This window comes from Paramormyrops kingsleyae, chromosome 2 (genome assembly GCF_048594095.1).
Source record: "Paramormyrops kingsleyae isolate MSU_618 chromosome 2, PKINGS_0.4, whole genome shotgun sequence".
Taxonomy (NCBI): Eukaryota; Metazoa; Chordata; class Actinopteri; order Osteoglossiformes; family Mormyridae; genus Paramormyrops; species Paramormyrops kingsleyae.
In genome coordinates this window covers 19279531-19417175 of record NC_132798.1, presented here as the reverse complement: position 1 = coordinate 19417175, position 137645 = coordinate 19279531, and the positions used below count along the sequence as shown (strand labels likewise).

Genomic DNA, 137645 nt, shown 5'->3' with positions numbered 1-137645 from the left:
ATTTCTTGAAAAACTGAGAACCAGGTCTCTGGTGCATACATATTAAAATTTTCTTTAAGCGCATATAAAATTGCCTGATTAACTTTCTTGTCACTTTTCAAATGACTGTCTAAAATGAATTTATACAGCTTTGTGGTTTTTTTCACCCTAGTTTACATATAAAATTGAGCTGTCAAACTGGTGCATGCAAATCTTTTTGCCTCTGTTGTAAGTAAATACTGCAATAAGCCCCCATTAATTATCGAATATAACAGTATTTAAATATCACATCTAGAATCAGCCAGGACACATGTAGCAGCATGAAGTACCAATGCCAGCCTTGTATTCATGTTTTTATTTGGTAGTTCATGGCTGTTTTTAGCCGTTTGGCCCCTTTGCAAAAAAATGTTTCTCCCATGAGTGCATAATTAGCAAGCGGCAGAGTGGTGAAGAAACAGTCCTTGTATCAAGAAGATTTAATGTGTTCATGTCCCGGTCTGGCCTTTGGTGCTCTGTTCTTCAGCAAGGTGTGGAATATGTACTGCTCCAGTGAAATACCCACCCCCCTCCAAAAATCAAAGCTTTCAGGTGCTTGAAAAGCTGCTTCTGTCTTATTAAACCTTAAAGATTGTACAAGCACTAATTCGTTTTCATGGCAACAAAAATCTTGGTATTTGAGAGCACCGGTACTACAGAACTACTGCTGTGCTCTGCTAGATTTCACATTTCAGGATATTTTGTATGGTAAGGCTGTTATGTGGTAGGAGTGAAATGGCACATCAGCCAGTACTGTGTGAATTTGGTATAGCATGATCTCCACCAGGCTCTCTAAGTGTGATGGTGATGTTCTGCCGTAGAGCTCCTCTTTTGCAGCCATTTGGTGCCACTCCAAACAGGCCCATATAGGCTTAATGTTGTAGACTGCTGGTCTTCAGGGTAACTTTAAAACAGCAGCAGTTTTCTTTCCCTTTTGATTCTCAAGTGAATGTCTACCATGTACTGCAATGACTTATGCTGCCTGGTTCTCATACCATCTCACAGTATTTCTTAAAGCGAAAGTAGCAACCAGTGTTATTGTGCGAGCGGTTTGAACAATGCCATTTTATACAATGTTCTGGCTAAATCTGGCAATGATGCTGAGGTGTAGATCTGTGGAGTTTGACCAGATGTGAAGACTGGTGCTACTTGAACAGTGTAATGTTGCATTTGTGTAAAGGAAGGTTTGTTCTTAACTGGCTGGGGTAAAGTCTTTGCATATGAAGATGTTCCCAATCGTCATCATGACTGTGCTACATCTTGGTAATTATGACTCATTATGTAACTAAAGGATGCCCTCATTACAGAAAGTCCTTTACTCTGTACCCGCAGAATTGCAAGATAGCATTGTATGGAATATGTTTGCTAGATGAATAATTAATTAATAATATGCTGCCTAGAAAGTCTTTCTTTTGTCGTTGGTCAGCTTTATCATCAGACACCATCTTACCTGCAATAGGTCTTGGTTAACCAAACCCTTTGGTTAACTTTGTTAGGTAGTGCTATTAATTGCTTTGATTTTTATTCCTGCATTATGTTCTGAGGTACAGCAAGAACAGTTTTGCAAGGACAGATTTTTGAATTAAGTGAACATTTTTTCCTGCTATGCTCAAAAGTAACCAGGAGAAGCACACATCATAGTAGGTACATGAAACTTTCTGACTTCTGATCCACTCCTTCACGGCACCCAGACAAACAGCAGGCTGCAGAACAAAGCTGCCATGTCAGTTTTTAAGAAGCAATTCTCTTCAAATGTGGCTTCAGATTTGGCATTTACAGCATTTAAGTCTTTGTGCTTCTCTGAGATTTCTGTGGTGACTTGTGCCTAGGTTTGGGCCAATGGACGATTGCATGATAGACGTCTCAATGTTGCACTAGTATCGTGATGGTTTAATAAAGAAGAATCACTAGGAAGAATCTGAAGTGATGGCACTAGTATGGTTTAACTCAGTAGCTGTACTTCAGCGATTGCAAATAATAATAACTTCTTTCTAATTAGTTAATAATAGTCATAAAAGACACACAAAATGTTGTTATAAATCAAAATAAAAGATTAGGTTGTTTCCCGATCACCTTTTTTTTTATTAAAAAAAAAAGAGCTGCATACTGTGTAGGCTACAACTCTGGATTTCCAATTGCATACTTCAGTACTAACTCAGGATTTCCAATCGCATACTTCAGTACTTAAACTTGCTATTTGTTTTATTTAACAAGTTTAAATAATGAAGTATGCGACTTGCAATTTACAGCATGCTGTATGGAGGAAAGGAAATGAAAGACTGGAGTATGGGAGTACTTCCGATACACAACTGCCGATACCGATACAGAATCCGATGCAAGAGCTCTTTTTCCTTTGTTATACTTTATATATTATTTTTTTAAGCTAGTAAATACAGATGGAAAAAATGTATGACAAAAAATATTTAATTAGGCTACTACAAACATACATAACGTATTGTTCTACCTCATTTGTATGTCTTGTTTTAAGCGTTTTTGAGGCATTTGCAGTTAAAATTTGAATACAATTTTTCTACCATTGGCGTCAGCACAGTTACACATGTTGCGAAGGCAGCCCCTCTTGTACACAAGCTGCAGCGAGTTCGCAAGACAGTCCAAGTTAGCGACTCCCAAATCATCCATTGCTTTTTTTATCTCGCACAGTTGCGTGCGCTTTAAGTGGGATTGTCTATTAAACGCTATTCCCACCTCTCAAAACTTTATTTTACAAAGATTGCAAATCGCTGTGCTGCTGGTTTGTGTTAAAAGCGTAAAATACTCCCAGATCGTCATGTCTATAATATCTTACGCTCCTCGTACTGCGAAGGGTATGCGCATGACGTCACAGCATGCGGAAGTCACTGTACTCACACCCACTGAGTAGCAAAAAAGACTGAGGGACGACGTTAGCGTTCGATTTGAATGCCGCAAAAAACACATGCAAAATGGGAAAGAGCTGTCGTGCGATTGATTGTACAAATAGATTTAACACGAATTGGAGCTATCTTTTTAGAGATTGCCAAAAACTAAATAAGTACTTATAGGACGTGGATCGGCCACCCATGGCCGATACCCGATCCATCAAATAGGTCTGGATCGGTGCATCTCTAGCTGTGAATGGGCTCAAACATGCAAAAAATAGAAATGGTAATAAATTAATAATAATAATAATGAAGTACTCAATAAATTTATCAATAGTCATTAAACATGTAAAAGTAACTATAAAAATTTATAGTGCCTTTACAAGACAACCCAACACCCCAGATGTCATAAGCTAGTTAGGTAGACATTGCCCAAGAATTCTGGTTTCACTTATGTAGACAGTGGGCCATTTTCTTGGTTGTCCACTCTATTTATGGATTTTTCTGATCTTGTTTGAATTATGTGCTGTGTGAGAAGGTGCTGCTTACTTATGAAGTCACTAAAGTGCATCAAAATTGCCCAAGGGGCTCACCTTTGAAGTTATATGCACAAATAGGTGTTTTTGGTGCACCCTTTCTCTTAATCAGTGAACCAACTGCAAAAACAATAGTTGCCTTCTGGAGTAGCAGTCTCCAACCAGTGTTTGCTACCTATGGCATATGCAGACTGCAAGGGCTTCTGGGAAGGCAGTTGTGCATATCACATGTTCACCATGTATGATTGCTGCATGTTTTGACCCGACACCGCACAATTCTACCACGCCCTGGGCTCAGATCCGCAGTACACTGATATCAACCTATACATACATTTTATTTTCTGGTATATCCTCCGCATGATGAGAACCAGGTTGATGTGTTTTCATCGTTGGCAATATTAAACAGACTTGGCAGTACAAAGTGCACAGGAATGGCTCTGGGCCAGTCATTGGGTACATGCTGGCCCTGTTGATTACAAATGGGCTCAAAGCCAGGCCCCTAAAGGACACTTTCATATCGAAGTCTGGTGATGAAATTTTAGTCACACTCTATGCACCATGTTCTGTATAACATGGGAAAAATTGGAGACACCTTTATTCACTTGACCATTTTTTAAAATCCCTATTGGTATTGTTTATGTACACTATGTGTAATGCCTTTGCAGTTTTTCTTGAGCTTTGCAGGATATGGATGTTCCTCTGCTGATGAATGCAGCTGAATTTCCCTTTGGGATCAATGAAGTATCTAGCAGTATTGCAGGGAATTGACTGAAGAAAAAATTGCAGATAAGGCTTCACCTGAACAGGGTGTCTTTCTTAGCTGTGGTGCTGCTGTCATTGACAGTTTGGTTTGACGATAATGTTTTTTTTTTTTTTTTTAATCTCTGTCGGAGGCTGCCACCCCCAGGGTAACAGATGCGGCGTGTTTAAATGGAAGCCCCCTGCCTGATCAGGCACTGTAGCGCCGCAAACATTAAACCGGAGTCTGTATAGGTGCATTCCTGAGCCGCTCCTGTGAGACCTGCCCTCTGCTGTGTGACGTTCCGAGCTGACTTCTCACGTGAGAACAAAGGCAGGCTGGCGGAAGAAACCTGAGCAAACTCCTTGGTGCCCTCAGCCCTCAGCCCAGAGACCCCAGTCTTCTCTCTCTGCTTTGTGTGCCACTCCGAGTTTCGCCCTTTCTGTGCCATCAGTGATGCATGTCAAACGGTGGCTGTCAAGTCAGTTAGTTGCTTCGCAGGTCCCAGCCTTGAGACATTTGGGTTATACTTAGATTTTTATCTAAACTGAGCATTTTTGTCGGTATACCGGCCGAACATACTAATGTTTATCTTTGCTGCTTTTTAAAAGACGTTTCCAATCCTCTTTAGAAAATGTGATGTTTTGAGAAGAATGCAGAACTACTAAGGGGTTCCTCAGGCTTCTGAGGGCTCTTCTGACAGGAAATGCTCAGTTATATATTATTTAGTGTGTGCTGATAATACTGTTTTGTGATTCAAATTTTTATTCTGGGTAGGCTTACTGGTCAGCAATGAAGCTTGAGTCTAGGAGGCGATAGAAGTGTTTTCTGTGCCGCTGATGGTACAGCGTTCCTCCTTTGGCACCGAACCATGACTTTTTTGCCAAAACAGTTTGAGTGCGGCCAAAGAAATGAGCGAAGGGACAGCTTTGTCCACCAGGACAGAGGCAGAACAGTTAACAAAGTGCTATTTTTATCTGTACTGATTGCACCTTCCAAACGTGGGAGGTCTCGTTTTCCCTGACCAATTTGAATTGCTTTTTTTTTTTTTTAAATATAAATTGTGCAGCGATTCAGGCACAGTGTAATTATCACCGTGCACTGAAAGTTCCTCTTTGTGAGATTTCTCCTCTTGGTCTCCATGCCTCCCACCGACAGTGTGGCCCAGGTGATGCTAGGAAGCACAGGCAGATCACAGGGTTGCTTCAGTGCAATCTTCAGCTTCAGTGCAGCTGTCCTAAGTGGAAGATGTTTTGCCAGAGCCAGCTGGCCTTGAAGCATTCTGCTTATCTCTGTCTCTGGAGTGAATTGTGTGCGTCTCTTACAGACTGAGGAGTGATCTGGGGCTGTGATGGAGTTCTCCTTGGTTAGCCTCCTTTCACATCTGGTGGGCGTCTCCTGCTGCGCCATTACACATTCCCGCATTCGGCACCGTGGCAGAGACACTTCAGATTCTTCCTCTTAGGTCCTTTCCCCTATGAGCTTGTGGACTGCCATGTGGTGGAAGTTGTTTGTCAGGATTGCAGTTTCATTTCTGTACTATCTTTTGGGGGGTGGTTGTATGAGACTATCCTGCATTTCAGTTGAATATATCAAAACAAGGAATCTTTAACCAAACCACGACCACGGGTAGCAGGCTGGGGACCTTGCTCTGTTGCATGTCAAGTTCTTCCCACTATGATTTGCTTGTCAAGCAAATTTGGCAGAACCAGGTCTGCAGTTTTTGCAAAATGCGCAAAACCCTGCTTATCTTTTTACCCTGCTTATTTGGCAGTATTTTGAATTTGCTTTTTATTACTTTATTAACATGTGAGAAGCAGGCACTGAACCCTCTCTTGTAAGGGCATTTTAAGGGTGGAAATGTGTGGACATAAATTTGCTGCAGACCCAAGTGAATTAAGAGCAGGTGATGGCAGTTACGGTCCACTGAACACTGAGCCTCCAGTCCACAGGAAATCTAGCCTGTAGTTGAGCTATTTTTCTTTTTTTTTGGAATGCAGCTTTTATGTAATGAGAATAAAGTTAATTGCTTTTTTGTTCAGTATTTTCAGGTTTTATTAACAATGCTGTTTCTTTTGTCTGTTTATTTAGCAGTGTATTTTTGAATGTACGTCTTCTGAAAAGCATTGAGCATAAATGAATTTTGGAGCCCATGGCTTGACCCACATGGACCGGGTAACTGTTTCACTAGATCAGCAGAAAGCGCCCATCCCAGCACAGCCCCCCCACCTCCACCCCCCAAACCCCGACCTTTCTGGGAAGAGGGTCATCCTCGCGGAGTGAAATGCTGAAATAGTCAAGGCGCTTATGTAACACTGGCAGGGTGATCGGGGGCCACTGGTTTGCCATGTGGGCGGAAAGCTTTAACAGGACCGCAGGGTGCCTGGGTGCCCGAGTTTGCTGTCCAGCAGAGGTGGTGGGGGGGGGGGCATTCCTAAACCTAAGATCCCATACTGGCAAATATCTAAGAAACAACTTACTGTTCCATATTTATAAACTCGACTGCTGTTTTTTATCAAAGCATTTTTTTTCCATGGAACAGAGCTTTGTGTTAGGGAGCCTGGTGAGAACGATATCGGAATGCTGGATCCCAGATGCCAGCCCTTTCCTGCTGGACAGGTTTAGCGGGTTGGTAAGACTCTCTGTCTGTACGTGGCTATCTTGGCAAGGCAGGCTGGCGTGCTGCTGGAGGCTGTATAGGTGTGTGTTGATATGGGGGCGGGCGGGTGTTGAAGAGCCGGTGTTATCACTGCTCTGGTTCGTCGGGCTTGTGGCTTATCTCGAAGCCGCCGCCGCCTCGTGTGGCCCCCTCTCCTTCACCCCCCCCCCCCTTACTCTCCTCCTCCCCCTCACCCCTCTGCCCTGCCTGGATGGAGGAGTGCGGCTTGGGTGACAGGTGCTCGGCAAGCCCTGGCAACCGGAGAAAGTGTTTACGTTCCCAGACTGCTGACGTGGAGACCCGGGCACGCTGGAGATGTCTCTGGCGATTCCATGCATTGGGGGGTGTATTGGGGGGAGGGGGGTGTTGGGGGGAGGGGGGTGAGGCCAAAATGGGCTACCTGTATGAACCCTGAGATTTTGTTTTGCTGGGAATGCTGGCATTTCTCCATTCTTCAGGCGCTCAGGTCGCCTGCAGCAAATCTACCCCTGCTGCCTCTCTTGATGATGAAAGCCTGTCTGAGCTGGCTTGGTACTAACCTGGTTGAGTAACTTTACCCCAAGGGAGAGGGAATCAAATGTCTGCAAGTTCTTTGTGTGTTATTGAGGCCCTCTCCTGTTTAAGGGGATGACAGGCCTGTGTGGAGGGTGAGATCAGAGGCAAGCTGGTCAGTGGAGCTGCGCTGTTCAGGACATGCATACTCTTCTCACACACATGTTTTGCGGAACTGGCAGAAATGTTTCAACCGCACAGGCCAGCGAGTGTGAATGGGCAGCCTAATGTAGGACCTTCACCCTCCGCTGCCTCATGAATTGGATCATTGAGCTTGGTGTGGACTCTTGGTTTCTGACTGCACTGTGCAGGCCTGTCTGACGGCGTGTGTCTAAATTTTCCCCTTGGAAATGGCCGCAGAAATACTCTAGCTTCTATTCTGCCACCTAAAGATATGGCTTTGAATTAGGGTTAGCATAGGGATTGTGGACTTGAGGTCGTACCAGAAGTAGTCGTGCTGAAGATTACAGTGTGCTTGTGGATGCGTTTATGAGCTGCCTGGAGCGTGGAGCATGTCTGAAACATGTTCATACATGGAAGGCCCCAGCTATGCAGGCTAATTATGGCAGTGTACCGGTGGGGTGGGGGGGGATATTAGTGCAGTGATCTGAATTGGTGGTGGATTGAACATGGATTGTCATTAGGTTCAGTGCTTAGGGTTAAGTCTCTGCAATATTGGGGTCTCCTCACTTTGACTAAAGTTCATTTCCCTGTGCTCTCCCCTCCCCAGACCATCTACGGGAAAACGTGAGACGTGGCCCAGACATGGAAGACGGCAGCGGCCTGATCGAGTTCGACGTGCCAGAATTCAGCAGCACAGTGCTCAGCCAGCTGAACGAACTGCGGCTCCAGGGGAAGCTCTGTGACATCGTGGTGCACATCCAGGGCCGGCCCTTCCGCGCCCACAAGGCCGTGCTGGCGGCCAGCTCGCCCTACTTCCGTGACCACTCCGCCCTCGGCACCATGAGCGGCCTCTCGCTCTCTGTCATCAAGAGTCCGGAGGTGTTCGAGCGCCTGCTCGCCTTCTGCTACACTGGCCGCATGGCGCTGCCGCTCAAGGATGTGGTCAGCTTCCTTACCGCCGCCAGCTTCCTCCAGATGCAGGCCATCATCGACAAGTGCACGCAGATCCTGGAAGGTATCCACTCCAAGATCAGCCTGCCCCCTGGTGGTAGTCCTGGGGGAGACAGCCCCCAGGGCAACCGAGATGGCTTCAAAGACGGGGCTGCCTTCCTGAACCCCGTGCAGGTCTCCCCCCCCTATTTCCCACGGCAGGCGGCAGCTCTCCCCGGCGCTGCCGAGGCCCGGCCTGATCCAGGAGGTAAGGGCCCGGCCCGGCCACGCGCACCAGAGGAGGGCCAGTCAGACCGTGGCAGCAGCAGCGACGGGGCCCCGGAGCAGGAGGCAGAGCTGGAGCAGGTGGAGCTGATCGGCCGGGACGGGCAGGTGACAGACGTGCGCGTCAAGATGGAGAAGGCGGAGCGGCCTAGCTGCTCGGACAGCTCGTCGGCCGGCGACGACGGGTACCACACGGAGCTAGTGGATGGCGAGCAGGTGCTGGCAGTCAGCGTGGGCTCCTACGGCCCCATGTTACAGCCAGCTGGCTACACCTACCCGCCGCTGTCTGCCTCCGCCTTTGTCAGCCTCAGCAGCGCCAGCCCCTCGCGTTCCATACTCAGCGGCTTTCGTGGTGGCCGTGCCCGCCCCAAGCGGCCTGCCGGCACCTCCCCCGAGGCTCCAGGCCGCCCCAAGCCTTTCAGGGAAGACGGGGAAGCTGTCAGTGCAGCAGCGGTGGTAGCGGCGGCCGCCAGCCCTGCGGCAAGTTTCGAGGGTGACGTACGGGAGCGCAGCCTGCGCGGCCAGTGGTACCCATACAGCGAGCGGCTGGTCTGCATCTACTGCGGCAAGTCCTTCAACCAGAAGGGTAGCCTGGACCGGCACATGCGGCTGCACATGGGCATCACGCCGTTCGTCTGCAAGTTCTGCGGCAAGAAATACACGCGCAAGGACCAGCTGGAGTACCACATTCGCGGGCACACTGACAACAAGCCCTTCCACTGTCAGATCTGCGGCAAGTGCTTCCCCTTCCAGGGCACCCTCAACCAGCACCTGCGCAAGAAGCACATGGGCGCCGTGGATGGCGGCAACCACACCGACTCCCCCGAGAGGACGGAGGCCGCCGCCGCCGGTGACGCCGCCCCGCCAGGCGAAGAGCCAGCTGGGAACGGCGAGGAGAGCGCCAGGGGCAGCCCGGAGGAGTCTCCGCATGGCTCCCGCTGTGATTTTTAGGTCTTGTTTGCGTTTCCTTCGTCGTTTCTCGTCGGAGCGTCATGGGGGGTGGGAGGTGGAAAAGAAAATGAATAATTTTAACTGTCAGCGGTTTTAGCTCGGAATCCACCCTCCTGCCCCGTTATCTGATGCGTGGCTCGCATCCTCCGTCAGGGTTTTCTATGTCTCGTCAGTCGTTAAAGGGAGTCGATGGACAAAAAGTGGAAATAAAAGGTGCTTTTAAAGGATTCTCTCAAAGGGAAGGTGGAAGTTAAGTATTAATAATTAACGTGGGGGTGGGCTGAATAATCAAGGTCCCCCCCTTTCAGTTTGGTGTTTTTTCCTGTTTTAATCTTTGTGTGTTAAACATATTTACAAAGTAATATAGGCATGATGCAATAAGACAAGTAATAATGTGAAAGCTCAGATAAGTGATTCTCGTCATATCACGTCTTTACCTGACCTCTTTTTGCACACCAGGTTGTTGATGAAGCAGTAGCTTTCTCACGAGGAATGTCGTGGTTTTTGTTTTATTTTTTTGTGTTTTTTTTTTTTTTTTTTTGGTCACACATCCATCTCTTACCTCATGATACATAAACATGCTCATAACAGACAGTGTTGTAACATTTTCCGTGGGTTCTACCTCATAGCCAAGGACCCGGAAGGATGACGTTTACTTTAACAAAAAAATTATATATATATACATGGGGTTCCAGGTTACACTAGGGGAAGCCTGAGTGAGCCGCGCGTGTCTCACACCGGCGTGGTGCGGCGTGGGGGTGTAGGGAGCCATCAGACCGAGTCACTCGGGCCGGCCACTGTGGTCCGGGGTCTTGTAGTTTACCTGTGAACGTCCACAGGAGTCATGCGTGGTGTAGCCTTGGTGTGTGGATGGTGGCACCACACGCATGGTCTGCTGACTGTCTACCAGGCAACTAACCTCACTTTCCTCCATATACATATATATATGTGTGTGTGTGTGTGTGTGTGTGTATGTGTGTGTGTGTGTATGTGTGTGTGTATATGTTTATGTATATGTATGTATGTATATGTATGTATATATATATGTATATATATATATGTGTGTGTGTGTATGTATGTATGTGTGTATGTGTATGTATATGTATGTATATATATGTGTAAATATATATATATGTGTAAATATATATATATGTGTAAATATATATATATATATATATATGTGTAAATATATATATATATATGTGTAAATATATATATATATATATGTAAATATATATATATATATATATGTAAATATATATATATATATGTGTAAATATATATATATATGTGTAAATATATATATATATATGTGTAAATATATATATATATATATGTGTGTGTGTGTGTGTGTGTGTATGTATATATATATGAAATACAGAGGAAAGTAGCCAAGAAGCCCCCACACAGGGCAGACACTTGTGCAGTTATGTAACTTCTTTCACCTTTCAGCATCCAACTCCCATGAACATGAAGCTTCTACAAAGGGGCTTTTCCCGTTCGATGGTGGCAGATGTGGCCCAGGCCGGTCAGGGGGTGTACACTACACTACACACAGGCTCACATGTACAAATGGCATCGAGCAAACGAACGAGTGGCGCAGGACCCAGCGTGCGTGGTGCGTGCAAGGCGTCTTATTAAAGGGATGGGAACGCTTGGACACGAGCGACACGCGGCGTCAGGCTTCCCAGCCACGCTTAAACCCCCCCCTCCCCTTTTTCAGGTAATCGTATTCAGGACTTATTTCTCTCTCTCTTCCCGACTGAATTGCGGCGTGACGCCCTGTGGGGAGGTCTCCCATGTGGCTTTGTGTGTTTCCGCCCGTTAGCCGAAGCGGAGGAGTTAGAGGTATGGAATTGAGAAGAACTTGAGTGAAATGATCCAAAGTCAAACCGTCGGTGCAGTTTGTATGTGGAAATCGCCTGTGGAGTGTAAGTTGAGCGGCGGAGGTGAAGCCGCGTTGGTGGTTCTGCCCGTCTGAGGAGGCGAGGTGGTAGAAGATAATTATTTCTATTATAAATTTGTTGGTTGAAAGTAGCTTTGGTTTTTGTTGTAGTGTTGACTTTGGACAAGCTTAGCCTGTTAAGTAACCCCTGTGAAACAGCACTTAGTCTGCCGGGTTTAAAACTCACAAACTGCTGGTTATGAAATAATTCAGCCATTTGCGGGATTCCCAATGTGTTCGCTTCTTGGCACTTCACTTGGACCTTGACACTCTGTCACTTATATGTGTGTAATATCTTCACTCATTCACAGTACTGTAAAAGGACGACGTCTTACTCTGCTCAAAGAGTCCAGCTATGTGTTTGAAATATATATCCTCTGAACTGTGTCACCATCTTGTGTTCAAACATGAATATGGGCCAGGCTATTAAAAGTTTGAAATATAATACATAAAATTATGAGAAAAATATCATGGAGAGATGCAATTAAAATTGCACTTGGGTCTGTGATATCTCTTGTGGTTGTCTAACTATATCCAGCTATCTAGCATAACTACGTGGTTAGTTTTTAACTTAATCCACACGTCTTGCTGCTTCCGTTGTGCGTGCTCCGCATGCGTATCCCGCAACTGCTCCGTCAGTCCCGGCAGTGTTACTGTGAAGTTGTGACGTTCCCAGGCATGCCACTGTCTTAATCACGGTCATCGCCCTTTTCCATTCTACATTAAATGCCATAACAGTGTTTTGGTTTACAGCATAAAGCGTGCTTCAGAGAACATGTGAAATTTACCTTTGTTGTCTTATCCTTCTGGTCTTTGTGGTTGAATGTGCCACCACACAAGCTGCCATGTCAGTCTGAGCTCTGTGGAACATCCCCCCCCCCCCCCATCTCTCAGAACATACAGATTTGGTTGTAATGCAGGCAGATGTTGCTCTAACAGGCAGAACTGTCCTGCAGAACATAGAACTTTACTACTCCCCTCAGTCAAGGGTATAACTTCTTGCTTTATGTGAAAAGCTTTGGTTCCTCTGTACTTGGGCAGGTATTTAGCCAGGGTACACTTAACACCCGCCTTCCTCTCGCTGCCTTCAGGGGGAGTGGGGGGGGGGGGTCTTCTGTTTGGTTTAAGGGATTTTTTGTGAATAACACCCCCCTTTTTTGGTGTGCAAAATTCAGCATGTAGTTTTCAACCAAAGACCCCAACCAAAAAAAAAAAACAATCCAGGTGTCACATTTCATTTTGTTTCTTGGTTTCATCCTTTGCTCTTTCTGGATAGTCATGGACACGTGAGTGTACAGTTGCTTTTAGGGGAAATAGAGGAGATAAGGTCTGCAAAGCAGTAACCTGTGTGCTGCGTGAACACTTTACCTCATTGCATTTGAAGGTAGACTAAGCCATACCCATAATCCTCTCCAACAAGAGGCTTTTTAATGGAGGGATGCTTGAAGTACAAGGCGTTGCCTCCCCAACCCATCAGAGTACATCAGATCCTCATCTTAGCAGAGACGACTTGTCACCTCACTCCCGTGCCGTAGCCTGCCTCAGAGCCGGCCTCTGCTCTTAATCGTGAGCCACACTAGTGCTGCGATCCGCTCCTCGTGCAGAAAAGGGAAGGAATCGTTGCACAGAGACATTGTTGGCAAAGAGGAGAGTGACCTTTAGGCCATCTGGGCTGGTGTGGCACCGTTTTATTAGAACATCTGACACATACTGTGATACCAGACGAACACTGATTTAAGGTGGTCATCACACAGTTGTCATTTGTGTACAGTCTGGTAATCATATTGTCTCCTCAAGGAACTTAGCATGCATACATACATGTCTGTATGTATGTAAACGATCTACACATGTACATATATAATGTAAATAATTAAACTTTTTATATTGCTACTGAGTTTTTTTTTTTTTTAATTCCACCTGCCTGTAAGGGTACAGAATCCTCAGACTTTCTTCTGTGACAGTACTAATGGAGTCTCGCGTATACGCCGTGACGCCACCACCATCGGAACCGGGCGTTGCGTGAGGCCCTCCCGCTATGTAATTCTGACGGGTGAGATCAGCTTTGGACTTACTCTTGGATTTATATCTTATCGTTAAAATGTTCCTGTTCTGCCAGAGCGCTACTTTTTGAGCGAGTATGGAGCGTAGCAGTTTGGTTTCTCGCCGGTTTGGAGGTGGGTGGGGCGCTGAAGACCAAGGCGGTCGCTCCTGCTTCTCAAGGTCCTCCGATGCCGACGGCCCTTTGGGATGTCCGGGCATGCTTCCGAAATTCCCGCTGTGTGCGCTGCTTCAGGTCGCCAACAAATCCACTTCTGTGACCCTCTTTCATTTTGAAATGTGTATTCCAAAGGGTGTTTATGGAACGTACTCAGATTCCCACTTTGAGGGACTCAACTATAAAAGGCCTCAAAAGGTTTATTTTTAGGGATGTTTTATTTTTACCCTTGAATGGTGCTTTTAGACTGGTCAGGTTTATTTATTAATTTTCTATATAAATGAGTATATGAACATATATACATGCATAAATACACTCACTATTGGGGGCGGGATACATGCAATACTTATTAAAAAGTATACATACTAATACAGCCATATTCTCAAATCAGCTGACACTGACACTCAGTTGAATTCACTCTTTTTGTTCAAAACTTCACAGAAAAGGCTAGACGATTGGAGGCCTGAAACAATGTAGGAATATAAGTATGAATTAAAAATGAGTTTACAGGGAAGGCTGTTGTACTAATTACAAATAAAATTACAGCTTGCCCTACTTCTTTCTTGTTTTAAACTGAATAACTTCAGGTAGTTTATGAACACTGATCTGGTCAAAAAAAAGTGAAGTCTTCCATTGCTTTGAAAAAAAAAAAACATTTTCCACTGTGTATGATATAAGAGCAATAAGTTGTTTTGTAGGGCAGTGCACACGGTGCGCGGTGAGCCGCGGAGCCGCCTGCTCTCTACGCGCATGGAAGCTAACTGAGGGAGCCGAGCGGCAGATTTAATACGCTGATTTATTTTTCTACGTTTTTGTGAATGTTTGGACAGGTCGAGTGAACCATGCTTATAGGGTGCAGGCCTTTTTTTTTTTTGTTTACCCCCAAGCCCTCCGTCCCTCATCGTCAGTGCTCTCTTCGTCCGGATTGGCCGGCGTGCTCCACGGTAATGTGGTCACGGGACACCAGACCCTGGGCGAGTGTAGCGCTGCACGGTGTTTTTATTAATTTAAAAAAAAAAAACAACTGCACCTCCGTCTGTGTCAAATACTAAAAGGAAGGTGAGCAGAACACCTGGACTACCCCTCCCCCCTAATTAAAAGGTCACCTTGTACTGATACTAATCATTTGAGCTGGCCTGAGTGAGAGCCTTAGCAATTAGTCTTTTAATCCTGCCTGTTATTGTCGTTGTTATTTTATCAAGCTCATTTTTCTCAAAACTCACAGGTCAGTTTCTGCATGTCATGTTTCCTAACGGGACAAACAAAGTAGAACTCAGGGTTTCTCAGTACTGCGATGTGCCCGACGGGCACGCACTCCGGGAAAATGCACTTATCTCTCGTGGGGCTGTGCTGCCTCACGCTAGCGTTGCTCCTCTGTTTTCTGCCTCAAGGCTCTCTGCCCACCCTTTCTATCCCACGTTCCATTTCTAGGGAAAGGGGGGCGGCTTTAATTCCGTCTCTAACAGGTGTTCGGCCACCTCCTTATAGTCCACTGTAACTACAACCTCACAACCCAACTGTGAACCTCAGAACTCTACTGTTTTTATATGACTGAAGTAAATGAAGCTAGTTAGAGCTGATGCTGAAACTATTAACTTGCCATTTACGAATTTATTTTATAGCATGAAATATATATTTATTCAAATGATATATATATTTTACCCATAATCATTCTGTGCTGCTTTATATTTTGTTCTTAAGCTTGTAAATTGCTTTTTTATGATACAAAGAAATGTCAATGGAAACAGTTGCGTTTGTTTGTAAAATAAAGATGCTGATTTGGCAATACCGGTGTCCAGACTTTTGATTGACTGGGGTTTTCTGAGACATGGGGTGGATTTGTCTACCAGCTATTACCAGCAGATGGAGCTGTTGTATAGAATGAGAAGGCGATATCCCTTATAAATACTATCGTGGTTAAAGACAAAAGTTCAGATAGAATACATGTAGTTGTGTTATTGATGATAATATTGGTCTAAATTAATTTATTCCAATTATATTCCTAATATATATTCCTATTCATAATTATATTCCAAAGTGATGTAGCTAATCAATCTTGTAATTTAATTTGAAAAGGTTATAGAAAAATTCATATGAAAAATCGTGGACCCCTACATGGTCACGTTTTAATTATATTTTTCCACTCTAGCAAACAACAAATGCAACACACGATAAAAATAGCCGTATCGCCAGCGGCAGGCAATATGATTTCCAGGAAATGGAAATGGGCTTGACACAAACAGCAACGGCGTGAACATTGTCTAAAACAACACAGAAATGTGTGTGTATGTGTGCACGCTGTGTATTTCGTAGAAAAAATATAACTGGTCAGGATTGGCTGCGTGACCTCTAAAAGTGAACAGAACTTGATTGAAAAATCCATCTCAAAATGCATTTCGCAGGATGTGAGTTGTTTTGCGTGAAATATAATATTATTAGAGATATGTACTCAGTAAAATAAATTCCATATTCCTTATGGCATCCCATTTTGTATGCAATCTATATAGCGTCCTAATTATACAGCTCATGTATAAGCTCCAGGTCGAAGACAGTGCAAAAAAGCACCTGCGCACTCAAGGAAAACTGACGTAGACGATTGGCTGTGCCATTGGTGGGCGTGGTAGATCCGCAAAAGAAGATGCGTGATTCGCTGCTACATATATCCGTCAACGCGGCCGCACCTACCTGACGGATCCTTCTGTCAGGTCCGCGTTCGCACCGTGTTGGTCCTGCGCTCTGCTCGTTATTATATGCTGCCATGTTGCTGGCCGTGCATGGATGATACGGCATACATTCCCTCCATGAAGAAGTGATATAAATGCGTGCAAGAGGCAAATGCTTTTCTGGGTTCGTCATACGCTGTCCGCGTGTTTCCGTCTAGCTGACCTTGCGTTTTAGGGCTTGATCGTAGCGCTCCCATTCACTGTGGACGGGATCCATTGGAGCGGTCAGACGCAACAGCCAAGGGACACAATCCGAAAAAGGTAAACGAGCAATTATTAGAAAAAAAGCAGTTTCGGCCTCATTGGATTGGCGTTTTGAAAGTGGATTACTCACGAAGGCTGAGAATGACATTTAACGGGGGACGGGCGGCTGTTTGACTTGCGTCATTGCATGGGATCTCGGACGTGGTGCGTGGATGTGCGTGAACTACTGCCATACACGCATTTATCCGAGATGCCAGTTGTTGTTTATGCATGTCTTTAAATTTTATTGCTTGCATGTGGTCTACTGCATGGCTCATTGAGCTTATGCGTTTATTGCCATTAAAATGTATGTATAAAATATATTGAAGAGGGGTAGCCTTGGCTGTTGGCTTTTGCTAGGGTCATATGGTGTTTTCACATGTGAGGAAATACGGGGTGCTGAAACGGCCGCTTGGGCCGCCTGTTTGGGGCTGCGGCCGAGCAGGACGTGGGTATCGAAGCAGCCTTTCCACCACCCGGGTTTGAGCGATGACCCCGGCGGTTAGGCGTAACGCAACCGCCGGAGACTGATAGTCCCGTCATTTTGATGGGTTGAGCTTGAAGCGCGTTTTCAGCCCGGAAAACTTGAAAGTACACCTTGTGTACGTTTCAATGAAACCGTTTTGCTTGTGTATCTGTGCCTGTGTTTCGGTTTACGGTGATTCTCTGGCGCTAACGACAACACAAATACACCATCAGTAGTCAAACACCATTTTATAAATTTTGTTTATTTATACTTCGGAGTGCAGTGATTGTGAAAAATCTGTCTGTTTGCTGTGACTTTACCTGTTGAGGTGTAAAAAATAAAAGGTGTTAAGGTTTCAAAGAGCCCTGTCCTTAGTATGTTATTTTGACTCTGTCTTGGTTAAGAATCTTTCTTTGATGAGCTTGGTAAGCAGAAGCAAGATGTTATGTGTTTATCGACGGTTATCTGTGGTGTGTTAATCAACTTTCGTTTTTACTTGGTTGCACAAATGGGAAACGGCGAGGCGCCTCGCAGCGTAAACAGAGCGGCCGTGCAGCGCGGTTCGCGGAAAAGCCCTGCGCGCCGGGACCGGAGGAGCCGGACATTCTGCCTTTGAGTCCGCCCGTCCGTCTGCGGGACAGCCTTGCGAAAGCTAGATGGCGGTGGGGGTGTAGGAAAGAAGAAGAACCAGAAAGGGCACCTCGGCTCTGCCTATGGGCGCCTGGGCGCTGCCTACAGGCACGCTCCCACGGAGGGCGCTCATTCACTGCAGAGGCATTGCAATGTTCCAAATTCTGAATGGTTCAATCACCTCCCAGCAGCCTGAATGAAGCCAGGTGGTTTTCTTTTAAAAAAAAAAAAAAAAAAAAAAAAAACCATCAATTTCAATAATAAATCTGGCTTTTGTAATATATATTATAGTTCAACAATATTGAGGACAGAATGAACAGTAGTTAACTCTGTTTACTGATTATATACATTTTTACAGTTGCTATGTACACTTGACAGTGATCTCTCACTTTCTGTTCCTTTGTCAAGCAAAGTGCCTGGTCAGCTAATGATTATGATGACCTGCTGCTTGAGAGTTAATATCTCTTTCCTGCTGTTTTTGCCGTTTTTGTTCCCCTAAAGTCCGTCAGCTGTGCTCCCTCCTTAACCTTTAGTATGACGTATCGGCAGACGCTATTCGCAAACTTTCTGCATGATCCAGCTGCTGTCTATTATCAAGCCGCCAGCTAACGTTAATCGCCGTCTTTGAACCTGCGTGTTTAATGTTCCCTCTGGGCAGGAAAATGACGTTGAGCTGTGGAGCCACGCCTTTCTAGCAGGCGAGTGCCCAGCGTTTTGTGGCGTCCTCGGGTGTGTGACAAGCGAGGCCAAGAATGATAATCCATTGATGTGATTGCTGCTCCTTGCTGGTGACGCTTTGGTGTGACGTGTGTTGCATGGTACGCCGTTTCCCTGCCAGAAGCTGCTGGTCATATGATTACCCCCAAGGCGAGGTTTGTTATTGGCTCTAATGATATTAATATATAATAAATAGGTCAGCAGCAGGGAATCCCATCCTTGTGACCTGTGCTGGGGTCTGTATGTGGCTAAGCAGGTAAGGGTTCTGTGTCTGATCAGAAGGCCACTGGTTATAATCCCAGGATCAGCAAAGTTATTTCACCTTTGGGCACTTGAGTAATGTCTCCGATTTGCTCTAGGGACTGTCTGATCATATTTTTTATTTTTTTTTTGAAAAGCATGTTGCTTATGTGGCGACCTCAAGTGGGATGGTAAGGAAGAAAAAATACTGTCCAGGTTAACCCCCGGTAATAATAGTAGTAGGGAATTTACAGACTGATCCATTTTTGTTGATTAATAAATGAAGAGGTTTTCAGAAATGGCTGTTGCCCACTCATCCCAGAATGCCCTGCATGTCTTCCTGTGGTGTACACACCCAGAGCCTGCATGGATGATGGAGTAACAAAGGCCTGCAGCCAAAACGGCAAATTAATAATGTCCTGGTTATCTAGTTATTTTGGCTGTTGTGTAACGCTGCCTTGCCCCTCATGGTTGCGAGCAAATAAAATGCCATCGTTCTGTCATGTCGTCTTTTGCTGACGTGTAAATTGGCTGCAAGGCACTCGGTGGAATCGATTTAATCTTAAAGGTGCCCCTTCTCCTTCCCCGGTTTCCAGAAATGTGAATGAGTAGAACAGGAAGCTGTTTGAAAGCGTGTGAACCTTCCAGTGGATGGCTGTGTGCTCGCTCATGCTGATGATGACGACGACGATGATGTACAGGTGGAGCACAGGCTTATTTTCAGGCCTTTTTGCGAGCTGCCAAACTTCTCGTGAACTCTTGACTACAGTAAAATGTATAATGTACACATGCATTGATCTGGAACTGAATGTGTCCTGAATACGGGGGTGAAAAAGCATTGTAGCCCCTGGAATGTGAATCAGCTGGGTACTTTCAGTTATTTTCTTCTTTCACTTTGCCGATTTAATAACGAGAATGCATTGTTGGTCTGCCAGCTGTGAAATTGAAAGACTCTTGGATTCCACCCACTGGTGCCGCTTTGTGTAGTACTGGGTTGTGGTGACTTCTGGACACCAAATTGATTTACGTAAGCAGTGGCAGCAGTCAGCAAGGCCTGCGTGACTTTAGGCTAAACGGCAGCCAGAAACATGTGTGGAATTGAGCTCGGTTTAATTTTTAAGTGCGTGTGCACTGGTGGCAGCCGCGTAAGAAATGTAAAGTATGTCGCCATAATTACACTGAAACCTTGAGTAATGTGATAGGAAGTCCCAGCATGTTTTCTCACTTCTTACTCTGCGGAGTTCACTTGAATCCTGACTCTGGTCCAAAATGCAGGTTTACTTCAGCAGTTCTCCTGCTTCTTGCTGGGTTTGTCTGATTCATGTGGCCAGGTTGTCACTTCTCTATTAAGAAGCTTGTGAGACACTTGTGGTCAGTGTGGTTTTCTGGCACATTCCAGTTCATGAGTGTGAAGGTGTCAGTGGGAGGGGTCGTTACCCTTGCATATATTTTTATTATCTTTTTATAATGGAAACCCTGCAGCTGGGTTTAACCGGATTAAAATCTGCTGTACGGTTGTCGGGATGTCGCTAAATCGACAGAGAATTTGGGCCTGGCGTAAACTTGTGGCCGGGGGGGGTGGGGGTCTTCAGTCATTTGAGGACTTGGCCACACCGTGCTCTGATGTGGGTGTGGGGGGGGATTGTTCCTGAATTCATGTTCTCAAGGGACACCTCTAAAATCCTGGGGTCTGTAGCGTTTTTAAAGAGCCTTTAAGATGAGCCCACTCATCCGAGGAGGCTGCGGTACCTTTGGGCATATTATTCTGCATTTTTTTTCTTTGTTTTTTTCAAAAACAGCAGTTAAAATTTTACGTCTCAGAAAGACAGAAAACGGATATTTTTTTTAATATTTCGATGTTTAGTGGCCTTAAATGCTTGCATGGGTGGATCTTCAATGGAGGTGAAGTGTTTTTTTTTTTTTTTTTTAATGCCATAAGAACAGATGCGTGAACGCTGAGGTGGCGGCTTGTAATTCACTGTCTGCTAATCTTCTGGTTTATAACGGCTGCTGTCTGGTTCCCTGGGTCCAGCTCCTCCTGCTGTGGTGGTTCTGCTCGCCTGTTGAGCCGTACGCTTCGGCTTCTCTGTCCCTCCCATCTGTGGAGAGAATCTGTCCCCCAAATGGGATTTTCCTTCTGTCCCGCAATCAATCACCCGCAGTGGTGTGACGTTCCTTATTGTGCTGTGTGAAGGCATCATGCATGCTTTGACTTCTGTGGACCTGCAGCTTGCTGAATATATTTGTTGCATTTTATTTATTTAACTGATTTCTTTTATTGAAAGTGACATAGATTTTCAAGAGAAAGCAGTGTCAGCCAGTCCCTGGAGTAATTGGGGGGGGGGGGCATTTAAGCTCAGGGGTCCGACAATGAAATCATTCTGCTGACTCTGGGATTTGAACCGATGACCTGCTGATCAGACGCAGTATCCTAACCCTCTGAGCCGTACGCCTTCCCTCCAATAAATCAGTGCAGTTTCCATACGTAGTCCTTTTCATTACATTAATTTAACAGACCCTTGTTAGCCAGTTTTATTTGGGGATGCAGGGCGGCTGCCCCCATGCACCTCTGTCTGAGCCCCAGACTGTCTGAGCAGGACGTTCACCCGGCTCTCGCTCCGTTCTCTGCTTGCTTGGGGGGGGGGGGTTTGGCGCCATGGCTACCCAAATGTCACTTCCCGCCTCGGGCGTGGAACAAAAGAGGAGCATGCGGCCTGGCGCATGCCAACTGTCACACGTTTGATGGAACGGCTCTGCTGCCCCTGTGGGCCAGAGACATCTGTCAGGACACTGTTTGGGGGAGTGTGTGTGAGAGAGATGTGTCCTTGCTTAGCGTGGGGCCCATGCCTGTTTACCTGATGCTTTGTGGCTTTGTGATGCTATGTAGTGGAAAAGTATTACTGCCTTTTAGCATCAGTTGCCGAACACATATTTTTGTTTTCAGAGGCTTTCATCCAAAATAACATACGTTTGACGCTAAACAATGTTTTTGAGAAAGCAATCTGTGGCGCAGTTGGGGATTAAGGGTCTTGTTCAAGAGCCCAGTAGTGAAATCACTCGGCCGACTCTAGGATTTGAACCAGTGACCTTGCAGTTTCAGGCTCTCCCTGAGCTGCATGGTGCCCTCCAATTGCAAACTTGGGTCTAGACCAGTGGTCTCCAACCTTCTTTTTTTTTTTTTTTTTTTTTTTTACAGTGAGAGCTACTTCTGCAAAACAAATAATCTGGCGAGTTACCGATTCTACTGACCAGCGGACATCAGGCTTGGCCTATTCGGCCAATGGGGGGGGGGGGGTGGAAGGTGTCGTGTCTGACTAGAGATGTCTTGGCGATCGACCAGCTGATTCTGGTGTAGATGGACGGCGATGCGCAGTGGAACTCGCAGTGGGGTTTGTGGAGCGGCCAGGGAAGACATCCCATAGACCTGTGTGGGAATATCGGGGATCAACAAGGAAGCGAAGTGTGAGGGTCCGAGCAGCGCATCCACAGGAGGTTTGAGTCTTTCAGCGCACCTCAGTGCTCAACCACAAATATCGTATGCTGAGTAAACGGTACAAGTATTTCAGGAGCTGCACATTGTGATTAAAATATTCCGGTAACACAGAGTTGGATGGTCTGGGGGTCTGTCTCCATTAGTATGGAAAGGAAGGGCGTTGCCTCGGTGGACAGTGGCCCCCCGTTGAAGATGGGGATAAGTCCCTTTTTGTTCCTGTTCCCCTTTGGCTGGAAATTAGGAATGAAATGAGCTGCCTATGTGGGAATATGGATGACCAGGAATTGTTTAAGTTCTTTGCCACTGCACCAGATATTGTAATTTTTGGTACCAAAAGTACATTAATTCCTGTGCTGGTTTTCCAATATAGAAAAGACTGGTACTGCTGCTAAATGACATGGCATTGTACTGAGTTTGGAAAATGGCTATTGTGTACTATAGGGCTGGATGATGTGCGACCTTAATACCAACATCACATGTTATGCACGTGCAGTTCTCATATTGCAAAGACCGTGATGGTCAGCTGGGTTTAGATCAAGCTTTTTCATACCTTCATACTGTCCGGACATTATAGTGCAGGGGGTTTAAGTTTCACTAAAACGTTTTTACTTTGTCACAATTTTAATAATTATTCATTTTCAAGATTATCTGGTATTTCTTTAAAAAGACAGTTTAAAGTTTATTACCACTGCTTTTGCGTGAATGCTGCACTCTCCAAGCCATTCGTAATGATTGTCATCCTCACTGTTTAAATCAGTCCTAGGTGGAACTATGAGGAATGGTTTATTTTAATCTTTTTTTTGCTTTATAGATATCCCAATATTTATTACAACAAAAATTACGATATTTGATTATTTTTCCATTATCCTGCAGCCCCAATATATTCTACCAAATTCTTGTCATGCCATCCAGATCTTCTACTCGTTCTTCTGACCAGACTGCAGTTAAAACTTGGGTCTCTTCATTTGTCCATGGATTTATTATTATTATTATTATTATTATTATTATTACTTTTTATTTTGTCTATCATTGTTTTCTGAGTTTGTACATCATTTTAGAAGCAGGCTATTTGCAAGTTCCACACCAAAGTTCCCCAGCTGGTACTGGACCTGAAGTCAAAGGTAATGGGGAAAGAACTGATTTTTTTTTTTTATTACGGTGCCTGGTGCAGTGGGAAAAACGCCGTTGGCGTCAAAGGTCACGTGCAGTGATGCATGCAGTCACTTTACCTGTGACATCATTGTATGACCCTCACCCCTACAACCCTGACCAATGGACATCAAAAACACGGTGGCCAACGTTTTGCCTAACATTGCTGAAGATTTGGGGAGCTCTGACGGAACTTGCCAGAAGTCCTTATCCCTTACCGCTTGGCTGTTGAATGTTACCGGAGGGGAAAATGATTCTTTTAAACACCACCTACTACAGATTTATTCAATTTGAACTTTGATTTTGACTAATGGGGAAGCTTTTAATCCCTCTTTTGTAAGCAGTCTTTAAAAGATCCTTAGGCATTTGGCTGATGAGCAGAATAATGAAGTGCAAATGGATTCTGGGGCATCCCGCTCACTGAAACATTTAACTCATTGGGCGTTAAGTTAATGCCAGGCCGCATGTTAACCCAACCTAATACTGTAAACGCCGTCACCCGTGGGTGGGGGTTTTACTGTGTTAGATTAGCTGGTCAGGGTAAGATCTGAGTATCTGTGTAACATGTTCCCTGCAGTGTCGAGCATCTCTGGGTTAAACTGCAGCATTTATTACCGTTATTCTCTTGGCTTTAGTCATTATTTATGACTGTAAACTGAACTGTTAGCTTTGGGGCATTGTGTGGCTTAGTGGTTAGACCTCTGTGTTTGTGACAAGAAGTAGTGCTGGGTATTGATTCAAATTTTAAGAATCAATTCGATTCTGATTCTCAACATTTAGAATTGATTATCACATTTCGATCCAATCTGTTCCGATCTGATATCGATTTGGGTCAGTGTTTTAATTTTTTTTTAATTATTATTTATTTATTTATTTAGCTGTTGCACAACTACAGTCATGTAATTAAGGTAACATATTAATACTAGTATTATATTGACATTCAACGACAAATTAATGAAGTATTGATAGTTAAAGATGGCTGTAAGGACCAATCCCCCTCCCAGAATGTTGATACAATTGCTTTCACAAACATGCTGTTGGGCAGAATTACCGAACAGATCCAGGACAACCAACAAAGGACACCAAAAGTGTCTATACCTTCATCAATGGTTGGTCGTATTTCCGAAATACTTCACCTCCATTTGGCATGCCTTGCAAATCGCTTTGCTTTTGTCAAGCTCATCTGTCTGTTTGTCCGTTCTGAACCCGAAATGCTGCCAGACCGCAGCTTTTAAAGTTAGGTGCGTTTTCAAAGCATCGCTACTGTCCGACATCATGTTGTTAAGGGCAGAAAGGGTAAAATCGATCTTTGGACGTACTAATCGATCTTTTGGAATTATTACGAGAATCGAGTAAGAATCAGAGAATCAATTTTATCGACACAGCACTAACCAGAAGGTTGCCAGTTAAAATCCCCTCCGTGGTAGAACAGTCACATGTCCTTCTGGCCCTTGAGAATGGCCCTGAATAGCCTAAATGTTTCAGGGGCGCGGGATACATGCCTTATCCTATGCTCGAACCCCTAGCTTTTGTTTGTGTGTGCGTGCGTGCGTGCGTGCGTGCGTGCGTGTGCGTGCGTGCGGTTTAAGAAAGAAGCATTCCAATGTACCTGTACTCATTTGTGCAAATTCATCACTTTTTTTTTTTTTTTTCTCACCATATCAGTTTGTGAAACAATAAATTTCATTACAATACTGGAATCTGATCCGGCATCCTTACACATTCTAGAGTGACATCAGTGTCCTGGGAAACTTAATGTTAAATAGGCCTTAGCAAGGTGCAGAATTGGATTGTGGTTAAGGACAATATGAATATTTTTTTCTATTCATTAGAAAAGATGATTTGGTGGCTTTTGGGACAGGGGATGTTAATGTGCAGATATTGGAACTAAATCTGGTAACGTAAAACAGCCAGTGCAAAATGATTAATCAAGCCTGAGGAATGATGAAAGCAGGCACAGGGTGCCGTGTGCCCTCCACCACATTGGATTTTGTGAAATATGAACACTGTGTGTGTGTGTGTGTGTGTGTGTGTGTGTGTGTGTGTGTGTGTGTGTGTGTGTGTGTGTGTGTGGGGGGGTTTGGATTATGTTTGTTACTTTGTGGGGACCAAAAATAATAATAAAAAAACAGGGTTACCCTACCATTCTATTAGGGGGAGCCCCAAGTTAATTTTATTTAATTTTACTTAATTTTATTTTCTATATAGCGCCAGATCACAACAGAAGTCATTTAAAGCTACCTTTCCTATAGAACAGGTCTGTACCTTGTCCATTTATTAAACAAACTAAATAGCCTTATGTTATTTGTTATTTACAGTTCATCACTGTAATATGTGCACATAACCAGACACGTTTTATATCGAAATTTGCCGCCTGCCGTTAGCAGGTATTTCCCTCATCAATCGTCTTATTTGCGGCGTTCAGTAACTAACGTACATGGCGTTTCACGAGAGCACAAGCCGGCGCATTTTTAGTGTTTATCCGTAATAAATGCAGATACACTCGCTCGCGTGCTCTCTCCCCTCGTCACGTATGTGTATCAACATTAAATAACATTAGAGAATTATTTAATAATAATCTCGGTAGCAGCAGAGGTAGTCTGTGCTTTTACATAAAAAAACTGGAGTACTGAATACATTATCTAAAGCACCATGATTTGGACTAAATTAGAAATGTTTAGAAAGTTTCCAAAAACCTTGCTGAGCTGCACGTTTAGGTTCACGTGCTGCATTTATTTTTATTTTCCTTGGGGGGAAAAAAATCAATGATTGATGTTCATCTCATTTTAAAATATTTCAATTATTATATTATGTACATTTACTTATCTTCAGTCCCTGCCCTGGTTTTGGTCTCGGCCCTTCAGAGTCTTGGTCTTGTCTCGGTCTCGACACACTCTGGTCTCAGTCAGGACTCGGTCTCGGTTTAGGTTTAGGTGATCTTGACTACAACTCTAGTAATATCTGGACAAATAGTTTAACTGTACTTCCCTTTCATTCTCAGCACTTAGCAGCTTCACACAATGTCCATTTATTTAATTTCATTGTGCTTTGTTAGATCAGCAGTCATTAACTTAAAGATTATGTATGTTTTATTTACTGTGCTTCTGTGCATACTCATACTATGCTGTCTCATCTTAGAAAATAAAAATAATCGATTTAATCGAAAGTGATCGGCAGATTAATTGATAATCAAAATAATCGTTAGTTGCAGCCCTACTTTACATTGCTATTAATTAATACTATTTTTGTTTTTCATTTAATTTTCAAGTCAGTCCATTTTCAGCCCATTCACAGTGCATCCTTCTCTACTCAGCCGGTCATTCCTTGCTTTTCCTCTGTATAGCCTGCTGAGAGTCTCACATAACTTATTTTGAGTGCTTAAGTATGCTAAGTACTTAAGTGAATGCACTTATGCACTCAAATTTATTTAATCTAATTTAACCAGGCCAATTTCAATTATTTTGAATTTTTTGTTTTTGTATAACTTGTTTCATTTGTAGGGATGTGCAAAAATATTATTTTCGGTTTTTTTTTTTTTTTTTTTTTTTTTTTAAATGTGTCCAATTCGGTAACGATTTGTAAAATTTATAGATCAATCTTTTAGGCTAATTAAATTTTCCGTTTTTTCCGATTAATTTCCACAATTGTTAACCATATGGTTGTTGATTTAAATATTTGCCCTCTCAGGCAACAGGAGCATCACTGCACCTCACGTGCCATCACTACACTCTAAGAAAAAAGGGTTCTTGGGGTGCTATATAGAACTATATGGGTTCTAACCCTAGGAAATAGAACCATTGCCTTCAAAAAGGTGCTATTTCTTTTAATTGAACCCTCTATAATGGTTCTATATAGAACCTTTTGAGGGTGCCATTTATGTACCAAGCTATATAACCCATAAAGGTTCAATATGGAACCTTCTGTTTTAAGAGTGTAGTTAATGTTACATTTGCTCTGATGTTACCAGATGGCTAATGTTAGCTAGCAGCTACCTTAAACACAGTTAAAATGTCTGAAGTGTGGCTATATTTCATTCAAAAGGATGCGGACTCTAGGATGTTGTTTTTTTTTTTTTTTATTGTTTTGTAATTATTTATATTGATATATTTTTCCCTTGAGTGCATACCTCACGTAATATTTACAGGTGGACTGTGCTTCTATGATTCAGTGTGGCTGCTGTTCCCAGTGCATGCCATGTACTGTTCATCTGCAACAAAATAGCTTAAAATTAATGTTTTATGGCCATTTATTTTCCAATTGCCAGGTCGCTATGGTAACAGTAAAATGTCTTGCATACTTTTTTTAAAAATCCATGTTTGTAAACGGTGCTCTAAGAAAAACATGTGTTTTCCTGTTATTTCAGAATTACTTAGGATATCACTGAAATAAATTGAAAACATTAGGCGTATTACTGAGTGCTAGTTTATGCTGTGTTTATTAGGGATGACCGATCCACATTTTTTCAGTTCCAGTGCAATTCTGATACACAACTGCTTAGTCCGATTTAAAAGAGCTCTTTTAACTTTAATATTTTTATATGAATACATATAATATATACATATTATACTGCTTTATATTATAAAAATATAATTTAAAAAGTATGCAAAAATAACGTTAATTAGGCTACTAGAAACATGTAGCTATGAAAAAATTGAGACCACTCCATATTTTTAAACAAATCTGCATTTGTTAATCCTGGTTCTGCTGACAGAAGAGGCTACGCTGAGCAGCAGGCTGCTTCCGGGCTCAAAGTTTCTAAGACGGCAGTACTCAAGAATAAGTTGAAGCTGGAGACACTGGGAACAACTGGAAATCAGTCAGGTCAAGGGATTTTCTAATGCCAGAGATGACAGTTAACTTGTTCAACAGGACCTCATGAATCCTGAGGATGATATCAAGTGACCTACAAACGGAATGGGAAACATTAAGTGCAGGTGTGAAGTGTACTGTTCATATCAGACTCCTAGAAGCAGGACTGAAGTTCCATAAAGCAAGGAAGACGCCCTTCATTAATGAGAAGAACCAGGCTGCAGTTTGCAAAAGGAAAATGGATTATTCAGACACACACCCGTAAATTGAGAAATGAGTGCAACAAAAAATTGTGCTGTGGTCTTCTAATTTTTTTTCACGGCTGTACAAAAAATACTGTTCTACCTTGTTTGTACATCGTTTTAAGCGTTTTTGAGGCACTTGCACTTGAATATCTTCCAAGCGAGGATATGCAAGTGGCGAATGCTTAAAATGTCCCACGATTTTTCTCAAACTGGCGACAGTGTCACTTACACTTCGCAGCCCCTTGTGTATCACAGGCTGTAGTGAGGCGCAAACAGCCTAAACTATCGACTCGCAAATCATCCATTGCTTTTTCCATATTACTCGCATCATCTCACACAATAGCGTGCGCTTTGTTTAGACTGAGGGATTTTACACTAAATGCTGCTCCCAGCTCTCAAAGCTTTGTTTTTACAAAGACTGCAAATCACCGTGCTGCTAGTTGTTTGAAATGTAAAGGATGGATGAAGCCCAACCCAACTCTGTTTAATTTTGACCCCTATGAAATCGGTCCTTAGCAATCATGGGAACTTATAGCTACTGAGAATCTGTATTGCATTCAGAGGGAGCTTTTCGATTTCAGCCGGGCCCTAGTGCCAGCAGAGTGAACATCAAAGAATGGCATTAATCCCAGTGGCCTGGGGCGCCATGCCTAGGATCACAGGTGATGCCCCTGGGATTGGGGGTGCATGAAGCTGGTGGCCATGGGATGGGGGGTGCGCAGAGCCAACGACCCTGGTATTTATTGGTACAGGGAACCAGTGGCACTGGGTTTGGGAGGGGGGGGTATGTGGGGATAACAGCATAGGATTTGGGGGGGAGTGGGGGAGCCGACGGCACTGGGATTGGGGCGTGCGGAGTGGGCCCAGTCGACGGCTGCTCTCTTCTCTTGGTCAGTGAATCTCCCTGAACTTGAAGCCTCTTATTTATTTATTTTTCCTCCTTCCATCTGAAACAGGAGTTTCTTTCTTCCTGCTCGGTACTGAACAGTCAGAAGCTGTGATGAATGATGCTTTGTTCTCCTCCTGGGCTGCCCCACCCATCTGCACTCCCCTCTGGAGCCTCCCTGATTTCTGCCCCCCTCAGTCTCTCTCTCTCTCTCTCACACACACACACACACACACACACACACACACACACACACACACACACACACACACACACACACACACACACACACACTTTAGGACCAGGAGCCTGGACTTCGTTATTTGAATTAAATTCACATATCCAACAGGCGAAATCCCTGTTTGAATTTTTGAAGATTTTATGTAGGTAACCATTAAGTCATCGAACATGCATTTCCTCGTTTATGGCCCCTGTATGGTACAGAATCTGCCACTATCCAAAATGGCTGAAAGTAGCCTGCAGGGAAACTAGAGAAACACTTTCACCTTTTCAGGTGGTTTTGGATGCAGTGCTATGATGAGCTGGCTCTGTAGTATTACTGTAATTAATAGTCATTTCTTCAAATGAAATGATAAATCTGTTATAATATGCCTTTTAAAAAGTTTCCCAGCCCAACCACACACACACACACACACACACACAGTACCAGCTGCTCGAAGGACATGGTAACAGTTTCTGGCTAACGGTGAACAGTGTCAGTTAGGATGAGGCTTGGGGGCAAGAGGCTTTGCGTGTTTAACCAGAGTTCATGCCTCTTGCACTTCCTAACATCCTGCCCTCCTCCCCTTAATAGCAACAGTCAGTGTTTTGCTAGATAGACACACTGCAGGAAGGAGGAGTAATAACAGCTGTAGCTGCTGGGGGTGCTGGTGAGATTGTAGAGAATGCAGTGTTAGGTGGAGTTGAAGGTGTAAGTGATGTAGATGAGGTTGTTGCAAGGTCTAGCTGAGGTTATTGCTGTGTTAGCTGGAATTGTGGATTGTAGATGAGGTTAATGCAGTGCTGGGTGGAGTTTGGGGGATGTTGGGGATGTAGATGAGGTTAATGCAGTGCTGGGTGGAGTTTGGGGGATGTTGGGGATGTAGATGAGGTTAATGCAGTGCTGGGTGGAGTTTGGGGGATGTTGGGGGGTGTAGGTGAGGTTAATGTAGTGCTGGGTGGAGTTTGGGGGATGTTGGGGATGTAGGTGAGGTTAATGCAGTGCTTGGTGGAGTTGTGGAGATGTTGGGGATGTAGATGAGGTTAATGCAGTGCTGAGTGGAGTTTGGGGGATGTTGGGGGTATAGGTGAGGTTAATGCAGTGCTTGGTGGAGTTTGGGGGATGTTGGGGATGTAGATGAGGTTAATGCAGTGCTGGGTGGAGTTTGGGGGATGTTGGGGATGTAGATGAGGTTAATGCAGTGCTTGGTGAAGTTTGGGGGATGTTGGGGATGTAGATGAGGTTAATGCAGTGCTGGGTGGAGTTTGGGGGATGTTGGGGGGTGTAGGTGAGGTTAATGCAGTGCTGGGTGGAGTTTGGAGGATGTTGGGGATGTAGATGAGGTTAATGCAGTGCTGGGTGGAGTTGTGGGGTGTAGCGAGCACTGCTGCTTGTTACCGAGGACTTCATGTTTTAATCCGGTCTGTCCCAGTGAGACCTGTGTGTGGCTCATGGCCCGGCTGACTGGTGTGAGTTTCTCTCCACTGTCCATCTTCCTACGGTAGCGGTCGAAAGCAGAGTTGAGCTCCGCCGTTCATGTGCTGGATTAATCCAGTTAGTGCCGTTGTGCTTAATCTGGGAGCCGAATCTGACAGTGGCCCACGGGAGGGCTTCCCCCCCCCCCCCCCCCCACGTATTCACTGGAGGGCTCCCCCTGTATTCATACTGCAGTGAACAGAACGCACCACTGGATAATCCTGGTGAAAATCCGAGTACTTAACATCCATGCAGACTCTCCATATTGTTATTTCACCAAAATCTACCCTTCCTCACCTAGCAAATTTCTTTTGACTGGTGCCTGAATGTGGTAGAATTCCCTTCAGCTATCTGAAGCATTAAAAAGTTTGATTCCGACCTGAAGGAAGTTGAATTCTAAACAAGTATCTTTGCATGTCTGCACCATCTGCTCTCAAACTAACGCGTCGTTTTGGTATTTGTGGCATACCCCGGGGGTTTGTCTCGAGGCCAGTGCTCGTTTTAATCTTCTTGAAAAGGCATTGTTCCTGGTTAAACCAACTGGACAAATTTGCAATAGAAGCAAAATTGTGTAGTTCAGCAGATGCCAAAATATAGCTTAGCAGCTACAAGAAGGACTCTGATGCAGCCATGGAGTAGGCAGATTCTTGGAAGATGAAGTGGTTAAATTTGGCATCATTCGTTTGGAGGCTGAAACTGTTCACTGCAGGTGCTGTGTGAGGGGCATAGACGGGACACAAGCTGCCACAGTGCAGAAAGGAGGGTCGAGGCCCAGGTTTGCAAACCATACTGCCGTTTTCATTTTCTGTCCACATTATTTTCTGAGGAAACCAAACATCAGCATCTAGAAAATACTGCTTTAGTGCACGTTTGTTCCACTAAGCTGACTCAGCACTGGGTTTCTTAAGCTTGTCTGCTTTATCTATGCATTCATTTGTACTTTTGTACACTTTTTGCTGCCCTTTTGCTTTTGACTAACTTGTTTGGGGAAGAGCTGTTTTTTTTTTTTTGCAGATTTTCTGCAGATTTCCCATCAGTCATTGCAAAGCACTGTGTGTGACAAGCGCGTCAGTAGTGTTAAACTGTGGCCTGATTGTTCCCTTTGTGTGCCAGATGCCTTTAGATATGGTGGTTAGCAGGTGTGTCCCCTTGCGCTTTGGTAAGGTGGGAAATTGTGGCTGTGTGAGGCTCAGCAGGTTAGGATGCTGTGACTGTGAATGGGATGTCACCAGTTAGAAGCCCAGGGTTGGCAGAGTGATGTCACCGTTGGGTCCCTGAACAATGCCCTTAACCCCCAGTTTGCCCTTAACCCCCAGTTTCTCCAGGGACTGTTTCACCCTGCTTTCTCAAAATTGTAGTGAGGCTAACTGCTTTAGCCTATAGCATACAGGGCTGGGAAGGTGGTGGGGCTAACTGCTTTAGCCTATAGCATACAGGGCTGGGAAGGTGGAGAGGCTAACCGCTTTAGCCTATAGCATACAGGGCTGGGAAGGTGGTGAGGCTAACTGCTTTAGCCTATAGCATACAGGGCTGGGAAGGTGGTGGGGCTAACTGCTTTAGCCTATAGCATACAGGGCTGGGAAGGTGGAGAGGCTAACCGCTTTAGCCTATAGCATACAGGGCTGGGAAGGTGGTGAGGCTAACCGCTTTAGCCTATAGCATACAGGGCTGGGAAGGTGGAGAGGCTAACTGCTTTAGCCTATAGCATACAGGGCTGGGAAGGTGGAGAGGCTAACCGCTTTAGCCTATAGCATACAGGGCTGGGAAGGTGGAGAGGCTAACTGCTTTAGCCTATAGCATACAGGGCTGGGAAGGTGGTGAGGCTATCCGCTTTTGCCTTTAGCATACAGGGCTGGGAAGGTGGTGAGGCTAACTGCTTTAGCCTATAGCATACAGGGCTGGGAAGGTGGTGAGGCTAACTGCTTTAGCCTATAGCATACAGGGCTGGGAAGGTGGAGAGGCTAACTGCTTTAGCCTTTAGCATACAGGGCTGGGAAGGTGGTGAGGCTAACTGCTTTAGCCTATAGCATACAGGGCTGGGAAGGTGGAGAGGCTAACTGCTTTAGCCTATAGCATACAGGGCTGGGAAGGTGGTGAGGCTAACTGCTTTAGCCTATAGCATACAGGGCTGGGAAGGTGGTGAGGCTAACTGCTTTTGCCTTTAGCATACAGAGCTGAGGCGCCCCATAAGTACAGAGTGTGGGTGTCTGTTTGCTCCTCTTGGAGCTTCCTGCTCCACTGCCTGCCACATGACCCTCTGTACTGGCAGAGCGTCACATGTACTAAACCCTGTGGGTTCGGGGGCCGCCCTCTTCTCAGGAAGGGAAAGCATTTGTGTGTTTTTTTTTTTTTTATGTAAATGATGGTGCACAGATAGTGTTTCTCTGCCTGCCAGTGGATGTTCACTATTTACTGTCTGCCCCCCCATAACTGTTGGTCTGTCTGGCTTCCAAAGGTCTGCTTGTGACCCGCTCAATGGCGACAGTGCGTCTCATCTTATTGATCTTTTTCCTGCTGAAATCATGACATTTAGCTGGTCTTTTTCTGTGGGGGGGGGGGTGTTTGGTTATGGATGGTGCGGTAGGTCAGACCATTTCCAGGCTACATCCTCTCCGCATCATCACTTGGGGGAGTAGGGGCCGAATGGCAAATCGGCAGGACCAGGAGAACATTTTAGTTTTGCGTTTTTGTTTTTTTTCTAGTATCCTGATTCGATACAAAGCTGGATCCAGGAGCCTTGGTGGCAGGAATCGCGGTGCTGGACTCTGGCAGCGGCTGGCTGGGCTTTCCGTTTGCGATCTCAGCAGCGTGCATGCTGCCTTATCAGGCATCATCATGCTTCCCCCCCCCCCATTTATGTCAGCTCTGGAAGCTGTTAAGGCCTCAATTAAATCCTTCTGTCATCTCCCCCTCCCCCCACCCCCAGCTTCTAGGTGTGCCCTATGATCACCCCCTCATTGTCACCCTCCCCTGGTAAATATAGACCCAGTGGCTGGTTGATTAGGTACACCTGCTCATTCATCATGCGGCTGCAGCCGAATGTGTGACAGCGGGAAGGGATTCTCTTCCTTTGCCTCTTAATTTTGCACTATCACAGGTGGGGGTTCCCTCATCTCAAACAGCCGGGTTGGCGGCAGACGTAACACAATAAAGGGATTCCACGCTGCAGCGTCCAGTGCTTACAGAGGCCGGTGCAGTGAACCTGCAATTGAGGTTTCTGTTTCCAAAAACACCTGGTTAGTTTAGTTTAGGTTAGATTGCTGTCGATTTACATTCAGCTTTGTCATTGCACAAAGTACTCGGACAATGAAATGCAGTTTGGGGTTTAATGAGGAAGTGCAAAGTAGCGCATTATAGCTGTACAACATATACATGTATGACAAATAAATGTCAATGTACATCTATGCAGTGATGTGGTATATGTGGTGTGCATCACTGTTTCCCAGCCAGTGGGACCCATTTTCATTTGGTCGTGGACTTTGTGGTTAAAAAAAACAAAACAATTAATTTACACTGGGAGCATTCAGAGGAGAATGGCCATTGTTAAAACCAACAAGAAGACAGGCCACGTGCAGAAAGAGCGGCTCAGTATGACAGTGGTTTGCAGTGAGCCTCCTCTGAAAGCACCTGCTGAGTGCCCTCTCCCTGCAGTGACACTGTATCCAGCTGCAGATACAGGCTGCTGCCCGGTGCAGTACCTAATGAAGTGCTCGCTGAGTTTACCTCTTATTTTATAGCTCCGATAATCTAACGAGAGGATTCATTTCGAACCGTCAGCCCCCTTCAGCGTGAATTAGGCCGTGTCCACATGGCGCTCAGCAGGCAGGTGTGTTGAGCAGCTTGTGTCCGGCCCAGTGCCTGGCACACTTCATTACCCCCTGACCCGGGCATCTGCCATCAGCTGCTCCTGTCTGACGTGGAGGTGCATGCGGCCGCCTTTCTCGCGGCTGTCACGGCTCCCGGGCGACCCCATATCCATCAGTGTGACCATGTGTGGAAAACGTTATTCGCTTGTTCGACTCGTGAAAGGACTCCAAACGAACGTTTAAAATGTGTGCGGTAGTGAAGTGGATGGACGGGATTAAATCAGGTGCTGGTAAACGTGTGTAGGTGTGTGAAAGCGTCGTGCCTGAATTTTCTGTAATGGGGAAGGGGGTTTCCCAGTAACTCCGCTGCTGAACAGGCCTGGAGGACTGCCGCATGGCTTTCAAGATCTGATTTCGCTCTTTGACCATTTCCTTTTTATATTTATTTATTTATCGTGGTTGTTTGTTTCAGATGTTTGCTGTGACTCATTGGTCAGAGCGCTGTGTGATTGGCCTGTCAGCAGCCCCATGCGGCCCCCACTGCTGGCTGCGCCGCGTCCTTCCCGCGCGCCGTCTGCGGGCCGCGCCCTGGGCCGGACAGCGTGGCAGATGGTAGCATTCGTGCCAGAAATCACTCCTTTTGGTGAAGGCCAGTTCCCATGGTGACCGACATCCCCCATCCCCGTCCCCATCTGATGGTGCATATAAGGAGGCCCTTTTGCTTGAGCCATGGTGATGTTCTGCTTGAGACACGGAGAGAGAGCACCTCACCCTTCATCCCTCGGTCGCCACTGTCCTTCTCACAAGCTTCCACTTTCGATCTGACATCCCGCTGCGTCTCTTGCCCCCAAATGGGGACGTCCTGCAGGCTTGTGCATGTAATGTATGTGTGTTTGTCTGTCCATGTACACCGACGCGCAATGTGCTCAAAAATAGCCAGCCCTGGATTCTCCTCTCCTGCAGCCTGTAAGCAGACTCCACCCTCATTCCTGTGTGGTTTCACGCTCAGAGAGGATCTCTACTATAGAGGCGAACACCCGCCCCCCCCATCATCAGCTCCCTCTCATAACCTCCCCCTGAGGTCAATTACATGGAAGAGAAAATGAGAGAGTCATCAGTCACTGCTGTTTCTGTGCGGAGACGGTGCCGGGGGCAGGTCTGCCTCTGGTGTGGCCAGCTGGCCCGTTATCACTGTCACAGACACCGTAGGGCAGTTTTTTTTGGGCGTTTCTGTAGCTCATTCGCGTTTCCCTTGTAGTCCCGCTGTGTGCGAGGTTCAGGCCTGCTCTTAGCGAGGTTCAGGCCTGCTCTTAGTGTGAACCGTCACGTCTGGCAGCCTCGCCCAGAGACACTCCATAAAGAGGCTTGTGTAGAGTATACCAAGAAATGCAGTCCTATTGGCATTTTAGCATGCGAGGTCTGGCTGGACCTGACACTTCTCTGAGATGGCCGGGTCTGACTGGATGCTCGTGTCGGTGACTAGCCAGAGGTGGCACCGGCGTGCTCTGACAGCTCCCCCTGGCTTTGATTGGCTGCCGTCCACTTCATCGATACAGCTTTTGGTTGGGCTGGGAGACTGGGATTGGACAAGCACACTGCTCCCCTGTGCTAAGTTGGGTTTGCTGCAGGGTCCGGTTCTGGTTCTGAGAGCAGATGGGTTTGGGCGTTCTTTGTTCCTGTTGTCCCCATTGTGGTGTAGGTGCAGCTTGGGAGAGGTGTGGGGGGGGGGGGGGGGTTGTGATATCTCTGCATGGTGGCTGGTCACATGTTCCTGCAAAATTGTACTCCACAGGTATAATTTCACTGGGGTTTCCCTGCACGGGCTTTGTTTGGGCTGTGCCTTGTTGCCATTAGCAACAGCTGACGACGTGCTTCCCTGGGCTCGCATGACGACGTGTGCTACGGTGGCATGCTGTCACTGTCCCGCTGTCCCACTGGCTGATGGCGGATTTCTGAGACATAGACTGTCATCCTGGGCAGTGGGGGGGGGCTTTTCCGGTATTGGCTCCTTGGGGCACTTACGCCGTGCCGTCTGCTGATTGGGGGGCGCTAGCGCCGTGCCGTCTGCTGATTGGGGGGCGCTTGCGCCGTGCCGTCTGCTGATTGGGGGGCGCTTGCGCTGTGCCATCTGCTGATTGGGGGGCGCTTGCGCCGTGCCGTCTGCTGATTGGGGGGCGCTTGCGCCGTGCCGTCTGCTGATTGGGGGGCGCTTTCACTGTTGCCAGCAGTGTAGTTGGGTGGTGGTTGCCACAGCAACTGCAGGTTTTTTTTTTTTTGGTGTAAATTTGTGTCGTGTATCTTCCACTTCCATGGGGTGGAATTTCTAGTTATCACGTAGATCTGTGCTGGATCAGTTGTGGGCTGTGACTAACTTTACTGTGTTTATGATCTGGGTGCTCAGAGCTCTGGGAGTAGCAGTAAGGTTGCATAGGATTACACCGGCTTGTGCTTTGCATCATAATTTCACTGCTTTATCTCTGAACCTTATATGCGCTGTTAGGTGAGTTAAGCCTTTAGTGATATTTCCTGCTATCAGAAAAATGTGTACTGTCCCTTTAACCCTGGGGGACATATATGACCCTTCCTTTTATTTCTGCCTTACATTCAACCCACTCATCAAAGTTAAGAATTTGTTTTTGCTTTACAGCCCATTGTACCATATACGACCTAGTAACTGTGCCATTTAGTGATTACTGACTGAATTAAACAGATTATTTTCCATATTAAATATGGCCCCCACCTCGTTTTGAGGTTCTTGCTGTACATGCTGCAGATTCACCTGTCAAGCTGTGAATAGGTTAGTGGTAGAAATTCTGCATCACCAGTTATAATGTTTAGATGTTATATAACATGTACAGCTGGGTTTTGGATGTTTTGAAACTTTTCTGGCAACTGTGATGATCATGTTCCATGTGCTCAACATCAGCCTCAGACAAAAACAGAGGGAATACAGGTTGTGCACCAGACCTTACAACCCACCACAAGTAAACTCTCTGTGTGTAGTGCACCTTTTTGCAGGTCTGTTCACATGACCTGTTTCTTGATGGGTTGGCATGTTTGAAGCCTGTGTTTTATTGCCAGCACATGGTGAATGATGAAAAGAAAAACTCAATAAATGCATTTTGAAAATGAGAATGTTTCAAAGATCTGGTGTTTCCTTCTTTTCTGTCCTTATTTGATAGGTGAAATTAACAAGTTGGAACAGCATGAACAGTCCAGCGGGCCGTATATGGCACATTCATAACATGGACTGGGAGAGGGTTATTTTTACAAAACATCTGTTTTTGAGTTCACTGGGTCTGTATGACCATTTTAGCCAATGGACATATTTTTCCTATAATGATAAGGTGGTCTGGGTTCCCCAGGGTTAGTCCTGTGGGTGATGGTGCCTCACTGAGGCTCGCAGTGCCGCTGTCAGCCATTGCTGTCAGTGGGAATCCCCTGGGCTTTCTGAGTGTCTCGAGGATCCTTTCAAATTTACCCACGTCAGGTGGTTTCCTGTCAAACTTAGCGATTCATCAAACCGAAAGGGAGAAAGTGAAAGTTGCAGCAGTCACCCCCCCCCCCCCCCCCCCCCCCCCCCCCGAATTGCGGCTTCAGTGGAAAGTTTGGTAGTGTCTGGAGCGGAGGCTACGGCACACTATGGGGGCCGCAATTTGCCCAGCTGGGGCCCGGGCCTGAGCCAGGAACCGCGCAGTAAAGAGGCCGCTGCAGGCTCCGTTGCCCTGGTAACCAGGCTAGCCTGAGAAATGGGCCAATGCGTCACACCAAGCAGGGAGCGTATGTGAAACGCAGGGGGCGCTGTCTGGGCACCTCGACTTGCTGATGAGGGGCAGGGGCGCTGTCTGGGCACCTCGACTTGCTGGTGAGGGGCAGGGGGCGCTGTCTGGGCACCTCGACTTGCTGGTGAGGGGCAGGGGGCGCTGTCTGGGCACCTCGACTTGCTGGTGAGGGGCAGGGGGTGCTGTCTGGGCACCTCGACTTGCTGATGAGGGGCAGGGGGCGCTGTCTGGGCACCTTGACTTGCTGATGAGGGGTGTTCAGTCCTTGGTTCCCATCACTATTCATCTATAATGTCTCTCTTGCCTCCAGAAGTCGCGAATGCCCTTAACCCCCCCCCCCCACCCCCGTGTGCTGTGGCTTTGGAAGGCAGACGCTGATGTTCTGCCTCTAAAGTCGCTCTCCAGTCACTTGTCGGTGAGCCTCCATTTATAAGCAGAGTAAGATGCTGGAACAGAAGTGCCATTGCCCTCTGATTTTTCTCACCCCCTCTGCCTATCATGCGGCGCATGCTGCTTCCTTAATGCCACTTGCTGTGAGGCCGCAGAGACAGCCGACGGCCATGCCCCTCTTGTGGCAGTGCCCGCCTCTGCTGGCTGTCATTTTCAGTGTTTAATAACCTTCTCATGTGTGCTGACACAACTAGGGTAGCTAATGGACCTTTGTTTTGCATACTAAAGTCCACAAAGTTAACATTGCAGTAATGTATCAGGAACATTAATCTATGAGATATTGGTTCTAATTGTACTGGGAGAAGTGATTTCCTCTGTCAGGGATGCGATCTGAGACTGACTTTGGCAGTAACAGCCTCTGCTTGCATGGCAGCCTCCTCCACCAGTGTGTGGATGTGTGTGTGGATGTGTGTGTGGATGTGTGTGTGGATGTGTGTGTGGATGTGTGTGTGGATGTGTGTGTGGATGTGTGTGTGGATGGGTGAATGTGAGGCATGTATTGTAAAGTGCTCGTAGGAGTAGAAAAGCGCTATTTAATATGCAGTCCAAACACATGATCTTTGCAGGTTGTGGCTGCGGTCTACTTTTGTCAGTTTCTTCTTAAGACAACTAATGGGAAGTGAAATGACTGAACCAAGAATATCCCCATCATGCGAATTTATCCTTATAAAGAGAGCAGATGGAGGGAGAAGGATCAGATACAGTACATCAGAGCCGGGGCTGGAGTAAACAGGAATGACCCCGGAGCACAGACACACCCCCTGGCAGGTGTGCACCGTGGTGTCTGCTTTCGGCTAACCTGCGTGCCAGCAATCACTCGAGTGCTGATGTCATGATTTGCAATTTGAAAGAGAAAAGCCTCCTGTTAACAAAGGAATCACCGTCATTCGGCCCTCGTTCCGGTGCAGCCACTGCGGTGTTGTGTGTCCTTTGTGTTTTCCTGTCAGTAAATTAGTAAATCGGTTTTGATGCATGTCAGATATCTTGATGGGTTCCGAGTTGGTCTGGACTGATGCATTGTGGGATTGTTTGCCTGGAGCTTTCACCCGCGCATGGCGGGGACATCGAGGTCTCTGGGAGAGCATGTGCCACTTCCTGGTGCCCTGGAGCTCACGTGGAGCTGCGCTGCTGGCTGCCTGCGTATTTGTGAGATTGCAATCTGCACACGCCAGCCGTATCTCCAACATCGACAGCTCTGCTTCCTCTTCAGTTCTGAAGAATTAGGCCCTTGTTTGTAGGCCTCCGCCTAGTGCTGCAGGTGCCTGGAACCTTCCACCGATCTGCCCCCCCCCCCCACCACTGCCACTCAGTTTTTGTGCTACTCAGTGGGTGTGCGCGCAGTGACTTCCGCGTACTGTGACATCATGCGCATACCCATTGCAGTACCAGGAGTGTAAGAACATCAGATAAGAGGGTGACGACCTAAGAGTATTTTATACTTCTAAGTAGGGCTGCTGCGATTATTTGAAATTGTCGACATCAATATTTTAAATCGACATGTTTTTTAATTTTATTTTAATGAAATTACTGTTGATTTTGAAAACGTTTCATTAGTATAGTAAATGTTTTCCTTTTAATATCACTGTGTAATTATGAGGGTAGTTCAGTTGTACACTGTGAAAAGTTTCGATGGCATACCGTGGTGGCATTAGCGCTAAGCATGAGGACCTGAACCGAAAGCACACTGGCAGTATTCTGGATGATGGGCCGCCAGAGTAGGCAAAACCGCCTTAAGTGTTGTCTATTCATGTTTATTAAATTAGTATGTGGAGAACTTTTAAATACCTTTTGTCTTGTAGCTGCCAGATACAAATAATAAAAGCCATAAAGTTGTCTGGCTGCCATCTTAGAATCCCCATTGAGTAAGTGTTTGTGAAAATGCTTAGGCTAAAATTTGAGCTTATTCTATGTTGATTGACGGTGCTGATGTGTATGTTTATGCAGGTTGGGCTTGTTGGAACCAATGTGATCTTAAACTAAAACTGAAAGGAAAACGGACATAAAAAAAATATGAACTGAAATAAAATAAAAACGATTTACCAAACAGAAACGTGTTGGACTTTATTCTGCGAGAAGTATCTCCACACCACCGACGTCTTGTAACCACGGTATCTCCTCCTGGCTACTGAGCTGTCTGTTTCTTCATCGGCACTTCAGTGCTTATCACTTCCATGATTTACTAAAACATCTGGCGTGAAATTATGCTGATTACTAAGTTTTCGGTATCAAAATACGCATCTCATTCATATTTTTGGAATACTACTAATTTGATTATCAAAGTGTGTGAAAATAATGTCCATATAGTTCTGAAAAGCCAGTGTCCATTATCTAAAGTCCTGCAATGACATTCAGTTTGTTGTCAAAATAAAATGAACTCAAATTAAATGGTTGTCGATTCTCTGGAGGAAAAATAATCATTTAGATTAATCGACCAGTCTGCAAAATAGTCGATTAGATTTATCAGTAGAAAAAGTCGTTAGTGGCAGCCCTACTTACAGCAACTAGTAGCACAGCGATTTGCAATCTGTGTAAAAACAAAGTTTCGAGATGTGAAAGTAGCGTTTAGTGGAAAAGCCCACTAAACAAAGCACACACGATTGTGCCAGACAACGAGAGTAATATGGAAAAGCAATGGATGGTTTGTGAGTGGCTAACTTTGGCTGTTTGCGCCTCGCTACAGCCTGTGATACACGAGGGGCTGCTGTCGCAGTGAAGTGTAAATGACGCTGATGCCAGTGGGAGAAACTGTGCGGCCTTTTAAGCATTTATACCTCAAACACTTTAAACGACGTACAAATGAGTTGGAACAGTCCAGTATATATTTGTAGTAGCCAAATGAAAGATTTTGGCATACGTTTTCTCATCTTTATTTACTAGTTTAAAAATATTAATAATATTTAAAGTAAGTCCATGTGGCAGAGTAATGCCTTTCGCTATTATTATTATTATTATTATTATTATTATTATTATTATTATTATCGCTGTAATGTTTTCGATGTTAAAGACAATTCTTTCTTCGAAACGTTGGACCAGTGTCCTTCCAGGTTCATCCCCCCCCCCCTTTATATATAAGTATTAAGTGTCACATTGTCTCTCCTGATCACCCCCGTGTTTTCAGTCCTGTGCTTGGGGTCAGAAAGTGTCCATTCTGTTAGTCTCTCCTGATGCAGAGGGCAATGTTGAGAATCACTTTGCATCGTTTTGACCCCTGGCGAGTCGTCAGAAGTGAAAGCCCCCCCCCGTGTTTCTGTGGGGAACTGAGACCTGAAACGCGTGACCTTTGCTTCGCCGCGAGGAGAATGCAGGAGGCAGAAATGGCGAGAGCTGAAAGCCGTCATCGGTGGAAAGTAGGCCTTTCCCTAGCAACCGGCCATGCATAAAGGGTGCTGTTTATGCTTTACTGGTCGCCATGGAAACTGGCAACGGCGGACCTTTTTTTTTTTCATATCGCATCTTCATCTGTTGGTTAATAAGATGCCTGAAACGTTCCGCAGAGATCTTCAGCCTTTGTGTGTTCCTCAGGGCCACAGACGGGCACTTTGGAGGGGTGACTTCCCCATTTTGGTGGGAGCGCCGGCCTGGCCCTACAGGAAGGTCAGACGAATGGACGTAACAATGACAAGTCTGGCTCCTGGCTGTCCATTCACTAGTTCGCTGGTGTCCTCTCTTTCCGATTCCCTCCACCTGAATCATCTCAGGAGATGTAGTCATATTTCCTGCATCTTTGGGGGATTGATAATCACAAGGCTGATTCCAATGATGGACCTCAAGAATGATGCCCTTGTGTTCTGCTTGAACTACTGGTTCTGGATTTGCTGGTGCTAGTGCTGGACAAACAAGTCTTTATAGCCCAGTGTGTATGGCAGATGCTAATTGGTCCAGCCTGTGCAGTGCTGGTTCATTTATGGTTCCTTAATGGGTTAAAATGGTGATTGACAGAGACTAGTAAATCCTGCCCACCTCCTTTCTGTCCAGTCGTCTCCTGTGATTTGAAACTCCACAACCCCCCAGGCATCCGTGAAACTTCCTTGCTTTGGTTTCTGCTGGGATGCTGGCTGTTGCTTCTCTTCAGTGTCCCCTGCCCCTGTAACCCAATCCCTCTCTGTTCGCAGCCCCGCAGCCCCGCCACCCCAGCCCTCGCCGGCGTATCGCTTGTGGTTGAGGATGATGGCAGCATTTCTACTGTGACTGGCTCGGCTATGTAACACTGGAGAGAAGGCCGAAATGGGTATGTACTGATGATGGTGAAGCATGGTTTGCACTAATCCATCCACCTTCCAGAAGCACAGATCCGATACTGGGTCCGGCAGAGACTGCAGCCTATCCCAGGATGCACTGGGCGTGAGGCAGGGGACACTCTGGATGGGATGTCAGTGCGTTAGAGTCCAGGTTGCCAGCCTTCGTCTGCGGCCTAGAGTGGGATTTTCAGTTCGAGACAAGTCTGCACAAACAGGGACAAGTTTTTACAAATATGTAACTGTAGTCTGTAGGTAAAGTCTGTAGGGTTTCCAAACTGCCCCAACGCTTGTAATTTTAGGATTATAATGGAATAATATAGATTTTTTTCGCGTGAGTGAAAGCACCTGAAAGCATGAGTGTCACGCCAGATGCATACAAGTTGAGAGCCTTGCACAGGGCATGCGTGCACTCACACGTTTTTCTAGAACATGTGAAATCAACACTGAGCTGGGTCCAGGAATCGAACCAGGCCCAGGTTCTCCCCTGAGGTCAGTCCCTGCATGTGGTGGAGCCGATATTCCTATATCTGAACAGTGAGGAGCTATACGATGAGGTTAAAGGTCGTTCTGAAGCGGGGGTGCTCTGTCCAGGCTCTCTTAGTGTAGTATTTGCTAGTGAATGGCCTGCCTGGCACTGGGGCTCTTCCCTGTCCTGCGGGGCTCTTCCCTGTCCTGCGGGGCTCTTCCCTGTCCTGCGGGGCTATTCCCTGTCCTGCGGGGCTCTTCCCTGTCAGGACACATGCTCCCTTCTTGCAGGGCCCTTCCTTATCGGGTTCTTTTCTTGTGGGGGTCCTTTTTTCCCGTCGGGGCCCTTCGTCATTCGGGCCCTTCCCCATGTTGCGGAGCCCGTCCTAAAGCACTCTTATCTCGCCAGCTTTTCTCTGCTGCCGTTTCTCCGTATCTCAGCAGCTTGCACGTCTTCGCCCTTGATCTTATCTCTTATCTCGGGTCCATGGTCCTGCTGCGCTTGGCTTCCTTGTCCTTTCCCCAGTTTTCTGACGTGTCTTATTCGGCTGCTGTCGACTTGTCCAAGGTGGGATGCTGGGTTTCGATGGCGCTCGAGGGTCGCTGGAGTAGCATCCACAGTGTCTAGTCCTTACTACCCTCCTTTTGTCTTTAATTTTTTTAACCACCCCACAGGTTTGCCCCCATCTTTAAGGGATACTGAAGCCAACTGAGCTGAAAAAAAATCAAATAGTTTGTTAAATGAACGAGCCCCCCCCCCCATTTCCTCATGCTGAAATCCTTGGCTTTAGAAGTAGAAGCCTGCTCTTCCAGAGGCCTTTGCGGGTCTTTGATGTCTGTCTTTAATGTGCCCCTCCCAACCCCTTCCCAGCTGTGTGTTTAACCCACCCCCCCGCCTTTCATCTCGCTCGGTGCTGAAGCCAGATCAGAAGCGTGAGTCATGGCATGTGATTCACCACCTTGGACAAGCCTTGTGTAGATCACTTGTGCCCCCCCCCCCCTCCCTTCACACACAGCCTGAGGGAAAACCGGTGTGCCATTATGGCCCCTCCCAGCATGGTGCGGTGGTAGGCAAGACTCGGCAGTTCTTTCCGGTTCCTTGCTGGTGCTTCACTTATCAAGATCATCCCTCAACCTGTTTAGTTATGAGAGGGGTTACCTGAAACCAACGCTGCTCAGTTTCAAAAACCGTCACAGTCAGCGGTCATTTAGCTGGGTACGTTCTGCGTCCTGAATGACAACTAACCACTGTTCTGAAGTTGGGGGATATGGCAAGAGAAAGTAAAGAGTTTAACGTGGGAAGTTTAGGCGGATGCTTTTTTTTTCTTGTTTGCTGAAAAACGATAAGGTGCTGACACTCCACCGATCACTTGGCCTCTTGTCGCCTTGCTGACAGGGTCAGAGGTCATCCTTTTATGGATTGTGGTGTGGTCTTCTGGCTGGTACCAGGTTGTACCAGAGATAGAGCCCAAGGTCTGATGTAACTGAGGGGGTGGGAGAGTCGGGGCTGGTCGTTTGTGGAGTGACGGGACACCCCTGGAAAAGCCTGAAGGTCCAGTCAGTCGTCAGTTTGCAGAGTGATGTTGGGGCTGTCGGTTACTAGACTGGAGCGTGTCGCATTTGACCGTGTGAATGTGGGTTTAATGTGGATCCACTAGGCAGGAGACCCTCTGGCTTGTGGTGAGAATTGTGTAGACCGCTGTGATACAATCCATTAATTGATTACCTTGTGGGAACCTCAATTTCATAAAAATCTCAGAATACAATCAAAAACGAAAAGTCTTTTATTGGTGGTTAAGGTTAATGCTGGGTAGGGTTAGCATTGTCAAAGTTTACATTAGGATTATGCCCATAGCAATGAATGGAGAGTCCACACAATGATAGGAATGTTTAATATATGTATTTGTGAGACTCACATAGGAAATTCTGAGAATAAAGTTGGTTTCCTGACTGTCATGAATGTCAAAAAAATATCAGGATACGTCAAAATTAAAAATAGGATCCCTTCCATTTCATTTCTATGTTGAGATGACATTTCTCTAATTGGGGTGTTGGTACCAACTGGCCAGTCCATTTGTATCTTTTTCTGTTGCGTGTGTGTGTGTTTGAGGCATGCGGGTGTGTGAGGCATGCGGGGATGTGTGTGTGTGTGTGTGTGTGTGTGTGTGTGTGTGTGTGAGACATGCCCGCGTCTCTCCATCAGGCCGCCGCACCCCATCCCTCCAGTACAGCCTGATCACCTCGGTAACATTCTGTGCTGCTTCACAGTTCGTTTCTCACCCCCCCCCCCCCCACCCCGTCCCCGTTCTCTCTGTGAGTGAGAAAATGCTAAATTAAACGCATCCTTGACCACAAGACTATCTGTTTTAAAATTTCCTTAAAAAGAGGTTTTAACTTTTTTTTTTTTTTTAAAGAGAAAATTCAGAATTCTTTTTGTGTCCTGGCAGAGGGAAATTGTGACCCACCATCCAAGCCATGATTTTAATTTACACTCACAAACCGATCACACACACGCAGCCTCTTAAAGCATCGACTGGTGTCTGGCTGTCATTCATCTCTCCTGGTGTTTTTCCAAGTGCATTTCCACGGCTTCGGTTCCTGGTCCACGGGCTTCCCCTGCCTCTGTGTGTGTGTGTGTGTGTGTGTGTGTGTGTGTGTGTGTGTGTGTGTGTGTGTGTGTGTGTGTGTGTGTGTGTGTGTGTGTGTGTGTGTGTGTGTGTGTGCATGTAAACATTTGTTGGAAACCTGGGGAACTTCAGCGCAGTTGGAGGCAGACCAGCTTCCTGCACTCATGAGGTTAAAGCTAATAGTCCTCCTCACCTGAAGCAGAAACACTGAAACTTCCTTACCCTCCTCTGTCCCCCTCCCCCCCATGTCCCACTGCTGCTCTTAATTCCTTTGGGGGGGTGAGTTCTTTTTTTCTGTCACTTCTATAATGAAACTGTCTCACTGATTTAGCTGTCAGCTGCGAGCTGAATGAATTTTTTGGCCACCCAGTGTGCAGTCCTCCACAACAGCAGGTGGCGTACTGTTGAAGGACATGGTCCTATGAGAGCCTCTGCTGTTCTACCCTTGGGAAAGGGTGCTTGGATGTGAATGTATTAGGGACCTTAGTGTGGTTGGATTAAATTTGGGAAGTGTTGCTCAGCCTGTCGGCCTGTAGAGGGCGTGCTGCTCTTCTGTGATGACACCCCCCCCCCCCACAGGAGAGAGGCAGTTTTGCCTCCCCGCCATGCTCTTTTTAAACAGCATGTGGCCAGACATGAATGCTGGAACCCCTGTCACTGTACCAAGTGCCACGATGTTTCCAGAGATAATTACTGAATTTAATTACTTACTTCAGCCCTTTTTTTGACTGGTTCCTCATCCTGGATGACATAAGCAAACGATGGGGACGATCTCACAGTCATCAGCACTGTCACCACAGACCACCATAACTGGCTGTTATGTTTTACCTGCATTCTTGAGGGGAGTCTTCACCGCCACCGCAGAAAGTGTGCAGACGGGTGTACCCTGGTGGTCCTGTCACCTTTGGGTCCATCCTCTCCATGCAGGGCCAAAGCTACTTTATCTTCAGGAAGAGGGTCATAAACGGAGTTTGTTGTAGCTTTGAAATGGATGGTCTTGACAAAGAAAAAGGTCTCGTTTGTCATATCAAGGGGAGATGATTAGCATGTTCAGTGTTATGTTGCTAGCCTGTGTCTCCCTCTTCTGGTTATGCTAAGTATTGCAGGGTCCTTCCATGGTTGGCTGGAATGTTTGTGTGATGGTTTGCAAATAGCAGAAGAAAATAGCGGATAACTTGTATGTTAAAGATTTTAAACCCTAAGCTTAAACACGTCTGTCTGAGGTGTCCTATGACAAAAATAGCAGTCAGTACTCATAATTGGGCCAGGTATTGTGACAGTGTTTCTCCAAGATGGGCAGTGTTGACCTGTGTGCAGAATGTGGTTGTGTGTGTGCTGCAGTGACCTTTTAAACATTAACGCTTCAGTACCCCATTTCTGTTTTGCAGTTACCACATGGACAACCCAGATGAAATTGCTTGTGAAAATATTTTCGTAGAACTAATATAGATTTAACTAATACCTCATATTAGCGTGTTAGTTTTAATCAATGTCGCTATACTAAACTCACTAGCATCTTAATGTTAACACTTTCTTTTAATGTCACTGAAAAAAATCACAAATATCACCATGGGAACTGACATGGATCAGCCATAACATTGAAACCACTGACAAGTGAAGTGAATAACATTGATTATCTTGTTACAGTGTCACCTGTCAAGGGTGCTGATATATGTTAGGCAAGTGAACAGTCAGTTCTTGAAGTTGATGTGTTGGAAGCAGGAGAAACGGGCAAGAGGAAGGATCTGAGCGACTTTGACAAGGGCCAGCCCGTCTGGTCCGATCCCACAGGAGAGCTACTGTAGCACAAATCGCTGAAAACGTTAATGCCGGCCATGATAGGAAGGTGTCAGAGCACAGAGCGCATCGCTGCTTGCTGTGTTTGGGGCTGCGAGGCCGCAGATCGGTCAGAGGGCCCATGCTGACCCCAGTCTAACGCTGCCCCTACAATGGGCATGTGAGAGTCAGAACTGGACCAGGGAGCGATGGAAGAAGATGGCCTGGTATTGTGTCGTCTCTTATTTAAATTATTATAATATTATAATATTAAAAGAGGAGAACAAGCCAGTGTAAATTAGAAAAAGACCAAATACTGAACTATATAGGGAAAAACGCAAAAAGGAAGGACAGCCTAGGGGAGTGGATGCCGGCGGTGAAAGTCGCCGATCTTGGGGGCGCAGATTAGCAGAATGACGTTAAATTGTGTGTTTTATTAATTCTGTGGAAAACTTTTACTTGGCTAACTAGCTAAACCACTTCATTGCCTTGACCATGGCTACTGTAGCTAGCAAAAAGAACAACTTTTTTTGCACTACAAAAGAGTGGAGTTTACCAAAAGCATTGTAGCGCAATAACCATCACCATACCCACAAAGATCAAGCAGCACTTCGTACATGAATATTAATGAACCTTCCGCTGTCACCCTGCATTCTGAAAATTTGCATGTGCGTCTACTCGCAACACGTGAATGTGAAGTGTGCAACCTGAAATTAGGGGTAGGCCTATCTGTCATGCCTCCAAAAATAGATTCTAATGTTACGGATTGATTGCAGTTGAATCGCCACCTTTGATTAGTCATGATGCATAAATTCAGCACTTAAACAGTGCCTGCACTAAATATATGGCTAACAGGGGGCGCCCAAACCTCCGGGACCCCCATGTTAATGTGCGTTTTTAGTGGTTGCAAACACTGCTACTGGATGCCCATCTTGACTTGCAGCACCAGTTCTGTTAACAAACTGTGGTAAAATAAACAATCCTACTGGGGTTGTGTTTTAAATGTTAACTGTAGTACGTGTGATTAAGTCCTTTCGCCTTGTGTCTTTGTTGCTGTGATTTTGTGTTTTTTAGCATGTAGTTCCTCATTTGACCTGTAGGTGGTGGTCTTGCACTGCAGTACACTGAGGCTCGGAAATGATTCACTGAGTCACCGTTCCCTATATAGGAAAATCTAAAGATTCAGCTATTTAGGGGAATTAGTCGGTGAAACCAGACCGTGCTTTCAGGCATTCCAAGACCTTCAAGACTGATATGCAGATAGCAAAATACAGCCACCAAATAAACAGAATGAAGGTGATAAAGTGATTGTGGATGTTGGTTGAGCTTCAGTCCCTGCAGAGATCTGAATTATCATATGTATTTTTGAAATGACCTAAATTGTGCTTACATTTATATACAAATTTTCCCTCTTGCTCCTTCTTGGGGTGGTGTGGTGGCGCAGAGGTTAGTGCCGCTGTCTCACAGCAAGAAGGTCCTGGGTTTGGTCCTTGGGTCGGGTGTAGGTCCTTTCTGTGTGGAGTTTGCACATATACATACACGGACACACACAAAGATTTTTTCTTTGTTGACATTTGTGATGCTGTGACAATTTTATGTTCCATGGTAAAAAGTGGTGATACTGTATGGTGACCTGCTGGTCGGTGGCTCCTTTCGACCGTGAGTGTGGCTTTTGTTCGCTGCCAGTCACGTTCAGTCGGAGTCGAGACGTTTTTTTGGATGACGTCACCCCACTCTGTCTGAATGGATTTTCCATAAAACAAATCTGTTTTTTATATGTGATAGTTTTTTAAATAAGTCATCGTTCTCTGGCCCAAAAGGATTATTTTTTTATCATTTAAACATTCCTAATAAGGCCCTGTGCTGAGGGGTTGCCCCCCCACCCCCATACAGGAAAAGTGATGGATGGATGGATGATTCTAACAATAACTTATCTCTCTCTGGCTGTCTGCCTGTCTGTCTCTCTGTCTGTCTGTGTCTCCGTATGTCTATGTCTGTCTGGGTCTCTGTATGTCTGTCTCTGTCTCCGTGTCTCTGTCTGTGTGCATGCGTCCCTCCCGCAGGCATGGATGAGAGGTCATGCATGTGCTGCAGCTGAGGCCACTGGCCAGCCTGCCCCCCCCTGCCTGGCCGGGAGCATGTACAAGAGAAATGGGCTCACGGCTGGTGTCACCGTCACTTCCCCCACTCCGGAGGTGAGTCTCGCTGCTGACACCCTGCCATGTCACTTCGTCAGCTGGGCGGTTTGTTATAGCTGTAGCAGTACATGTGTTGGTCATGTACCATTTGGTACACGCAATGAAACAAATTAATCATTTACTGACACGGGCAGAACCTAAATTCTCAAGTGTGCTCGACACGGAAAATATTACGCTAATTGAGGCTGCGAGTTGGTTATGAATAATGCTGGTAACAGTCAGTCATAGTTGGGGGTTTGGCGACATTTTGGTTTCCCCATAAAATACCCCAGCGCCAGAGAGAGAGTAGCTGATAAGCACAAGGCTGTCTGCCGGCTCTGCTGTACCGAAGCCAGATATGTCACTGGAAACGCATGCAACATGCTCGCTGATTAGAGAAGACATCATCCGAAAGTGTGTATGACCAGAGCAAAGCAGAAACAGCCTCAGCAAGATGGTCTCCCCATGGTATTTAAGGTGCTTTTCTCAGGAAATTCAGACTGGGTTAAAAAATAACTATGGCTATTGGGGTGTTTATCGCTACAGATGTGCGAACGTACTTTGTAGTACATGGGATTTAGTTCATTATGTCTCTTGTTTTGTCACTCAGACATGTCGACTGACATCGCTTTTGGTTTACAGCTGTCCTTAATTGTCTGAGTTTGTAGTTTATTGATAAATAATTTCAAAACATTCCGCTTTCCCCGATGCTCTGAAATTTCACTGAACCTCGAATAAAAAAAAAAAAAAAAAAACTAGGTTTGTACCGAACCATGAGTTACACCCCTACTGTTTGTGTGTATAACAGAACAAGGTATGTAAATTCCTAAGGAAGTGAGGAAATGGATTCTTAAAGGATCACATTTGATTTGGGTTACTTCATGGTCGTCGGTTATTGATTTAGTTCAGTATGATGTTAGTCATGAGGGTGGGAGTTCTGGTCTATTCCAGCACTGTTTGGGCACGATGGTCTCTGTGGTGTGTGTCTTGAGCAGGCAAAGTGAAAAAATTTGTCAAATAAAAAGGATTTAAATCAAGGCAGACCCACACACACACATTTTTGCTGGGAAAATTGGGTCATGTGTCCACTAAACATTTAGAAACACACACACACACACACACAAATATGCATGCACCCACTTGCGCACACACATGCATGCACGCACACTTGCACACACGTATGCACGCATATGCACACACATACACTTGCACACACGTATGCATGCATACACACAAAAGAGCATGTGACGGAGGACAATGATGGACTCACCAAGTCTGGAGCGGTACAGCGATGGTGGGGTGACGATTATAGCGCCTTTCATATGTGAAATGCACCTCAAAGTGCTTTACATATACTGTAGGATAATAATCAAGAGAGAAGTAAAAAGTAGCAACTATGCAGAATAAACCATTAGAGAGATGGTTCACAGATACTGCTAAAAGGTCACGTCAAATGTCATATAAAGGACAAAGCAATAAAGTACTATAAAAGAGATAAGCACTATATGTAAATTTATATTTAAATGAAATAACAACATTAAAGAACATTAAAATTTAAAAATGTGGCACAGCTAAAAGAAATGAAAAAGAATAAAGTACATTTAACAATCTTGGGTAAAAAATTGTCTTTGATAGCTTTTTAAAACAAGGAAGTGATTCAGCGGCTCTAATTGCTACCGGAAGTGTATCCCAGAGTCTGGGGGCATGAGGACTAAATGCTGCCTCCCCACTTTACTTCTCTCTCACTCTGGCCATGTGGAGAATCTGCGAACTGGAACATCTTAGAGTCCTAAGGGGAGCGAAATTGGTTAAAAGCTCAGTAATTTAAGACGGTGCCTTGGAAGTGAGTAAAAGAATTTAAAGTCTGTTCTGACAGATACAGGCAGCCGGTGAAGCTGACACACAAGTGGTGTAACAGGATCCCATTTCTTTGCTTTCATAAGTCTTCAGGCTGCTACGATCTGAATAACCAGTAATTAGTTAATAGTGTTACTGAGCAGGCCGGCAGAAATGGAGGTGCAGTAGTCAAGGGGACTGGTAATAAAAACCTGCATGAACTTTCAGCATCTCAGTGATAGAAAAGGTCTGGCAGAAGGCTGTCTTAGTAGCATGTTGGAAATGGCTCTTAAAATTCAAGTCACAGTCAATGGGGGGGGAGAGGCAGGCAGCCCCCCAGGGTCGGGCGAGCCCCCTAGGGTCGGGCTTCTCTTCAAACCTCCATCCACCGGAGCAGCAGCTAAATGCTTTTACAGCTGGTGGCAGAGAAATAACAGTTTTTATTTAATACACCATCGTAATTTTGATGACATGATCAAATTTCTTCTAGGAAACTGACTAAATAAATTGGACTTTGATGTCATCAGGGGATTCTGAACTCTTATCTAGATTGAGACAAAAAAATGTCTGCTTATGACCTGGTAGGTAGTTGCTATTAGGAAATATTCTCACTGGTTTTATATGGGATATTTTTGTGTTATTTCGTTTTCAAAGCCCTCCTTTAAGCCAGGGGTGCCCAACTCCAGTCCTGGGGGGCCGGAGCCCTGCACATTTTTGGGTTTCCCCTCATTTAACACACCTGGTTCAACTCCTTGTGCTAATTACCACACAGCTCTTGAGCTGAATCATTTATGGTAGAACAGGGAAAGAACTAAGCTACACAGGGCTCCGGCCGTCCAGGACTGGAGTTGGGCACCCCTGCTTTAAGCAGTGGATCAAGCAATCATTTTTCATTAAAACAATATGAAATGTATGTCCGCTATCAGACCCCGCAGCACTGTCTCTGTTGGTGGTAGCTATGTATTTTAGCTATGTGTCAGGTGACATCTGCCTGCAATTCTGATTGCTCCATTTGCCTGCCTGTGCCCACCTCCTTCCAGGGCAGCAGCAGCTCGGAGTCCCTGGACGGGCGGGGCGTGGACTCTGCCAAGAGTTATGATGCTGTCGTGTTTGACGTGCTGAAGGTGACACCTGAGGAGTTTGCCGTGAGTAGGGACCCGCCCACAGTGCCATCCTACATCCCATAGTCTGGAATTCCGCCAGGTGCTGCTCAGTGCGTGATTAATTGTTCAAATTCAGTGTGACTGACTTATTTATACTTTTAATCGTTACAGGGAACCCATGGATCCTTAAAAAGTATTTTAAAATGATCTAATTGATTTTGAAATGTCTTGCATCTATCTTTTAAGGGTCGTATAATTTGCATAAACATGGAAAATAACGTGGATTTATGCGTTTATGAATGGTTAGCTAACACTAAGCTAACCTGTAACTAAAGGCACCAGCATCGGAAATCACTTTACTGGCCAGTTAGATCTGCATTTACTGGGAATTGTTTCTGGCGTTACTGGTGCTTACAGGCACAGATAACATAGAAGAACAAAAGAAAAATAGATAAGTAGAAATAAAATAATAGAATAAAGGAATAAAAATGTTGTGCAATATAATTATAAGGACATTAAGGGGAACTGAAGTATTTGAATGCTGTAACATAAAGGTAAGAGAATATGGTGCTCAGTAGATGGAAAAGATGTACAATGATGGGTGGAGAGTGAGTGGGGGGGTGGCAGAGGCTGAGACTGTGTCTCTGCAGGGGTCAGGGGGCTTGCTGATGAGTTCAGCTGCTGAAAGGAAGAAGCTGTTTTTGTGGCGTGTGATTCTGGTTCTTGATCTGTCACTTTTCAGAAGAGGAAAGTGCAAACTCACCGAAAACTGGTTGGATGACCCTAGTTTTGCAGCATGGTTGAAAGCTGTTAATGATGATGAATTTGAGTTTTATTGTGTAAGAAGTTCTTCAAATTGAGCACACTGGTGTAGGAAAGCTGTACAATCTCTCCCTGCAAATGGGAAAAGCATAGCGGCCAACAACCACAAGGGCACCGGCCCCGAGCTGAAAGCCGATTGGCCCCCGCGTGCCCCCACCTTCATCACTCACTGATTCAATGCACGTCATTGGCTAATGATAAGGTTGCCCCTGAATTATGGTGCCTATTATGCCCCCTCCCTCCCACTGTAAAACAAATCCTAGAATCCCCCCTGCTAACAATCTAACTGCTGTCGTAGCATGCTTTTTGCTAATTTTGTTATTGTGAAACTGGCTTTAAATGTAATTTTAAATGGCATTAAGAAATCTTAGTCTTGCATCTGACTGACCTAAGTCTGCAGATGCCCTGCAGATGCCCTGGTGTGTGTCCCTACTTGCTCTCTGCCTTTTTAGGAGATTATAAGACGGTCCAGAGGAATAAAACTTTAATGTCAGTGGATTTTTTCAGACTCCCGGCACGCTAGAGTCGTAGTGGGTCACCTATCGTGTGTCAAACGTGGGTCTCACTGGGTTCTGGGCCATCACGAGAGGGACGTCCCTCCGATTTGTTCCAGCGCTCAGGAAATTGGCTTGGCCTGGGTCCTTACCGTGAGGGGAGGGCGGAGGAATAGCTTTTGGCCCTGGCGGAATGTGGCTTTCTGGGGGGGGCGGCGGAGTGAGACTTATTGGGATAGCCCTCTGTGTCTGTGACTGGTAGGTTGTTGGTTCAAATCCCTTACTTGGCTCAGTACTTACATCTTCATTGGGCCCTCGAGTAAGTTCTTGTATCTCTGTGAAAGGAAGATGAGATATGAGGGAAAATAACATTTCATTATAATTAAGTCTGCCTCTCTCTCTTGCTTTGTCAGAGTCAGATTACGCTGATGGATGCCCCCGTGTTCAAAGCCATCCAGCCAGAGGTAAGAACATCTAACTCTGCCGTTTAGCCATGCTTAGCTTGATGCTAATATAACATGAGAACTCTGGCTCCCCCTGGTGGCTCAGTGTTTAGTATAGGCCCCCGGGGGCTGCGATGCAGGGGGGGCTGCATTGAACGTCATTGCCGTAGCGAGAGTGACCCCCGTCTGGGGACAGTCACTCCCTCCTCTGCACCTCTGCCCCCCTCCCTAGGCAGTCACTATTTCCTGGATGAAAAGAGCGCTCTTTATTCTTCCAAAAAAGTTTAAATCGTTGAAATTCTCAACGGAACCTGAGTGGGAGAACTTGCCCTGGCGATGGTCAGTGTAGAGACAGGAAGGGGGCCGGTGTGTTTACGCGACGGGAGGGCAGCCAGCCCTCAGAATCAGTGTCAGACCATCATGGAAGCCATTTCTGATGTGTGCATCGTCTTATTGAACCTGGTCACCTTAACATGTCTGGTAGCCGTCATTAAATGGTGCCTGAATTGTTTAGGGTGTTTTAAATGCTAACAGGGCCTGATTGCAAAGCAGAATTATTCCGGCATCACAGAGAAATATGTTTAGAGCTAAAAGCTAAACTGTTGCGGGGGGGGGCTCGGGGGGATGGTTCAGGCTTATTTCATTCCTCTGCTCTCCGCATACAGGACCGGAGAACCATTTCGGCCCAGAATGTTGTACGTTTGCTATAATTAGTCGCATTTTCATTTGATAGTGATGTAAGGGGTGACCTTTAAATAACGCAGGTCTTTCCCTTCAGTAACATCCTGCCGGAAAGCCACAGGACACGGCCCAGGCTGCCTCGCTTTGGGGGTGTAGGCGGCAAACGGGCTCATTTCACAATCTGTTTGCCCCCCCCCCTGAGTGCTTGTGCTCACTTTGTGTTCCTGTAGGCTGGAGCGCTTCTCCTGTAAAGTTCTCCGCAGCTCCCTGCCTGTGCTTTAGAAAGCGGCAGTATGTCCACTGAGCCCCTTGAGCGCAGTGTCACCTACGCCACCCGAGCCAGGATGCTACCCTCACGGGCCTGCAGTGGGGAGCCGGGCGGGTTCTAAAGCGGGCGCCCGGCGTATGGGTTTGTTGTCAGGGTTTCAGAGGGGGGGTAATGGTGGATGTGGGGGGTATGGGTGGTGGTGCACGAGCCCGTTCCAAATCAAACATCTCAGTTTCTGTTTTCCTTCCTTCTCCATATGTGGCCACGCAGATGTTGCGGCCGGTGCCATGAATAAGATCGGGACCTGGTCCGCCTCCACGGGCCAGGAGACCTCGCTAAATTCCTCCAGGGTCTTGGCCTGGGTCTCACATGCGTAGGGATGGGAGTTCCTGCAGCTGAGGTCGGATCCCCTTGTGACTGGTGGTCTCCCTGCATCGTGGCGTCTTAATATCCGATTGTTCTTCTGTTGCTGTGGCAGACGTGCTTACAAACAATGCAGCCGCGGTGGAAAATACTCCACATGAAGGGCGAATAGCATGAAAGCCATCAGCTGAATTAGTCTGGTTTGAGTCTCATCATCTGAGCTCAGTTAATTCCTTCACCTCAGGGATTACAAACATCAGCTTCACCCAACCTTACAGCCGTCTTGTATTTTTACCTCCCAGCAGAACTCTGTAAACGGGTCTCATTCGCTCTGGGAACAGCCTGGCTGACCCACGTGGCTGAGTAACAGGGCGTAATGTCTCAGTTGGCCGGTCACGAAGGGCGCCCTCTAGAGGTTGGTGTAATAAATGAGGCTGTGTGCTGCCTGCCTTGTTATGCTGATGTTTGACCTGTGAATGTCAGTCTGGCTCCGCTAACCACAGCTGAGGGAGTAGCCATCTGCCTCTGGCATCACGGCCTGGCGTGTAAAAGGCTCAGGCATGGCCCCCTCAAAACATACATATATTTTGTTTTTTTTGCAGAATGTTCCCCCATTGCGATCAGGCCTGTTGCCCACTCCTTACGAAAGGCCCATTAAATTCCCTTGCCTCTTCCCTACCTCACTTGACGCACCAAAGCTGGTCTGTTACCGGCTCTGCTGGGTGAAGCTTACCCCCCACCCCCCCCCAGGGGGTCTCCACATTGTTGCCCAAACTCTTAATGTTGGCAGTGTTTGTGGTCACGGCCGTTACTAAAGCAACGACGTAAATAATCTGCAGTGGTGAAACTCGACCTGAAAGTGCGAGAGAGCCTTTTTCCTCTAAGTCTGACTTGAAAGGAAAGATCTGGCAGCTTGAAAGTCGCAGAAAATGAGCTTATAGCTTTTAGCTATAGCTGCAGGTGTATTGCGAGCGCCGCAGAGGAGCGCATTTTAGGCTCACGATGCACAGAACGGCTGTAGGCCTGCTGTATTCAAAGCTTAAAGTGCGCTGCATTCTGCCTGAGCGGAAAGACTGGTGCATGAACTCCAGTTACAACAAGCACTGTAAGAAGCTGGGCTGCCCAATCGGCTGGATTTCGTCCGCACACTCAGGCTTTCCTGCACCGGGGGTCCTCCTTCTGTCCCCCATGCTCCCCCCACGCCCTGTTAACAACTAACACCACTGTCCTCGTCCCCTGGTTGGCCTGCATACACGTACTGTGGATGCCGTCCCGGGTACGTCTGTGCCTTTTTTTTTTTTTGTGCCTTCACCTAGAGAACTTTTAGGAACGTGAAACAAGATGTTTTTGCAGTGACAGCCATCATTACAGCAGCATTACATTCACCTGGAGCTGACTGCCCCCCTGGCTCTTTGGGTGCCGCTCCCCTCCCCATCACATTGTGTGTTTTGCTGGCTGTCTCATTTGGTGTTGGAGTTACATAATAGGTGAAAACGTTCAGTTTTAAAACGGTCTCAGGCCTCCAAGCGAACATGGTCTGTGAACGGCACTGTTCACAGGGCCCCCATGGAGCCAGGAACGCACCAGACACGGGCCCTGTCCTACGTGTAGTTAATGTGTGTTTGAGGTGTGGAAGTTGCCATGGTGACACTGGCAGTTAGCATGTTATTAAGCTGCCCCCAAACTTGTCATGAGTTTGGAGATTGCCAGGCTCAGCCGACACAGAGGACTCTGATTGGCTGTATCGCTGGCCCTGTGCACAGAGGTCTCTGATTGGCCGCTCGGGAGCACCTCTGCACTAGCCAAGACCTTAGCTGTAATTGACCAAAGATGTTTCGGCATCTCACGACCTCACTGGATGTTTCTGGAACCTGTACCCTTGTGGCGCCGTTATCCCGGTCCAGCCCTGATATGCCACTTAAATCGCTGTCCTTTCTGGCCTGTCGAAATGCTTTCTGCACGAGTAAAATGGCTCCCTTTGCCATTAAATCCTTTCAGCTAGCCTTCAGTAAAACAAATTTAGACCTATAAATAATAGGGGTAAAATACAGTAGATATTGAGGCAAATTCTGAAATTTATTTCTAAACTCGGGGGCTGGCTGGCTTAATAATATTAATGACAGGCCATTTTTACAAGAATCGTCTGTGTGCCTGTGTACACATTCACTGGCTGCTTTAATAGACCCGTTCAACTGCTCTTTGAAGCAAATATGTAATCAGCCAATCACATGTCAGCAGCACAGTGTATAAAATCAGGCAGATTCAGGTCAGGAGCTTCAGTTAATGTTCACATCAAACACCAGAATGGGGAAGGAAGGTGATTTAAGTGACTTTAAATGTGGCATGGTTATTAGTGCCAGATGGGCTAATAGTAGTAATAATAATAATAATAATAATAGTAGCTGCGTGGGCCTTATTGTCATACCTTCCACATACTGGTATACAGTAGCATGAAATAAGGTTCCCCCAGGACCGCGGTGTGACATAGACAGCGAGTGACGGGGGGAGGGTTTGCACGGGACTTGCAGTCCAGAACACAGGACAGTGTGAATCGGGGGGGTTTATATACACAGTGCAGTGTGTATGTTTGTAACTGATAAGTTATACAGCAGCAGCGTAATTGGTAGGATAAATAAGTACAGTAATACATTTTGGGGGTAAAAACAGACCCCAGCAGAGGAGTTTGCCCATCTGCTGCCCGGGGTGTGACGCCTGTCCCTCTGCTCCCTCTCTCCCAGGAGCTGGCCAGCTGCGGCTGGAACAAGAAGGAGAAGCACAGCCTGGCGCCCAACGTGGTGGCGTTCACGCGCCGCTTCAACCAGGTGAGTGCGGTCACTGTCCAGTCCACACCTCCCCCGGCGTATGGCCAGTCAGCTTTTCCCGGTGTCACACACACACACACACACACACACACACACACACACACATGTAGGGTAAACATATCCTTATGGGGACCGCTCATTCATTTCATTGGGAAAAATGCTAATGCTAACTATGACAACCTTAACCCCTACCCTGCCCTAACCATAACCATAAGTAACCTAACAAAATACAAGAGTTTTTGCATTTTTAGTTTTTTCGTAGCAGTCACCGATTTTTATAAAATAGAGTTTTCCCTTATGGGGACCAGGAAACCGGCCCCCATAAGGGATAAAAAACAGATATTTATCACATTATGGGGACATTATGTCCCCATAAGGATAGGTAAACTCGCTCACACACACATACACACACACACACACGCACGCGGCTGGCTTAAACCTGCGATGTTCCCTCAGAGCTCCAGCCGGGTGTCGAGCCCCTAGCCACCTGTCCTCTGCGACATGTCTTCCATTTTCCTGTGGTGTGACTGGTTCCAGCTTTGGCTTCGTACGTGATGTGGCCCTGAAGGCGATCACATCTGCAAGGTCCAGCCCTGTTCCGCAAGTCCTATAAACGCCCGCAGCTGGGCTCTGTTATCGATCGATGGGGGGGCTCATTATCAGCAGGATCCCTGATGCCTCCTGACCACCAAAGAGAATTCCTTTAGCACATTTATTCGTTCCCCATCTTCCTATAGTCCTCTCAAGGCATATCATGTAATGCATGGCCCCAGAGGCAGGGGGAGCTGTGGCAGACCAGGGTTGATAGAACATGCTGCATGGCTTGTACTTTTTAAATTAAAGGTTATCAGTTCAAATCCCAAGATAAGCACTGATGTCTTACATAAATTTTCCCAATACAATAAAAACTGGCTTAGCGTATAAAATGTAGGAAAGTACCGTAGTACAAGTGAGGACTAATGGCGTAAAGCCCATATCTCCAAAGAACATTTAGCCACAGAGAAATGTTGTCTCATAAGAGTATCCCACTTTCCCAGTGTGGTGCAGAGACAAGCGTAAAAGCCATTTCTTCTTGTTTTGTTCAGTAACTCTGTCATTTTGCTGTAGGCTCTATATTGCAGACTCTCTCACTGTTGTCCATCGCCAGTTCTCCATGGCCAGTTTCACTGCATTCTTCTGCTCGCCCCCAAAACCTGGCTCATGTTAATCCTAAGAAACCATAACTGTGAATTTATTTACGTTGCATGCACATTTTCCTGGATTTCGTTTGGAGACATGCTATATTAAGCCAAAGTAAGAAAATTATCTTTGAGATGCCATATAGAGCAATTAGGTTTTATTGATAATGAAATCCTTTATTTAGCTTTCCAGCTGAGCAGTGAATGGTGTGTTCTGCTTGATGTTCAGGCTCTGTTTGCGTAATTCTCTGTAGTTAAACGCCAGCCTCTGCTGTGGTTATGTTCCTGGTTACAGTGGTTGGCTTGTAGCATGTCCATGTCCTTTTGATGGTCTTCTGATGTTGATTTGGGGCAATATTAGGATGAAGAGTAATTTTACGGTCATACCACCCTGAGTACGCCCAATCTCAGAAGCTAAGTTGGGCTTGGTGTGTACTTGCCTGGGAATATGAGGCGCTGTGGGGTTTTGTGGATGGGGTGAGGCTCAGCAGGTTAGGGGGCTGTGCCTGTGATCAGAAGAGTGGGGGTTCAGATCCCAGGCTTAGCAGAGTGATTGAGCCATTGGGACCCTGAACAAGACCCTTAACCCTCGTTTGCAAAACAAAAAACAAATTCAGTATTTTAAAACAAATGTAGGGTAACTGATTTATTATTTTTTTATATTGAAGCATGTTATTTCAATTATTATGTTTGGTGCTGTGTTATGAGTAACTATGGTTATGTTGGGATTTGTATTTCACAATGCAAATAATTTCTGACAAATTTCAGGACTTGCACAACCTGGGTCATGATGACATGGCAGAGTGTGATTGCGGGGCCTTTACGGTCCCTTGTAGCGTTTCAGATGGGGTTCAGTGTTGAAGGATGACACCAGAATCCCGTTTGCTGGGGGTGGAGGCAGAGCTGGGATTTCCGCTGAATTGTGTGTCTGTCCAGCTCCTTAAGCCCTTCAGCCTCTTTGTACTGTTTGGATTTACTTACTTATTTACATCATTCCCAGGGTTTGGTACATGATTATAGGGAAACAGTCTCACTCTCTGATACTATATATATCGGTTTTAAAGTTTGAATTATTTTATTGAAGATTAGTCTTTATTTGAGCAAGTTAAGTAAGTGTTATTTGAGGCTTGGTTTTGAGCTTTAACCCTAAAGGGGAAGGTTTGGGTATGAATGGAAAGACTTTCAGTCAGTGAGCTTAATACTCCTATGTAAGGTTTGCCTATCTGACGTTTGCAGTGCTGCTCTCTGTAGTGACCAGAGCTGTTCTGTGTTCTACAGGCTGGGCTGTGTGGCTGATGTTGATGTTTTTGCGTGTCTCACTCAGACAGATCATGGGGTATTTGGGAACTGCACAGCATAACAGAATAAACTCCCATTCATATTTATGAAGATGCCGCAAAAGGCGGCAAATCGGTGAGCTGTCTGGCTGGTTTCTCTCCTCTGCCTGGGGTCCAGGACCAGCCTGCTGAGTGAGGAAGACCAGTGGAACCATGAATGCGCAAATCGCCAGATAGGACTCCTCTGGCGTCCAAAGCAGTGTGCTCACACGTTGTTTGCATTTTAATTTTTTTTATAGCAGATATCTTTATCCGAAATGACATGGAGATAGCGGGTCAGACCGTATCCCAGGAGCGGCTGAATTGGCCATTAAGGGCCTTGCTCAGGCGCCCACCAGTGACATCACTCTGCTGAACACCGGATTTGAAGCGGCGGCCGTAACACCGCACACCCCTTAGTTCCGTGGCGTAGCTGGACATAGGGGTCTGAGACCCATGACACATCCTCTGCCTGCACACCCTCCACATGTGCGATTACGTTTTCTGATAAACCAGCATGTGTATGTACACGCACTGCTGCTGAGGATTTCGTCACTTCTGATATTAACATGAGGGGCCCCCGCACGTTTTAGCCACCCCGGCTCCCCCCGTCCCTGTCAGATGTCTTTGTATTGCATATACGACTCATTTTGCTGTGTGACCGTGTGACCATGTGACCGTGTGACCATTTGACTCGGCTCAGTCACCCTTTCCTTCCCCGCTGCCGTCAGTTTGGCTCGGTGACGGGGTTTTCAGCTCTCTCCGCAGCGTCCTTGGCAGGAATAGTCACATGTCAATTGGGCCCTTCAGCCAAGGCCATTAAGCCCCCCCCTACTGCCGGTCAAATGGAAGACCCTGTGCTCAGACCCTAAGCTTTACGCTCACCGGTGTGTGTGCGTTTCTAAATACCAAGAGCGCAAAGATCGTATTTGTGGTCTTGGTAAGACCAGTCTTCGTAACATGCCTCCCAAGAAGAAACTTGGGGAGCAATGAATCATGGGATTGGTCTCGTTTGGTGAAGATGCAAATGATATATTCTTGATATTTGGGGCGACGCATGAACGACATCCGGGGATTTTTATTGTACCTGTGCTGCTATTCTTAGTCTTGGAACTGGTCATTGTCAATGGAAAATTATGTAAAACTGGTACTCGAGATCACAAGTACGGTCAAGTATGCATTTTGAGAAACGCCCTGTGTATGTCTGAGGAGAGCATGATGTGATTATGTGAAAAGAAGCGTTCCATCCAAATGTCAAGTCGGGCATCCTCTAATTTTTTTTTCCCATTCCATCCATGTGTTTCATGCAGGTCAGCTTCTGGGTGGTGAGGGAGATCCTGACTGCTCAGACCCTGAGGATACGAGCCGAGATCCTGAGTCACTTCGTTAAAATAGCCAAGGTGAGTGGGATGCAGGGTTCGGATCCCTCCTTCACCGTGTCTGCTGTAGTCACGGCAGTGTTACGTTTCCACAGGGATGTCAGAGGAGTGAGGACCAAGCCTTACAACTTCACCAGAAAGCCACCGGCCAACATAGATTTTATACATTTTGAAGATTTTAACTGAAAAATTGTTAATGGACTGAAAAAAAACTTCAAATAATGTAAAAAGGTTTTTAAATTTGCTTGAGGTGGTTTTGTGGCAAACCAAAAAACTAGGTGCAAACATAATTCACTGAACTGTAATGGAATTGAATAGCTATGGAGGACAGGTTAATTAGTACTTCTGGGGCTACTAATGTGTGGAAAACTCACCCGACATTGAAGCATGATGATCTGATTAAATGGCAGCGATTATTCATGATATAGTTAATGGTAACACACCCTATTCACATTTTCACTTTGTCAATCCAGTTATAATTGCACAAACCTTTAATGTGAGCATAGGTATGGTATGCTTGACTTTGCTCTCAGGACAAATGCAGATTGGAAGTGACATCAGCATCTGCTGCAGTTTTGGAATCAGTGTTAATGTAACAGTTTGAGTCCAAGAAGTGATAAAATTTGAATGACGATTTCCCCCCCCACCCGACCACGGCCAACAGTGAGCTGCTGGCTCTCGTTGCAAGTATGGGGGGAGGTTCTTTCAGTGTGTCTCAGCTGTTGGCCTTTGGCACCATGAATTGGGCCCGCATCGGTCCCGCGCTTGGACTTGGGAATACTGGATCTGTCGGAAGTGTTCGCTTGTCGCCTGATTTTCGGCTGATCAGAGCAGGAGGGTTAGAGCTTGGGTGAAGCATAGAGGGTCGGTGACGGGGAGGGGGCACATATCCTGTCAGGAAGGACCTTGTAAATCGACCAAACAGCACATTCCCATCTGTCCACTGGGGGTATGACTGCGGAGTACGGGTGATTACAGAGCAGAGCAGTATCTCAGATAATAGGAGATCCCCGTCAGCGTGGTCCTTTTGGATGCCTTACGCCTCTCTGTCTTTTGACAAAACCACGTGGACCAAAAGGGGTCAGTGCACGGTTAATATCGCGATCTCCCTCCCCCCTGAAAAAGATTCCTCTCTCTTTCCGATCCTGCGGCCAAGTGCACAAGAACCACATTTGCGATTAATTGCTATTGAAGCGTTTAACTGGACTCGACATCTGCCCTAAGAAATTCCCATTTGTTTTTTTTCCGGTTTGTGCTGGAACGTTCTGGCAGCGAACTAATCAATGGTGTGGAGCTTTTGGCCGACGGACCAGCACCAATAAATAGATGGACGACCTCTTAATTCTTTCAGATTTTTATTTTGGAAAGTTCCAGATCTTTTCTCATATGCCCAGATGTCTCTGTAGTGCTGACACGTGGAATTAGGAGATTTAGCTGGAGGTGAAGATGATCCCAAATGTCATTTAGGTGTACAGAGGGATCAGTGAGTGCGCTTGGTATCTGGCAGATGGATCAGTCCTTCAGGAGGAATATTATAGAACAGGATGCGTCTGTCTGTCGCCGTCCGTACCGGAGTACCTCAGGGGACTCTCAGAGGATGCACCTCGTTCACAGGTGTACCAGTGTCCCCTTGCAACCATTTAAATTCTCCTTTTATTCTCCTGGTCCTTACTGGCCTGTCTGCATATACAGTACTGTGCTATTTGTCTGGACAATGAGTCTATATTTGCTCAGACAAAAACATAATTTAACAATGAAACCCATACAAATTAAGAGCAATACAACAAAAACTAACAAGAATGCCTTCTGTTCTCCAAAAAGTTACTGATAACTAGTAGGATGACTAGAAGAACTCCTCTCCTCAGGGGCACCAAGCCATTCTAATGTATTTGTTAAATTTCATGGCTGGTTCAATTAATTATTTAGTTAGAGGTATTGATCAGCCAAACAAGGTGGGCTAGTGGTTGAGTCAAAAAATACATGAGTATGCTGGGTTGGTGCCGCCAAATACTGGGGAGACTTTAAGAATTAAGACTTTAATTTGTAGAAATTGACACTTTGACAGACATCATTGTTTTACACAAACATAAAGATAATTTAAATATTTTTTTTGACTGCCTAAGATGTTTTGTGGAATATCGTAGGTCACACACTAATCGACTAATTAAAAACACATGAGTTAGCCTCTTTATTAGATGGAATTATCTACATGTACATTCTTCTCACTGGCACTTTCCTGATTACCTCAAATTGCCAGGCAAAATACATTTTTCCCCACCAGTGACTGGCCCGTGACCTTGCACCTCTAGTAGATGGAAATATCTACATGTGCATTCTTCTGTGGCACTTTTCTGACAACCGGCAAAGTCTCCCTGCAGTGTCTAGGCCCTGAACCTGCTGTTAATTCTTTGAAATGTAGAAGTTGTCGTGGTCGGATTCCTGCTGCGTCGAGAACTTCGGAGAGACTACCTGGCCTAAACATTTAGGGAGCGTCTCTAAATGTTTGTGTGTGACAAAAAAATGTGTAGTTTGCAGCTGTAATGATCATTGCTCTGCTCCGTATCGAAGCTTCGTGCTTGGCAGCGTGGCCACCTTCGCCTCCACGCTTCTCCAGACGGCAGAAACAAAATGTTCCTCTGGACCTGCGACCGCCGGGCCCTGCCGATCCAGAGTGCAGGCCATGAAGTTTGGGCTGTGGTGGAGCCTTGACGTCATGGGCTAGGACGGGGTGGGGTGGAGGGGAAGGCTAGACCGGGGGAACGGAAATGGGCTGGCAGGTCAAGCGGCCCTTTCTGTCTCTGAACGAGACCACCGTGTTCCCCAGGTGGAGGTGGAGGAGGTTCTCCAAAGAATGAGAACCAAAGGAGTCTCCAGATCAGCAGGATGTCACTGGTCACGACCAGCCTGACACTTACTACTATTTTTAGCCATTTGAGGCCATCTCTCTTTGGGGGAGAAGTTGTTTTAGGGGGATGAGGTGGGTAGGTCATGTAACTGACAATGAGGAACATCAAAGGGGAGGGGTGGTTAGGGTGGGTGTTGGGGGGGGTTTGGGAGTGTCACAGTGAAGGGGTGGTTAGAGTGGGGGGTTTTTGGGAGTGTCACGCCGCCTCTCTGGTGACCCATCTTCTCCTCCTCGCAGAAACTCCTGGAGCTGAACAACCTGCACTCGCTGGTGTCCGTGGTGTCGGCCCTGCAGAGCGCTCCCATCTTCAGGCTCAGCAAGACCTGGGCGGTAAGGGCGGCTCGCCGGATGCGGGTTCGAGTGGCGGCGGACCGGGTTGGGGAGGAGGCCGTGGCCGTGCACGGCGTACTCACTGTTCCTGCCCCTCCATTTGTGCTCAGTGCTGCCTTCACTGCGACTGTTAACGTCTGAATACAGCACTGCCGGTATAAAGTGTCTCTTCAGTATCCGCCTGACAGGTCTCTCTCCATGAGCCTGACAGGTCTCTCTCCATGAGCCTGACAGGTCTCTCTCCATGAGCCTGACAGGTCTCTCTCCATGAGCCTGACAGGTCTCTCTCCATGAGCCTGACAGGTCTCTCTCCATGAGCCTGACAGGTCTCTCACCATGAGCCTGCCTTTGTATAAAAAAAAAAAAAAAAAAGCCTTTTGGCAGGAGCGAGCCCAGAGAACTGCGTTTTCCTTTGAGATTCACGTGAATCCAAGGGTCAGTATAGGGTCAGTGCTGTCTGTTATGTTAAACTTGTTGTTTCTGGGAAAAGGCTACAGCAGAAACAGCGCTGAGTCTCCACCTCACACACACTATTATACTTAATTATAAAATGGATTATAAACACCGATGCTGGGAATTCTTTGTCGTTCATCTGCTTATGTTTTTCCCATAAGTCTGTGGGTCGCCATGGGTCTTGCCCCTTAATGCTGGCTCGGTTCCTAGCCAGTATCTGTGTCCGATTCCTCGGCCGTTCTCGACACGGACCCAGGACGGGGCTCAGCTGCTAATCGGTATCTCAGGAAGGGCGATTGTGGGCCAGCACCGACTCAGAGCCACGCTGTTTCCGGAAGCCTGGCCTTTGTCACGCACATCGTGCAGAGAGAAGCCACTTTCTCTCGTCCACTGTGAATTTTCCAGATAGCCGACATTTATCCGAGGTTTATCTTGGTGTTTGGCCGTCCCAGATGGGCGGGTCCTGCATTCTAAATAACATCGCTTAGAAAAAGTGCAGCTCCAGATGGGAAAGTGAACACGTGGACACCTTCAGTGTTTCCGAGGACGGGGGAGACTGTCTGTGTCCCCTCTGCTGGCTCCCAAGGCTCGTTCCTGCTGCAGAGGAATGCAAGTCCCCCTTGCTGCCGTTTCCATTAGGAAGTCTGACCAACCCTCCAAGGCTGAGAACAATTAGGGACTGCCTGTGAAGCTGTAGCGCCGTGACGGTCTGTCTGCTTTTATGGCATAAACGCCACATCAACACACATGTTTTGGGCAGTTTTGCTTATTCCCTTTAATTAAGCGAAAGAGCCCTTTTTACTGCGTGCATGTTGATTACTTTTCTAGGGTGTAATTTGTTCTCTTTTTGCTGCATGGGGGTCCTTTGGGGTGGGCGGGGGCGGGTCCTCGATGTCCTCTTGTCAGTTTTTGCTTTGGTCTGGCCTGCATGTAATTTGTAATTTAAACATTTTTGGACATGACTACTCAGTGTGAGGGCTCCTTACCGCCCCCTGCAGTTTGAAAGCAGCAGTGCGCAGGTGATTAGTCACACGGTCTCTGACCCTTCCATGTCCTGATGGTGGAAGGACCACCATAAGGTGGTCTGCCGCCTCTGCTCTGTGAAGGCCTCCCCGATGAGTCGCTGCATTAGCTGCTGCGTGTCTGCTTAGCTGCTGCACAGTGCAGCCCTTGTTTATACATTGGTAAGCAGCAGACCCATAGCAGAAAGCTGTCCTTTCAGGAGGGCCTTCTTGCCACAGTGCACTTTTCCTTGGATGGTGCATGTGCAGCCCCCGCTCCTGCTGGGAGCTGGTAGTCAGCATGAAACCCCTTGCTGCACGTCTGTGGGGGTGGACTGCGGCTTCCTGCACAGGCGCAGGCTGTGTGATGTCGGCTTCTCAGCCATTATTCTGCAATGCATTGCTTTTGATCCATTTCAGCATGATCCAGTTGATCAGGGAAAAGATTTATTACCTGATGTTCAAACCACATCCACATCCTTTTTCCCAGAAGGCCTTTCTGTCGTTACTGACAGTAGTTGTTGGGCTGTCATACATGACATTCTGTAGCTTTGTTCTACCCAGTATTAATACTGCCCTGTTCTTCCTGAGCTACAGGCTAACCCCAGCCCTCTCCTGGATAAGGTGGGATGGATGGATGGATGATATTAGTGACAGTCACATGTCACAGACCTTCAGACAGTATCTTACCGGCCAGAATGAAGTCGTGTTAGGAATTTGAGGCGCTGACCATCACTGAGCATTTATTAACACTGAGTGCTGCTGATGACTGGACTTCATGACCCGTCCTGGAGTGACTGTGTGTATCACTGGCATAATTCCTGTGGGATGAACGGACGGCGGTGTTGTCGTACCATCCCAACCAGCCCCCCCCCCCCCCCCACACAGCATTTCCATTGATACAAGGAGGTCTGTCATGTCCGGGGCTCTGGTGGTGATCAGAACATGGGGTGTTTGGCCAGAACTCTCTGGTTCTGTCTGCTCGTGTTGGCCCCTGTTAGTACGCGTAAGATGCTGTCCGTTGGATGCTGCTGCGCGGGATGCTGCTGCGCGGGATGCTCCTCCTTCCTCCAAGCCCCAGTATCTGTAAAATCATAACCATGCCCATTCTTCACCAACCTTTCATACTCTGCCCTGACACCTATATATCCCCATTAACTTTTGGTTACAAGGCAGAAATTCATATTTTGCATGCATTCCCCATTGCAATCCCTTTCATGTGGGTGGGGTTTTGGGGTCCTGGACCCTAAGTGGTTACACACCTCCCACCCCCATGGCTCATTATACATTTTTTGCATGATGATTGATGACACGCACAATGGCAGCAGCCTTTCCTGAGGATCGCTTTCTGTTCACTTTCTGTTCCACTGGGGTTCTCGTGCGACCGAGGCAGAGTTCTTCCTGAATTAGAGGCTTGTCTCCTTATTGCACACACACGTCGGTCTCAGGGCTACCGCCCGCTGGGCCCCTTTGTCCTGGCTGTGCACCGCACACAGGGTGCCAGTCTTTGTCTGTAAAATGGCCACCCATCCCTGCCGATAAGACCATTCCGGGTTCCCTTCCATGAAGGCCGTCAAAGTCTCTAAAGTGAGCTTCTGCAAACAGAAATCGGCAGGACACGCTGACGGACGGGGCGTCCCCTTCACTGCAGTCATCGCTCCAGATGTGGGGAGACCAGCTCCCATGATTCAGTATCCAGAACAACCCCCCCAATCTCCCTCTGGCCCAGCAGCTATTACTGTATGAATGAGACCAATAAAACACTTCAGGAGTTAGGAACCCCTTTTCTTAAGTCCCGGCCTCCTCCACTGGGGCCGTTTTCGATCCTGCTTCTCAGAAAACGGCCCACGGGTTGTTAAGTTTAAATCTCTCAAAAATGACCACAGTAGCGTGTTTGTGTTCTGCAGAAGGCATGCAGGGTGCCTCTGGGATTTTCACACACCCTTCATGTTGGAACCGCAGGTCGATTCTGTGGGCGATGACCGTGGGTGATTTTCCTGGCCCTCTCGCTTTCACACACCTGTTGGATTAATTTTCCATAGGCTCTACTGGTACTAGGGACATTTCATGCAGGCTGTACTGGTACTAGGGACATTTCATGCAGGCTGTACTGGTACTAGGGACATTTCATGCAGGCTGTACTGGTACTAGGGACGTTTCATGCAGGCTGTACTGGTACTAGGGACATTTCATGCAGGCTGTACTGGTACTAGGGACATTTCATGCAGGCTGTACTGGTACTAGGGACATTTCAAATATCCTTCTTTCTGTGAGCCAGCACAGAATTGACTTAGCTGTACAGTGAGCTACCCGTATCTGCTGAGGCAGTGGGTGCATTTCAGGAAAGGTTGGAGCCTCTAGGATGAGAACCATCCATCCATCCATCCATCATGTGTGGCATAGTCCCAGCTGTGTTTCGAGCCACCCTCCCCAAAGAAAGCCCCCCCCCCCCCCGACTGAAATGGCTGTTCTGCGGGGGATTCCCTGGCTGACCTGCTTAAGTGGATCGTTCACCCACAGATAACCAGCCTCTCAGTCAGTCAGTCTTTCATCCACTCCTTCTCTCCTTCACTGTATCACACACGCGGACGCGGCCTGAGTGATTTTTATGGATTTACAAACAGCCCTTGGCTGCTTATGATGTTTCTGGCACTATTCTGCCCTAGACATAGAAGAAATGTGCTATCAATAAATAAACATATAAACATGTTGACAAATAAAGGTACGGCTGTACAGTCAGTCTTGGAGTTGGTATTGCTGCAATTCAGTGCCCGTCCAGCAGTTTCCATATAAGGCTGTTTAGAGTATGAAATATGTACAGCTTCAACGTATAACATACATCTTCATCTCTTCAACAAATTAGACGGGGTGTTCCCCCTAATTTCTTGGGTAGAGCCCTGGCTGCGGTGTTCCCCCTGGTTCCTCGGGTAGAGTCCTGGCTGCGGTGTTCCTCCTGGTTCCTTGGGTACAGTCCTGGCTGCGGTGTTCCCCCTGGTTCCTCGGGTAGAGCCCTGGCTGCGGTGTTCCTCCTGGTTCCTCAGGTACAGTCCTGGCTGCGGTGTTCCCCCTGGTTCCTCCGGTAGAGCCCTGGCTGCGGTGTTCCCCCTGGTTCCTTGGGTACAGCCCTGGCTGCGGTGTTCCCCCTGGTTTCTAGGGTAGCGCCCTGGCTGCGGTGTTCCCCCTGGTTCCTTGGGTAGAGCCCTGGCTGCGGTGTTCCCCCTGGTTCCTCGGGTACAGCTCTGGCTGCGGTGTTCCCCCTGGTTCCTCGGGTACAGCTCTGGCTGCGGTGTTCCCCCTGGTCCCTCGGGTACAGCTCTGGCTGCGGTGTTCCCCCTGGTCCCTCGGGTACAGCCCTGGCTGCGGTGTTCTCCCTGGTTCCTTGGGTAGAGCCCTGGCTGTGGTGTTCCCCCTGGTTCCTTGGGTACAGCCCTGGCTGCGGTGTTTCCTCTGGTTCTTTGGGTAGAGGCCCAGCTGTGGTGTTGTCTCTGGTTCCTGACACCTGGGGCTGGATTTCCACTCGCCCAGACGCTCTGCGAAACTGTCTGCTTAAACTCAACTGGCTGTCACTTCGGGTTTCCACCAGGCCTCAGACGCTTTGCAGAGCAGAATATAATTGTGGAGAAAGAGCTGGAGTCATGGTTTCTGGGCCAACGGCACAGAATGTAACGAGGAGATGGCGGTGCCAGAGGACTGCGGCTGGACCGTTTCTGCATGTGAGCAATTCGAGTTTAGACCGGGGTGGCCTGGGGGCGATTAGGCTCCCCACCCACCTCTCCTTCCCCAGAAAGAGGCAGCTGTAATGATCCATGACTAAAACCTCCCTGCTGAGCAGTCAACGATTCTGAGCGACTGCTTTCTCCTTTAGAGAAGTATTAAGTTGTTAAATGCTAAGCAAATGACGAGCCCTCATAGTGTGTTTGGCACAATCGCGATTAGCGGCTCTCTGTTTAATTAGCACTGTCGCTGACGCCTGTTCGTTAGTCTGTCCTAGGGGGTGTTTCATAAAGTAGGATTTCTTGCTTAGCCGGATAATTTGTCAGATATAAGGTAGTCTGGATTAAATGTAAGTGAAAGAAGATGAACTCCATTTAGCCTAGACTACCTTAAATCCAACAAGTTATCCGGCTAAGCAAGAAATCCTGCTTCACAGAACACACGCTGAAATCCTGCATCTTTAACAATCTCGTATATCAACACTGGAGTCAGTGTTAGGAATGTGACTTGGTGGGATAGGACTCAATGCTTGTGATCGGAAGGTCTCTGGTTTGAATCCTGGGGTCAGCAGACTGATGCCGCTGATGGGCCCCTGTTTAAGACCCTTAGCCCCCAGCTCCAGGGGTGCTGCACGCTGGCTGACCCTGTGCTGTGACCCCCGAACTTGCTTTCACCTGTATATGTATCTCATGGAGAACAACATATGGGGTTTGAGAAGAGAGAATTTCCCCATGGAGATGAATAAAGTAACACTATAATTCTATTCTTGATTGCTTCTTGAGACCAATGATGATGGCGTAGTCACATATCCAATGATTCTCTCAATGCTGTTCTAAGACTTTATCATGGACAAAGAGATGGGAGGGGCCACGCAGCCTTGTGGTGATCTAGTGCTTGTCAACACAATATCCAGTCTGGACTCATTCACCAGACCTGATTTACTGCCTGTGTGGATGATGTGTGAAAAGCACACAATTTCCTTACAAGGATGAATAATGTACTTCTGTTCTGTAACAAGATATTGAAATGGCTTCATCAGCACAGAGGTTTGGGTGGCTGTTCTGTAACCATGAAGGTCACCGTTAAGCCTCAGGACTTTGGGAATAGGGATCAAGTGGGTTTCGAAGCGCAGTAGCTGAGAGAAGCTGTTAGAGCAAGCAGAAGAGAGGGTAAGTGATTCAGGGAGGTCCGGCTCATCGTCAGAGCAAACTGCAGCCGGACAGTCATTGATTTAAGTTTTATTGAGGGCTCTGATTTGATTTGCTGTTCCACTCTGAGGCAGAGTTGAATTTTGAAGTCTCTTTGCAGTGTGCAGTTCTTAACTGAGGAGTGTGTAATGCTGGCTGCTGCTATTTGCCTAGCAAGAATACTGTGTCAGTGTATTCATAGGGGGTGCCACGTGTCGCTTTCACAATGTGCCAGTCACATACTCCCGGAGACCAGGACTTCACAGCTGTTGTTTTTGGCTTGTGGGATTTTCACTTTTTTCTTTTGGGATGGAATTAGAGAAGGCTTGTGTAGTCATGTTTATCCAGCGGCACACATGGGGGAAATGCGATATGCATCAGGATCTGCAGTGAATCCAAGCAGGGTGTTTCCTTAGAGCAGGGATCACCAAATCCTGTCCTGGAGGGTTCAGTCTGCACCACAGTTTGCAGATTACCCTACTAAACCTGGCAATGAGCTGGTGAGCTAAATGAGGTGTGTTTGAGCCGGGAAATCTGCAAGCTATGGTGTAGACTGAACCCTCCAGGACCAGAACTAGGGAGCCTTGCCATAGAGGATGCATGCTGAATTAGCACTGTGCTGTTAGCAGTACCTGACGGTGGAGTACAGATGACGATTAGCCCAAAAGATGCAAACTGCGGGAAGGTAGAGTGGTCTGCAGATTATAGGAAGGTGTCCGTGGAACAACGGCTGCCCAGAACAATAGCATCGTTGCAGAAACTGAAAGTAAAGCTAAAAACATGAAACATAGTGGTTGAGGGCTGCCTAGGCATGAGGCGGTCATGCACATCTAGCCGGACACCGAAAATGACGCAGACGCAGACGCGGAGCAGCTGGGGCTCAGTGGCACTGGCAGTGGGGGTTCGTGAGAGCAGCCTCAGCCCCTCGGTTATCTCTGCTGTTGAAATTTTTCCATGAATATGCTTCTAATCACAGGATTTTTTTTCTGTATCCTTCCCATGATGTTCACTACTTAGACTATTTGCCTTGTCTCCTGTTTTTTCACATGCGGAAGTTTCTTATATAAAAAAAGCATGTTTACAGATGAATAAATACATGTAAAATAGCATGTCCTTGTCAAATAATTGGAAGGTAGTTCTGACTTCTTATATTTAGAATTCATCCGTGGTGCAGAGCCGTTTATATACACTATAAAAATGTGAAATAGAGAACTTAAAATATCAAGGCAACGTGATGTGACACATTTGAGTTTTCCCAACTTAAAAGCAAGACTAAACTATGTTGCTTTAAGTTTGGAAATCTCAAAAATGTTTTGCGTCACGTTGCCATGATATTTTGTTATCCCCACTCCACAGTTTTTATGGTGTATTAGAATTTGATTGGTTAGTGGGCTTGAATATCTGATTGGCTGTTTGATCATCTTTCTCAGCTAATCAGTCGAAAGGACAAGGCCACGCTGGACAAGCTGGACTACCTGACCTCCAAGGAGGAGAACTACACGCGCATGCGGGAGTACATCCGCTCTCTGAAGATGGTTCCATGCATCCCCTACCTGGGTGAGTGTTTCCTGGGTGGTCCTTCCTCCAAACCTAGTCCCTCTGATCCTCCGTGGTCTGCGGGAGACCTCCATCTTTCCATGAGCTGGCAATGGCCTCGTTTTACTACCGGTTGAGCTTAAGCAGATCCCTCACCTTGAGCACTTGTCAGATCATGGAAGTGTTTCTGCCTTAGGTGGCCTGGAACAGAACGTTTTTTTATTTTTATTTTTTATTTTATTTTATAAAAGAAGCATGACTATGACCTCCCCTCCGGTCGAGACTCGTCCCCCTGCTAACTGCCGCTGGTTAGGCTAGCGGTGTTTTAGGAAATCCCCGTTGCGAATCCTCAGCTTTGCAGCGGTGTGAAATGTCACCCCCCCCTGCCGGCTTTGGGGACCTGCACTGCCGGCTCTTTGTTCAAACCGTCCTGAGGCCGTAGGTCTTCCGGGATCTCGTGGTGCAGACACACGCGAACGTAATCGTCTTTCCAGGCAAGCTGGGGAAGCGTGCTTTTTCACACTTTAATCAGATACAAGGCCTCTTCTCGGCTCTCGCCTGGTGTAGACACCTCTTTCCCCTTTACGGGGGGGAATGTTTTCAGGAAGGCTAATGGATGCTACATCCCCATCTCTCAGTGGCTGAGGTTTGTGGCTTGTTGGCTCTGTGGGCCCTCTGGGACGAAATGGGACCCGGTGGGGACCAGAAGCAGAGGCTGAGGAGCTTCATGGAGTGAAAGTTGTGGCATTTCACCTTTATCAAGGGGGCTTATGTATTTTTTAAAGGTGCTGAAAAGCATAAAACCAGGTGCTGTGAGGCGCAGGCACTATTGTGACACATCGGGTAAATAAAAAGTCAGTAAAGAGCTAATTAAATTTTCAGCGTGTTTTATTTATTTTAAATTAATCTGGCTCCTGATCAAACAGATGGAACTTTCTGTAACCCCCCCATGGAATATTTGCAGTGGTAGAGCCCGTGAAAAGTCTGCACACTTCAAGTGTGAGATTCAGAGAACCTACCACATTGATGGAAATCTTGATTACAGTAATAACTCTTCTCTCAGAGCTGTACAGTACGGTCAGTTTGATGCTAAGCAGTTAATTTCACTCCCAGATAGTCTTGTTTGGCCATACTGGAAGCTGCTGTGTCCTTGTGGAGTTTGAGATATAAAACTGCAGATAATGTAAATGGCATAGAGCCCTGGTTCAGTATCACACGGAGGGTGTCGGTCTGAGGGAGAACCGCGGGAGACCTGGCAGCCTCCTTTCTAATGACCTTCCTGGGTTACGGAGAAGGTCACTGCTTTCTTAGATGCCCTGGATGTCCAGCAGGGGGCAGGGCAGCATGTGCGGTGAGCATCAGTGTGATGTTCCAGGGGGACAGGATGTGACACAACCCTCCTCCAAATGGGTTTTAAGGACATAATGGGCTGTACCCATAATGGACTGGTCTCCCATCGGAGCTGTTCCCCTGCCGTATGCCCCCGCCCCCCCCCCCACACACACACCAATGACCCTTACCTAGAGAAGCATCTGGAAGATGGATGGATGGATGGATATGCTATGAGAACTTCTGTTCCATTTGGCTCTCCTGAGGTCTCCTGGGAGGATTATGTTCAGATGTTCACTGCAGGATGGTTTGATTTTCCTGTACAGGTAGGTGTAGAGCTGTGTGGGTTTCACTCTCGTCTGGAGGGATTCCTCTTGCTGTACACGGGTACAGCTTCGGTTGGCGACTCGTGATGTCATTAATCAAGTTGCTTTGTTGGGTTAGATATTTCAGACCCTTTAGGCTGTTTGAGGTTCTGGGTCCCCCTGCTCCTCAGGCTGCATGTCTCTTAGGATCAGGAATTCCTGCCACCAAAGTGTGCATCAAACCATCCGTGTCCCGTCCCAGCCTCCCCGAATAGAGCATTGGGCACAGCGTCGCCGCTGTGAGTCTGTACCGTCTATCTGCTGTCCTGCATGAGGAACGAGCAGCATGGAGCTAACAGAGCTAAATGGGGTGGCGGTTATGGGTGTTGGGTAGAGATCGGTCAACAGCCGATTTAAACTGGGCGATTTTCATCTTAAGTAGTTGATCAATGGCCTTTAATTTGATCTTGAATACTGATTTTGTGGGTAGTGCACTTTTGGGGAAGGGGGGGGCGCAAAAATCTCTTAGCACAATGGTCTTGTCTACACGACTGGGGGGGGCACATTTATCATTAGTGAGTTCATTGTCTAATTAAGGCTGATAAGGCTTTGTGAAGCAAGGTCGCTCCCTTTTAAACAAAGCGTTGCCATTTAAAATTCACCCGGTATCAAGAGCTGAATTGTGGACCCCACATGACCTGAAGCTCTTCTGCCCCAGTGAACAAGATGCGCTCACGTTCCCGATTTGGCAGGCCTCTCCGCCTCATTGCTCTGTCACCAGTATCACGGCTTCCCTAATAGAGTTTCCTGGGAGTATTTCCGGCAGCGTGCTACAAATGGAGTCGTCTGAATGGCCACCAGTCATTTCCTCTAGCACTTAACCTCCTGGGCGTGTTGTGAAATCTCAGCTGATATTGAATGGGGTCAGGTTTGGGCAGGGGGAGGCATTCTATGTAAAGTGAGCGGTGAGATGTTTCAGCTGTGGTTTGTAATCGGGATCAGTGATACAGCTTACACAGGGGTTTATAGGACTTGGGGGAGCCCTGACATCGTAATAGCAGTCTGTTTGTCTTGGCCAGCGAATGTTTGTTTTGGTCTTGTGGCTGTTCTCTGTACAGGGGTATTTAAGTCACATTTATAAGTAATTGAATCTGACTTGTGTGTGTGTGTGTTTCACTGAATGTTGTGGGGGAAAAACCATTACTCACATCAGATTGCGCTTGTATGATGGTATGTGACCTCACCCACTTCAGTCCTGTCACCAATCACTGTCTGTAGTCTCTGCACGTGAGCTGTGACTGACCAATCAGAATAAAGCTCACATATTTACTCCAGAAATTCTGATTGACCCTTTTCAGAAGTGACTTTTATGTAAACCTGTTTTCATCTTTGGTAAAGTTTTTGTTTCCGTTTTACAATTATTTTATTTTTGTCCATAGCAACTAAATTAGAAAGTATACTGTGATCTCACAGTAGATTGTAGTTTGCTGTAGATACTCTATTATAATGATCGTCAGTCTTACAAAGGACTTCACACGTTTATATTACACCTTACTTTAATGATACGGCTATTATGTACACAAGACATTGAATCTTCAAACAAGATCAGCCTTTAAATTTATACAGTACATATGGTGGTGAAGACACTTGGGTATAATTTTAAATATTTCCCCATCAAAAGTAGCCTATCGTAGCACACAGCAGAAGCTGCAGCGCAGTGGATGTCATATCTTGCGATGTTCCCTGTAGCCTTAAATTGAGTACGTGACTGGGATCTGGGGGGGGAGTTGGATTTCAGCAGTGTTCCCTCCCCCCACCCCAGATGAGGACTTCCTTTTGGATATTTGTTTGTTTCTTATCCAAGCGTTCTGGAGTGCTAAAGACAACATATTTGTTGGCCAACAGACATCACACTCAAAAAAATTCCTCCTAACTCCAGTCAGCCTTGCCGATTATCCAGTCTCTGCCAGCTGGGTCCTGGAAGGTACAGTAACTGATGGCTGCTGCAATGTTCTCTACTGAATCGGTTGTTATATGCTAAATAACTGAGTTTATTAAAAAAAATGGGAGATACTTAAATTGCCTTCTTCCTGTGAATAAGTACAGTTGTTCACATGAACATAAAATCTACTTGCTAAGCCGACTTGCCCATAAAAAAGAGGATTCTGACCCTTGAAGGTTTCTACAAAGTCAGTGGATGCTTGTTCCTGCGTCGTGTTTCTTTGAGGATTATTCAAACCTTTAATGTTCACCTCAGGCTTAGAGGTTACAAACACTGCCCCCCCCCTTTCCACTTGCTTTTCAAGTCTTAGGAAGGAAAGGGGGGGTTATTAATTGTTTATTGAATGAATGTTTAGTAATTCCAGTCAAACCTATGCTCTCCAACTCTGGGTGGAGTCCCTGCTCTTTGTCTCCCGCTAACCCCCAAAGTGATAGGAGGACAAAGCTGACTTTTGGCTTAACGCTCTTGTTGGGGGGATGGTCTGTGTTCAGGCTGCGTCTCCATATCAGCACTCTATTCTTGTTGCTCCTTCTTACTTCCTTCCAGGTTCCCACCCACAGTCTGCGCTGCTTTAGTTACCCCTGTGCGAGTAATTTCAGTCATTGTAAGTGCAAGGTCCTCACAAGTCAAAAGACAAAACACACACACGAAAGCCTAAGAAAGGGCGGAAGGATAGCCGACACGCGGAGCGAGCCGGACTATCCGAAGGACAGTTCTTGGGTCCGGGTCATGGCCGAGTCGCCACCTTCTGGTTCTGGTCGCATCCCACTAGTGGAAGGTGTTGGGGTTTGGCCGGATCATCATCACCACCTTCTTCAGCGAGTAGGCCGCGCCTCGGAACTCAGCCCAGTAGACGCCATCCTGATAATGACTGCGGTAGTGTCCTCCCCGGTACCACACGCCGTTCAGGTTGGAGTGTGCACAAGCGTTGTACCACCACCCTCCCTTCTGGTAATGGGCACAGTTGCCTGTATGGAAATGCAAATGCTGTTAAGATCAGAGAACCCCAACTGAGACATTAATGGATCCTAGCGGGTCGCGTGATCATGCTTAACAGAAATGCTGCTCCTGCCTCCAGACTGTTCCATTTCAGTTCGGTGTCTTTCCTCTTGTTTGTTTGATGTGTAGTTCAAAGGCTTGAGTAGCCATGAAGACATTATGTCATGGTTCACTCTGCCAGACTTGATTCAGCTAATATGAATTGATTGGTTATATCAGAATGCCAGGTTTTGGAATACGTCAGCTAAATGGAATGGCCAGGCGTGCCTGAGGAGAGTTTTACAGTAAAGTCGGGAGTGTGTTTTATGGTATTTGATGACATACTGTGTCACACAGGATGGAGTGGGGATGGTGCATTGCAGGTACCTGTGTATACGTCATGGTCCCTGTCTAGCGTGGTGAACTGCTTGCCGTTGTGCCAGGTCAAGGAGTCGCCCGCATTGCCGTGGTAACGGCCCACACGCAGCCTGTAAAAGTCGGCCTCGGCCTCGAGCCGGAAGCTGGCATACTCTGCGAACACCCTCCGGCTCGACCAGTCCTCCATGATCACCAGCAGCTTGTAGTTGCCTTGGTTGGTCAGCCAGTAGATGTTCTCCAAGCCCAGCCAGTACTCTCCGTCGATGTTGCCAAATCCTTGCTGTGGAGCAGAATAGAGGTTCTCATGTTGCCTATCCCAATCCGTGGCACCACATTCCTCATCTAGGTTAAGATAGGTGACCTGTTTGACATACAATCCTAAGCAGATATTCAGGAGTAGAACTCATAAGATGTGTCTGTGATTCTTGAAAAAGTTTTGTCAGTGTTGCTACTGTATGTCAGAGCCTGTGGCCTGCTAGATTGACATAGAAGGTAGGCAAGTCATGTGACCATCATGATAAAGGAGGTAGGAACCTTGGTCCTCCTGTATGAACAATGGGGATTGGTGATCATGAGAAAAACGGCTAAGCCCTTTTCTAACAGACCAGCTGTCTAGAGAATACAGGAGGTGAGAGACACAATCGCAGGATGCGTGTGAAGGTCCTTCTCAGACTCGCTCCATATCTTCCAGGCATTTCTCTGCCACATGGTTAACATTTCTGGTACTGCTTTGTTTGCGCTCAGCCTCATTTGTGCTCTGGGCTACAGTTGAGCTGGTGTTTATATTGAATTTCCCAGTTTAGGTGCCGAGAGCAGAGAATGAACTTGTTTCACTCAGTTCTGTGAAAATCTCATTGTTGCGTGAATGTTTTGTTTGCGTATTTTCGTGGCTTAGTCGTTTGTGTACGTCTATGTTGCAATCACACGGCATTCTTTAGGGTCACTGGAGTAATTATGCTGGTAAATCCCTCTTCCCTCAAAATAAGGCTGTGGATGCATAATAATGTTTATAGGAAATCATGGGAGGTGGGCAGATTCTCATGGTGCAGGTGACCGCGGTATGAACCACAAATGTGCAGATAGTGCAAGTAACTCATCTTATGATGTCGTGGCACTGTACTGTGACATGAGGCTCTAATATTTCCATCAGACCTGAGCTCTGTTCACGCATCAGCTTGGTAGAAAGTCCTACACTAGTGGTTTTAGGACCTAGCTAGTACCACCTATCAGGTGGGCCTGGGCAGTGATGCCATATGGTCCATATATCTCCAAGTCGTTATTTTGGGTGTCAGTTACACACAGGTCAAATATATTGTTTTAAGTAGGGATGTATCAATATTCCATACTAGTCTCTGTATCTGGTCTGGTATCTGGTCCGATACCGGATGGCAAGTTTTAACGCTGGCTGTTTACCAGTGTCTGCATGTATTTTTGTTCAGGTGTTCACTTTTTTTTTTTTTTTGCAATGGGGGGATTTCAATATTATCATTTATCCTAATATTTTTAAGTCAATATAATGCATATTGGTTTTTTAAAACACTGCCCAGTCCTAATTGGTATCTGTATCAGTGAGTACCAGAAAGTGAGTATCACTACTCATACTCAATATCGTAAAATACATGCAGACTTCCTTCACACCCTTAAATTACATTAAATGATCACATACTGGGTAGTTAAGCCCTGTATGGGGCTATTGTTTCTAAATTTTTAACAATTTACCGTCCCCATGTCTAACTCGTGTTAACCCCGACCCAGCCTTAACCTTAACCATAAGTAACCAAACAAAAAACAAGACTCTGGCATTTTTAGTTTTTACATTGCAGTCACAGATTTTTATAAAATTGAGTTTCCTCTTGTGGGGTCTAAAAAAATTGTCCCCACAAGGTCAAAACAGGTTTTTAATCACACAGTGTGACATTTTGTCCCCACAGTGTAATATACTATATATATAACCCAACATACACACACACACGCTCAGGTTTTTCCTGGTACATCCTCTCCTGCATGGTCACCTTGTACACCTCCCAGTTTCCGAAGAAGTTCACTGAGCCGTCCTGCCGCCTCTGGATGATGGTCCAGCCGCCCGGGTCGTGTCGCTGGTCGCACCACACCTGCATCAGACGGTTGCCGTTCTCAGGTTTCACCAAGTATATGCCACTGGTGTCGTGGCCGTCCTCCAGCGCTCGCAGGCAGTCCTTCCAGGGCCCTGCAGGCGACACGAGAGAGCAGCCCGGCATGACGCCGCTGAAGTCGCGATCTGTTCAAAACTGGAGGAATCGTGTGTGCATTCTGCATCTCTGCATACATGTGCAGATCCTGCGGGTCAGTTTTTTTTTTTATATATATATATATATAGCGTAATTCACAATGCAGTCCCCCCAAGACACTTCACATGGGTTTGTTGTGATGCGTTACATCATTAAGAGAGAATAATACAAAAACAGGAAAAGGGAGGACAAAGAAATGAAAGAAAGCCAGATGACAATGGAGGAGAGGAGCCAAAAACTCCCTAGTAGGGAGAAAAAAAATCTCTGGGGGTCCAAGGTCAACTGGCTGCCCAACCACCCCCCGCCCCCCGGGCATATTAACATTATTGAAATTGCAACTAAAATTGCACCTGAATTGCAGCTAACAGACTATTGTCTGGTTAACGCTGGTTAACGTGCTTCTGTCTCTTGCCTGCTGCCTGCAGAATCATGTCCCTGATAATAAAAATCAGTGCTGATGTTTTATCCATCCTGCTTTTCAGTAGCCAGCCTTTTGTACTGGTGATTGTTTTCCCAATAGCTTAAGCCCCAGACGTCATGCCAAGCACGTCAAGTGGCTCGCCTTCCCGTGTGGGTCCGAGGCCTTGTCCTCAGCTCCCTTATTCCGTAATGGGGGAAAATAAAGGTTTGTTTCCCATTGAGCCCTGACCTGTTGTTGCTGTTATACAGGAGCCCGGGAGGGATTCCAGCTTAATCCAGATGGATTTGCTAAATCCCTGACCAGGTAGCGCGGAAAGCAGCCAGGTGTGTGACAGGAACCCGAGTCACGCACGCGTCTGACGGTGCCAGGGACAGTGTCACTGAAATGATTCTTTATTTGCCGTCTGTATGAGCATGAATACATTAGCGTGCCTCTCCTCGCATATCCCATCATGCTCTTCACAGAGACACGCACAGACGGGGGAGAACGAGGTTTGGAGTCCGAGCACAGGCTCCGCCAATTAGCCAGCGGCCCTGGAGCGTTTTGGGAGGTTAGGGGCTATGATTAAGGACCCAGCAGATTCGGCCTAGCAATCTTCTAGTCATTGGCACGGAAGCCTCACCTGCTGAGTCACACCATTCTCAGAAGTGTATTATCCCCCCCCCCCCCCCCCCCCACCCAGTATAAGACTCCCCAGCCATTTATATTAGTGGGATTTGCTGTCTCTACCCAACTGGCCTCCATGAGATTCAGCAATTTAAACCTGAAAACCATATGATCTGCTGCACAGTACCAAGGACGCGGTCTGTGTCACGATCACATGAACACTCGGGGACGGACTGGGTGCGAAAGCGCAGCAGCTGCAGAGCTGTCAATTTTAACATCAATGTTGGGATTCCCAGCCTCGATCTATAGAGGTAAATATAAGCCTCACTGATACCGCATTTCCTCCTCTAATGCCTCGCTTTGTAGCGGTTTCTGAGTGACGTGAAGAGCAGGGCATTTTGGGGTCTTTGCACGGTCATTTGTCTTGTAAATTATCTTTAATCACTGTGAAATATGAAGACAAATGGTGACGAGCACAGTGGCACTTAAATGTCAGCGATTATTTTTGGTCAAACACCTCCGGTCCTGGCCCCCCGATGAGGCCACGGGGGGGTGCTGCACGCTGGATTTCCGAACGAGATCTTTTTAACGGGGATGCTCGCAAACATGCGGACAGCAGGCAGCAGCTTGGACGAAAGCGGGACTCCCTGATTTCTCAGATTTCCACTTAGACTCCTGCTTAGCGGCAAAAATAAACGTATGAATTGGTAGCTGTTTAAGGTGACGAGTTTGGCTCTGGGCACCTCTGGGACAGGAGAGCATTCGTGCTCCTGCTTTGCTATAAAATGAGCCACCGCTCAGGTTTCCGGTGCCTGGGCGGGTTTGTTTATTTGTAAGGGTTGCCCTGGAAACTGCAAGCGTGACGTCTGACAGGATGGCGTTAGCTCAACGGGTTACATTCCACCCCTTTGCTTTGCTTTGATTGATTTAAACTGCTTTTGTTTCATTAATCTCCCTGAAAGTCTGCACCCCGCCGTACTTGTGAGAATGGAAAGCAGGTTTAACCCTCAGCAGACGTGTACAACAGTTTGTGTGATACCCAGTGACAGTCAGCCCATTAGGCAGCTTGGGCAGCGCCTAGTGCAGCATATTCTGAGGAGGTGCTAGCTTAGCGAGGCAATTTCACTTTGTCTCAGACAGGGGGCGCCAGCAGTGAATCTTGCCTAGGGCGCCACGTGAGCTTTGACCAGTATTGACAGTATGTGGTAGCTGGTTCAGCCTCGTCTCCTAGTGCATCATTCCCTGTGTCTCCTCGTGTCGTTCCTCTTAGTGGGTTCTCTCTGCCTGGAGCCCTTGGGCATCATCCCCTGAGTGCTGTGTCTCACCACATCTCCACTCTAGCCCAGTTCTCCTTCCTCCACGTGACCTGCTCAACAGTAGGGCTACTGGCAGGGGTTCTGTTCTCCTCTCAGACGGGACAGATTCCGCAGGGCTAAGTGCTCTGTCTCCGTCAAGGTCTGTGTGGAATTAGCAGGATTCCAGGACACAGTGTCCCTCCCCCATTTTGTTTTGATGCGCTCCATGGCCCCGCTTCTGTAGCTCCCGCCTCCTCTGTTACTCCTCCTGCCTCGGTATTGATCCGTGATCGCTCCCGCGTACAGCCTGCCTGCATTATTCCTTAATGCTGAGTATCTTGATGAGTGTTTTGTGCTGCTAACGTGATCTCAGAGCTGGGTGGGGTGATGCCTCGAAGGGTCCTTCTGTAGTGGATTAAGGGGACCCTCCCAAATGGTGAACTTTCAGGCCTTCTTTGAAAGGTCACTATGGGTTAACTTCCCTTAATTTCCCGCTAACTGTTGATTATCAGGGCCGGTTGGCCCGCTAGGAGACATTGGCTGACTGTGGCGGTACAGATCGAGACTGACAGGCCGGATGAGGGGGAAACGGACGGATACAAACTGATCTGTGAGAGGAGTGTAAAGCAGAGGAAGGGATGGGAGAGAACTGCAGGCTGGAATGATAACCAGCCAGTAGTGTTAGCTTTACTTAAACACCTCTGTCTCGCAACCAGTGCTGGGCTTAATTGCTTAAATGCAGGCCATTGGTGGAAGACGTGAAAGGCCTCAGAGGAGGTGTTCATAGGGACGGTGTCAGACCGGCGTCGTGTGGCCCTGCGCCCGGCCAGAGCTGCTGTATTCCGTTGCGGCTTCAATGTTTGTAGCCCTTCTCGCTATGTGGGTGGAGTCGTGGCATGCAGCACGGATAAAAGCGGTGCACCTGTCCCAGCCGGTGGGCACTCGTCATTTGCAGGACCGCGTCTCGCGGGAGCGCAGCTGGAGCCGCGTCGGCCTCGTTAAAGAGCGCCCTGCCCTCGTGTTGGCGTGCCCGACTAGCTGTAGCCTGGCCCAGCTGGAGTAAATGACCTCATCAGTTCCTTGATGTCGAAAGCGCTTTCGCTGATGCGTGCCCCTCGCCTCACTCTGTTTACATTGTGCAGCCTGGTCTCCCCCAGTAAGAAGGCTTCAGCAGGGAATGCTCGACAGCCTCTGTGCCGTGGCTTTCTGTGTAATGTGTTACTTAAAGAGGCGCTCTTTCACTGTCATTTTAAGCGGAGTCGTTAACCGTACCGGTTAACCGTACCACACAGCTGTGGATCTGTGGAAGGCTCTCCTACACGTTCTTCATTAACTGTGTCAAAGTCCCTTCCCAGTCGCAATCACGGCTAGTTTAGCTTAGAGTCCGCGTCCAGAGGGTCTTGTTTGTCCTGCTGTGGTTCTCTGCACCGTGCGCTGTGCTGTGCCCTTGAAGAAACAATGTCAGGCTCTGCTTGCAGGACCACCGATTCTCCTGTTTGACTTCAGAAAAAGCTTGGAAACATCAAACACGTTAAATGAGAGCAGATGACAAGGTAGTTAAACCCCAAAGCAAGTTGCCGAGAGAACCTGCTAGCAATTAGCAGCTAGTTGTGTGTATTTTCTGAAAAACAAACCCTTTCCACTGGTCATTTGCATTTTTACATTTCGCATGGGCTCTGGTACAGTGACAATAATGGATATTATAATTCTCTTGTCTTTACAGAGGAACTTTTTTCATACAGCAGGACAGATGTTGCATGTTGTGTAAACCATCCCAAGTGGGAGCTGGCTTCCAGGTTCGCTTATTTCAAGGCCTGGCCTGTCAGTACAAGATTATCTGAGCAGTAAACCCCTTCTGGGGGGCGGGGGGCGGGGGGGTCTTTCTAGCATGAACCCGCAGTCCCTGGGAGTGTGTGACGTTTACCGACTGAGTTGGCTGGTGTGCTGTCTTCTCCCTGACAGATGGCGCTAGCTGTGAGCTGATTAATGCTCTGGGAAAGAGCTAAAGCCCTCCCCAGGTGCCGCGGGGCCCTGTTTATCTGCGATGATGCGATTATGGCTTGTTTTCTGTCTCCTTTTTGCCTCCACACTCTGAGATCCAAGATTCCTGATACTCCGCGTTCATATTTGCTTCATGTGATGCAGCCAGGAAAGGCAGCTCTCCTGTGGCTGCTCAATTCTGGCATTTTGCTCAAGACATTCGTAACTTAGAGAAATCGCGATTCCTTCATTAGGTCACAGTTTGCAGGAAATGCTGTAATCTAGTCATTTTCCAGTGTGGTTTTTACAGAATATTCTTACATGGTTCTGGCTGACCTTAGGAAATTGGGCCCAATAGTAATAGCTTTGTTTTGACACTAGCTGAAATATGACATCGTATGTGGTTTCAGGGACATCTGCTGTGCTCATCACCAGGGTGGGTGGTCTGTATTAAACGACTGCTGTCTCTCTGGTTCACTAACTACTAAGAAACAGGAAATTGTCATGGGGTGGCATGACTCACCTGAGGGCTTGACTGTGACGGGGGGGTCACCTGTCCCATTCGACGTGGTCGGAAGAGGTGGTGGCGCTTTGAGGTTCTGGTCGTTCTGGATGTCGTTCGTGATCTGGTTGGTAATGCGGGGGTAGGTGGGTGGCTGGTAGGGTCTACTTTTTGGCGGAGGCTGGGGTGGGGCCAGGGGTGGGGGCGGGGCCTGTGGTTGGGGCTGTGGTGGGAGGCGGGGCTGTGGTGGGAGGCGGGGCTGTGGCGGGAGGCGGGGCTGGTAGCCAGGCCGGGCGGCCAGGGGCATCCTCAGGCACTGCTCCTCCAGACGACTGATGGTGGCCGTCTGGTTGTTGGCCAGCATGGCCAGTTGCTGGTACTTGTGTTCCAAGTCCTTGTAGCGGTTGACCAGCTGCAGCATCTCTGATGTGTGGTTTAGCACGCGGGTCTCGAGTTGCGAGAGCTCCAGCGCATTGTCCCGCTTGCGGATGATCTCGTGCAGCAGTTGCATGTAGAGCTGCGTGACGCGCGAGTTCATGTTGCGGCTCTCCTTGCGCAGCAGCTTGACCTCGTTGACCAGGCCGCCGTCCACCTCCACCATCAGCTGCAGTGTCTCGATCTGCCGCTTCTGCTTCAGCAGCTCCCCGTTCAGCAGCTCCAGCTCCTGCTTGTGGACTCTGTTCTCCAGCAGCGAGTCCGGCTCTCGCGAGTTCACGCAGATGGCACCCGTCACCTTCTTCTGCGGGACGATGAAGGTGTATGAGCACTTGTCCTCCTGCTGGCCATCACCAGTGGCACGCCCACGCCGTGACCGCTGTGGCCGCCCATACAGGAAGTCGTGCTCTGGGCCACCCTCCCCGCCCTCAAACTCCTGCGCCTCCTCCACCCCGGAGCTGGGTCTGGAGACCAGGAGCTGGAACAGCAGCAGTGTGGCAAGCAGCTTCATCGTGGGCAGGATGGGCTCCGGTACCGTGATTCCCGTGGATGGTGGTCTGCTAGGGACAGAAAGAGTGGGGGGTTAGGGTGGTCGTGCATGCAGCGTTTGTATGAACAACTGCCTCTGGAACCAAGAGGAAGTGTTACGAGAACGGCTATGAAATGATGAAAAACACATGCCACATAACAGGCTGACACCCAACATTAGTTCCAGTTCATTCTGAACCATTTTCAGTGACTTATTAGTCTGCATTTTAAATTTCAGCACATGCATCAGGCCATGCTATTGGGGCAGTGTGGAGATTTCCCAGAATGCCTCACTGGCTTGAAGCCGCCATGCAGAGTGCTGCCCGTTTAGGTTGCATGTCCTATTGTTAGTCCTGGACCATCAGTTTGAGGCCTGGTTTGCTTGTAAAACTTCGGACAGCCTGCTGCAAGCTGACACATTAGCGATCAGAGATCTGGTCTTATGCTGGAACAAGCCAATGAATGCCAAAAATTCTTTCCGTACTTTATTCGAACCCAGGTGTCTGCTAACGTCTTATTCATGCTCTTAAGATTTTACTGTCAAAGTGTTGTGTGGTGTTGTGCTAATTTTAATAATGTTTTAAAATTTATATTTAATTTATCAGGGCGATACAATAAACATAGAATATTAGCATCTGTCTTTGCGGATGCTGCCAAACACCCGGGGCAGCGATCCAGCTGATCCCAGTGTGGATGCTCTTCATAAGGTTCTTGTGTCATAGGTTCTGAGTCCAGGCCACGTGCATGAGCACTTTCACAAAACCCACGCAAGCCGTGCTGGCGTTTACAACCCTGACGTCAGCGGGAGGGAGACTCCAGTGCTCAGGAATGCCGAGGTTCCTGCGTGTGGAGCGTGCTGGGGGTCCCGGGTGGGAGCGTGCTGGGGAGCCCGGGTGGGAGCGTGCTGGGGAGCCCGGGTGGGAGCGTGCTGGGGAGCCCGGGTGGGAGCGTGTGGGAGTCCTCAATGTTCTTAAACCCTGATTTTATGCTGGTTGGATCAGGTAAACACAGTATGATCTCCGGCTGACACGTGTGTGGCGTGACACGTGTTTGTCTTCCGTGCACCTGGTGTGTGAGTGCTGTTTGTTTCTACTGGCCTGTGTGTTCTGGCAATGTCCTCAGGACGTGCGCTCGAGCAGAGCAGGAAAGTGGCCCATGGGGCTCCTTTAATGGGAATCCGCTGTGGACCGTAAAGGGGCGGGGCCTCAGTGGCATGATGTCATTGCACTGCAGTGAATGTGAATTTAGTGATTTTTTTTTAGTGATTATTTGTCATTGTTGACACACCACAGCACACAACAAAGAAATGTGTTCTCTGCATTTAACCCATATGTGACAATGTGACATAGGAGGGGGCAGCTAATTCAGCGCCTGGGGAGCAGTGTTGGGGGGCGGTACCTTGCTCAGGGTACCTCAGTGGTGCCTTGCTGGTTGGGTATTCGAACCTGCAATCTTTCAGTTACAAGTGTGTGTCCCTAACCATCAAGCCAGCGCTGCCCAAGCAGCACTGTGGTCAAACTTGTGCACATAATGGCCACTGAAGAAATCATACGAAAAGGAAAATTGTTTTTGTTTGTTGGTTTCCTCTCCCTTCTTCTCGGATGAATGACGCAGAATTTTCCTCTACATTTTCGTGCCGCTGACAAATGCTGATGGGGCATGGATGATCTCTAGCCTATGGGGCTCCTGCATCCAGGGTGGCGATCTTTGCTCCTCGAGAAGACATAGCTGCGTGGTGGTCGGAAGCATTGTGAGCAAGGGGGGGGGGGGGGGGGGTAATGAGTAGGAGCTGCACACACTTGACCTTTATTACTGGGGTGGGGGTGGTCATCACCGCCTTTGTCACTGATCCTTCATTCTACCTCCATCTCCACCCCTCCAGCCTCCTTACGTTTTGCGGTGTTCTGTCCTTGTGGCATGTTATGGTCACTCGAAGTGGGAAATGCATCAACGCCCCCCCCCGGCAAGCAGAGCATGCTGCAGCCACATCTCTGCTTCTCTGTTATGAGGTTGGTATGGAGATCACAGTCCTGGAAGAGCTGCAGGCAGCAGGCACTTTGTTTTGTAGGGTTAACGGATCAGTCTGGGGGGGGGGGGGTCAGTCGTCCCCAGGAAACAGAGGAGCCCAACCTTGGCCTCCTCTGGAACTGTTAGTGTCCAATGGGATGTGTTGCCACCTCAGGTGAACAACACCCCTCTTCTGCAACCCCCCCCCCCCCCCCCCCCCCCCGATCTTCTCTCATCTGGGACATTTTCCATGTGGTCTATGATGGTCCTGTGAGACCTGCTGAACATAGGTTTGAGTCGTCCTATCAGAGTGCCTCATATGGTTCGCCTTATATGACATGGAAGTAGGACCAAACAGTGGAAAACGTGGACAGCACACTGTACTCCGCCCCCCCCCCCCCACCCCCCACAAGACCCCCCCCAGGCTTGCTCATACCCCAGGGTCACCATTTGTCATTAACGACTTGTGGCTGCGAGAGCATTGTCCCAGCTTCAGGAATCCGTACTGTGAGTGAGTCCAAGCTCTGGGAAAGCTGAGTCAGCCGCAAGCTTCCGGACAGCGTCACAGAGCGGGAAATCCGGGGAACACTGGCACCGGAACGACCTTGTGGAATCGAACCCCCCTACTACCCCAACATATGCACTGTGCCCTTAATGCCGCTACGGTCCATACCTCACCAACTGGTGGCAGTAGTATTTACTCTTATAATGTAATTAATGGGCACAGAAATACAGCTGGATTACAGGGAGATACAGGTACAGATACAGGATACTTGGCCTCACAATCCCAAACTCACTGATCCGTCAAACCCCTCAGCTACAGGTCCTGCTCCACTACCCCATACCCCCACCCTTCCTGCAGTCGTTATGTCATCTGCAGGGCTGTCAGCAGAAATTTTTCAGTGGGGTGGCCAGATGGTTTCATGGGGTCACACAAAGCCAAATACATAAATTAGATTATTATTATTAATTATTAACATATACGTTATTAATTTAAAACACAACATGAATAATTAGGATGAACCACATTTACAACTTTTGATGGTTTCGCTTGTAAATAAAATCTGTACAGCTGCATTTGGGGATCACAGGGGTTTCTTAAGGGGCTTGTTTATCTGGGGTAATGGTGAGAACCACCACATCCCCCCCCCCACCCCTTAGGCGTGTGGCTCCCTGGATGTGAGGTCTACACCGTTTGTGAGGTCTACACCGTGTGTGCGGTCTACACCGTGGCGGCTGGCTTACCAGGGAGACGTCACCTGCACCGGTTTTCTGTTCAGACCACCAGTTGTCCTGGCACAGCAGAGGATGCCCGTGTCTCCAGGCTGAAAGTCATCACAGATGTGGGGTCCAAACCCACCCCTGGTTCCACACGTCCTTCCTCACCAGGTCGCTGTCTCTGTGCCAGTGCTGCTTTGGACCAAAACCTCGAACGCTATGAACCTTCCGGAAAGTCCTCTTCAGTAGTGGTTCCACTGTGCATATGCAGTGTGGCTCAGCGAGGATCCCTGCGTGATGTTTGAAAAATGCATTTTAAGAAGTCTGTGTGTGCGGATGAACTGCTGCGATGGAGTGTTTCACACCTGAGGAATTAAGACCGGTAGCTGAGAGAGACGGTCCCGGGCCGCTTCTGTCACCCCGTGGAGGAAGATCACTGACGCAGAGAGTTCATGTCTGCTTCACTGCTCTGAAGCTTCAGTGTTTTTTAACCACCTCACCCCCACCCCCACAAGTTTTTCATGATGAATTAGATCCAGCCACAAACATTCTCTCCGTTGTCGGACAGCAATTTGGACCGCCCTCTCTCCTCCCCCCAGCACGAACAGAACCCCAGGTCTCCGCCCCCAGCCGCACACCCTTCCCCTGGTCTCCTTTCTCTGTTCCATCTCTCTTTTCAGGCATCGCCGGTGATGATCTCGCTGACTGCTGTGATGCCATTTCCGAAGCGAGCAGGCCATGTCCTCGGGCTGCCAGCGGGGCTTGGCACCGTTTTCAGGGTGGCCTGTATGGGTGGTTCTGACCACAGCGTACCGCTGGAAACCCTAACCCCCCCCCACTCCCAGCCTTTGCCGTCCACTGCGACATCCTGCGCCCCAGGACTGTGTCAGTCACCTGCCTGCACTCAAAGTATCATTCATACATTCGGTGGAAAAATAGTTAATTACTTGGACTAGTACCCTGAAATTCCACAAAGAATTTTGCCCTCGACACTGAAATGTAATCTGCATTAGCTGGTAAAAGCTTCTCTTTTTAAAAAAAAAAAAAAAAAAATGTACTACGTGTGAGGTTTAGTATGATGTTCTTAAATAAACTCCTCTTCCCTGACTTGTGTGCACAGAATCAACTGACGGTTTTGTGGAATAGATTTTGGGCTGATGTGAGCGCTCCTATCAGTAATGGCAGTGAAGCAGAAACACTTCTGGGATCGCAGCTTTTAGACCTGTTCATTCTGACCCATGTGCTGTTCATCTGAAGCATCAGACACCAGTGTTGCCCCCTGTCCATGAGGAGGGAATGGTCGATGTTTGCCGGGGGGGAGGGTGATTCCAGCTGCTTCTTTTGGAGATGTTGACATTCAGGGAATTAGAGGTGATGTTTGGTACCCGTCGTCTCCCACACATGTGCCTCCTCACATGAACCGGGCCTGTTCCACAGTCCTCCCCCCCATCCTGTAATGTTTCCTTGAATTGCCATGGCAGCCGTTTGTAATCTTCTTCTTTCCTTCCAAATGGAAAGTTTTTAATTGCCGCTTTATGAAGTCCCTGAATCCCCGCCAAGTCTCTGCTGTCTCAACTGCTGCTGCGCAGTGCACCGCAGCCGTGGCCTGGCCCTCTGGGATTCTCACTGCCCTGACGTGCGGTTCAGACAGGCATCGCTAATCAACTGGGTGCTAAGGGGTTTGTCAGCCCCTGTCTGCACAGCCATGCCAGGAGGCAGAAAAGATACACCTGTGCTACTCCACTGTAGGTCAGGATTACACCCCATGTGGGGATTTATTGTGGGATTATTCCTCTGTGGTCAGGATTACACCCCATGTGGGTATTTATTGTGGGATTATTCCTCTGTGGTCAGGATTACACCCCATGTGGGGATTTATTGAAGGATTATTCCTCTGTGGTCAGGATTACACCCCATGTGGGGATTTATTGTGGGATTATTCCTCTGTGGTCAGGATTACACCCCATGTGGGGATTTATTGTGGGATTATTCCTCTGTGGTCAGGATTACACCCCATGTGGGGATTTATTGTGGGATTATTCCTCTGTGGTCAGGATTACACCCCATGTGGGGATTTATTGTGGGATTATTCCTCTGTGGTCAGGATTACACCTCATGTGGGGATTTATTGTGGGATTATTCCTCTGTGGACAGGATTACACCCCATGTGGGGATTTATTGAAGGATTATTCCTCTGTGGTCAGGATTACACCCCATGTGGGGATTTATTGTGGGATTATTCCTCTGTGGTCAGGATTACACCCCATGTGGGGATTTATTGTGGGATTATTCCTCTGTGGTCAGGATTACACCCCATGTGGGGATTTATTGAAGGATTATTCCTCTGTGGTTAGGATTACACCCCATGTGGGGATTTATTGTGGGATTATTCCTCTGTGGTCAGGATTACACCCCATGTGGGGATTTATTGTGGGATTATTCCTCTGTGGTCAGGATTACACCCCATGTGGGGATTTATTGAAGGATTATTCCTCTGTGGTCAGGATTACACCCCATGTGGGGATTTATTGTGGGATTATTCCTCTGTGGTCAGGATTACACCCCATGTGGGGATTTATTGTGGGATTATTCCTCTGTGGTCAGGATTACACCCCATGTGGGGATTTATTGTGGGATTATTCCTCTGTGGTCAGGATTACACCCCATGTGGGGATTTGTTGAGGGATTATTCCTCTGTGGTCAGGATTACACCCCATGTGGGGATTTATTGAGGGATTATTCCTCTGTGGTTATGATTACACCCCATGTGGGGATTTATTGTGGGATTTTTTCTGTCTGGTCATAATTATACCCCATGTAGGGATTTGTTGTGGGATTATTCCTCTTTGGTCAGGATTACTGGTCGACGTCCAGTGTGTTGTCAATACACTGCGTTACTGTTTTGTTTGTGATTGCATTCTGAATAGCCCCAAAATACCCCCCATTTCATTTGAGGCATCAAACATAGGTAATGTTCACAGCATCTGTGTACATTTTTTACATATATATAAAATTAAAATATTGAAGTGCTGGCTGTCCTTTCAGCTCCATATAAAAGTACGTATTGGAATGCTGTTTATCACATCCTCTGTTCCCTGGGAAGGGCTGAAGGCTCACGGAGATCCCAGCAGTGGAAAAGCGATCAAGGGAAATGGACCCTGGGGAAAACATCTGGTAGTCAGTGTTTGTAAAGGTGTTAAATGCCCCTCACCTGAATAGTGAAAGGCAGTCACTCAGTTACCAGTGACAAGTGCAGATCAGTGCATGCAAAACATTGAACTATATGTATGATTCCCTAAACATACAAGTCAAGTCGAGTCAAGTGGGCTTATTGTCATGTCGTCCATGTACAGGTGTACAGCATCAAAGATTAACGTTCCCCAAGGACCATAGTACAACATGCAGACACTAACATACTCTCATGTGCATGAAATCACTGGCAGTGACAAACCAAACTTTTATTTAGTTTTTATTCATGGTTAAATTTTATGATTCGTCTTTAGTTTATTGTTTACCTAATGCATTGACTATTGCATCAGTTATTTACTGAAGATTTTCTTTTCCACAGATGTTTAGAGAGTAATATGTCACTGGGATTTAATCTATGAGGGCATTTGATTGGCCCTGCTCTTAGGCCTGGCATCCCCCAGGTCTATGTGTGACAAAGCTCACTCGTTCGTCCAGTTCCAGGAGGTCCAGGGTCAATTCAATTCAGTTTTATTTGTATAGTGCGTTTTCACAACATTACATTGTCTTAAACTGCTTTACGTTATCCCCTCCCAAAGCCCCCAATCAGCAAGCCGGAGGCGACAGTGGCAAGGAAAGACTCCCTAGAAGGAAGAAACCTTGGGAGGGGCCAGACTCAGAGGGCGGGAGCCCATCCTCCTGGGGCTGGCAGAACAAGATGACAAAGTCCCAATTCACATTGTCCCAGTCTTAATATTTGACCTTGGGCCCTGGCAGGAAGGGTTTGCTGGTCACCTATTGATCATAAACCCCTGATCCAATGTTTTTATGGCCTATGGATTCACACAAGAATTTAAAAAATTAACACTCATTCAGCCAGTAGCAAAATATGTCAGTTTCCATGAAAACAGGGAGGCTCTCTGATGGCGTTCCTTCAGCTTGAGGACGGCTGTTGCAGGTCCACTGCGGTCAGAGGTGCTTGGCTTCTACTGGTCTGCTAGAAATATCCACGCGTCTCTCTCCAGTTGTGCAGTTGGGTCTCTGGTGGTGACGTTCGGGTCGCTGTCGAACCGTCATCCTTACTGACGTGAAATTCCTCTCGCCTTAGAGCAGTCCATGGCTGCAGATGTTTGCAGGAAAACAATGATACTCTCCAGTGTTGAGAGCCCCAGGTGGGCTGTCTGCCTCCCCAGGCACTCAGCGCGTGGGTTGGGGTCAGGCGTAACTGGATAGGATAAAGCCTTTAGGAATTAAGAACCTGTTGAAACCAGTGGAAAGTCATCCAGTGTTTTCAAAGAGGTACTGCAGACTCTGTGATGATGCCCTAATGACCTGCATGCTTCTCGTGTCTCTGGTGATGCATATTCATCATAAGACAACTGTTTGACTTGGCTCCTCCGTGCTCTTTATGTGCTGAAAACTGTGATTGGCTCTCGGGGGCAACAACCGCTCGCGATTGGCTCAGTAATATGCAATCGATTAAAGGCAGACGCACCTCTTGGACCGGAGCATGCTCCAGCTCCCAACCATGTGTATTGCAATCACCAGCAGGCGTGGGCAGCGGAGAGCAGGTGTGCGGGAATTGCTAAGCCAAGGTTCTGGGAGGGCAGAGAAGTCTGTCCCGGCAAAAGGAATTTTTCTAGGCCTGATTCAGAAGAACATCCTGCACTGTCTCCATGGGCACATCAAGGAATCAAAGTTTTATCAGAGGTAGCTGGATAGATACTGCTACCCACCTGTAGCTGATGGCGCTCTTGTATGTAATCAGGTCTGACTCCTATTGAATAGCCACTAATTAAAATTGATTTTATCAGATCTGCTCATTCTGCTGTCAGCAAGGTTTAAGGGATGTGTTTAAGTTCTACAGGAACTGAACCTTGACGATGGGTATTGACTGTGTATTGACTGAAACAGTCCATGCCATCGCTGACTGCCCTGACCTTCGCCCGGCCTGGGCTTCTAGCCTGAAATAATAAATAACATTTGCAGCCCTGGTAAGGTGTTCAAAGCAGAGGTACCTTACGAGCATGCGAGATGTTCCTGAAATCCAGAGGTAGAAAAGGTATAAGTTCCAGGGAAAATTAAACTGGGAAATTGAGCAGAAAAATGTCAAATTCAAGGAAAACGTACCAGAGCAGCCTGCAATGTACTATTCACATTACATTACATTTTATTTATCAGAAACTTTTATCCAAAGCAACATACAGTTGAGAAAGTAGGGTCAGACACTCCCTGGAGCTATTGGGGTTAAGGGCCTTGCTCAAAAGCCTAGTGGTGAAATCACTCAGCTGGCCCTGGGATTTGAACTTCTGATACCAGGCTTGGCATCCCGACCTGCCGAGCTTCACACACTTGGCTGAAATGCCAGTCCTCTTGCATGACACTGTAATTTACATCATTCATGCTATCCAAAGCATTTTACTGCCTTTCCCGTTTACTCTGCCTGAGTGTTAGTTTTCTTTGGTGTTGTTGTAGTGCTGGATGTTACAGGTCCTCAGGTGAGCTCTTGGCCCTGAAGGGCATGCTCTGGCGTGTTCTTCCGCAGCGTCGGCATGCCTGCATGACTCAGGTGCACCCCGACACGTATCAACAGGGTGCAAGGAATCACATTGTTTAGTTCTGCATCGTTTTCCCTCCGCACAGTGAACACGCCACGTGGTCTTTACCTGTCCCACTACTCACTCTGCCTCCGTGGTGCTCTGAGTGCTGGAAGGTCTGAAAGCTTAAAGCTTCCTGCCCATTTTTACCGGCCTCAGGGTCTGCCTTTAATGAACTGTGATCCATTAGCATGAACTGGTGACGTATGCGCTATTTGAGCAGTAAAAGCTCAAACAAGATGGCAGTAGTACGCTAACAAGGTCTTCTGCTCTAGACGTTAGGCTGGGATTGTTTGATCTGCTGCACAGGAATTTTACGGACTCATCCAGCATCACCAGCTTCACAGCAGTAATGAAACGTGCCGGTGTTGACCATAAAACCTTTTCCTCATGAAAATAGTCAAGCTGATGCAGCCCAGCTGTGACGCCTGTTTTCAGGTTATGATGATCTGACTAACTTCACGAGGTGTATCTAAGGACACGAGGTGTTATGTCCGGACGTTATGGATTTATTTTTCATGTCGGGGAATAAAATATCAATTTAATGTGTGCGATGGCTGCCATTTTGGAACTCCTTAGACCCTTGGGCTAGCTGTTAGCGCATTAGCAGTTTGCTGTGGGTTTTTCGTTTACGTCAGAGAATAAAATGCGCAGTAAAAGCGTGTGATCACTGCCATTTTGGGGACTCCCTAGGGACTCCCTCGGGATCCGAGTACTCAGGCCGGACCGTCTACTTTTCAAAGTGAAAATTTGCGAAGCGGCTGCTGGGGTCTGCTGAAGTGTCCATGAAAAGAGGCTTTCAAGTTGAAAGCATTTCTCCTAGTCAGGGTGCGGTTACGGCTCAGGTGACTCTCGCCAGATTCCAGCTCGGATCAATGGGCCCTGCTGTTCCCCAGCACCATTTGGGACGATGACAGCTGTTTCGCCTCACTTCCTTGTGGGGAGTCCGTGGGGTGCGGCATGAATAAGCCCCATGTTCTATTTCTAGGTGGTTTATGGTGGGTGTGGGGGGGGCTGTTCCTATGGTGACAGTTGGGATGAGCCACAGAATTTTTTCCAAAATTTGGTCTGGAATGGGATTTCGAGTGTAGTGGTGCCTCACTCTCCATCTTCGGGTTTCTGCTCCTGACGCACCGGGGTCAGTGTCCAGTGATCGTGTCCCTGCGTCACACAAGTAGAGAGCATGAAATATGGTGTCGCTGTACGCCGCCCCCCCAGCCCAGGGGCGCAGGCATCGTGTGCCCTGGACAGCCTGCTTATTTCTTCCAGAATTCTGCAAAATCTGTTATTTTTTCACATGGAGTATGTGCGTTTTTTATTACTTTGTCTGAAAAGACTTTCTAAACTCCAGGGAAGATTAAAAGTTGTGTTTTATCAATCATCAGTTATTTGTCGTTATGGACTTTGTTGTTCTTTCACTGGTAAATGTAAGTTACGGTTAAGGTAATAACCACATCGTATCAGCAGCAATACAGTATGTGCCAGGTCACATGCAGGCATTTCAGGAGCCACTGACGTTTAATGCAGAGTGTCTATGACAATATCAATCGGGTAATAAAATCAAGCTGCTGGCAGATTAGGCATCAACTGTACTGGATTACAGAAAATCAGTATGGTCATGTGGTTATCCATCCATTTTCTGAAACCACTTAATCCCAACTGGGGTCGGGGGACCGGAGCCTATCCCGGGAACAATGGGGGCAGTCGTCAACACATCGCAGGGCGCACACACTCACACAACTACAGGGCCAATTTAGACTCAACAATCAACTTATCCTGTACACCTTTGGACCGTGGTAGGAAACTGGGGCAAAAACCACCATGAACACGGGGAGAGTGTGCAAACTCCACACAGACCCGGGATCGAACCCAGGACCTTCTTGCTAGGAGGCTGCAGCGCTAACCACTGCGCCCCTGTAGTCATGTGTTTGTATTTGGCGTTTTCCAGATTGATTTGTATTTTCTGAACCGACCAATAACCTTGCAATTATCTCAACAGCAGTCGTGATTTTTGTAAATTGTCCTTTTTATCGTATCTTATGACCACGTTCAGATTTCCAAACATACTGGTTTCTATTTGTTTGCTTCAATGTAAGAAAAACAATTCATTCATCAATCCATTTTCTGGCAGCATGCAACAAAAACACCACATTTTTATATATGGAATCATTTTGAAATGTTTAATAATACACTGATTAGATAATCAGGTGTATTCAGGCTAACAACCCCAAGGCTGAGTTTCTGTTTTGCGTCTTTAATAACATTTCCAGTCTTTCCCAGTGTACAGTATGACACGTCCACAGCGCTGGGGACCCTCAGCCTACTTCAGCTGGATATTTTGGTCAGTTTTCTCTTTGTTTTTTAACATCTAAACTCGAGTTTCATATCAAATTCTGCACTGTGATGTTAAATTCATAATCCCTGCATTTCACACACAGTTGGGCCAGGATCAGCGCTGACCCCCCCTAGGTTGATCTGTTTGCCTTGACAGTCCCATGGCAATGTGTGAACACCCCCTAGGTACAGTATACTGGTTAGAGTGCAGTTAAGACAATAAGGTCAAGTGCAATTAAGAGTTTGTTTAGATAGCTCTGCAGAAAGCATTTCCAGTTAAATGTTTGGCCTTTAAAAACATCTTCAGTAAGAGGGGCCTATGTGAATGGTACAGTATCACCCTTCTCATAAGTTCAAGCAGGACCCCACCCCGAGGGTGCCGTCTATACTCTCAGGAAAAAGGGCACAGCACTGCTACAGTTAAGAGGCACATTTACCTACAGCTAGGGTACAACTGGCAGACCCTTGAGGGTACAAAACGTGCTGGGTAACAGAAATGTTTAGGAGATGTTGTGTATTACAGGATGTCTAGCATTAGCGTGTACCTGCTGTACTTGGTGGTATCGTCACACGGGGGTAACGGATCAGCTTTTTCCACATTAGAACCTGTGAAGTTAGCTGCCTGATATTCAGGTATCTTTAAAAGGTGATGCTGTTTCGTTTATCCGGAATCACTCAGTTCATGGTGTCTGCCAACGTTGTTTTGTTTTGGAAACTAAGACACCATTCTGCTGGTCACAGGGATGCTCATGGGTTTGTCTTCCCAGAAAAGGTGTGAGTTTCATTTTGATGTGAGCGCTGATATGTGAGAGGCTCACTTTCTGACCTGCAGTATGTGCAGACTCTGATCTGATTTGATCACTTCTCAGCTCTTTCTGAGATGGCTTCCTGTGCCCGATCGGACCTGCCATCCTTCCTTCTCCATGACCCTGCGTTGGCACCGCTCTCCTCTCTAAAGTTTGCTTGTTTTTACAGTTCTGACTTCTATCCCAACAAGAAAAATCGGGCAGGTAAATCTGAAACGGGCGGCCCCTCATCTCTTTGCTTGATTTGGATCTGCAGGTTCCCAGCCCTGTAACATGTGTCTTTGGCTAGATGGTCGCTGGTAGTTTTGCTAACTCATTGTTACTTTATGAGTGTTGGCTGTGTCTCTTGTTTAGATCACTGGTATTTACTTCTGTTCTTCAAATATTCAAGGATTCAAAAGCTTTATTGTCATTTGTATAGTACAATGAGACCCTTGCTTAACGAGCAATAGATGGCAAAATGCAGACTAGCGAACAATGCGATACATGTTATGATATATATCATTACGTGTAAGTAGGACGACGAGCTCCTGAGGTTAGAGAGACGGTGGGTGATAATTGCCAGTGGTGACTGTTGGTACCCTGCTAGTTATCAGTGAGCGTGGCGTTCCTGTAACTGTCGGGTAGAAGCTCGTCCTGAGTCTTGGATCTCGGGTCCTGACAGCCAGTCGCGTCTTCTGCAGCAGAGGCATGTCTGGGCTCTGTCGTTTGCTGTTAAAGCATTCATTGTCCTATTCTATGTTCTCTTTATTCTTCATATTCTGTTTTTTATGTTCTATTCATCCAGTTTTTTTCTGTACTTTCTGTATCCTTCCTGATTTTTTTTCTTTCTTACATCACCAAGAATAGTCTTTCAATTTCATGGTACCTTGTGCAGTGACAATAGAGGCATTCGTTCATTCATTCATTCTGTTCCTGTTCATTCTTACTATCCTTCACATTGTGTATTTTTTGGGTGCTTTATTTAGGGAATTAAACATCTGCTGAGCTGAAATGCTTCTGGTAAGTAGGAAATCCATTAGTTAACAAGAGGTAATCTAATCCCGGCACCCATGGCTGTGCTGGAACCCGGGCCCCCCCTCGCTGGAGTTTGCCCCCGTATCTGTTATCGATGCTCTTCCAGGCGTTAATGTACCTCAGCCTGCTCTCCCCACAAAGTGCGTGAGTCATTCCGGTTTATTCTGGCACACAGTATTCACCTTTCAGCTGGGCTTTGAAAGGGCTCCTCACTGCTTGCTGGTTTTGCTTTTGGGTGTGTTCAGGTTGTGGTCCTGTTAAAGAAGCAGTTTTGTGCTGGTAGCAGATGGCCTGCCCTGGAGAAGCTCAGGCTCCGTTTCCTGTGCAGATAGATCCTAGACAGAGGTGTCCTGGATATGACGTTCTGTGAGGGATCTGTGCGTCCTCTAGAGTCTGTTGGTGAAGAATGGGCCCTTTATTAAAAGATAAACAATGGCCTCTCACCTTGGCCAGCACGACTTATGATCCTTTGTGGATTGCTGGACCGCAGTACGAGCTTTTCTTCCAGAAAGTTCCAGCCCTTCACCGTGACCTGTAACGCTGCTTTGGTCTTAGCCCTGCACTTGGACACAGACGTCTGTTTCCAGGACAGGGCCGAGGAGCCGTGAGCGAGGGAGCAGGGCCTGTCTGAGGTAATCTTCCCGTCTGCCAGAGGACCGCTGGGAATGTGACAGAGCGGTCAGGGCCGCTGGACGGAACGCAGCCGGGAAGCCAAAACACACACTGACCACGGCTCGGACACCGGGCCGCAGCTGCGCTTTGGTCAAATCATTCCCTGATCCACACGGTTATCGGCCTGCCCTCCTTTACTTGTGCCCTGGGCTCTCTTTGTGGACAGAGAACCTAGCCATAAGCATTGCCGTTTTCTAGGTTTATCTGTATTCATAACCTCTTCAGTGGTGGTTTAGCCGTTATTCCGGTTGCTTCATTGGATAGCTAATTAGAAAGACCCAGGGAAAGGCCAGTGTGATGCCTTCAAGGTGCTAATAAGTATCCAGTGTGGACTTCACTGGAGAGCCAGTAGCTTTTGCTCCCAATTGGCTGTAGGATTTTCAGTTGATCCGATGGCATCCGAGCCCATTTTAGCGGTTGGTTGGCTGTCAGTTTGAGGGATAGGTATTAGACTGTTTATGTCTGTGAGAGATGCCAGGAGGTCTTAATGGAAAAATGCTGTCTATATTGTCATTGATAGAGACGTTAGCATTTCATATTTGTTTCTGCAGTTTTTTCCCCGCACAGACTGCATGACTGTGGAGGCCTCATAAATGGCAGCGGTTCCTCGTAGAAAAGCACATAACCTTTAATGCGACAATGAGGGCAGTGTTTCAGCATCAAGGCAGCGAGGGCTCCCCCCACAAAGCCGAGCGACCTTTCCCCGCTGGCGAAGGCGCGGGTGCAGCTAATGCTCATGCTTTATCGCCTCCTCCCTTGCAGGCCTTGGAAAATCCAGTGGCTGTGTGGAGAATTTCAGCATTGTGTGACCAAGCTGAATGCTGTGTGTCTTTTATGAAATTTATTTAAATTGATTTATTAATGCGAAACTTTCAGAGCACTGAAGCGAGTCACCTGCATTGTGCTGAAACTGCAATGCGTTTTCACATCCCAGGTGACTCTGCACAATTGAACATCAATTGAACATTACCAGTTAAATGAGGGCAACTTTGTTTCATTGTACGCAAAATTACCGTTTACTTTCAGCTTAAGTCTGCATTGTGGATGAGTCAGTGCTTCTCGTGTGGCTGACCTGTGTATGTTTATCTCTACTTTCTACATTTAAATCCCACCACAATGGAAAAGACAATCTTAGCACGGACTCCGGACCATCCTTCGCACTAACCCTCAGTGATTCACCTCAGTCATCTGCAGCTCAGTCTTCAGTCCTGTTTTGCTGGCATTCAGGGTTGCGGGTCAGGTTTTTGCGGACAGCCAGAGTGTCGTAGTGAACAAGCAGGGGGCCGGATATCTCACAGCTGAGCCGTGATGGACTAGGCTGTTTGTGTTCCTTCTGTCAACTGGAACTGGCCTTGTAATCCAAAGTCCTGCAATAACAATCTCCACATCATCACAGAGGTCTGCCCTTTGTGGTGCCGGTGATTTGCAGGAAGGGGCTTCAGTATCGGTTTAGAAGCACAGCAGTGTGAGGCGCAGATAAACATGCACATTAATGATGGGTCATGAAACGCTGCGGAGGCCAGAAAAGACATTTAAAGCTACCAAGAATGATACTGGTCAAACGAGAGCTTTTTCTGTGAACTGCCCAAATATTTTTTTCTACCTTGACACCATGAAAATAGCTTTGATTGGCATCTCTCCTGCGACACATGCTCTTTCTCAGCGCACCAGATATTTATAACCTTAACACAAACTGTTCGATTAGAGTAACCATGTGAAAGATTCGGTCATGTCAAATTCAGACATGTCAGGGACTGTCACCCGGACTCTGTGTGGGCTGATTAATTTACCTCAGCAGTGAGTTCTGCGTTTCTGGTCAGGTTAGATTGCTGAGGTCAGTTTTACGTTAAGGTCTGAAGACTAATTGGGGGATTTAGTGTAGCTTTAGTACTTTTAGACATAATTTAGCATAAAGTCAGGAAGTCTGGGATATGCTTTCAGAGGTTGAGTGTGTTTCTCTGGTCTCGATTACATCTGAAGGCCCTGCGCAGCTTCTTGTAAATGAACCCAGGTAACTGTGTTACGAGGGGGTGCCGACATCCAGTGCGAATGGGGTCGTGGACGTGTTGAGCTCAGTGTGAATGATGTGGGTCTAGCTGACGGGTGTTGTCTTATTCTGCTGTACATCCTTCAGTGGTGAATGAAAATTTGGGAGGAAGTATGCGGAAATGTCATGGATCCTCATCATTATCATGCGTGAAAAGTTCCATTTCATTCATTTCCATTAAACTTTCCGGAAAAGCATCCTAAACCCTCCTCTACTTTTAAAATGGATACCAATCAGCCATCTCTGTTATTGATCTATAGTATTGGTGTGTGCGTGCGTGCATGCGCGTATGTGTGTGGATTATGTTTGTTATATTGTGGGGACCAAATGTCTTTTGACCGTGTGGGGACTATTTTCCTGGTCCCTGCAAAGATCTGTGAATACAATCAAAAAACTAAAAATACCAAAAGTCTAAGGTTAGGGCTGGGTAGGGGTTAAGGTTGTCATGGTGAGATTAGACTTTTCCCCATAAAAATGAATGGAGGATATAATTACAAACGTGTGTGTGTGTGCGTGCGTGCGTGCGTGCGTGCGCACTTTTTCTTTTTTGTGCTGCGATTAAGAATCATTAGTTACAGTAAAACATGAATTAGTCTTTAGCTCTAAAGCTGTATTTGATGTGTGTGCGTGTGTGCCTGTACATTTGTGCTGAGTCCACAAGATGCCAACTTGTGATGGCTGCTTGTCCCTCGGCCTCTGAGGGCGTTGTGTCCCATAATGAGGATGTAGCCATTGATGGGGGGCCTGTTCCACAGCTTGTGATGGGGGGGTGTCCCATGGGGTCCATGTGCCTGGGAAATCCTCCTTAGCAGATTGGAACAACATCCGAGGAAGGAGGGAGGGGTGCACAAGAGGAGAACCGAGACCGCGCTGCCGTCCAATGGAATCTCACACCTCGGCAAGGTGCCCCTGTGCCCCCCCCCCCCCCCCCCATGCCCATTGATGTCGTGGGAGGGTGTTTCCCTACCCACAGTGGAGACTCGGGGTGGAAAGTATCCCCAGCTGCCTGAGAATGAGCTCACTTCCCAGACATGCTTCTGAGTGCTCTTTGTGTATGGTAGCTGTCCCGCATGCTATGCCCTCGCACGCTGCACACTCGCACGCTACACACTCGCACGCTGCACACTCACACGAAAGTCCCCCTGCACTCTTCCTGTAGGCGAGGACCCACTCCATCACAGTGCCATCCCCACATTCCCTCCTTTTTATGTAGGAGCCTTAGTTCTTTCAACATGTAATGGAGATAATCATTACAGCTATGATTAGCGGGCTGGAGCTCCGGAAGCTTCCGGAATGGCGTGGAAGATGGCTTACAGTTCTCATACCCATTTCTGGCAAACCCACGCTGCACCTGGTGCGCACTGGGAGATCACACTGGGAGATCACTGTCTATAGTTTCCTTAAATCCTTCATTAAAGAACATCACTCGGCATCATTGCTAATGAAAAGGAGCTGGTCGCCCAATGGCAGAAGTTTGCTGGGGTTGAGGTGTCACTGTCCTGTTCTCCAGCTGCAAATAGCTTCATCATGCAGCCAAAGATGCGCATGCAGCCATGCAGAGCTTCCTCTTTGGATTTGCACGCACTGTGTGCTTTCGTTTTGGCTTTGCATGCTGTTTGTTTTTGCAGTTCTAATCCCAGTGTAAAGGGGGGTAGGACATCCATACCAGCTGGGCCCCACTGGGGACTTAAACCAGTCACATCATGATGACATGATCGGGCCCCTGACTGCCGGGCCGATGGGGCTCCAGCAAGCCCCCAGCACACATACCCCATATGGTTTAATTACCCAGCGCTTTGCTCTGCTAAAGTCATGAGCGAGATGGGTGAAGACTCGCCTACTGGCCTGTTTCCTTTAAAGGAAGGCAAGGCTGGGGGAGATCTCCGACCCCGCCCCCCCGGGAGTTCCCACATAGGGGAGGGGGGTGTGCAATGAATCAGAGCAATGGGCCCAGGGTCAGGTCACCGATTTGAAGGGCAATGCCTGTCCCCACGCTCAGGCAGATGACACTCTTAAAGCTTTGTTTTGGTTGGGAAGGGGGCCAAGCCGATGGATTTTGAGAATATGAGGGATTTATTGTGGGCTTTTTGTACTTTAATCTAAAATCCCCCTGGTCCGGGAGGATTTCACTGGTATTTTGGTTTATGTGTGAGAAGCAGTGCTTGTCTGAAGAGTCATTTTTTTGGTTGTTTGTTCAGGGAATTAATAAAGGGCTGTTTATTTTTGTTTATTCCCAGTTTTCTCACTGTCAGATTGAGCACCAGGCAAACGTAGTGGATCTGGATGCACGGGCCGTGGGCTCACCTCACCTCACCTCACCTCACCTCACCGCACCTCACCTCACCTCACCTCACCTCACCTCACCTCACCTCACCTCACCTCACCGCACCTCACCGCACCGCACCTCACCTAACCTCACCTCACCTCACCTCACCGCACCTAACCTCACCGCACCTCACCTCACCTCACCGCACCTCACCGCTCCACGTTTATCAGCGGGGATTGACTCCCCCTTGTCACGTATCTTAGCGTGTGTCATGGCTGGCTTTTCTTGGGGCTGGCATATTGGTCGGTCACTGTGTGTGGTTTTTTTCGGGGGGAGGACAGGGGTGACATCCGGGGAAAGTGTCACTGCACCCCCAGAATGTGATGATGGCATAGCAGAACAGCAGGTAGCCTGAGGTGGCTGGCCAATGCGGGGTTTGGGGGGGCATTCGCAGTGGGCCGAGGCTCCAGTACTCACACTGAAACTAACAACAGAGGCGAAGACACTTCACTTAAACTTTTCCTCATTACTCAGATGGCCAATGTCTTGCACCTATAACGATTATGCTGCATTCCCGTCTCTCGCCAGCAGGGGGACCCATTTAACATTATCATTCAGTGTCCTTACTGAAATACCAACCTTTTATTGACTGTCTGCGTTTGAGATGAGCCCGTCTGAGTTCTCACAGAGGGGGCCGCATGCAGAGCTGTGGCTCTGAAGCTATATTCTTGTTTTTTATTTTGGCTTTTTTTTTTTTTTTTTTTTGGCTGTTCCCCAGAGAATGATGGGAAGCTCTTCGTTGGTTCTCTCAGTCCAAGCAGTCATGGTGTGTAAAAGGTGCACTTCCCATGTTACTGGGATTGGGAAGAGAAGTTGGGGACTTTATCTGAGGACTGGAGCAGAGACAGGTTTGGCAAAAGGTGCAGGGAAGGGAGGAGATCTAAACATGAGACAAGAGAAATGGCCATGGGACCCAGGCAAGGATCAGCCGCAGTGGGGCAGGGATCAGCCGCAGTGGGGCAGGGGTCAGCCGCAGTGGGGCTGCAGCTGGGAGTTGATCAGATGTTGGGGTGTTTATATGTGAGCAAGAGGAAGCAGACCTCAGTCGCGTGTAATGATTGGCAGAAAAGCACAGGAAGTGGCTGACCTGTTCCTGTCACCTGACCCTGGTATACAGTGACCCACTTTTCAGTTTTAATTTAATCCTTTCTTGGTCCATAATGATATCCTTGTTTTTGGTGTTTTAAATCATGTGTCCAGTTGTCATGGCTGTCAGGTGACAATTGGTTTATGTTGGGGGGGGGGGGGGTATTTTTCAAAAGTTTGCCTGGGCCATCACAGTTGAGTCTTTGTGGGAAGGGGGTAGATCACTCCAGAGAGGCAGCAGGGTGCAGAGATCTTCACCTTTGCCTGCGATGTCCTGTTCACATCTGTTTGCAGCATCCAGTTGCCTGTCATGCTTCCCTCACTGCCATTCACTGGCCGAGAGTAAAAAGGTTCCCGGTCTTCTGGCTGAATCGAACATGCAGCGAAAATGCAAACATAAAATGTCAAACATGAGTCAATAGCAGCTTCTGATTACTTTTTTATAACGACTTTGCGGTAATCAGTCAAACGCATTTGCTTACAGTCAGTCAGTGTATTTTTAAGGCACGCCTGTAACCATGCATGTCATGCTGATTTATGGTCCTTTTCCTCAGGCTGTGAAACACAAGTGAACACGGCAGCGATGGGGAATTTCTAAATGATCCCCGACCCCTTCGAAGAAGCACTGGAAAGTAAACAGTGTCACGCGAACTGGCGAGCAGCTTGAAGTCCGATAAAGTATGTGAAGGCCTCTGTGATGGTAGATAGTGGTGGATCCAGTTATCCAATCACAGCTGTGTCCCAGTTCAAGCTGACATGTTGACCTGTTCTCTGTATCTTCACAAGCTGGCTGTCTGGGAAAATTACAATAAATGCAATAATGCAGGTAGCAGTACAGTACAGTATATACAATATGCACAGACAGGACTATATAGAAACACTTATAGATAGACATTAAAATACACAACATACGGCCCTGAGCTGTGCTGCCTTGGAAACTATAACTGTGACAGAATTAGCCTCCCTTAGACCTCTGGGGCTCATTTACGTCTCCTGCTGAATTTCAGTTCCTAACCTAAATTATGTTTGTCACAAATTCTCAAACCTCCGAACTGCATTCTGTTAACACATTCGTCACATGTGGTTAACAGTGTTGTCTAAGCGGAACACTTTCTGGAAGTTTCAGCTACTGTGCATGTTTATGGTGTGGATCTGCTGGGTTTTTCAGACGATTTTGTAAAATATTTAAATTAGTTCATTACGTTGTTTGCGGTTTGTTTTATGGATGCAAGTTTGAATCCTGCCGTGAGCTTTAAATTGTAAAACTGATTTGTGGGCTTTTTTGACGTCCCAGAAACTCCCCAGGGTTCTGTATTCACATCGTGTCGGAAAGTCCTCTCCAATCGATGCAGCTTGTTTCCTTTTCAACCAGTGCCGTGTACACTGGCGAAAGCGGAGGGTTCTATTCAAGGCCATTTTGTTTGTTTATTTTTTTAGACACTCATTTTGATGCATGATTTTATGATCACATTTCACCACATGTTCAGTTTCACGCTAGACTGGATGGTAAATCAGATTCCAACAGCCCAGCTCACAAAGTTCCGGAAGGCTGCGTCAAACAAATAACCAAATGTGATGCCTGAAACAATGATATATTGTTTTGGAAAGCAGCCTTTTTAGCGTTTTAGAAGTTTCCTAATGGAGTCATATTCAGATTTCAGCACAATCTATTGATCAAAATAATGGACTGCATGTGATTCGATTGCCTCACAAATGCATCTCGTTAGGTATATATTTAGATTATCGGGAAAATCTAAAAACCAGTTATCGTGACTGTTTGGGAACTGGGTGTAAGCAACATTGACGCGATGGTATACACATTGAAGACAGGGCCTTAAAAATGGCCTTAATCATCATTTGAGCTAGTGTGTAGATTGAAACAATCGAGAAGATTGTTTGAAAGTAATTCATATCATATGTTAATGTATGTAAATTTAAGCATCAGAACTTTCCATATTCAGATAAAATAATCAAACTTCACCTGGAGTTAGTAGAGACTTTGATAAATGAGCCGTATATGGATTACACAGATGTTGCAGCTCTCTTTGTAATGAGGTGGGTGGTTCCTCCATTTGAGTAAAGTGAGTTTTTCCTTTTTCTTCTACCATGTGCTGCAATGAGAGCTATGCTCATGGTTACATTCAAAGGCATAGGAGACAGTTTGATATCGAGGGGGGAGCACAATTTCATATGAGTCCAGGCGTGGTAGTTGACTAGCCCCTTCACCCCCTTAGTCTTTGCCTGGTGTGACAGTCCGCTGCATCCTAAGAAATCTGCAGGGGTCGGCAGAGCTGCTTCCCAGCTTTACAGTGCATTTGTCCTGCGGCTGTTCTGATTCACATCATGTTGTATGAAGGGAGAGTTTCCACATCGAACCTGGACAGCAGTGTCCTCAAGAAAAAAAAACCTGATTGTGGAGCGTCATCCACGCGTCGGTCCTGCATATAACCCCCCCCCCCCCCCCCAACACATTTTGCTCCTGATTCGCTTATTGTTGACACATCTTGAAGATTTATGCTTCACGCTCTGGATTTTTTTCAGTACTGACAATGCAAAGATCGGTTTTGCTAACCTCACAAAAACGAACTTGGGGTTCGGTGAATCATGGGATTGGTCTTGTTTGGTGAGGATGCAACTGATGTACCCTTGATATTTGGGGTGGGGCAAGAACAACATTGAGGGATTTTTATTGTCCTCTGTACTAGTGTTACAGTATTGGAATTGGTCTATGGAAATGGAAGAAGCAAAAAGCATACATGAGTATGGTCAACATTGAGAAACCCGCAAGGGTGTTCACACCCTTGTTGCATTATGGGAATTGTTCCTGACCCAGACTGGCTTTATTTAATGATTTCTTTAGTGTACGAATAGGTTGTGCGTGTGCCCCGCACGTGTGAATCGCTTTGGGCAGCCTGCGTGGATCTGACGAATAAAATAAACTGTGTGTTTGATGGAACTGTAGAAGGAACTATTTACTGGCTGGAGCAGATGAAGGAAAAATGGAAGAGACAATGGGCAGTATGAATCACAGCACCTGTGATGACTGGCACCACAATTAAAACAATTTTAAAGTGTTTTTTTTCTGTAGGAAATTACATTCTGCCTGTGGCCTAAAGTCATTTGTTATGTGGACGACCCTCTTGCGTGTTGTGCTTTAGATTTCCTCTCCTTAGAGTAAGTGGTCATGATGTGAAACACAAACATCTCCGTCACACATAATAAAAATGTTTATCCTAAAACAAATAATATTCACTGGAGATTTATGTGGTACTTATTGGCTTGGCAGTGATTATTAAACCTGCGGGAATTCTTTGGGGAATGTAAAATTCATGCATGACTTTCTGGGACACTGTAGGGGTGCTGCAGTGTTTTCCTCGACGCCATCCATGGTGCAGTGACAGGAAGCGGCTTAAGCACAGTAGCCAGATATCCCAGGATCTGCTGTATGTTTCCCCATTGTCTTGTGCTACACTGAAATCCACATTTGTCTCTGCTCGCTCAGATCCCGTCCGGTGGATAAATGATGGAGAAATCAAGTTCTTGCTGTTCTTATCCACGAACCCCACGTCTTTTAGACGAGTGGTCTCTGTAAACACCTCTCCCCTCCCTTCCTTCTGCAGGGATCTACCTCTTTGACATGATCTACATAGACTCTGCCTACCCTGCCTCTGACAGCATCATAGAGACAGAGCAGAGGACCAATCAGATGAACAACCTCCTGCGGGTCTTCTCCGACCTGCAGATGTCCTGCAGTTATGGTCAGTACCTTCCGGAGTAGAGAGAACCTCCAAAGTGGTGCAGTGTCCCCTGGACAGGATCCCTTCCTTCTCTCTTGGGCCCCCCTGCAGCCTCTGCTGGGGCGGGGGGCTGAGGCCCCTCCTCCTCTTCCACATCTGTACTGTCGTTATGGAAACTTAATCCACATGTTTCTCACAGCATCTGACAAAGTGCTCTTGTCATTTCATGGTAATTTCTTCCCATCCTCCCTTAGAGGGACCATGTTTTATTTTTAAATAACGAAGAGCCCTTTTAGTCGTGTGTCACGCGATGCACAGACGAATCCCAGAGTATCGCGGGGGGCGGGGGGCAGCAGTGAGTGTAATGCTTATGTATTCGTTAGCATCTCCTAGGTGACAGGGACTAATTAGAGAGACCTAGACAGACCTCTTACGCTCGCCCCGCTGTGTGCCATCATAGATCACCTGGGGACGCTGCCTCACGTACAGAAGTACCTGATGTCCGTCCGCTACATCGAGGAGCTCCAGAAGTTCGTGGAGGACGACAACTACAAGTAAGCCTGAGCCATCTCTCCTGGGCTGTGTGTGCGCTCTGCAGGGGTGTCCAATCGACAGGAAATGGAATCAGCACGGCCGGGATCGACAGGAAGTGGAATCAGCACGGCCGGGCTGCAGCACTGACACATCTGCCGAGATGCTCGGACAAGGGGGGGGGGGGGCAGCGTTCGTCAGATGTAATCCAGCCGGAATAAACTTCTCGTATGTGTTTCCCCGGTGGAATCAATTCCTCAGATGGGTCTGACAGTCTCTGCCAGTGTGCCAGAGGGGTGTAATCGCGGCTTGCGCTCGTGAGCAATGCCAGCGCGGACGGCATCCCCGCACATCCTGCTCGTGTTAGCAGAGGTCTCCAGAGCTGGCCTCGTCTCTGGCTCCAAAGCGCCAGTCAGCGCTGTCGTTTATTACTCTGCCTTTATTAATATCTGGCCACTTGCCTGGGGGAGCTTTTCACAGTGAGAGACACTAGCAGAGAAAAGCCAGGCCCACAGTGACCTTACCCCCAGAGTGAGTCACCACACCGATGTAAATGCGTCCCATTTATCCGTGCTCGCTCTCCTGAAAGGACTCTTCAGTTCCTGTCGTTTCCCTGTCATTTCCATATCCATCTATCTGCTGTGCTAGTTATCCAGTTCTGGGTCACCGTGAGCCTAGGGTCTGTCTCAGGAAGCACTGAGAGCAGGGCAGGGGACAACCTGGAATGGGGTACATCCTATTACATGGATGGATGGATGGATGGATGGAAAATAGACTGATGGATGATACATAGATAGATACACACACACACACACACACACACACACACACACACATATATACATACGTAGATGCTGAGACACGTTATTAGTCTTAAAGGAAAGGCTCCTTCATGGTCCGACATGGAGGCAGATACGTTTCACAGTGTGCTTTTCATCCAGTGTGAGCTCACCGCTGGATCCCGCTCGGGTCTTGGGCTCATTCCCTTCTGGTTTTTCTGTTCCAGAATGACAGCATGTGTTCTGCTATACGGTTACGCCATTAACAAACAAAAAAACTGCTTTTAATCATTTTTTTTTTCTTTTTAAGTTGGCAACGCTGATCACAAATGGGCCCAGACAAAACCAAGCCTTGAGGCAGGATGTTGGCAGATTGTTCACAAACACCGTGTCCGTTTCGGATTAACGCAGCCTGGTCTACAAATGTGGAGGCAGCGATAACGAAATACAGGCTTGCATTCCCGCAAAACATATTACACGTCGAGCTGTCACCTAGGTTACCTTGTTTTCCTGCTTGTTTTTCGCGTTCCAAAGGAAATAATGGTTTTGAAAGATGCTTCCCCTCTACTCAAAGCATCCAGCGAATGCAGCTGCCGTCTACGTTTTGGGAAGTTTGTGTCCATGGATCACTGTCCACCACATGCTCAGGGCCGCTGGCAAATGATCCGAATCACCTTAAATGCCGCGCCCAGATGTGTCGTTCTTCCTTCATATTGAGTGTAACGGGCTTTTACAGAAAAGTGAGCTGGATATGAGATCTGGCAGAGGCTAGATGCTCTCTCAGGGGCGACCACGAGGCCCGTGTGCCTCACTGAAAGTTTCAATAAACACAGAGCCTAATTTAACTGGACTGGTGTCTAACAAACCCCAAAAGCCCAGACTGTCTTGCTGTGAGGCTTGGTATCCCCGCTTGACTCGGACCCACACTGGGCATTGTTTATCCATGGGAACACCCTGGGCTTGAGGCGTGTGATAATGTCCGATAAATTTGTTTTTTTTTTTTTTTAGACTCCTAGGTATGACGTAATGCATTACTTTACCAGGGTATGATAGCATGCTGAGGTCAGCACTTAGTTCTGCAACTTAGTTCTGTGACAAGTGAAGTGCAGCCCACAAGTATTTTAATGTTGATTAGCTATCGAGCTTTGAGGCTCGCTGCCTTAGATCTGCATCTGCGGATACTTATTCTGTTCTGCTGGAGCGGAGACCTGTCCTACAATTCAAACCAGCTAAGTAATGGGTCCATGCCCTTAATCACCAAATGCTACAACATTCTATAAAAACCAGGCATCCTTCATGATTAAAGTCAAGACAGAAAGAGCGAGAGTAGGAGGAGGGAGACAGGGGTACCTATTTGAAGTCCTCCGTAGATTTGGTTTAGAAAGCATTTATGTAACATTTCCGGATGCTAACAGGGCAGCAGAAAATGCTAGAACATGCATTCTCCTCTGTACGTGTGTTTCATATTGGTAGAAAAGCTTTATCTACATTGGCCAAGCATGCAGCAGTTTTGCAAGACCTCCTGAAGCACACGGTGAGGTCAGACTGTAACGGAATGGCGGCGAGATCGTACTCTTCTATTGAAGTGCCATTTACTCTCCCTTGGCCTTCAAGCCTGTTTGAAAATGAAGTAATTCTCCTCTTTTTTTTTTCTGAAAAACATTTTCTTTCGTCTTTGTCATCACATTTAAAATTTCCAGTAATTAGCCATGATGTCACACCAACTCTCCCACTTAAACTTCCGACCCTTACCGGGGGGTGGGGCTTTGTAGCATAACGATGTGTTTAACTGGCTCTGCTGGGCGGCAAGCCGGCTGCGTGTGTTTTTCATCCGCCTTCTCCACATCGATTTAGGAGGACATAAAGAGCGGCACGAGGCCCAGACACTTGACGGCCTCTTTCCAATTAACTCACTTGTTCCAGAGGTGCCTGCGTTTTGCCGGATATTGGGCTTGTTGGCATCTCCGAGTCCGAGGAGGAATTGGGTGAATGAAAGCAAGCGCTTTTTGAACAAGGGGATGTGACAAGGAGACCCCAGCCATCTGATCCTAGACAAGAGGAATCAACCGGCTTCGATAACATTTCAGTGGGCCCTCAGCGGGCAGAACACATGTCAGAGTATAGTATGCTGGTGGTAGGTGTGAATTATCTGATAGCTTCACTCAATTGGCTGCTGACTTTTCTCTAGATGCGTGATTGACTAGAGCACAATCATGTCTCATTAGTTGTTAAACGGAGGTTCAGTAAAACAGGCCCAAGCAACTAAAGAGGCTAAAAATACATGCCGATATTATTTAATCTCACCTTATGGATCCTAAAATGCTTTTGGTCTCTTCATTGGCGTTTCATTTGTTTGACATACATGAACAGGGACTTGAAAGCAGTTGATTGACATTTTAAGGGAAAGAAGTTGGCTCCCGTTTACAGGTGACAATTTTGCTCTGTGGGATCCCTAATCAGGGTTCTGTTGTTGTGCCTGTGGAGAGTGTCTTGAGTGAAGGGACCGGTTGAGAGCACCCTCAGTTGTTTATTAAATGGTGAGATCCTCATGGAGATAGAATGACCTGTATCGCTCCATTACACAGGCGGAAATGATGTCGTCCTTGTTTTTTCCAATTTCACAGTGGAAAGTACATATTTAAAGTGCCCTGAGGCACCTATGTTTGGAAGGGCACCTTACCAAAATGAACTGGAAGTGTTCTTCCTCCCGAGCTTTGCTAGTATCTCAGACTGGCAATGGTGACCCCCCCCCCCATTTCATCTGAAGGACATATGGAGGTATCTGGCGGTTGCTGTGAAACATAGTGCCTAAAACAATGAATCACTATTAGAAACTTCTGGAAAAACAAGGGATTGAGCAAAAGGGAATGAGGTGGCATGGCATGTCATTTCCTTCTAGACGAAGGAGCTTCCTGTTGGAATTCGCCTGCAGGCACGGTTCTGAGATCTGGAATGTGTGACCCATGGTTCTGAGATCTCACAGGCTTCGAGCTGGAATGTGTGACCCATGGCTCTGGCCAACAGGGTGTCGCAATGATGCCATCTTACCCAGACAAACCAAGCTGTTAGAGGACTTTGTGCAGGCGTGTGATTTTGAGTGTTCATCTTTTGAAAAGAATCTGAATGTGAAATTGCTCTTGCTGCTTATTTTGCTGTTGGCTGCTTATTTTATTTGTTAGCTTTTTTTCTTTTAGCTATAGTAGTCCAAATTCAGTAATGGGTGCGTTAGCTCTAGGAGTCCCCGTTCAGAAAATGGTGCGTTAGCTCTAGGAGTCCCTGTTCGGTAAGTGGTGTTTTAGCTATGGGAGTCTCCATTCGGTAAGTGGTGTGTTACCTATGGGAGTCTCCATTCGGTAAGTGGTGTGTTAGCTATGGGAGTCTCCATTCGGTAAGTGGTGTGTTAGCTATGGGAGTCTCCATTCGGTAAGTGGTGTGTTAGCTATGGGAGTCCCCATTCGGTAAGTGGTGTGTTAGCTATGGGAGTCCCCATTCGGTAAGTGTCATCTTAGCTATGGGGCTCCCCATTCGGTAAGTAGCGTGTTAGCTCTAGGATTCCCCGTTCAGTAAGTGGTATCTTAGCTATGGGAGTCCCCTTTCTGTAAGTGTCATCTTAGCTATGGGAGTCCCCTTTCTGTAAGTGTCATCTTAGCTATGGGAGTCCCCTTTCTGTAAGTGTCATCTTAGCTATGGGAGTCTCCGTTCGGTAAGTGGTGTCTTAGCTATGGTGTCTTATCTCTAGGAGTCCCCGTTCGGAAAGTGCTCTAGGAGTCCCTGTTCGGTAAGTGGTGCATTAGCTCTAGGACTCCCCATTCGGTAAGAGGTGTCTTAGCTATGGGAGTCTCCATTCGGTAAGTGGCTTGTTAGCTATGGGAGTCCCCATTCGGTAAGTGGCTTGTTAGCTATGGGAGTCCCCATTCGGTAAGTGTCATCTTAGCTATGGGGGTCCCCATTCGGTAAGTGGCGTGTTAGCTATGGGAGTCCCCATTCGGTAAGTGGCTTGTTAGCTATGGGAGTCTCCGTTCGGTAAGTGGCGTCTTAGCTATGGGAGTCCCTGTTCGGTAAGTGGCGTCTTAGCTATGGGAGTCCCCGTTCGGTAAATGGCGTGTTAGCTATGGGAGTCCCCGTTTGGTAAGTGGCGTGTTAGCTATGGGAGTCCCTGTTTGGTAAGTGGCGTGTTAGCTATGGGAGTCCCCGTTTGGTAAGTGGCGTGTTAGCTATGGGAGTCCCCATTCGGTAAGTGGCGTGTTAGCTATGGGAGTCCCCATTCGGTAAGTGGCGTCTTAGCTATGGGAGTCCCCGTTTGGTAAGTGGTATGTTAGCTATGGGAGTCCCCGTTTGGTAAGTGGCGTGTTAGCTATGGGAGTCCCCGTTTGGTAAGTGGCGTGTTAGCTATGGGAGTCCCCGTTTGGTAAGTGGCGTGTTAGCTATGGGAGTCCCCATTCGGTAAGTGGCGTGTTAGCTATGGCAGTTCCCATTCGGTAAGTGGCGTGTTAGCTATGGGAGTCCCCATTCGGTAAGTGGCGTGTTAGCTATGGGAGTCCCCATTCGGTAAGTGGCGTCTTAGCTATGGGAGTCCCCGTTTGGTAAGTGGTGTGTTAGCTATGGGAGTCCCCGTTCCATATATGGACAGTCTGATGGTATAAACTTGTTTTCAGTCTCTAAGTTTAGGCCGAGGAGCGAGGAGATGCTGTTGTTGGGGTGGGTGGGATCTTTTATTATTTTCATAATTTTTTTCCTTGCACCACTTCCTGTGGGTGGTCTGCAGCTTCCAGAGGTCACATCAGCCGGACGCACCACTCTGTGCAGGGCTGCATAGACCTGCATGGTGCAGCTCCTAAACCAGGTGGTGATGCTCAGGCAGGATGGTGCGGCAGTGCAGGCATAGGTGTGGAATGCTTTGAGAGCTACCCATATTATTTCTGGTGGACGAAGTTTGAGCCGCCATAAAAATTAAGTGCTTCTCCACAATTGTTTTCAGGCAGTTTAAGATGCTAGAGATATGTTAATGCATTACAGGCCTTTGGATAGCTCACTAAGAGTGGAAGTTACTTGAAACTGTTTCATTTACAGTTTAATGCATGTTGGAAGTGATTCACCAATTGGCTGAAATTGCTTGCAGATGCTAATTAGTGTCTAGTAGCACTTGGGTAGTTACTGTCAGATTCCCGAACAAAAGCTGTAAGCCGCACTGGAGGAGAGAGTGGGCTTTATGGTGTGCTTGTGGTGTTCTAAAGGTTTCATAAAAAGGCGGACCAATTCACACACGTTGCTCCGTTACGGGAACGTTCATCTGGTGCCACACTGCTGGTCTCCTGACTGGGAGACTACTTGGCTGCTGGTCCTCCTCACCCGTCTGCCATTTCTGTGGATTTCTTCAGGGGAAGCTCTGCGCCGTTCCTCATTTCTCAGTTTGTGTTCCTGTACTAACTGTAGGCTTTTGTAACCCAAGCAAATTCGCCTGAATTAACCTTCTCAGACAGCTTGCTCCAGTCAGTCCATATATCTCTATGTATATTTATGTATATGTGTGGATACATGTATGTGTATTTTATATTATAGTACTCATTGATTTGAGAACTGGCATCTGAACTTTCATAATGTTCATGCACAGAAATGTTTTCAGCATAATGGTACAGTGTCCCAAGAGTTTAAGTGCTATTTTTGCGCAGTTTTTAAACTATAATAACGTCCAAAGTATAAATACTAGAAACATACAAAAAAGTTTATTTTCTTAAATTTTTTTAAAGTTTTTTAATTTTTCTTATTGCACAACGTAATCGCTGTCTTGTCCTATAGCTAGTCAATTTTCAAATTTTTCAAAAGCTTCATCAGCTGCTGCTTTGTGACTGAATGGATTGCTTTTGTGATCCCAGCCTTAAGACCATAGTGAGAAAGAGTCTACAATGCGTACGTGACAATTTTAACATGAACCCCCCCCCCCCCCCCCCACTCCAAAAAGTGTCAAGGACATTGGTCAGGTTACCTGAGAAATTCATTTAAAAAAAAAAAAAAAACGACTGTCAGATGTTGTTCTTTGTAAGCTTGTACATTTATACTATGTAAGTTATTAAAGCTTAAACGGCACTAAGACTTTTTGGGACATCCTGTACAGTTACCCGTTGGGGTTTTATTTTTAGTTAATCATAAGTGAAAATTACAGCGCCACTAATAAAGCATTTCTGTCTGCATTAGTGCTGCTGCAGACAAAAGGGCAGAAATATAGAGGAACTGCGGGAAGCTTGTAGTATCCAGACTGGGGAGCGGATAGGGGGGGCTTTTCTTTCAAAACACCAGGACTGCCTTTTCTATAAAAGTTATAAAGCCACTACTGCCTCTGCAAGCCCATTTTCCAGCAGAATAATGGCGATAATAAGTCTTTTCCCTGTAATTAGGGTGGAAAAAGAGTGTTTCTCTGGGTCTCCCCATAGCCCATTTTCCACAGGCCTCCAGTGACTTCTGGAAAGAAGCTCTGTCTCTGCCAGGAGGGGGCACTGTGCATCAGGAACGTATCCAATGATCTGGAAACAAAACCGTTTTATGAGGATCAAAACAAATTATAGGGCATCACTTCCCCAAGTGCCTTCCCGTGCTTTAAGAATATTTCTGAAGCACGGCATGAGGCGAGACCCTTCCGTAGCTCTGTTCAGGTTAACAGCCAGTCTGAAGGCAGTGGAAACACCGACTCTGAAGCGCGTGTGTCGTGCCTTTCATCTCGGACACGTCTCCCTCTCTGCATGTGTGTTGGATGTTCTCCAAATCTGAGTGCGTAATTTCAGCCGGTCTAGGAAATCACTTAATCCATCATTTGCTCGGAACCCTCGTCCCCTATCTGGGACATAGAGTGCACTTCATAACTCCATGGGGTCGTTCCACGGATGGTTCGTTTACTCGTACAGCCTTGTGACACCTTCTGATATGTATTTATGTTTTTATCAGTTTACAGACAGTTATATAGGCATGTGTCAGTCTGCGTGTTTATCTCTGTTCATAATGCAGAGGTGGAAAGTTCAAGTCCAGAAAGTAAAAATCCAGACCAAGGTTTTGTTACACCCAACCAGTTCAAAGAGTACAAATTTGCGTGCTGCAGGCTTTCTGTCAGACTTGCTCAGTGAATCAAAGATCATTCAATTGAAAATATGTAAGCATTGTAAAGAAGAGGAGGCCGTACCACATGGCTTGCTGATCAGAAAATGCCATATTCATTGATGAATCCTATTTGTCTCGCCTGTGCAAGTCTCTAAAGAGCATTACTTTGATGACAACCCCCCCTCCCCCCAGCCCATATGTAGTGTGTGTTTTACCAGTAACATTCATATCTGCTTTTTCATGGTGGCTAGAAGTGTGTGTATGTGTTTGTATGACTGGTCATTAACACGATGGCCACCAGGGGGCCACCTTTCACTCTCCATCTCCATGTAGCTGCTGCTGTGCCGCTCACAGGTCTTGTCTCTCTGTTGCAGGCTGTCCCTGAAGATTGAACCTGGGAGCAGCTCTCCTCGCCTGGTGTCCTCAAAGGAAGACCTTGCAGGTAATGGAGAGAGCCTCCCCCAGCCGAAACTTCTTTTGTCTGTCCCCCCTGAACTGCTGCACCCTTCCTTATCTGTGGGGGACATTTTCTGAACTCTTGCACATGCTAGGCGGAGTGGATGTCACAGTGATATTTCCTGCCTCCATTGAAATGGTCGCCACCTTTGCACAATGTCTCAGATCTGGTCCGTCCTTTTCACTCAGGATTTCTACGCTGCTGGTAATGGTGAGGTGGACACTCTTTATTGAGAAATGAGTGATCAAGGGCGAGAAGGGAGGCTCACTTAGGCAGCATGTACCAAACTGTGGCTGGCCTTCAGAGTCTCCTAAGGCTGGAATATCCACAACAAGTTATATGCTTGTTGTTAGCTTGGCCTTGGTAATGGTTTCCTACTTGTTAGGTTGGTTAATCCTTTCATGTACTACATGGAGCAAGAAGGCATTAACCAGTATTTACTGTGACAGTTTTTCAGTTACTTAGGGTGAAAGTTAGAAGTAAGCCTAACGTCTTCACTCTGTTTGATCTTAAACATTAAGTGAACTGGCATAAATGTAATTTAATGAACTTAAATTTAACTTAAGTTTGAATATCCATAAATTGCTAGCATTAAGGTATCCTTGTACCAGGCAGTAATCACCATTCCAAAGCCTAACCTTGAGCAAATTAACCCTTAAACTCTCCAGTACACGAGAGCAGTTGCAAACGTACTGAAGCTGTCTGCTTTATGTCGCTTTTTTCCAAGCTGTCTGCATGTTGCAGGGAATTCAGGGATACCGGGTCACTGGGTTTCGCAGCCAACACACCACATGCTGGACACACTGTGGTTGGTACAATCTGTGGATCCAAATGTCCAGCATTTGCTGCATTTGGCTTCTGTGCGAGTTCATTTTTGTTTCTCTTCAAAGCCTCGTGAGGGCAGGCAATCCACGTGGACCCTGTATGTGATCATCAGGCCTTTGTTGGGTCCTGCACAACGGCCCACCGGCTCTAAAAAAAAAAAAAAAAATGGGTCAGACTGCAGACCGAACCCAAACGTCGTCTGTCTGACACATCGCCTCCAGTCAGCATTACGTTCTTATCATTTTATCACTTTTTTATGGCAAGTTTTCCGTGTAAACATTTGTGATGAATGGTGCGCTCATGCCGTATATTTTTTTATGTTTCCATAGAAACATGAAAACACTGCCCTCTTGCCTATCCCTTCCCTTTAATAATGTGCTTTTGGCCCAATCACAAGATCCCTTTAAATGGACCCGGGTGTCTAGCTGAATTACTGGCAGGGGTCTGTCCATGTCTCCTGCCTTTCCTATTGCCTGGCTTAATGGGTCCAATTAACCGCTAGTTATCTGTATTTATTATGCGTTATGCTTTTCCCTGAAACAGAGTTTAAATATAGTATTACCTCAAGGCTTAGGAAAACATCTGCATTCTCCAAATCAAATCTATCCAGGATGTCTTAATGACAGAGGCATTGAGGACCGAATAATCGTGAGGCATAATAAAAAAAAGACAACTGCACATAAAGTCACAAGCACCACTAGGAAAGGACTTTATCACCCTTGGATTTAGTGTGAGAATCCTTGGTCACTCTGCAGATTGAAATGGCCAATCTCTGATAAGTCTGCATCCTGATCCTGGGAGTTTTTCTTTACGGGTCTGTTAAGTTTAACTCTTAAATGTCATTAAGAGGTGCTCTGGATGTAGCAGAATGTTGTGGACCCCCCAGACTGAGCCGCATGTCCCCCCAAACCTGCACACACGCACAAAGCTTGCACCATAATCCTGAATAAGTATGCGATGCCTGGAAAGCTGTGCCCCCCCAGGACAGTTATTTGCAAAGCCACAGTAAGCTGTTAATGATGGATAATTTTCACCTGGTACTACGGCAGCAAAGAATCTCAGAAAAGCTGCTGCTGTTGCTTCGCAAGCAGAAACTTATCCTGAAAGTGACTTCAGGAAACTGGAAACTGTTCAGCTGTGTGTAAATCTCAAAAAAAAAAGCTTCGTCTAAGATCTGAATATTCAGCTTAACAAGAAACAACGGTAAAGACAGCCGCCCCGGGGTGTGAGGGCAGCCGCTCGAGAGCATGCATCCCCAAACATTTCCACCTATGACCCCTGAAATAACGATGTCAGCCTGACATGTGACCCCTGTTTTCTGACCAGGAGGTCCCCCAAGGTCCCCCAAGACAGATTTATCGTAGTGACTGGTTGCAGTTATGATTACGTTTATTTTTTATGTTTTTAAAATGTTATAAACATATTCTGGGAATCCTCTGTCGAACATCACCTTGCAAGCCCCTGGTCTACATAAGTCTTCCTCAGCCCAGTCCTTCAGGAGCCCAGAAAGGCCTCCCAGTTCCCAGCACACTTAAGTCTAACTGGAGGGGAAATGTAAACAGGAATATTGAGAAATAAAGCTAACTAGACGTGTGTGTCCCTTGTGCGTGCGTGCGTGGTCCAGATGTACCCTACCTTGTGGGGACCAACGCCTTACGGGGACCAGTTGCTGTGACTGCAGTCAAAAAACTGAAAATGCAAATAATCTTGTATTTTGTTTAGTTACTTATGGTTATAGTTAGGGCTGGTTAGGGTTGTCATAGTTACCATTAGCAGGCCTGTGTGTGTGTGTGTGTGTGTGTGTGTGTGTGTGTGTGTGTGAGAGAGAGAGAGAGAGAGAGAGATGCCAGGCTGATGCCAGCTGGAGGGGCATGAAGAACATTGCATTCATCATTTGTTCCTATCCAGCAGCCATGATTTCGGTATGATGACTATGACTAGTTGCACAGAGTTAGCAATAAACAGCAACCATAAAGCACTAGCAGGCATTCGTGATCAAGCAGCAGCAGGTCAGTTAATGATATGGTTTCTCCCGCTCATCCATCCTTGGACTGGAATTTTAGGACGCCGTTCATCGTTCATGAGCTGGTGACATTAAGCTGCTTGCAGGCCTCGTCACTGGGAAACCTCAGCTGTGTTTTTGATGACTTTGGATCCCATGACCCAGGTTTGGTCTTGTCTCCCCCAGGCCCGTCAGAGGTGGCGGCTTCAGTGAGGTTCAGCCGCCGTCCCACCTGCCCCGACACCTCGGTGGGGGCGCACATTCCCACCCCACCCCCATCTCGCCACAGGAAGAGCCACAGCCTGGGCAACAAGTGAGTGCTTCCCTCTCACCCCACAGTGTAAATGCCGGGTGCCTACCTTACTCTCCCTCTCACCCCACAGTGTAAATGCCGGGCGCCTGCCTTACTCTCCCTCTCACCCCACAGTGTAAATGCCGGGCGCCTGCCTTACTCTCCCTCTCACCCCACAGTGTAAATGCCGGGCGCCTGCCTTACTCTCCCTCTCACCCCGCAGTGTAAACGCCGGGCGCCTACCTTACTCTCCCTCTCGCCCCACAATGTAAACGCCGGGCGCCTACCTTACTCTCCCTCTCGCCCCACAGTGTAAACGCCGGGCGCCTACCTGACTCTCCCTCTCACCCCACAGTGTGAACACTGGGCGCCTACCTTACTCTCCCTCTCACCCCACAGTGTGAACACTGGGCGCCTATCTTACTCTCCCTCTCGCCCCACAGTGTAAATGCCGGGTGCCTACCTTACTCTCCCTCTCACCCCACAGTGTAAATGCCGGGCGCCTGCCTTACTCTCCCTCTCACCCCACAGTGTAAATGCCGGGCGCCTGCCTTACTCTCCCTCTCACCCCACAGTGTAAATGCCGGGCGCCTGCCTTACTCTCCCTCTCACCCCGCAGTGTAAACGCCGGGCGCCTACCTTACTCTCCCTCTCGCCCCACAATGTAAACGCCGGGCGCCTACCTTACTCTCCCTCTCGCCCCACAGTGTAAACGCCGGGCGCCTACCTGACTCTCCCTCTCACCCCACAGTGTGAACACTGGGCGCCTACCTTACTCTCCCTCTCACCCCACAGTGTGAACACTGGGCGCCTATCTTACTCTCCCTCTCGCCCCACAGTGTAAATGCCGGGTGCCTACCTTACTCTCCCTCTCACCCCGCAGTGTAAACGCCGGGCGCCTACCTTACTCTCCCTCTCGCCCCACAGTGTAAACGCTGGGCGCCTACCTGACTCTCCCTCTCACCCCACAGTGTGAACACTGGGCGCCTACCTTACTCTCCCTCTCACCCCACAGTGTGAACACTGGGCGCCTACCTTACTCTCCCTCTCGCCCCACAGTGTGAACACTGGGCGCCTACCTTACTCTCCCTCTCACCCCGCAGTGTAAACGCCGGGCGCCTACCTGACTCTCCCTCTCACCCGACAGTGTAAACGCTGGTTTTGATCCCATAGCATTGTTCTTCAGAATAAATCTATCAGTTTCCCAACCCACAGATGGTCCACATTTTTGCTCCCTCCCAGCTGAAATAGATAGAAGAATAGTGTGGTATGAGACCTAAAAAGTTCATTTTTCTAAAAAGTCAGCTGAAAAGGACCATTTTATTATAAACATTGTTGTGCTTATTTAGTGGGTAACATTCTTTCAGGCAGTTTGAGTCATGCAATTAATTGCTGAGAGGGTAGGACACACCACTCTGAAAAGAAGCAGGCATTTGGCCTGACTGGTAATGCAGTTGCATTTCGGCTCCACTAGAGGGAGTTAGATGATCAAATATGATGCCCGCTCAAACCTGTTCTACTTCCAGCCTCATGCATACGACCGGGCACAATCTGTGCCGCTTCTCATGCCTGTTTCCTCTTTTCCACGATTATTTTCCCTATTGCTTCCCGCCCTCCCCATCCCTCTCTGTCACCCTCAGCATGATGTGCCAGTTCAGCGTGGTGGAAAGCAAAAGTGCCACCTTCCCCACGGAGAAGCCCAGGCACCTGCTGGATGACAGCTTCCTGGAGTCCCAGAGCCCTGCCAGGAACCACACACATCACTCTGTCTTCACCAATGGCGTGTCTCTAGGTGCCAAAATCCCTGCCCCCTTTCCTGTCCACAACTCTCCTTAATCAAGGCCTTTAATTATCATTTGTATCTCACTTTGGGTAAAAGCATCTACTAAATAAATAAAATTTAATCTCCGGAGAAGTGCCTCGAACCTGGTCACTGATATTCTTCACAAACCCCCACAGGGTTTATCAGCCTCTGTGCTCCACTTCATCTTTTTGGGGAGACCATGGTGGGAATCTGTCTGACTCTCCTCTCTCATCCCCCCCCCCCATTTTTAGGTAGCAGTGAGAGTTCCTTCAGCGAGGACCTCTCCTCTGGGGTAGACAGGTGAGCTCCGCACGCTGCCGCCACACCTTACCCATAGCCGTTTCTCATCCTTTGTCCGCTAGAGTATGTTCCTGAAGCCCTCGTCAGCTTCTCTACATTTTGAGGATGCCCCCCCTCGTACTACTATGCTCCATTGTACCCTCAGCACTGCACCAGCGCCATGTGGCTCAGTGGGTCAGGGCGCTGTGCCTGCGGTCAGAAGGGTGACCGTTGGGCCCCTGAGCCAAACCCTTAATCCCCTGTTGGTCCAAGGACTGTCTGACTCTCAAAATAATGTATGCTGGTAAATACACAAAGCGCGGGTATGGGGAAGATGAACAAGGGGTTTCAGAATATTGCTCTGTGGGGTATGTATGCTGCACTTGAGTCTGAGGGCCCCCCGTCCAATGAGACGGCACCGCGGCCCAAACTGACGTGTAAATCTGCAAACAGGGGCCGCATGTATGCCACGCTGGGCCCCAACTGGAGGGTGCCGGTCCGGAACTCTCCACGGAGCCCCAGCTATGTCTTCAGGTAGAGTGCAGGTGGTGGTTGTGGTGCGGGGGGGGTGTGTCACAGGTGGTGGTGGTGGTGGGTTGCGGGGGGTGTCACAGGTGGTGGTGGTGGGTTGGGGGGGGGGTTGTCACAGGTGGCGGGAGGTTGGGTCATCACGGATCTCTGCATGCTTCACCGTCACGCTTGCCCCCCCCCCCTCCCATCCACGCCCCCCCCCCTCCCATCCCCCCCCATGCCCTTTGAGATGATGGGAGGTGGATTAATTGATCTGGGGCCTCCTGGCTGACGTCAGCATGGGTACAGGTGTCGCTGTTTGAATTGACCATTCCATCTCTCCCAGGGAGGGGGGAAGGCCCTCCTGTTTGCCGGGGCTCTGGGCTGTCAGCCTACCCATTAGCCGCCCCTGGTCACATGACATCACAGGCAGTTCTCGGGCGTGGGTTGGAACGCAGATGAGGTCTGGTCTCTCATTCCCAAAAATGCGTGCGGATGAGTAGCTGTACTGGTTTTCATGATGTTGAGCTGAAAGCTTTCGCTTGCTGGTGAGTTCACTCTCCATTAACCCATGCCCTCCAGGCTTTCTACTTGAAGTTTGCATCAGTCTCAGCCGGACGAGCTTATGTGCCTTTTGGCATGAACAGTGTTAACTGGGCCAGCCCGACACTTTTTGGTACCTTAAGCAAAATTTGATCAATCTAGTTGTCATCTGTCGTCTACCTTCCCATTCTGAACAGATGAGCCCTAAGCTGCTTGTTTGCTTATGCCTTGGGTTGGCCCAATCTTGTAGCCAATAAGAGGGCAAGAGAGCAAGGAAACAAGTGAAGGCTGAACCAATGATCATCCTGTGTCGCTGGGAGCTTTAACAGGACTGCTCTGCAGTATCTCCAGAACAGTGGATTCTTGAAATTGAGTTTTCCAGGGGCCTGTCTTGCTGGCTTTGCGGTGCTTCTACCTACTGTGTCACAGAGCACGCCCTGTAGCGCCACACCCTTCACATTCCTGCACATTCATACTTGTGGTCCATCTTTGGTCCGATTTCCTTTCTGAATTCCTGCTACTATTCCCTGAACAATGAACGACTGAGATGCATTTGCGTCACAGCGTGGACCGTCAGCACTGTTTTGATTTTCCAGTGGAACCTGCCTTCACGTACGGCCCCCAAACCTGGTGCGTTGGCAGTAGGTGGTAATGGGAGAAATTGGGAGTCTCAAAGCTCTTCAGCAAGAGCTAACACCCCCGAGGCAGGGGGAGGGGGGGTCCAGAGGCCCCGCCTCTTTCCAGCCAGGTGGGGCTGCACACCTGTGAGACTGGAAGGACTGGCAGTGGAGGGGGACGACTTCGTCATCATTGCTCACCATCGCATTTCATAGAAGCGGAATGTAAATGCACCTCTTTCATTGAGGGCTTTTTTTGTTTTGATAAATGTCTTCTCCACAGATTATGAATACACACCCGTCCCTGGCACAGATCATTTCTTGTAATTTGTGCATCACACTGGGAGACTAATCATCACCTTTGTTTGAAAGACTGGCACCTCTGTCCCAGAAGGTTACAGATCAGTTGACTTACACCCCCTATATTAACGACGTGCTTCCTTAAGAGCAGAATATCTTGTCCTCTTTATTGATAATTACCAATTGTTTCCCTGAAGTGGAATATTCTAAGTGCTGTGGAATGGGGGTGTGAGTGGATCGTGCCGTAATCAGGGGTCACATTCTCAGGCTAACTGCTTCAGGATATCCTGGGAAAACTTGGACTGGGGCTTTCTGGGACAGAATTTTGGGATCACCACACAGGATATCGCTATGAAATAACTGGGATCAGAAACCTAACTGGTTTTAGGATCCACTGGCCAACTCATGCCGCAGGTTGTAGGGTAACATCCCGTTCTGTTCGAACCCCACAGCCCGTCTGGTGCCAACTCTACGTACGAGTTCAGCACCATGAGCAGCATCACCATAGAGGGGGCGTTGCGAAGGAAGACTCTGCTGAAAGAGGGCAGGAAGCCCACGGTGAGTGACGCCCTGGTCCCCATGGACGGAGCTTCTGTCCCTTGGATTTATCGAAGATTTAATATAATGAGGCTAGCAGATACTTTTGTTAACATGGAACAGAGACTCACTTAAAAAGGAATGGAAGCCTCAGGAAATGGTATTTTCTCCAGGTCTGTTATCGTAAGGTTTCCAGCCGAGGAACAGTGTGTCCCAGGCTGAAGTCCAGGGGCCTTTTTAAAAAAAATAAAAATCCGAGTTGCCACCCAGGATCATTCCGTATTGAAAAATTAAACAATGTGTCCCATTTTGAACCAATACAGGACATGATTCATCCTGTAATTTTAATCTTACCCACCCACCTTCTCCACAAATTTTTTATTTTTATTTTTTATTGCAAACCCTGCTGCCCTACATCATGGGATCATGGTAAATAGTAGGGGGGGCCTTTGACTGTGGTAATGCACCTCTGAGGAACAATGGTACTGTATCCTAGGGCTGAGCTATATCATGTTGGTTTATATTATATGGCGCATGCACAATAATCACCAGGGGTTCAGGTCAGAGGCAAAGCATTTGGGTGGACGCCAGCTTTTGGTACTATACAGATGTTTATTTACAGCCATAATTTGGTAAGCAGATTAGTAGTGCAGCTACAGTATTAATGAGATGTGTTTTATAACACCCAAAAGTTAGTTATTTGTATAAACCTGGCGTATCTTTATGTTTATTAAATTCGGATATGCACTGTAGCGGGACACACCACATAATAGTTTTGGTATATTATGGTTTTGTATACTTCAGTGCGATATGCACTGTAGCGGGACACACCACATAATAGTTTTGGTATATTATGGTTTTGTATACTTCAGTGCGATATGCACTGTAGCGGGGCACACCACATAATACAGTTTTGGTATATTATGGTTTAGTATACTTCAGTGCGATATGCACTGTAGTGGGGCACACCACATAATACAGTTTTGGTATATTATGGTTTAGTATACTTCAGTGCGATATGCACTGTAGTGGGGCACACCACATAATACAGTTTTGGTATATTATGGTTTAGTATACTTCAGTGCGATATGCACTGTAGTGGGGCACACCACATAATACAGTTTTGGTATATTATGGTTTAGTATACTTCAGTGCGATATGCACTGTAGTGGGGCACACCACATAATACAGTTTTGGTATATTATGGTTTAGTATACTTCAGTGCGATATGCACTGTAGTGGGGCACACCACATAATACAGTTTTGGTATACAGTAAAACCTCGGATTGCGAGCATAATTAGTTCCGGAAACGTGCTCGTAATTCAAAGCACTTGTATATCAAAGCGTATTTTCCCATTAGAAATAATGGAAACTCAGATGATTCATTCCACAACCCAAAAATATTCATATAAAAATGATTGATAAAAAATATAAAGTAAAAATACATAAAACAAATTATTCTGCACTTTACCTTTGAAAAGAATCGTGGATGGTGTGAGGGAGATGAGAGAGAGGAGAAGAGGAGGGTTATTTTTAGAGTTGAGCCGGATACTCGGCTGAAACGAGTATCCGGTACGGATAAAGCACTTTTGACGAGTACGAGTATCATACGAGTAATACAAGTCAATATCTGTGCTCGGATTGAATAAAAATTCTCATTGGGTAGCTGACTGTGTCTGCGTTCTGTGATAGACTAGTCACAGCGCCCCTCCCCTACACACATACAGATTTATTGTGTTGCTGTGTCCCGCTCTGCTCACTCACACACAGAACACTGAGAAGAGAAGAGAATAGCGCTCTCTCTCTCTCTCTGTCGCTCCCTCAGTCACTCAGGATCGCGGGTTTTTTTCCGTTAACGTTTAGGGTTTCTTCAGCTTCAGGTTTGTTTGTAGAATGCGACTCGCGTCTCTGCCTGTCAGAGTTTTTTTTTTCTTTTTTAAACCGTCAGCTGGCTCTAGCCAGTTTTTTTTTACTTCACGCACTGAGTGTCTGACACTTTCTTGCTGTATTTTATAAAAAAAAATAAAGGTAGTTGTGGTATAATTAATATTACAAATTAAGCTACACACACAAACACACACACACACACACACACACTCCCCCCCCCTCTCTCTTTCTCTCTCTCTCTGTCTCTCTCTTACTCACTCACTCACTCACACACACTCACACATACCTGGTGTGGAAATAAAAAAAATAAAAAAGAACCAAAAAAAAAAGAAATCACACTGATCATAAAAAAATTAAAAGTTAAAAAAAGAAAGTTATGTTGAGATGAAAACTCTTGTTCATTACATTTTACTTCATAATTGCAACCGCATGTGTTGTATTCATTGTTGCAAAACTTGTTCTGTATATAGTTCGTTTGTTATCGTGATCAAAACCACTGATCTGAAGCTCAATGCTGATGCTGTCATGTAAATAGTTTTCTAATCTGCAATAAATATAACAATTTCTGATCAACCCATATCAATCAGACAAAGTGTATACGTAATACTCGTATTGCAAGACCTTGCTTGTTTATCAAGTTAAAATTTATTTTAAATTTTTGCCTGTCTTACAAAATACTCGCAAACTAAGTTACTTGCAATCCTAGGTTTGACTGTATTATGTTTGGTATACTTTAATGCGATATGCACTGAAGTGGTGGTGAAGAAAGGTACAGCATAGCAGCCACGGCATCTTTTAAGAGGGGATCTTGTGGATAAACAACATAATGGTGGTGTGGTGGTACTTTCTGCAGTTTAGTAGTACCCTGTGATTGGCTCGTATCCTGCCCAGGGTATACCCCACCCTAGTGCCCTGTGATTGGCTGGGATTCTATCCAGGGTGTACCCTTACCTAGTGCCCTGTGATTGGCTGGGATTCTATCCAGGGTGTACCCTTACCTAGTGCCCTGTGATTGGCTCGGATCTTGTCCAGGGTGTACCCTTGCCTAGTGCCCTGTGATTGGCTCGGATCTTGTCCAGGGTGTACCCTTGCCTAGTGCCCTGTGAATGATTGGGATCCTGTCCAGGGTGTACCCTAGCTTAGTGTCCTGTGATTGGGTGAGATCTGACCACCTTCTGGGATAGACTACAGGCCCCCTGCCACCCTGACCAGGATAAGCATTTACAAGTTGTATGTTTTAGGGAAATGAAGCCAGTGCTGCCTCCCCTGTAGAGACCCAGAAGTATATCTTGAGTAGACTCTCACACAAGTTACATCCATGCCGAATGTTAGCTGTCACGGTTATTCTATTCTTCCCCCTCTTCCTTCCCGTGCCCATAGCTATCCTCCTGGACGCGCTACTGGATCGCCCTGTCCGGCTCCACCCTCATCTATTTCGCGGCCAAAGCCCTGCGACCCACCGAGAGGAAACACGTGAGTGCCCGTGCATCCAGCGCCTCTGTGTGGTTATGAGCCACAGGACGAGGCGCTTTTGCCATGACAGAGCGTCAGGCTGTGGCTCTGCTTCATGGGAAGTACTGATAACTCACAGAGCATGCATGTCTGTTCATGTCGCTGTGTCGTGTGCTGATGTGCTTTTAAATGGTATGGAAAATTCCAGTACAAGTCAACGCCCTGTAAAAAGACAACCATCACTGGCTGGATGCCAGTGCTGCCAGACAACCCAGACCATCCCAACATTTTCCAGCTGAACGACCCAGATAAAGGTGAGATAGGACAGGTCCCAGTCTGGGGACAGCACTATTTCTGGAGCCTTTGCTGTGTCCATGTCAGAGTGAATCAAGGTGGTCCATCACATTGAACTCTTAGTAACGAACACGGTCCAAAAGATGAGTGTCCATGTTTAGCATGCTGGTGGCTACAGGTCTGAGCCTGTTCCCTCCACAGGGAACGTTTACAAGTTCCAGACGGGATCGAGGTTTTCTGCAATCATCTGGCACAAGCACCTGGAAGAGGCCTGCAGGAGCAGCCGGCCACAGGTTCGAGCGCCGTCACCCAGCTAAGAGCTGGAGTACCACTAATGAAATGTTAAAAACGTGCAAACAGGACATGTAGTGCTAACCGAGAAGCATGTGTGATCAGCGGCTGTTTGGTGTTTGCATTTGTCTTTGGTCTGTAGGCCTGTAATACAGAAGCTGGCCAAGAGTGATAATTTCTTAACAGACTGATGTTTAGCAGAAAACGGTCATGTTGGTATGATGTCTCACAGCATTCCAAGAAAAATGCAAGGTTGCTGAACAGCACTGAATCTTTCACTTGTGATGCACCTTTCTGGCACAGAACGTTATGAAGCTTTGCTCATGAGATGCCGTGATTCATATTTTAAGGGTATCCAAGGAACCTGAAGGCTTTCAGTCACCTTTCATCACAATGCCAACCCACACACGTAGGGAGTGCTGTGTAGCTTAGTGGCTTAGAGATCCTTTCCCATATCTGGTCATGTATACAGATCCTGTGGCTGAGACAGTCATTTCACTGTCTGGGGCTTAACTTCCAGTCGCTGCAGGAACTGGCTGTCCCTGTTTTTTCAAACTATGCTTTGGATAAAGTAACTGTAATGTATTATAAAGTCATCATATAACAGTCGGGTTGTTCTTATGCTAACTGACCGTTTGCCTTTATCCCAAACTGTCTGTGACACTCAATTAGCACATCATACCTGTCAAAATAACTACACAGAGAGAACTGTCATCTCCAGTTCCACAGCATGTAGCTATGAAAGGCAAGAATAATTCTAACGCCGACTCTCCCCTCCCTGCTAGATCCCCACCAACCTCATGTCATTTGAGTAGTCCTATGCCAGAGGAGATGCCTTGGAGAAAAGTGCCAAATTCATCCGTATGGGAAACGCGACTTGACAAGCACAGCTGGAGCCTCCATGGGGTGTAAATCAACACCGGCACAGTTTGGCACAGACTGCCGTCGCAGTTCTGTGAGGTAGTGCACCGGAAAGCTCCAGCGTGGCATGAACTTTTGGCATCTGGATCTGCAACGAGCAGCAGGGACAACTCCGGAGCAGAGAGCTGAGACTGATGGGCACTGAAGGCAATCTGCTGCGGAGGATGGGGCTGGGGTACGGATACGGAAACCCGATTCCACAGAAGGCGGAACTGTCCCGGCAACTACGCACAGAGAATGCTTCTCATTGTAGATTTTCTTTTTCTCCGTTTGTCTTTAGTTAGGATGCTTATTCACAGCGGAAGCGAGAAGCCAACCCATGTTGGGTTTAACAGACGGATGAGTGGAATGTACAGAGAAATATACAAAACAGTGTTAGAAGAGCAGAGTGCTGCTGAGGTACATGAAGGATGTAGACTCTCCGGGGACCTGCCAGGGCCACAGGGCCCGCGGCCCCTCTACTCTACTCTCCTCATAGTGCTGGCAGCCAGCATGCTTTGGAACCCTAAGATGAAGTAAATTTACCACTCTCCAACACGTGCAGCACACGTGTGATACGCGACATACCAAGCAGTCCTGCTGGCTGTAGATGTGTAAATAAATAAAAACGACAGTCTCCAAAACCCACATGCCATTTTTTTTCATTCAATTTGTATTGTTTTCTGTTTTTTTGTTGAAGCACATTCATATTCAGCATTGTATGGTTAAATTAGACCTAATATTGAGTTGCGATGCCATTTCACCTATTCAGACATGAGAAGTGGTCCTAGGATTTAATTTATTTAAATGTTTGCTGTATACTTCCATGCAGTATAAATATGGCATTAGAAAGTTAGCATAATTCAGTGTTCAGTATGAAAGGTATGCTACATCATACGCAACCTCTGAGAGGCCTGTCCGCACCTCGAAAAATGAATTTGAACGAGGGCATCACAGGATCTTTATTTATTTATTATTTATAAATTGAAATGAGTCACTTGGGTAATGTGACCCCTTCAAAAGGATACTTCCCACTAAGCAATGAATTCATCAATTAAAAACCTGTGTTTACTACTTAGCATCTAATATGACCAGTTGTACTGGTTTTGTGGGGGGAGGGACTATAACGGTCAATATGTTATTGTTGTTTTTTGTTTGTGTTTTTTTTCCTGAAAACCACAAAATGCTGTGGGCATAATTTCCTGTGTTGACGTCTGTACAGCATTTGTGACGTTAGATTATTCTGTCCAATGAAGAAGGAAACTGAATTCCTTCTGTTGTACATTTTACCTTGGATTTAATTTAAAAACATCTTTAGTAACGCTTGTAAGACAGACGCATTTTAGCATATCAGTGAGTGACATAAAATCATTGTTAAATTAGTTTTATGTTCAGTGCCACAGATGGACAGAATGTCATTGAATTTCTAAATCCATAATCAGCATGTCAAGAAAACAATTAAATCAGTCATTTTACTAAATAACAGCTGCCCCCTTCCTTCCATCATCGTGAGGCGTAAACAGTAGATGCAGGCTTTATGTATTTTTCTGGACTTGGGTTTGTGTCCGGAATGCCCTGCCTCACTCTACTACAGCCTTGACAGCATGACAGAACACAGCCCATCATTCAGCTCGATCGATCTCAGGGCAGAATGAGGGCATATTACCCGGCCGGTACAGTGCCATGTCATGCCACACCGCTATCAATCTCTACTTGTTCACAAAAAGATTTAAAAAAAAAAAAACTACTACAAATCACGAGTTTACAGTTTACAAAAAACAGTAGCAATACCCATAGCATTAGACGTACAAATGAACTAAGGTAAAATTAGTAAAATTATTGGAAAAGGCCTTGTGTGTCTTAAAGATAAAAATCCTACAACGGTGAGGTGTTTAAAAGTCTAATGAATCTGAACAATGAAGATGAATGGGTATTACCTGGAAGCAGTTATTTTGTACATAGAAATGGACATTGCAATGTTTAGCTATAGAGTGCCAAAACGCATGGTTTATCCCGTCTTGTACACAGAAGAATATGAACTGGGCTTAATTAAACTGACTTTTTTAAAATGTGGTTTTGTTTGCAAAGGAGAGTCTGCTTCAGGAAGACGCTGCATGTTCGTGTTAAAAGGAAATGCTTTTCTCTGCTATCTGTATTTTTTTCTGCTACCTACTATCAGTTCTACTGACCATGTGAATATTTTGCTAACTTATTTGTTACCTTTGACCTTGTGATAAGTTGCTGTATTTTTTTCAGCTTGTAACGGTGACAGTTTCTCAGATTAAAAAAAAAAAATCTTTCTGTAAATGATGAAGTGTTTTTGCTTGGGTTTTTCTGCATTTTAATTGGGGTTAAATGTTAAATTAGAATTTAAATTAGAAGTCAGTAAGACCCCACCCCAGAATATTGTGTGCAGGTTTGGTCACCATACCTTAAAAAGGACATTGCTGCCTTGGAAAGGGTGCAACGTAGGGCTACAAGAATGATTCCTGGTCTTAGAGGAATGTTTTATGAGGAGAGGTTAGCTGAGCTGAATCTGTTTAGCCTCGAGCAAAGGAGAATAAGGGGGGACATGATCCAGGTATATAAGATTCTAACAGGTTTGGATGCTGTTCAACCAAATAGTTACTTCAGCATTAGTTTAAATTCAAGAACTCGTGGCCATAGGTGGAAATTAGCGGGAGAACATTTCAAACTGGATTTAAGGAAGCACTTCTTTACACAGCGTGTAGTCAGAGTATGGAATAGTCTTCCTGATAACGTAGTGCAAGCTGAATCCTTGGGTTCCTTTAAATCAGAGCTAGATAAGATTTTAACAACTCTGAGCTATTAGTTAAGTTCTCCCCAAGCGAGCTCGATGGGCCGAATGGCTTCCTCTCGTTTGTATAGTTCTTATGTTCTTAAATGCCTGTATTCTGAGAGACTGGAGCAGAAATTCACATCGAACAACTCAGCTTCCGTTTGGAAAGGACTTCAAATCACCAGCTACAAACCCAAAACCCCCCACTCCATCAAACACCTGAGCCTTGCCAACGAACTGAACAAATTCTACTGTCAATTTGAAAAACAAAGGGACATTCCTGACACCACCCCTAGTGTGCACAGCCATCAGCATCAGTCCACCGGCACCCCCACTCAACCATCCATCACCACAATGGGGGCTGGGACCACTACAAGGGGGGCTCCAAACTGCCCCCTCCCTCCACCACAACAACCCTCATTCTTTCTTAGTGGCACGTTAACAAGATGCTCAAGCGTCAGAACCCAGACTCTGTCTCCCCTGCCACACTGAAGCATTGTGCTGACCAACTGTCTCCAGTACTCACAGACATTTTCAACACCTCCCTGGAGACTTGCCATATGCCAGACTGCTTCAAAACCTCCACCATCGTTCCCATCCCCAAAAGGCCCAGGATCACAGGACTGAATGACTACAGAACCATCTCCAAGACCTCAGCAGTAAAGAAGTTATTTGAACGTCTTGTACAGTTTCATCTCAAATTTGACACTGTCTCTCTCCTGCACTCAATGCGGTTTGCCTACAGAGCCAATAGGTTCACAGACAACGCTGTCAACATGGGTCTTCATTTCATCCTCCAACACTTGGATTCTCCTGGATCCTAAGCCAGAATCCTTTTTGTGGACTTCAGTTCTGCATTTAATGCGGTCATCCCAGATCATCCCAGGACAAGCTCTCCCAGCAGGGTGTGCCAAACTCCACCTGCAGGTGGATCACCAACTTCTTTTCCAACAGGAAGCAGCATGTTAAGCTGAGAAAGCACATCTCTGACCCATAAGCACCAGTTCCCCTCAAAGCTGCGTCCGGTCACCCCTGTTGTTCTCCTTGTACACCAACAGCTGCACCTCCAGTCATGAGTCTGTCAAGCTACTGAAGTTTGCGGACGACACCACCCTCATTGGGCTCATCTCTAGTGGGGATGAATCCATCTACAAGAGGGAAATTCACCATCTGGTGACCTGGTACAGACAGAATAATTTGGAGTTCAATGCTCTAAAGACAGTGGAGATAGTAGTGAACTTCTGGGGCAACCGAGTTTCATCCACCCTTTATGTTGGTGTTTCCAGTGTTTCCAGAAGGAGGTGTTTCATCTCACAAGGCATCCTGGATATTATTGAGAGGAGTTGCAGCGCATGACTTGATAGCAACTCCAGCCTGTATCGGGAACTGAGGAGGATGGCTGTGAGAGCTCTGAGGGCAGATAAGTAGCTGTTTGTAACACGAATCTGTGAGCAGGTGACATACCATCTGTGGTCTAGTGACCCACATCCTGCTTACAGAGGAATCGAAGCATTACGCACATCTCAATCTGTTCCTCAGAGGCTTGCACTCAGGGTGAGTAATGGAACGGTCCTTAAAGATGACACTGCAGTTGTGACCCACTGGGCTGGCTACTTTAAGCAGTTGTTTAAAGCTGACCCTCCAGCTAGGATGTTGGAGATCTCTGGGTCCATGGTTCTCGAAGCTGACTCTCCGATCAGCTGTGAACCACCCAGTCTCACTGAGATTGCAAGGGTGGTGAATCAGCTAGGGGTAGGGAAGGCCGCAGGGATCTGTGGTATCGGGGGTGAACTTCTCCAGGCTGGTGGTAAGGCTGTCCTCCTGGCATTGCAGGCAATTCTTGCTTCCATTTGGGAGTCAGGCATCATCCCAACTGACTGGAAAACGGCACTTATGGTCCATATCTGGAAAGGGAAGGGTGATCACCTGGATTGCAGCAACTACAGGGGGATAACACTGCTCTCAGTGCCAGGTAAGGTCCTTGCTAGGGTCATCCTTAACAGGATCCGTGATCACTTGGTTGTCTGTCAGCGACTACTAACCCTAACTTTTGCTAAACTGCTAGTGTGATTCCCAAACCATAATGTCACTTCTGCACAGCAGAACATTTTTCATTTCTTCACACAAATTTCCCAATACTTCAGTACACGGTTTTGTTCAGTTGTCTTAATTTGGCACAATTATCAGCTGCTTTAGTCTAGTTCAATGGTTCTCAATCTTTTTCACTTGGTTGTCTGTCAGCGACATTCATGTCTCTGGTGACTCTTCCTATGAAGTCAGCAGATGGATTGGAAGAGCATGGGGGGTCATGAGGTCACTGGAAAGGGGTGTGTGGCGTTCCCGATATCTTTGCAAGTCTTTAGAGTCCTGGTGCTCCCTGTCTTGCTGTAAGGCTGTGAGACATGAGTGACCTGAGATGAAGACTTGACTCCTTCAGTACTGTGTCTCTTCGGAGAATCCTTGGGTACTGCTTAGGGGTGCACCGATTGCAGTTTTCTGGCCGATCAACGATCACCGATCCTTAGGCAACCTTACCTGCCGATCTCGATTTTTTTTTGCCGATCTTGTTTCTTTCATAACTAAAAGACAGTTACTTCAATGTTTCCATTTTTATTGAGTAAATTGATATGAATACTCACAAAACATGAGGTAGTGTCCTCAAATATAAATGAACATATAAATGAGCATTGCTGTTTGAAGTACAAAATCATATTTTTTCTTCCAGACTTTAATTTCTCTAATTTTGTAAAAAAAATATATATATATAGCTGTTATGACACACTTGTCCAAAAAATAGGGAGGGAGGCAGCCTGCACTGCACCTCTCTCGGGAATGGGAGAAAAGGCTGATTTAACCCTCTGGGGCCTAGGGGTAGGAAACACACTTTCACTGACTGGGGCATGATCACACATTTCATCACACTTAATTCATGGCAAATAAATTATTTCTTATATATTTGTTTTGCCATTACACTCATCTTTATTTTAATATATATTGTAAATATGTCAGATTTTTGTTAAGTTTGAAATTTGACATCAAAGTATAGACATTGCAAAATGCAGTTTGGAACACTTGCAGAAACATTATAAAAGTACATAGTAAGCAATGCTGGCAGTTTGTTTTGATCCCAGATATCTGATCA

At 46.9% G+C, this 137645-nt stretch overlaps 3 protein-coding genes across 7 annotated transcripts in view; 2 read left to right on the top strand and 1 right to left on the bottom strand.

The window, feature by feature from the left end:
- zbtb34 (zinc finger and BTB domain containing 34) overlaps positions 1 to 10699 on the top strand; it is a 12828-nt gene extending 2129 nt beyond the window's left edge. The window contains exon 2 of the mRNA XM_023840723.2: positions 8090 to 10699. Coding sequence (XP_023696491.2) covers positions 8125 to 9648 — 1524 coding nt within the window. The 5' untranslated portion in view covers positions 8090 to 8124 and the 3' untranslated portion in view covers positions 9649 to 10699. The remainder of the gene's footprint in view (positions 1 to 8089) is intronic.
- Positions 10700 to 16494: 5795 nt separating this feature from the next.
- On the top strand, positions 16495 to 134013 carry ralgps1 (Ral GEF with PH domain and SH3 binding motif 1). Of its 4 annotated transcripts, none has more exons than XM_023840716.2 (21): positions 16495 to 16792; positions 43256 to 43371; positions 50313 to 50444; positions 53303 to 53407; positions 55095 to 55145; positions 59175 to 59258; positions 63063 to 63152; positions 66274 to 66366; positions 74152 to 74278; positions 110200 to 110337; positions 110777 to 110870; positions 119087 to 119154; positions 122183 to 122309; positions 123929 to 124080; positions 124344 to 124392; positions 124825 to 124905; positions 126794 to 126899; positions 130147 to 130239; positions 130427 to 130532; positions 130714 to 130805; positions 131589 to 134013. In XM_023840716.2, the coding sequence occupies exons 3-21, from the start codon at positions 50319 to 50321 to the stop codon at positions 131616 to 131618; spliced, it is 1812 nt and encodes a 603-aa protein (XP_023696484.1). In that variant the 5' UTR covers positions 16495 to 16792; positions 43256 to 43371; positions 50313 to 50318; the 3' UTR covers positions 131619 to 134013. The 4 variants fall into 4 exon arrangements, with proteins under 4 accessions (XP_023696484.1, XP_023696488.1, XP_023696485.1 ...); XM_023840720.2 differs by having other exon boundaries at positions 53303 to 53465; XM_023840717.2 differs by lacking the exon at positions 43256 to 43371.
- LOC111858718 (angiopoietin-related protein 2-like) lies at positions 77430 to 91050 on the bottom strand. 2 transcript variants are annotated; one of them, XM_072707608.1, is made up of 6 exons: positions 90874 to 91050; positions 90536 to 90798; positions 86342 to 87315; positions 81262 to 81455; positions 79259 to 79529; positions 77430 to 78861 (listed from the first exon to the last, which is right to left on the bottom strand). In XM_072707608.1, the coding sequence occupies exons 3-6, from the start codon at positions 87264 to 87266 to the stop codon at positions 78662 to 78664; spliced, it is 1590 nt and encodes a 529-aa protein (XP_072563709.1). In that variant the 5' UTR covers positions 87267 to 87315; positions 90536 to 90798; positions 90874 to 91050; the 3' UTR covers positions 77430 to 78661. The 2 variants fall into 2 exon arrangements, with proteins under 2 accessions (XP_072563709.1, XP_023696489.2); XM_023840721.2 differs by having other exon boundaries at positions 90536 to 91050.
- Positions 134014 to 137645: the final 3632 nt, after the last annotated feature.

What these genes read in the sequence shown, in the direction of transcription:
- ralgps1 (XM_023840717.2), top strand. Translation starts at nt 50,319, where the DNA reads ATGAGAGGTCATGCATGTGCTGCAGCTGAGGCCACTGGCCAGCCTGCC. An exon ending in TCACTTCCCCCACTCCGGAG is followed by an intron (nt 50,445 to 53,302) that starts GTGAGTCTCGCT and finishes ACCTCCTTCCAG; the next exon opens with GGCAGCAGCAGCTCGGAGTC. An exon ending in AGCCACAGCCTGGGCAACAA is followed by an intron (nt 122,310 to 123,928) that starts GTGAGTGCTTCC and finishes TGTCACCCTCAG; the next exon opens with CATGATGTGCCAGTTCAGCG.
- LOC111858718 (XM_023840721.2), bottom strand. Translation starts at nt 87,266, where the DNA reads ATGAAGCTGCTTGCCACACTGCTGCTGTTCCAGCTCCTGGTCTCCAGA. An exon ending in CGTCACAGTCAAGCCCTCAG is followed by an intron (nt 81,456 to 86,341) that starts GTGAGTCATGCC and finishes TGTCGCCTGCAG; the next exon opens with GGCCCTGGAAGGACTGCCTG. An exon ending in GGACCATGACGTATACACAG is followed by an intron (nt 78,862 to 79,258) that starts GTACCTGCAATG and finishes ATTTCCATACAG; the next exon opens with GCAACTGTGCCCATTACCAG.